The sequence below is a fragment of the Ovis aries genome, chromosome 6, assembly GCF_016772045.2.
Source record: "Ovis aries strain OAR_USU_Benz2616 breed Rambouillet chromosome 6, ARS-UI_Ramb_v3.0, whole genome shotgun sequence".
Taxonomy (NCBI): Eukaryota; Metazoa; Chordata; class Mammalia; order Artiodactyla; family Bovidae; genus Ovis; species Ovis aries.
In genome coordinates, this window is record NC_056059.1 from 86,038,036 (window position 1) to 86,174,570 (window position 136,535).

At 38.1% G+C, this 136,535-nt stretch overlaps 1 protein-coding gene and 1 non-coding gene across 3 annotated transcripts; both read right to left on the reverse strand.

Moving 5' to 3' along the window:
* Positions 1–30,210: 30,210 nt before the first annotated feature.
* TRNAH-GUG (transfer RNA histidin (anticodon GUG)) lies at positions 30,211–30,282 on the reverse strand. The gene has a single exon. It is a non-coding gene; the product is annotated as a tRNA-His (tRNA).
* A 6,035-nt stretch (positions 30,283–36,317) lies between these two features.
* Positions 36,318–94,311, reverse strand: LOC101120331 (sulfotransferase 1E1). 2 transcript variants are annotated; one of them, XM_042251487.2, is made up of 8 exons: positions 94,195–94,311; positions 55,697–55,858; positions 51,638–51,763; positions 50,739–50,836; positions 46,893–47,019; positions 44,247–44,341; positions 41,127–41,307; positions 36,318–37,223 (listed from the first exon to the last, which is right to left on the reverse strand). In XM_042251487.2, exons 2-8 carry the CDS (start codon positions 55,845–55,847, stop codon positions 37,111–37,113), a joined length of 891 nt encoding a protein of 296 aa, XP_042107421.1. In that variant the 5' UTR covers positions 55,848–55,858; positions 94,195–94,311; the 3' UTR covers positions 36,318–37,110. The 2 variants fall into 2 exon arrangements, with proteins under 2 accessions (XP_042107421.1, XP_027826854.1); XM_027971053.3 differs by lacking the exon at positions 94,195–94,311 and adding an exon at positions 59,252–59,350.
* Between the last annotated feature and the right edge of the window lie 42,224 nt (positions 94,312–136,535).

Below are 136,535 nucleotides of genomic sequence, written 5' to 3' on the forward strand. Positions count from 1 at the left end.
TTGTAACATGCTGTATGTTATACAGCACAAGCTCTGTCTGTATCATTTTGAAACACCACAAAAAGGGGGATTTAATCCTATGCAGAAAAGGAACATTAAGAGAAATTACCATTTGTAAGTCTTTGGATTATTAATTCCATGAATGGCACTCGTTTGTATATTGTATCTCTCTACATTTCTCCGCATTCCCATTGTTATAGATCAAATCCAATATTTCACTAATCCAGGTTATATTATAAATTATATATAAGTTCATATTGGTAAATTAAAATTATACTGAATTAATGAAGGAGTTCTGAGTTATTTAAACATCCATTGTTTAAAAACAATGAGTGAAGGGATTTAGACAAGAAGGCATTTTAGAGAAGAGAAAGCCTGAGTGATTCTCAGTGTTTGGGCACTGAGAAAAATCCTATCTATAGCACTTGTGTCCAGTGGTATTATTTTGATCCTTGGGATATATGGATGAAATTTTTTTTTTTCAATGATTTATCCAGGGATTGCAATTTCCCATCTTAATTTCTGCATAATTAGTCAAAGTAATCGCAACATAAAGTTTGCTTTTTTAAAATTTTTCTACCTTGCAGTTATTTTTCCAAAATGAAGAAGGGAGAAGCTGGACAGGTAGGTGTGTTTTCACTAATCAAGGAGACTGCATGTTATTCAAGTCCTCAACACCTGCAAGCATAAAAGTTAAACTACATTTTAAATATGGAATCATAAAGGTTAATTAAAATATAACCTAAGACTTTGTAAACATTAACTCCGTTATGTGACTTGAAATGGATATATTACTACATGTCCTCATATACTTCTGAGATCCACAATAAGGTAAAAACTGATAAATTCTGGTAAACTAGGATTTTTTTATTTATAAATAATGGGGCTTATTATCTTTATAAGTGTCTATAAATCCTCAGACAAAAAGGATTGCTGAAGCAGTAAGTCAAGTGCAAGTTGTCCAAGTTTTTCCTTCATTTATCTTCCTCTTTTTCTTATTTATCGTATGGGGAAATTGAACTACAGGACTTCAAAATCTCTTTCCAGCTTTTTTATATTCAAATCTTAAAATCAAATTAAGCCATGAGATCCATGGTTAATTTTAAATATTTTAATAACACAAAACCACATATTCCCATCATCACTTTCTTTGAGTCTGTGAACATCAGCTACATAATAGTAGACATGATTCTATAATGAATCAAACACCGAATTTTCTACATATAATGATCACACATTATTTAAATGTTGAAAGCTTCTGTGTGTCCTATTCAGGAAAAAAAAAAAAACCTCATTAAAATGTCTTCATATGTAGATATTATCTTTGGGTGGAAGTTGACTATAATATGGGTATTGGCATAGCCAAATTCTTACTCTTTTATTGTAGACACTTATGATTCAACTGCACAAGCTCTGTCTGTATCATTTTCAAGCACCACAAAAACGGGGATTTAATCCTATGCAGAAAAGGAACATTAAGAGAAAGTACCATTTGTAAGTCTTGGAATTATTAATTCCATGAATGGCACTCATCCGCATTCCCATTGTTATAGATCAAATCCAATATTTCACTAATCCAGGTTGTTCCTGAGGAAAAGAGAATCAAAGAAACTCAAAACTTCTGTGTTAAAAAGTATATGAGAGGGTTGGTGCACGGGGATAATCCAGAGAGATGATATGGGGAGGGAGGTGGGAGGGGGGTTCATGTTTGGGAACTCATGTACACCCATGGTGGATTCATGTCAATGTACGGCAAAACCAATACAGTATTGTAAAGTAAAATAAAGTAAAAATTAAAATTAAAAAAAAAAGTATATGAGAGGGTTAATAGAGGTAGAAAAGCACTGTAATATATTTTTAAAAATGTGTTCTTCATTTGCATTTTTTTCTAGGAGATAGGAAATATCAATATCTCTTTTCTTAGGAGATATCAGTATCTATCTTGAACATATACATATGTACTGTGTACATATGTATGTGTGTCTATATGTCTAAAATCTGATTAAAATAACCATGAAAGTAAGGCAGGCAAAGGACGTAAGCATGACTTTTTAAGCAGACAGAATTTAAGTAGCAATAGCATACCCTCCTGGGTGAAGTGGATGAGGGAATTAGTCACATTTAGTGAATCTGACCAGCAATTTGTATATTTCCTATTAAAATAAAAAGATTATTAGTTTTGGGGTCAAAAGAGCACGTCAGGTAAAAATGTTCAACATTTGGTGGAATGGTGAACAGGGAAACAAAGAAGACATCGTAGATGCATCCATGGAGACCCATGTGTCATTCATCAACAAAGACTGGATTCTGAATGACAGGGCAGACCAAGTCACTCTGATCTTTCTGAGATTGTGCCTCACTGGTCTTTTGAGAAATGGACCTAAGTGTATGAGAATATGCTCTACCCAATTGTCTATGGCACTCAATGATCAGGGTATTGAGGCACTGCTAAACAAACAAAACAAACATCATAGTACCTAGGAGAAAAATACCTTATCAATTGTTTCTATCCTCTTCCTCTTTACCCAGTGTGTAATAACAGTCTCTAAATTGCATAATCATGGATAGAAACTAAATATACAAATTAAATAACTGATCTGTGCACACAGCATTTCTGAAGAATGATCTGTCTGTAGATGCAACTTTGGATTGGTTCCAGGTATTAGAGTATTTTAGACTTCCTTACTATTCAGTCCTTTCTTATGGACAACTCTTCCTCTTCCTTGTCCCTACATCATGAGCATAAGTCTCTCTCCTCTCTCCTTCTACATAGACAATTATAGTACTAAGAAAAAGATGAGGCAAATCATTATTACCCTTGAACATTTTGTTGCTTGGTCTCATTTCCGCTTGGGCTTCCCTCATGTGGTAAAGAATCTGCCTGATATTTCAAGAGATGCAGATTTGATCCTTCTATCAGAAAGATCCGCTGCAGAAGGAAGTGGCAACTCACTGCAGTATTCTTTCCTGGGAAATCCCATGGACAGAGATGCCTGCTGCCCTACACTCCATGGGGTCGCAAAGAGTCAGACACAACTTGGTGACTAAATGACAGCAACTGGTTTTGGCTTAAGTGATGATTCATGAGGGGGAGAAAAAGAGACCTAAATGCCAAAGTACAATATAGCACATTTTATTTCCTGTTAGTGAGTGGTTTGAATGGTGGTCAATGAAATCTGATTGAAAAAGATGCCAATTTATGGTTTGAACTGTAAATGTTTACCTTCCACAATATTTGAAAAAAATAGCACATGGTTTAGCCCATTAATGAGTTCATTAACTTGAAACTTTTTATAAAAAAATCAACAGGGCACCGAAATATTAGTAGTTTTAAGATGTAATCTCAATAGATTGTAAGGGAAACAAACTAAAAAGAAAATAACAGGAATAAAGAGCATTGGATTAATTTATGTGAAGCCATTTAACTCTTACTATGCCAGAAAAAGTTCACCTTCAAGGGTTACTTTCATAGATGAACTATTTGAATGATGGTAGCTTCCAAAAATTGTCTTTAGAATGCTCCTAAATACCATTTGTTATTGTTGTTTAGTTGCTAAGTCATGCCCAACTCTTTGTGATGGACTGTAGCCTGCCAGGTTCTTCTCTCCATGGGATTTCCTAGGCAAAAATATTGGAGTGGGTTGCCATTTCCTTCTCCAGGAGATCTTCCAGACCCAGGAATTGAATCTGCATCTCCTTCCTTGACAGGTGGACTTTTTTTTTTTTTTTTTTTAACCACTGAGCCACCAGGGAAGCTCCCTTAACACCATATACAAAAATAAATTAAAAATGGATTGAAGACCTAAATGTAAGGCTGGATACTTGAAAACTCTTAAAGGAAAACATAATTAGAACACTCTCAGACATAAATTGCAGCAAGATCATTTTTGATACACCTCCTTGAGTAATGGAAATAAAAACAAAACTTAAACAAATGGTTAGGTTGTTTGTTTTTTTATTTTGAGCAGCATGAGCTGTTTGCATATTTTGGAGATTAATCTCTTGTTGGTTGTTTGTTTTGTAAATATTGTATTTTCTCTCATTGTGAAGGCTTTTTCATTTTGTTTATATTTTCCTTTGCTGTGCGAATGCTTTTCAGTTTAATTAGGTTTCATTTGTTTATTTTTGTTTTTATTTTCATTATTCTAGGAGATGACTCAGAAAAGATCCTGCTAAAATTTATATCTGAGAGCATTCTGCCTGTTTACCTTAAAGAGTTTTATAGTATCCAGCCTCACATTTAGATCTTTAACCCATTTTGAGTTTATGTTATTGTGTGGTGTTAAGTGTTAAGAAGTATTCTAATTTCATTTGTTTACATGTAGTTTTTCAGTTTTCCCAGAACCATTTATTGAAAAGACTGTCTTTTCTCCATTGTATATTCTTGCTTCCTTTGTCATTGATTAGGTGACCATAGGTGTGTTGGTGTGTCTCTGGGCTTTCTATTGTATTCCATTGATTTATATTTCTGCAGTATATATATTTGTCCAGTATATCCAGAGAAAATTATAATCTGAACAGATACATGCAGCTAATGTTCATTGCAGCACTGTTTACAATAGCCGGGACGTAAAAGCAACCTAAATGTCCATCAACAGAAGAATGGATAAAGATGTAACACGTATATACAGTGGACTACTATTCCACTGGACTGTGTGGCACGTATATATGTGCATGCTAGTTGCTTTGGTCGTGTCCAACTCTGTGATTCTACTGTGTGTAGCCTGTCAGGCTCTTCTGTCCACGGGATTCTCCAGGCAAGAATACGGGAATGGATTGCCATGCCCTCCTCCAGGGGATCTTCCTGACCAGGGATCAGACCCACATCTTTTATGTCTCCTGCATTGGCAGGCAGGTTCTTACCACTAGCACCACCTGGGGAGCACTAGTGATCTAATGCAATGGACTATTCCTACTGTAGTACATATATACCAGAACCTAAATGTCCATCAACTGAGAAATGGAAAAAGAAGATGCAGTACACATACACAATAGACTATGGGCTAACCATAAAAAACAATGAAATAATTCAATCTACAGCAACATGGATAGACCTAGAGACTGACATACTGAGTTAGTCAGACAAAGACAGATACCATATGTTATCACTTATATGTGGAAGCTAAACAACAACAACAACAACGAAAGCAGTAAAAATGAGCTTATTTACAAAACAGAAATAGGATCACAGATGTAGAAAGCAAACATGGTTACTAGGGGGAAAAGGGGGAGCGAAGGATAAATTGAGTTATTGGGATTGATATATGCACAGTATATAATATATAATGCTGCTGCTAAGTTGCTTCAGTCGTATCCGACTCTGTGCGACCCCATAGATGGCAGCCCACCAGGCTCCCCTGTCCCTGGGATTCTCCAGGCAAGAATACTGGAGTGGGTTGCCATTTCCTTCTCCAATGCATGAAAGTGAAAAGTGAAAGTGAAGTCGCTCAGTTGTGTCTGACTCTTAGCGACCCCATGGACTGCAGCCTACCAGGCTCCTCCATCCATGGGATTTTCCAGGCAAGAGTACTGGAGTGGGGTGCCATTGCCTTCTCCATTATATATAATAGTGATACCTAATAAAGGCCTACCATATAGCACAGGGAACTCTACTCAATACTCTATAATGATCTATAAGGAAGGAACGCATGTAAGAATTAAAGATTTTAAAACTAAAAAAATAAATTAAAAAAAAATAGTGAATATATGTATAATTGATTCACCCTGCTATATACCCAAAACTAACACAACATTGTAAATCAACTGCACTCCAATAAAAATTAAAAATAAGGAACCCTATATTCCTATGCAATGCATTGGAAAAGGAAATGGCAACCTGCTCCAGTGTTCTTGCCTGGAGAATCCCAGGGATGGTGAAGCCTGATGGGCTGCCGTCCATTGGGTCGCACAGAGTCAGACACAACTGAAGCGACTTAGCAGCAGCAGCAGCAGAATCCCCCAAGCTTTGCAGGGCTTTCCTCCTAGGACTTGTAACATATTGCTTTGAGGTAGTTTTAATATTTATAATCTAGAAAAAAGATCAGTAGCCAATAAACTTACTAAAAAGTTATTTTCCTCAATTCTTTTAAGAAATGAAGCAGGAATATAAAGGAAAATTGACTTTAGAGAGTTCTGTAATTAGGATAGTTGGTTGATTATGAGTGCAAGTAAATTAACTGGATAAAAGGCAAGAGAGAGCCTCATCTCTCTGATACCTTTCTATATATCTATTACTGGGTGAAGTGGAAAGCTATCATAAAATGATCTGAAGGAATACACATTTTTTTTTTATTGAAGTATGGTTGATTCAAAATATTGTGTTAGTTTCATGTATACAACAAAGTGATTCAGTCATATGTGTTTTTGAGAAATACAAGTTATTGATTCTTTTTAAAAAATTGTTTCCTTTATTTTTAGCTATCTTGGGTCTTTGTTGTGGGGGCCACTCTTTGTCGTGGTGCATGGGCTTCTCACTGCAGTGGCTTCTCTTGTTGCAGAGCACAGGCCCTAGGTATGTAGGTTTCAGTAGTTGCAGAATGCAGGCTCAGTAGTTGCAGCACATAGCTCTAGAGTGCAGGCTCAGTAATTGTGGATCATGAGCTTAGTTGCCCCATTGCACATGTAATCTTTCAGAACCAGGGATGGAACTCATGTCCCCTGCGTTGGCAGGGAGATTCTTAACCACTGAACCACTAGGGAAGTAAAAAAATTTATTGATATTTATTTTTATATTAAACTCTCCTTCCTGAAATTGTATACTAAAGTCAGAAGGTATTTTGCTTAGAGCAAAATACTTCTAAATTCAGTTCAGTTCAGTCTCTCGGGCATGTCTGACTCTGTGACTTCATGGACTGCAGCAGGCCAGGCTTCCCTGTTCTTCACTTTCTCCCAGAGTTTGCTCAAACTCATGGCCATCAAGGCAGAGATGCCATTCAACCATCTCATTCTTTGTCGTCACCTGCTCCTCCCATCTTCAATCTTTCCCAGCATCAAGGTCCTTTCCAATGAGTTAGTTCTTCACATCAGGTGGCCAAAGTATTGGAGCTTCAGCTACAGGATCAGTCCTTCCAATGAATATTCAGGACTGATCTCCTTTAGGATGGTCTGGTTGGATCTCCTTGCAGTCCAAGGGACTCTCAAGAGTCTCTCCAACACAACAGTTCAAAAGCATCAATTCTTTGGTGCTCAGCTTTCTTTATAGTCCAACTCTCACATCCATACATGACTACTGGAGAACCATAGCTTTGACTAGATGGACCTTTGTTGGCAGAGTAATAGCTCTGATTTTTAACATGCTGTCTAGGTTGGTCATAGCATTTCTTCCAAGGAGCAAGTGTCTTTAAGTTTCATGGCTGCAGTCACCATCTGCAGTGATTTTGGAGCCAAAAAAATTAAAGTCATTGTTTCCATTGTTTCCCCATCTATTTGCCATGAAGTGATGGGACCAGATGCCATGATCTTAGTTTTCTGAATGTTGAGCTTGAAGCCAACTTTTTCACTCTCCTCTTTCACTTTCTTCAAGAGGCTCTTTGTTCTCCTTCACTTTCTGCCTTAAAGATGGTGTCATCTGTGTATCTGAAGTTATTGATATTTCTCCCGGCAATCTTGATTCCAGCTTGTGCTTCATCCAGCCCAGCGTTTCTCATGAGGTATTCTGCATATAATTAAATAAGCAGGGTGACAATATACAGCCCTGATGTACTCCTTTCCCAATTTGAAACCAGTCTATTGTTCCATGTCCAGTTCTTATTGGACTGTTGCAAGGGTCAGGGGTACTAAGTGCATCAGCGCATGCAAGGGACCTTTTGTAGGGGGTTGCCAGTATCTTCAATACCTCCACCCTAGTTTGGTCTCAGGTCAAAATACTTCTAAACATATTCACAAAATAAATACGTTTGAAATAGCAAAACACTGTTTTACAAAATATGTTTGAATATTAAAATAAGCAAAATATTTAAACATAACTTGTATAGAAAGTTTATGGGTGCATATGTATTCTAATGTTCTTAAATTCTTTATCTATGTAGTTTGTTTTTGCTCGAATATAAAAAGAAATTCCAATATCATTAATTTCCTCTCAGATATAGCCACCACTCAGTTGCAGATCTTTCAAAATAAGAAGTGACTTTGTGTAACAAAACTGTCCCACAACTCCTCCAGATATTCCCTTGTCAAGTGATCTGCCGATCATTGGGCTTACACATGTGGATCAACAACCAGTTAGCTAGTACAAATAAATGAAAAGATCTTACCAGATTTGGGATAGGTGACGATCAGAAGGTCATCTGGTCGACTTTCAAATGATTCCACCTGGGACCACTCCTCAACAATGCTCCAAAAGAGAGGGATGCCCTGAACATCCCCCAACTCCCTCCTGAATATATCCAGCTTGTTGACCATTTTTGAAAGACTAGATTTTAAGCAAAGAGGAGTAGGTCTTTGTTTTAACCACATCAATCAAATTAAGAAACAAATTAATATCATATTAAATAAAGTGATATTTCACTACTCTAGATCAAGTAGGCTAGTCACAGTACTCTGCATTATGAATCAGTGGCATAAGAAGGTATTATAAAAACTAAAGAGGTATCACACAATTCATTTATGTGCTTATGTTAAATAATAAACCTACTGAACTTAAAAGTCAGGAGAACGTGTCTTAACCACAGTGCTTCACCAATGCATTGCATAGTCAACTAATTTACAATGGAAGAGCCAAGAATATACAGTAGGGAAAGGAGAATCTCTTTATGAAATAATGTTGGGAAAACTGAAAAGCTATAGGCAAAAGAATGAAATGGTGCCATTATCTTACACCATACACAAAACTTAAGATGGATTGAAGACTCTAATGTAAGACCTAAAGCCATAAGCCTCATAAAAGAAAACATAGACTGGAAGCTCTTGAAATGATTTTCTGGATTTGAAACCAGAAATAAAGGTAACAGGAGAAGAAAAGGAAAAAAAAGGTGGGACTCCATCTGAAACTGAAAAGCTTCTGCACAGCAAAGGAAGCCAGTAACAAAATTAATATGCAACCTGGGAAATAATTTCAAATTATTTATCTAAAAAGTGGCTAATATCCAAAATACATAGAACTCATACAACTCAATAGCAAAAAAAAGACAATATGATTTAAAAGTGAGCAGAGTATCTAAAAAATATTTTTCTAAAGGTATCACATACATTACCAACAGGTACATGAAAAGATGCTCAAAATCACTGCGGGAAATGCAAATCAAAACCACAATGATATATCACCTCATACTTGCCAGGATGATTATGATCAAAGAAACAACAAATAAGTGTTGGGGAAAATGTGGAGCGAAAGGAACACTTGTGCACCTTAGTGGAAATGTAAATTGGTGCAATAATATGGAAAACAGTATGGAGAGTCATCAAAAAAAAAAATTGAACTATCATATGACTCCAATTCTGAGTATTCTATTCAAAGAAAATGAAAACACTAATTCAAAAAGATACATATACAGCCCCATGTTTACTGCAGAATTATTTACAATAGCCAAGACATGGAAATAACCTAAGTGTCCATCAAGGGATAAATTAATAAAAAAAACATGATATTTGTATCTATATTTATTTATCTAATGGAATATCATTCAACCATTAAAAAGATTGAAATCTTCTCTCCAGCAATAACATGAATGGACCTTGAGGGCATTATGCTAAGTGAAACAAGTCAGACAAAGACAACTGCCGTATGATCTTGCATGTGTAATCCAAAAATGATAGTATTTTTTTTTTTTAATGAGCTCATAGATAGAACAGACTGGTCATTATCAAACGTGGAAGAGGTTGGGCAAAATTGAGTTAGGAGATAGATGGGCCCCTGGGCTGGACAGCTGGTGTTTATCAAGTGAAGTAAACTTGAAGCTTTGTTCTCACCCAGACACTAAGGGACAAGGTGCCCATTCCTGAGGTCAAGGAAGACTTCCCTGTCTGCACATGCATAGAAATGAAAGCTTCTTTAACATCAAAAATTGAGGAGATCCCATCCCATAATAAGTGTGGACATGCATCCATCGGCCTCTGTGGTGGGATTCATCTTAGCAAAGAGGCACACACATCTTTGGGAGGGTCTAAGGGCCAGTCAGGTGTGAAAAAAGTAACAAAACTATTGGCCAAATGAAAACAAAGACTAAAAGTTCTGTCCTATATCAGCAATTTAAATCACCATTTTACTGTGCTCCTCATTTAGGATGCCTGCACTCCTCTGGGGGTGTGCTTCCTGCTTCTGACAGAAATAAACTTTCTCTGTGTGCTCTCCCATACATTACACTGTGTCTCTAATAGTATACTTTGTACCTGTTTTTCAGTTTTTGCCTCCTTGAAACGTTTTTTGCTTTCAGATGGGGTAAGTATCAGGGAACTGTGCCTCTAGCCTCTAGCTCCTGGTGGGCTGACAGCTAGATTCAATCCCTGGACAGGGAAATAAGATCCTGCTTCAAGACTACTGTCCCTCTGAAAACAAAACGGGTGAGGGAGGGTCAAATGGTACAAATTTCTAGTTGTAATATGAATAAGTCATGGACATATAATTTACAACCTAGAAACTATAGTTGAAAGGGCTTGCCATGTGGCTCAGTGGTAAAGCATCTGCCTGTCAGTACAAGGAAATGCAGGAGACACAGCTTCAATCCCTGGATCTGGAAGAGGAAATTCCTGGAGGAGGAAATGGCAACCCACCCCAGTATTCTTGCCTGGAAATCCCATGGACAGAAGATCCTGCTGGGCTACAGTCCATGGGGGTCACAAAGAGTTGGACAAGCCTGAGCACACATGTACAAACTATAGTTAATAATACTGTATTGCATATCTGAAAGTTGTTAAGAGAGTAGATCTTAAAAGTTCTCATCACAAGAAAAAATATTTGGTAATTATACATGGTGATGGATGTTAACTGGATTTATTGTGTAGATTATTTTGCAATACATACAAATATTGAATCATTATGTTGTATACCCGAAACTGGGGCCTCCCAGGTGGCAATAGTGGTAAAGAATCCACTTGCCAATGCAGGAGATATAAGAGATGCAGATTCGATACCTGGGTCGGAAAGATCCCCTAGAGGAGGGCATGGCAACTGACTCTAGTATTCTTGCCTGGAGAATCCCACGGACAGAGAAGCCCAGTGGGGTACAATCCACAGGGTTGCAAAGAGTTAGACACTCTTGAAGCAACTTAGCAGGCATGCATGCATATCTGAAACTACTGTAATGTTATATGTCAATTATATCTCAAATAAAAAAGAAAACAGTATCATCTAATTCCTCAAATTAAATAAATTTACTTTGATTTGTAAAAGATTGTGGTTCAAACTATTTAACAAGTATTTTCTGGTTAAAATCCAATTTATTTTACTGCACAAGAATTTCATAAAGAGATGCCATTTTATCTTAAGTAACTCAGCCTCAGAACACGCAGGAAACTGACACATTTGTGTGGCAGTGCTCAGACACTTTTATTTTCCCCAAATCCCTCATCCTTTCCTCCTGCTCAAAATAAGATCTTGGGATGGGAGGAATAGTCAGATAGAAAAATATTTTTAACATGTAATAAATTAAATTCATGATCTGATTCCTTTTCCTATATACTAACTTCTCAAAGTAGCTAATGTTCGCTCCACTGCCTAATATTTCTCATACCTTATAGCCTCTCTTTTCACATTTCTATTATACTGTGCCTCAGGTTTCCAGTTGCCCTAATTTGTTTTTTCCCAGTTACCCACAGCTTCCCTTCTACAAGAAATAGTTGATAGGCTGGTACTAAAATGCAGGCTCTTTACTCCAAATCAAGTTTCCAATTTATTTTTTGTTTTTCTCTATTAAAAACTATCAAAATGAGAAATGTTTCAAGGTATTGCTATGAAATATGTAATCAACACTTTTTAAATCAATATGTAAAGACTCAGCGAGACATTGACTTGCTTTTCAATCCTCCACCAGGCCATTAAATTGCCTTGTTTTGCAATTCATCCTATGAGTTTCAGGCTCTTTGTGCTCTGTAATATAATCATATATGAAATATATCTATGCTAGTAGAGGATTTCTAGGGGAGATAATATAATCTTCCTGGGGAAGTTTCTGGAAATGCCATCAATTTGTATTCAGTCCATTAATGTTTACCAGATTCTTACTATCTGTGAGTCACTTAATATAAAAAGATTTATTCTCAACCACGTGGCTTTTGCAAAGGTCAGCCTTTTCAGCTGATGAAATAGTAAGAGCCTTCCCAGCCATATTCTCCACTGTGTGTCAGAGAAAAACCAAAAAAATGCACAGCAAGTCCTTGAACAGCTACCAGTATTTTTATTTTATATTTTCTAGAACCATGTATTGTTATTATTGATACTTTTTTTTTTTCTGTCACCAAGTTCATACATACTGACATAAAGGACAATGTTGTGAAAGTAAAATAAATTTTAAAATTCTTAATGAATATTACTATTTAATATCTGGCAGACACTGTCAACTGCACTGGCAAGAATGCCCAAATAGCAATCAGTGCTCATAAACAGTCCTCAATATCAGACGCACATCAGAACCAATTGGCAAAAATGCCCAAATTACACCTTATGCCCCAAACAGCTCTCAACATTAGATACACATCAGAATGAACTAGCAAGAATGCCCAAATAGCATTAACAAATGGTCCTCAGTGGCAGAGAGACATCAGAACCAATTAGCAAGAATGCCCACTAGCACTCACAGATAGGAAGGTCTCCCATGTGCACGTTGGTGGACTTACCCAGTATTGGAGTTGGTCAGCTTGTCCCAAATGTTACCATTCCACCCAGAAAAAGTGTAAGTTGCCAGCAAGTGCCAAGCAGGGGAGAAATAGGGAAGATCCTCAAAACGAATGGTTTTGGCAGCTGCTAGGAACATCTCCCAAGTCCCCTACTTAGGGCTAGCAAGCCACGAGCAGCAGGCTGATACACTGTCATGACCACAGCTCCCCCTTGAAAACTGCAGGACAGCTAGGTGCCAGGAAAGCACAGGAGACAGCCCCTCACTGGGCGCCAAAATCTGTTACCAAAAAAGGTGTGGGGTGTGTTCCAGTTGTTTACTGCTCTAAAGTATAAACAGGCCAGGTTGATGAAAGCAAAATTTACTTTATTTCAGATGCTGGTAAGTGGGAGGGAGGTAGTGGACATCTATCAGAAGTCCAACTCCCCCCAGCAAGCAGCAAGTGAGACCTTTTTTAGACAGAAGAGGGGAAGCTATATGTAGAAATACAGTCAACTCTGATGGTCATTTTTAAATAGATCATCGGTGATCTGCCCAGCACCATCATGATTGTTTTAGGTACAGTCAATCTTCAGTTCCAAGGTCCACTTGCTCCCATTTCTCTGAGGCCAATTCTCAGCACTGTGGCAGCTTATGTCCTGAGTACAGTCTGGTTATCATGCAGTTCTCCACCTGTTGCTTTAGTATCTATAAGACAGCTCACAGGATATGGCCCAAAATATTGTCTATATCTTTTTTTTTCCAATGCAAAACATTTTAATAAATGGTCAAATATACAGTTATTAGAATTACCTAAATATCACTTATATAAAAACTGGTATATCACATTAGATGACACTATAAAAACACAAATCACACATTGACAACAACCCCTGCAGTCCAAGAATACCCCCTTCATCAATAGTACAAATTACACTTTTTAAAAAAGACATTGTTTAGACATTTAAACCAAAGTAACTTTGACTAGACTAAATACATTCATTCATCAAGTACAATAAATTTAGCATAGTCACTAACTCTTAAGAAAGAACTAACAGTCCTTGACTATGTTTAATACTGTGCTAAGTTGCTTCAGTTGTCTCCAACTCTGTGCAACACTATGGACCATAGCCCTCCAAGAATTTGACATAGCTTCTGTCCACGGGGTTCTCCAGGCAAAAACACTGGAGAGAGTTGCCATGCCCTCCTCCAGGGGATCTTCCTGACCCAGGAATAGAACACACCTCTCCCATGTCTGCTTCATTAGCAGGTGGACTCTTTACCACTGAATTACCTGGAAAGTGTTTAATGGCTGCACTATTATTTAGTCTCCTTTAACTGTTTCTCTTTTTTTCCCTGCATTTCTCATTTTTCTTATCAAACTTTTTTTCTGACTAAAGTTTTCCATAGACAAAAGGCAGGCAGAGGATATCGTGTGGGGGCAAGGACCATGGGGTCCTGCTCTGTTTCAGTAATGTCTGTATGCCTGGTATGTAGAAAGTGAGGAGTGTATAAATACTTTTCCAAATTAGGGTCAGTTCAGTTCAGTCGCTCAGTCATGTCCGGCTCTTTGCAACCCCATGAATCGCAGCACACCAGGCTTCCCTGTCCATCACCAACTCCCAGAGTTCACTCAGACTCATGTCCATTGAGTCAGTGATGCCATCCAACCATCTCACCCTCTGTCATCCCCTTCTCCTCCCGCCCCCAATCCCTCCCAGCATCAGAGTCTGTTCCAATGAGTCCACTCTTCTCATGAGGTGGCCAGAGTATTGGAGTTTCAGCCTCAGCATCAGTCCTTCCAATGAACATCCAGGACTGATCTCCTTTAGGACGGACTGGTTGGATCTCCTCGCAGTCCAAGGGACTCTCAAGAGTCTTCTTCAACACCACAGTTCAAAAGCATCAATTCTTCCATGATCATCCTTCTTCACAGTCCCACTCTCACATCCATATGACCACTGGAAAATCCATAGCCTTGACTAGACGGACCTTTGTTGGCAAAGTAACATCTCTGCTTTTTAATATGCTATCTAGGTTGGTCATAACCTTCCTTCCAAGGAGTAAGTGTCTTTTAATTTCATGGCTGCAGTCACCATCTGCAGTGATTTTGGAGCCCCCAAAAATAAAGTGTGACACTGTTTCCACTGTTTCCCCATCTATTGCCCATGAAGTGATGGGACTGGATGCCATGATCTTAGTTTTCTGAATGTTGAGTTTTAAGCCAACTTTTTCACTCTCCTCTTTCACTTTCATCAAGAAGTTTTTTAGTTCCTCTTCAAATTTCTGCCATAAGGGTGGTGTCATCTGCATATCTGAGGTTATTGATATTTCTCCCAGCAATCTTGATTCCAGCTTGTGCTTCTTCCAGCCCAGCGTTTCTCATGATGTACTCTGCATAGAAGTTAAATAAGCAGGGTGACAATATACAGCCTTGATGTACTCCTTTTCCTATTTGGAACCAGTCTGTTGTTCCATGTCCAGTTCTAAACTGTTGCTTCCTGACCTGCATATAGGTTTCTCAAGAGGCAAGTCAGGTGGTCTGGTATTCCCATCTCTTTCAGAATTTTCCAGTTTATTGTGATCCACACAGTCAAAGGCTTTGGCATAGTCAATAAAGCAGAGTTTTTCTGAAATTCTCTTGTTTTTTCCATGATCCAGCAGATGTTGGCAGTTTGATCTCTGGTTCCTCTGCCTTTTCTAAAACCAGCTTGAACATCTGGAAGTCCATGGTTCAGGTATTGCTGAAGCAGAAGCTACAAATTTCAGGTCGTTTCTGGATGATTAAATGTGTCCAGTATATACCAGGTTTCTGGTTAGAATTTACCAGAATAGGGATGTCCACTAACCTGCCACAGTGCTAGTTTTAAAATCAGTTTTGTCCTCATGTAAGAGCTTGGTGATAAAACTGATTCTGCGATGTTTCTGAACATTACTGAAAAAGAATTATATAATTGCAATAGATATTAGTTACCTTTTTTTAACCAAGAATTTGAGGATTTATAAAGACCACAAAGTTGCAATACCAGTAGATAATGATAAGTTAATTTTTGGGTTTGGCATATCTCAAAAACAAAATTATGACTGTGTTGGCCTATGATATAATTGTACTGTGAAAGTGAAGTCACTCAATCTAGTCCGACTGTTTGCGACCCCGTGGACTGTAGCCTACTAAGCTCCTCCATCCATGGGATTCTCCAGGCAATAATACTGGAGAGAGTTGCCATTTTCTTCTCCAGGGGATCTTCCTGACCCAGGGATCGAACCCAGGGATCAAACCCGGGTCTCCTGCATTGGAGGCAGACACTTTAACCTCTGAGCCACCAGGGAAGCCCCATGGTACTACAACATTTCCTGTTGACCTTGGCTAAGTTTCATGAATTCCTAACTGTGAAAAGGAAGCATAAGAAATATAAAGTTTAAAATGTGCACAGTTAGAGGTTGTTTCTCTCCCTTCCTTCCAAAATAACACATTTTGATATATTTATTTAATAGCATTTGCTGGACATTACTGAATATCAAGGGCTTCTCAGGTGACTCAGTTGGAAACAATCTGCCTGCCAATGCAGGAGACACAGGAGACATGGGTTAATTTCTGTATCAAGAAGATACCCTGAAGGAGAATATGGCAATTCACTCCAATATTCTTGCCTAATAATCCCATGGACAGAGGAGCCTGGTGGGCTATAGTCCATGGGGTCACAAAGACTCAGGCACGATTGAGCACATAGACACACACTGAACATCAAGTACTATTTCCAGGCACTGGTGATAGAGGAAGGGCTAGCCAGGGAAAGTGCAGTGCATTCACAACACCTTTACCTCTTTCTGAGCATCAAGACTATCATGCAGTCTCTCTAGCCAGTTAGATTGAGGGCATGGACCTGAGTTCTACCGATGGGCTGTGGGTGATGTAAAACCACGCCTCTACCCTCCAGTTTTCTCTTCTACTGCCTCGGAGCGCTGGGAGCATACGTGTTCAAACACTCAGGTACAAGACTGAGATATCTTCCTCAGACAGTGACAGTGAAAAATAAGTATTTATTGTGTTAAACCATAGATATCTTGGTGTTTGGTTTTTTGTTTGTTTGTTTGTTTCTGCAGTATAGCCAAGCATAACATGGATAGTATAGAACCATTTCTTATCTCTGTTTATTCCCAGCTTTCAAAAATACCCGAACTATTTCTACCTATTTAGAACAGAAGTATTGTTTTTCTTTGCAATCCCATGTTGACTCCCTTATGCTATTTTGCACATTTTTTCTATGCTTTTAACAACCACCTGTAAGCCAATGCCTCTAGAAGATAAGATTTACCTTTTTTTTTTTTTTTTAGGTTTCTGTTCTGAGCTCCTGGCCTAGGTATCCAACTGCTACCACCTGTCTTCCCCCAGCATTTCTCAGCCAAGTCTAAATTCAATAACAGCCAATTTAACTCAATAACCTCCCTCTCCAGCAAACCAGTTCTTATCTCAGAATCCCTATATACCTCATATTTTGATAACACCACATTCACATCACCACTGAAGTCTGAAATCTGGGTGCCATATTAGATTTGACCTTCTCCTTGACTCTTCCAAAACCATTTGGCTCACAGATCTTTTTATCTTTCAGATATCCCCATTAAAGGGGCTTCCACCATGGCTCAGTGGTAAAAAATCTGCCTGCCAATGCAGGAGACATGAGTTTGATCCCTGGCTGGGGAAGATTCCTCGGAGGAGTAAATGGCAACCCATGACAGTATTCTTGCCTGGAAAATTCCATGAACAGAGGAGCCTGATGTGTTACCGAGTCAACGGGCTTGCAAAAGAGTTGGAATGACTGACCAACTAAACAACAACAAATCCCTGAGAAAAGCACCTTCTCTTCATGAACTAACTCGGCTGTTAAGACTGTAAAGTCTCTAATTCAAATTTATATGCCAGCTCTGTCATTTATTATCAGGAGGACTCTGGACAAACCACAAATTTAAATTCAATTCATCAATTTAAAACAGAGGTGGTAACTTATTTACTTTATAGAGCTATTGTGATGGAAAAATAAGATGACAGATATAACATGAATGCTCATAAAACATGGTATAGGTTTGATAAATGGTAGCCATTGTTAGGGCTTCCCTGGTAGCTTGAATGGTAAACAATCTGCTGCAAGGCAGGATACTCAGTTCAATTCCTGGGTCAGGAAGAATAGGCTACCCACTCCAGCATTCTTGGGTGGGAGACCTGGGTTCAATCCCTGGGTTGGGAAGATCTCGTGGAGGAAGGCATGGCAACCTACTTCAATATTCTTGCCTGGAGAATCCCTTTGGATAGTGGAGCCTGGTAGGGTACAATTCATGGGGGTTGCAAAGAGTTGGACAAAGACTGAACACAGCACAGCCATTGTCAATACTGTCATTATTATTATCTCCCTTCTCCTGAGTCTTAATTTTTTGCCCTTATCATCATCTACACTGTACTAAGGCAATAGTCTTAAAATTAGTCTCCTTATCTCTAAATTCAGTTCCTCCCTTTCACCTGCTAACCATCATGGTCTCTGTAACACCTAATCAAAACCCCATGTTGAAAGGAGAAAGTTTAGAGAATTTAGCAATGGTTTTTACACTTAAACTTCTCTGACCCTCCCTATTAAAAAAAAAAAAAAAGATCCATATCCTTCTATCTAGCTGCTGAATTTGTATGATTCTGTCTTTGAGCTGATACTCTTATTTCTCTTAAAATCACTGCAGATGGTGATTGCAGCTATGAAATTAAAAGACGATTACTCCTTGGAAGGAAAGTTATAACCAATCTAGACAGCATATTAAAAAGCAGAGACATTGCTTTGCCAACAAAGGTCCATCTCATCAAGGCTATGGTTTTTCCAGTAGTCATGTATGGATATGAGAGTTGGACTATAAAGAAAGCTGAGTGCAGAAGAATTGATGCTTTGGAACTGTGGTGTTGGAGAAAACTCTTGAGAGTCCCTTGGACTGGAAGGAGATCCAACCAGTCCATCCTAAAGGAGATCAGTCCTGGGTGTTCATTGGAGGGACTGATGTTGAAGCTGAAACTCCAATACTTTGGCCACCTGATGCCAAGAGCTGACTCATTGGAAAAAACCCTGATGCTGGGAAAGATTGAGGGCAGGAGGAGAAGGGGACAACAGAGGATAAGATGGTTGGATGGCATAACCGACTCAATGAACATGAGTTTGGGTAGGCTCCGGGAATTGGTGGTGGACAGGGAGGCCTGACATGCTGCAGTTCATGGGGAGGCAGAGTTGGACATGACTGAGTGACTGAATTAGACTGATCCAGACAACGCTTATTTTTTTCTTAAATACTTGTACAAGTTTCACATCCTCTGAAAAGCTCTCCTGGTGACCTAAAGACAAAATTAGTCACTTTTTCTTCTCTATTTCCATATATTGAATATACTGATATTATTTTATATATTTTAGTATTTTGTTATTGTCTGTTTACAGGGTCTACTTCCCTAATCTGGAGAAGGAAATGGCAACCCACTCCAGTATTCTTGCCCAGAGAATCCCATGGATGGAGAAGCCTGGTGGGCTACAGTCCGCAGGTCACAAAGAGTCAGACACAACTGAGCGACTTCACTTTCACTTCCCTAATCAGAATTTAGGTTCTTGTCCCTAGACTGGAATATGTATTTGACCTTGTAATTCCAAGGCCTTTGCTGTAATTAGATTAATAAATGTAATTGTATTTGTCGTGATTGTGCTCTATCACTCATTCAGGTCCGACTCTGTGATACTATGGACTGTAGCTCACCAGGCTCTGTAGCCCCCAGGCTCCTTGTCCATGGAGTTTTCCAAGCAAGAATACTGGAGCAAGTTGCCATTTCCCACTCCAGGGCATCTGTTTGATCCAGGGATTGTCTCCTGTACTTCTTGCATTGGCAGGGGGATTCTCTACTACTTGACACATCTACTTGAGATGTCTGGGAAGTCCTAATAAATGTATCCTGAAATGAAATGAAAGTGAAAGTGAAGTCACTCAGTCATGTCCGACTCTTTGCAACCCCATGGGCTGTAGCCTACCAGACTCTTCTGTCCATGGGATTTTCCAGGCAATAGTCCTGGAGTGGATTGCCACTTCCTTCTCCAGGGGATCTTCCCAACCCAGGGATCAAACCTGGGTCTCCCGCATTGTAGACAGACGCTTTACAGTCTGAGCCACCAGGGAAGTCCGAAATGAAATGAAACTGCTCCAATATTCTAGGTGGAATAATCAAGAATTTAATTATTTTATCTTACAGCTATAATTTTGATCATCAAGTTAGTACTTTGGGATATACTGGGAAGGGGCAGTAGGTCATAGACCCAATCAACAAGGAGTTTGCATTCTAATTAATTATTCACAATACATACACATTCGTATACATATGCATATAAACACACAACCCTGCTTTCAGTGCATGTATTATGTTATTTAATCATTTTTTAAAATCTTCTAACTTAAGTTCTATTTTACCCAGGGGAAAATCCACATAGAGAAAGCTTCAGCAACTTGTCCAAGTAACGTAGCAGTATGTGGCAGGACTGGTTTTGAACCCACATAGTCAGACGACAGGGCCAGCAATCTTAATCACTATTCTATACTATCTTTTAAATATAAACACTGAAGAAATAAACGTTAATACAGTGACATAAGAGAAATGCCAAATTGTAGTAAGGTGGTTGGTAGACCTATACTACAAGTTGTAGATTTTGATGATGAAGCTTAGCTAATTAGAGATACAAGAAATATTTAAAATAGAAAAAATAGAAAATCAGTATTATTTTTTGCTCAATATCACACACAATAAAGTGCTTCATAAACACATGGAAAAGATTATAAATATTATAAAGATTATTATAAAGATATTATAAAGATTATTATAAAGATTATAAAGAACGTAGGGAATGACTTTTAGAACAACTGAATTACACTAATGATTTCTTTTAATAATGTTTGTTTTCATTCAGTATTCATATATATTTACCTGCTTATGTAAAATTTTATTTGGAATCATTTCGTAAGGGAGATATTATGCATTTTTCATCTTGTTTCATGTATGAAAATTGTGCAATGAAATGTTTTAATTTAATTTATACACAAGTTTTGGTAACTTTTGGAATATTTGTGTTTTTGCCAATATCTGGTTATTATGGATCATACATAGAAGGTGAACTAATAATATCAGTGTCTTTTAATATTTCCTGAACTGAGTTTAAATTTTGCATGTGTTCAATATTCTAAAGTAGCATTATGACTCCTAAAAATACTGAAAGTATTCATCGAAGAAAGGTAATCAAATTTAACTTACTTTTAAACTCCCGAAAGCTTCAAATAAATATCCTGAAGTTACAAGTCAGAGCCATAAAATCATTAAAAGAATGATACTCTTGAGTGGTGTATAATTTACTCCGTTTAAAAGAAATTGAGTTTGTGAAAGCTCACAAAATGTTGAAAAAAATGGCTGTTTTCCCTAGACATCTTTTGTTTACTCCTTTGAAAAATGTCCCTTGAAATGTAACTATCTCTGGAAGATAATTATATGACCTAGAAATAATTTAGTATCCTTCGCATTGACAAAGGCAACGTTAGACCACATTAACCTGAACAAAACTATTCACTCTCAGGCCTATTACAGAATTAAAATAATGAAATATTGTACCAAAGGATATGATGTACCAAAGGATATTAAGGATATGCCTTAATCATAAAAAAATGAATATTAAACTTATGATAAATGAATACATTGTTCTTTTAAAAGTGATACTTTGATATTTAGCAGAACTTGACCTTAAAATGACACATTTTATTAGCTCTTTTTTAAATAGATGAAAGCTAACATACTTTAATGTTAGGAAAACTATTTGTGGGGCTCTTCAAAGCACAGCCTTGGGAAGCTGAAGAGAGGCATTTAGCGCACTTCTTCCATGAACCAGCTGTATGACCCTGAGCTGCTTACCTCATATTTAGTTTTCATATGACCATTGGTAGCTTATCTCTGCAATAAATAATTCCATTATATGACTTTCAACTGTTTTTTGCTCTTTGCTGTATACCTAGAAATGAGGCTATGTTCCTTTCCCACACTCTGTCTTATAAATAATCTTAGTCTATATTACAATTGGGCTTATATTACAAATGGGTTTCCTTGGTGGCTCAAATGGTAAAGAATCTGCCCATACATTCTGGATCAGGAAGATTACCTGGAGAAGGGAATGGCTACCCACTTCAGTATTCTTGCCTGGAGAATTCCATGGACAGAGGAGCCTGGAGGGCTACAGTCCATGGGGTTGCACAGTGTCAGACGTGAATGAGCTTCTTTCACTCACTTATACTACAAGTATTGAATTTAATTAGCTAAAACAACATGGAACAACATCATGGCATGGCTACGAAGAAGATTAATATTTATTGAACATTTACAGGCATTGTAGCATTGTAATTTCTGTAACATACATTTGCGCTTGAACTTGATAATAATAGCTTTGAAATTCATATATAATCATAACAAATTTTCAGAGTTTATGCAGCTTGCATAAAATTTTACACAAAATTTTAAATGTTGAAATCAAGTTTCAAAAGTTGGGAAATAACACACTAATGATGGAAGCATTTACCTTCATACTGGAAAGGCCACTGTTATAAAAATTTTTTAGTTTACCACCTATGTAGCTTTGGGCAAGTGAATTTGCTTTTGTTTTTTTGAGCATAAAAATTCTTCATTTTAGTAAATAGTATCCAATTCATAAAACCATTGTCATTGTGTCATTTTCATTGTCATAATGTCATAAATGAAATAATTTAACATGTATAAAGATGAAGCATGCTGTCTGGCACATAAAAATTACTCAAAATAGTTAACTATTACCAGGATTATTATCATATTGCTGCCACTCACACCATCATAATCTCAAAGATCATGTTCTTTATTAACATCAACTCTGCCTCAAATCAGCAGAAAAATACGTTCTCTTTACCCTAAAGAACAATTCACGCTGCTGTTAGTTCCACACAAAAAGAGATAGTAGGTCTAAGTTTTATATTTTATCTCTGCTTCATAATCAGTCTTGAGCAAGTTATTAACCCTATAAGTGCTTGGCAACTTTAGCTTTTGACTGGAGATAACATCTTATACAAATGTTATAAAGTTAAATAATATGTTATATTTTATATCTTTTTTATATCTTCTTTTATAAATACAGTAATTAACTGTATATAGTCAGGAAGTGCCATTTGCCATTAGCCACTTTTTTTATTTTCAGGGTCTTTTAACATAAGAATTTTATGGTAAAGAGTTTACAATACTCTTTTCCATCTGAGATCCCTGGGGCCTAATAAAATCCAGGAAACAGCTTTCCAGTGCCATAGCAAAGAAGGAATTGATGAGTTCATCATCTCAGCTCTTGAAAGCATAAACAACTCCACATTATAAGGTCTTGCTGGCCAGCCTAAACAAAATATATATTAGAAATAAGTAACAAGCATCAACTTTCACTAAAAATATAACTGCATATAGGTGTATTGGCATATATGGGTTTTTTTTAAAGCTTTATTTTGTTTTGTTCTTTAATGACTTGGTTTTCCTTTCACCCTCATGCTGTGTGATTTTACCTGAAGTTTTAAATAGGGAATTGAAAAAGAGACACTATCCCACATTTTCAAGGCCAAAGTGATCGAAGTTTGACTGAATCAGACCCAAAGAAATTTAGCTGGGCAATGGCATGTCACTCATTGCCAAACCTTTCCCAAAGAATAAATTTCTCTTCTCTCAGAAAGATTAATGTTATCTTTTTCCTCTCTAAAATCTCTCAAGATGTGGTGAGATGACATGAATTGAAATGAGATATGTACCTTATAAAGCTTAATAAAGAAGTCCTTCAATTCTTCAAAGAAGTTGATGACTACCTGTTTTAACTCACTTAAGTATCTTAGATTGTAACATTTTTAGATTCTTCCTGGCTACCAGTCCTTTAGTAGCCATGGATCCATGAGAGTATTGAAACAGAGCAGGACCCTATGGTCCTTGTTCCTCCATGTCCTCTATCTGCCTTTTGTCTGTGGAAAACTTTAGCCAAAGAACAAGTTTAATCAGAGACGTGAGAAAATGTAGAAACTACATTAAATGTAGAAACTAAGGAAAATAATCCAACAAGACTAAATAATAGTAGTTTAGACATTAACCATACCCAAGAACTTTTAATTACTTCTCAATAGCTATAGATAATATTCTGAACCATATCCTGTAAGCTGTTTTGCAGACACAGAAGCACCCACCACATGGAGGAGGATGCTTATATGATGACCAAATTGAAACCATGACATAAGCTGATTCACTTAACATAATTCTGAGAACTTGCTTCATAGAAATGGGAACAAACCCTGAAACTAAAGGTTAACTATACTTAAAATAACCAAGATGATGCTGATCAGACTGCTACATTAATTATCAAGATGACTGTAAGAGCTGACTGTGTTGTTCTGTTCCCTCCTCCATCTGTACAAACCTGAAGTGAAGTCGTTCTGTTGTGTCTGACTCTTTGTGACCCCATGGACTGTAGCCCACCAGGCTCCTCTGTCCATGGGATTTTCCAGGCAAGAGTACACTGGAGTGGGTTGCCATTTGAACTCCCCTTTAAAACCTCCTGCCCCCTGAGTAGCAACCAGGAGTTGATTCTCAGACAGAGGTCCACCATCTCCCCCTGTTGCTGGCCTCCAGACTAAAGCAATATTTTCTGCCCTACCAACACTTGTCTCTGGAGTACTGCCTTTAAAGAAACAAGAAGTAGGACCCAGGTTTGGTAACAGTATTCTGAAAAATTTTAAAGGCTTTTGAAAACTACTTTCTATCACCATTTGAAATCACTTTCAAAGACTCTTTCATGACTATTTGCATCCTGTTTCAGACCACAGAGGAAGTTGCCTTAGATGCCATGAATAAAGTTATGTATTTGCTAACATTCCAAGAAGAACAAAGAATCAAACTGATATTGAAGAATATTCTCTTAATGTGCTGGGCCATCATGAAATACTAAGTGAGTCATATGACCCAAAATGAACTGGCTTTTTTTTTCAATCACATGAAAACTTCTTTAGTATATCTGGAAATCTAGATAACATGATAGTATACGGCTTCAACAATATTAACCTCACTTTAAGTTGGGTATGTGGTAATATTAAAGTCCATTATAGTTTTGTGCACATTGCTAGCTAACAAATCTATATGTCATTAAAAATAACACAACTTTTAAATATTTTCAGAACATTGGCGTATAAATTTAAAATATATAAACTTTCCTGTATCTGAGGGAAATACTTAAATTAGAGAAACAGTAATAGTGAAACATTTATCCATTGGGAGAAAAAAAAAAAAACTATTGACTGGTCACAGGCATTAACCTAAATAGATGAACCTGACTTAATAGAATTTTATTTAATTTAAAATATTTTAAACAGAAATACAGATCACTGAAACTGAATAGAAAGCTCAGAGGTAAACCTAGACACTTATGGTCACCTAATCTATGACTAAGGAGGCAAGAATATACAATGGAGAAAAGACAGATACTTCAATAAGTGGTGCTGGAAAAACTGGAAGGCCCTATATAAACAAATGAATTAGAACATGCTCTGACACCAAACACAAAAATAAACTCAAAATGGATTAAATACTGGACCCTATAAAACTCAACAAGAGAATATAGGAAGAACATTCTTCAACATAAATTGTAGCAGGACTTTTTTTGACCCATCTCTTAGAATAATGAAAATAAAAATAAACAAATGGGACCTAATTAAACTTAAAAGTTTTTGCACAGACAAGGGAACCATAAGGAGGGAAAAGAGACAACCATCAATATGAGGGAAAATCTTTGCAAATGAAGCAGCTGACATGGGATTAATCTCTAAAGTATAGAAATGGCTTAATCAGCATAATATCAGAAAAACAAACAACCTGATAAAAAATGGTTATTCTCCAAAGAAGACACTCAGAAGGCCAAGAATCACATGGAAATATGCTGAGCATCATCAACTGTTAGAAAAATAGAAATCAAAACTACAGTGACGTATCACCTCATACCAGTTGGAAGGGCCATCATCAAAAAATCACCAAACAATAAATGCTGGAGAGAAGGTAGACAAAAAAAGGAACCCTCTGACACTGTTGGTGGGAATGTAAATTGATACAGCCATTATGGAGAACTTAATGGAGGTTTCTGAAAAAAAAAAAAAAAAACTAAAATTAAAATTATGACACAGTGATCCTACTCCTGGGTGTATACTCTGAGAAAATTATCATTCAAAAAGACACATCCACCCCAATGTTCACTGCAGCACTATTTATGAAAGACAGGACTTGGGAGCAACCTAAAACTTCATCAATAGATGACTGAATAAAGAATATGTTACACATATATACAAGGCAATATTTATTGATGTTGTTCAGTCACCGAGTAGCGTCTGACAGTTCGTGACACCATGGACTGCAGCATGCCAGGCCTCCCTGTTCCTCATCATCTTCTGGAGTTTGCCCAAGTTCATGTTCATTGCATCAGTGATTCCATACAGTCTTCTCATCCTCTGATGTCCTCTTCTTCTTCTGCCCTCAATCTTTCCCAACATCAGGGACTTTTCCTATGAGCCATGTGTTATTATCAGATGACCAACATACTGGAGCTTCAGCTTCAGTGGATATTCAGGGTTGATCTCCCTTAAGATTGACTGGTTTGATCTCCTTGCAGTCCAAAGGACCTTTAGGAGTCTTCTCCAGCAACACAGTTTGAAGGCATCAATTCTTTGGCATTCTGCCTTCTTTAAGGTCCAACTTTCACAACTGTACATGACCACTGGAAAACCATAGTCTTGACTATACAGAACTTTGTTAGCAGAGTAATATCTCTGCTTTTCAACATGCTGTCTACGTTTGCCATCATTTGCCTGCCAAGAAGCAATCATCTTCTGATTTCACAGCTGCAGTCACCGTATGTAGTGATTTTGGAGTTCAAGTAGAGGAAATCTTACTGCTTTCACCTTTCCCCTTCTATTTGCCATGCAGTAATAGGACAAGATGCCTAAATCCTAGTTTTTAAAATAGTCTTAGCTCTTTCATTCTCCTCCTTCACCTTCATCAAGAGGCTCTTTAGTTCCTCTTTGCTTTCTGCCTTTAGAATGGTATCATCTGCATATGTGCGGTTGTTGTTGTTTCTCCTGTCTATCTTGATTCCAGCTTGTAATTTCCAGCCTGGCATTTCTCATGATGTGCTTAGCATATGGGTTAAACAAACAGGGTGACAGCAGACAGCTCTGTCATATTCCTTTCTTGAGCTTGAACAAATCAGCTGTTCTGTACGTGGCTCTTACTGCTGCTTCTTGACCCGCAAACAGGTTTCTTAGGAGACAGGTAAGATACTCTGGTATTCCCATCTGTCTAAGAGATTTCCACAGTTTGTCATGATCCACACATTTAAAGGCTTTAGCATAATCAATGAAACAGAGATGGATGTTTTTCTGAAATTCCTTTGCTTTCTCTATAATCCAGTGAATGTTGGCAATTTGATCTCTAGTTTTTCTAAACCCAGCTTGGACATCTGGACGTTCTTGGTTTGCATAATGTTGAAGCTTAGCATAAAAGATTTTAAGCATGACCTTACTAGCATGGGAGATGAGTGCAACTGTCAATGGTTAAAACATTCTTTAGTACTACCCTTCTTGGGGATTGGGATGACAATTGACCATTTCTAGTCCTGGGGCCACTGCTGAGTCTTTCAGACTTGCTGACATAATGAATGTAAAACACTGATGGTGTCCTCCTTTAGGAATGTGAAAAGTTCTGCTGGAATTTCATTGCATCCACTGGCTATTAACAGCAGTGTTTCTTAAGGCTCACTTGACTTAGCACTCCAGAATGGCTGGCTCCGGGTGACTTACCATACCATTGTAGTAATCTGGTTCATTAAGATCTTTTTTACACAGTTCTTCTATGTGTTTTTTCCCTCTCTTCTTGGTCTCTTCAGTGTCTACCAGGTCTCTACCATTTGTATCCTTTACTGTGCCCATCTTAGGTCCATTTAGTCAAAGCAATGGTTTTTCCTATAGTCATGTATGGATGTGAGAGTTGAACTATAAAGAAAGCTGAGCACTGAAAAATTGATGCCTTATTTTCACAGCATAATTTCTTTTCTTATTGTCACATAAGACATCTGCTTAACCAATCCAAGAATTGTTTTTCAATTGAAGTGTATTTGATTCACAATATTGTGTTAGTCACAGATGTACAGGAAAGTAATTTAATTATATACATATTTTTTCAGATTTTTCCATTTTAGATTATTACAAGATATTGAATATAGTTTCCTGTGCTGTAGAGTAAATCCTTGTTGCTTATCTAATTTATGTTTTGTAGCTTTTATCTATTAGCCTTATCTTGAAATTGCACTCCTTCTCAGGTGGGACTTGAAACCAGCCAAAATTTATATTGGCACTTGAATTCATGATCCCTGAATTAGAAAAGGACTCATATTCATTGTCTTTTAATTGAAACTACTCACCTAGTATCAGAACTTGATGAAACTCAGGTTCTTTTGTTTCACCACGGGGAGGGGGGCGGGGGGGGTGGCGGGGGAAACAGCAAGAAGCAAAGTGGCAGGTAAAGAGTGAATTTATCAGCTTCCAGGACACTTGTGAGACACACTAGCCAGCAGATGAGAAGGCTCTGCCCCTAGGTCTGAGAGTATGCTATTTTTATAAACAAGTGAGAAGAGGAGAAGACCATCTCCTCTCTTACTTTTGTACAGACACCCAGGCTTACATCATTAACTTCTCATTTGACCAAATATTGAATGAGACTGTCATGGCACTATTTATAATGTATATTAGCAGAAGGGTGGTAATATATACTGAAATATGACCATTCATCTCAGGTTTCAGTGTAATGTCCCCTTTCACCTATATTCCTATCTTGTCTACAATCAGAAATGCTATTCTTCAAGGACTATTAATTCCTTGACTTCATGTAACAAGATTCAGACTCCTGTCTATTTTTTTGTGTTTTAACTAACAGGATTTGTGGTTTGAGTGTTTCTGGTGCTTGATTGCACCTGGTCTTCCTTCAAGGTAGACTAGATTGCTGCTAGGTTGAAAGTGAAAGTGTTAGTCACTCAGGCATGTCTGACTATTTGAGATGCCATGGATGATAGCTCTCCAGAATCCTCTGTCCATGAGATTCTCCAGACTAGAATACTGGAGTGAGTTACCATTTCCTCCTCCAGAGGATCTTCCTGACCCATGAAGATCGAACCCACCTCTCCTGCTTTGGCAGGCAAATTTTTTACCATCTGAGCCATTAGGAAGCCTGTTGCCAGGTTATGGATTCTTTTCTTGAGTGATCAACAGTCTTGCCAATGCCCTTAAAATGCCCTTTGTCTTTAATCCACCGGTGGGATTTCTAAACTGACTAATTATCCTACTCTATTCACCCACTCCAGTATTCTTGCCTGGAGAATCCCATGGTTGGAGGAGCCTGGTAGGCTACAGTCCACGAGGTTGCAAAGAGTCGGACATGACTGAGCGACTTCATTTTTTTTTTCATTTTCATTCTTATTAATAGGCTTATCTTGTGGGTCAGATGGTAAAGAATTTCTATTAATACTCTTAATTTATCCTTCCTCCCTTTCCCTGTCTCCTTTGGTATAGATTACACTCCATTTAAAGTTATTATAAAACAATGGCTATATTTCCCAGAACTGTGCAATGTGTAATGAGAACAAACTAGTGGTTATAGTCAGGATAGGGAGGAGGGGAAGGGCAAGATAGAATTGTGGGTTTGAGATACAAAGTTCTAGTATGAAATAGATAAGCAAGAAGAATGATTTATAATGTGCTTCCCTTGTGACTCAGCTGGTAAAGAATCAGCCTGCAATGCAAGAGACCTGGATTCGATCCCTGGGTTGGGAAGATCCCCTGGAAAAGGGAAAGGCTACCCACTCCAGTATTCTGTCCTGGAGGATTCCATGGACTGTATAGTCCATGGTGTCAGAAAGAGTCGGACACGACTGAATGACTTTCACTTTCACTTTTTTTCAGATAAATATGATATTTTCACCATGGCCCAAGAGTCACAAATGATTCTGACATTTTGGGCCAAACAGTCCCAAGAGGCCTTAATGCAAGCACTATGTGATATTTTCAGCATTTTCTTATCAAGAAAATGAATGAGCACATTTTAGGGATGGCAAGGGGTTATGAATAAAACTAGATAGTTCTTGAACTCTTGATAATTCAGTTATTCCTGTCAAATATCAAACAGACGCTAATAGTTCTGATTACAAATGACTACAAAAAAGGTGAAAGTGAAGTCACTCAGTCATGTCTGACTCTTTGTGACCCCATGGACTACCAGGCTTCTCCATCCGTGAGATTCTCAGGCAAGAATACCGGAGTGGGTTGCCATTTCCTTCTCCAGGAGATCTTCCCAACCCAGGGATCGAACCTGGGTCTCCCGCATCACGGGCAGATGCTTTACCATCTGAGCCAGAAGGGAAGTTCCCACCCAGGAACCTCAACTACAAAAAGGTAGCTGATATTAATCTTGGTAAATATTAATTGACCTTCACTTTGTCAACAAAGGCCCGTCTACTCAAAGCTATGGCTTTTCCAGTAGTTATATATGGATGTGAGAGTTGGACTATAAAGAAAGCTGAGCACTGAGGAATTGATGCTTTTGAACTGTGGTGTTGGAGAAGACTCTTGAGAGTCCCTTGGACTGCAGGAGATCCAATCAGTCCATCCTAAAGGAAATCGGCCCTGAATATTCATTGGAAGAACTGATGCTGAAGTTGAAACTCCAATACTTTGGCCACCTGATGTGAAGAGCTGACTCATTTGAAAAGACCCTGACGTTGGGAAAGATTGAAGGCAGGAGGAAAAAGGGACGACAGAGGATGAGATGGTTGGATGGCATCACTGACTCAATGGACATGAGTTTGAGTAAACTCTGGGAGTTGGTGATGGACAGGGAGTCCTGGCGTGCTGCGGTGCAGGGTCCAGCCCTGGTGGATCCAGGGAATTTGAAGTGGGGACAGAGTCGGTGTCTTGGAAAGGACTATTTAATTAGAAATATAAAGAGATTAGGAAAGAATAGTGTAGTAGGAAATTAGTGGAGAAAAGAGGCTGAATAACTTGGTTTATGTGGAAAACCAATAAAGTTCCAAGATAAGGAACTTGCACCATCTATGTTAGGCCACCGGTGCCCGCTTGAATAGTGGAGGGTGCCCCCCTTGGGCTCCCTTTTGTATGGGTCTTAGAAGCCAGGGCAAGTAAGTAGGCTCAGTGAGCTTCCGCATACCAAGGGATCAGCCTGAAAAGGAGAGGGAGGGAGAGGGAGAAAGAGAGAGAGAGAAAGAGTTGACATGGGGGGGAGCCAGATTTCCAAGAAACCAGTTCGAGAAGCTGGTCTGAAAAACTGGTCCATCCTTTATTGTCCAGGAAAGCTTTTTATACTTTTGGTTGTACATAGAGATCAATGGATAATACAAAGTTATGCAGCGTCAGCAGCCCTGACTTTTATCGAGACCAGGCTTTTCCTCTGCATACCTAGCTGTATACACAAGTCTTAGGTGATTTGCATCATCTTCTGGCCAGGAGGCCTATTAGCATTTTATGGCCCTTTTCTGATAAGGGTCCTTCAACCAGAAAACTTATTTGCCTTAAAAGTGTTGTTCTTACTAAAGTCTGGTGCCACTCTCAGAAAGCACTAATTAAGGTTACATTCTTATATAGCAAGGACATAACAATTTATAACAAGGAAAGAGGAGTACAGTGATTTATAACAAAGAGAAAGTTCACTAACTCAAAAGTCTAGTGTTGCTAACATCAAAACTACTATATTCCTTTTTCTATATCCCAATTACATTGATTAATATCCTGCAGGTGCCTAACAGATAAAGAATATGGAGGCCTGGCAGCAGTCATTGACTCAACGATGAAAACCCATTACCAATATAATTCTTAGCTCTTTAGAAAAGGCTCTATATCTTTAAGATGTTTTAAGCTGTGTGCCTTTCACAGTTGAGGGGCTGCAAACAACCACAAGTTGTAAAAGTCTCTAACTGTCGGGCAAGTTAGAGAGCCATCAGAGGGGTTTGAACTGAGACACTCCTTTTATATGCAGGAGACTGTTAACTGGAGCTATAAGTTAACTCTTTCCAGAGAAAGGTGGTTGGGGATAGCCCCCTGTACTGTCAGAAGAGGGGAAAGCACAGTACAATAAAGCAGGCAGACTCTGGTTTTGTGGGTAGATGTTCAGAAAAATCCAGGGGTACCCCTGAGGCCTGATCTCAGCCTTTGCTTTTTGCCAGGCCCCCTTCCTCATGACCTTTGCCATGGGCGGGATTCCCCATGCTGGCTCCCAGCACTGCAGTCCATGGGGTCACAAAGAGTCAGACACAACGGAGTGACTGAACTGAACTTGCCTATGAAAGGAGTATATGCTTTCCTGCCCAGTAAGTTTGGATTTGTTCATGGTATCTTTGGCCAATTAAAAATGTGAGTAGAAGTGATAACTTTATATTTTGGGGCTCCAAAATCACTGCAGATGGTGATTGAAGCCATGAAATTAAAAGACGCCTACTCGCTGGAAGGAAAGTTATGACCAACCTAGACAGCATATTCAAAAGCAGAGACATTACTTTGCCAACAAAGGTCCGTCTAGTCAAGGCTATGGTTTATCCAGAAGTCATGTATGAATGCGAGAGTTGGACTGTGAAGAAGGCTGATCATGGAAGAATTGATGCTTTTGAACTGTGGTGTTGGAGAAGACTCTTGAGAGTCCCTTGGACTGCAAGGAGATCCAACCAGTCCATTCTGAAGGAGATCAGCCCTGGGATTTCTTTGGAAGGAATGATACTAAAGCTGAAACTCCAGTACTTTGGCCAACTCATGTGAAGAGTTGACTGATTGGAAAAGACTCTGATGCTGTGAGGGATTGGGGGCAGGAGGAGAAGGGGATGACAGAGGATGAGATGGCTGGATGGCATCACCGACTCGATGGACGTGAGTTTGAGTGAACTGCGGGAGCTGGTGATGGACAGGGAGGCCTGGCATGCTGCGATTCATGGGGTCACAGAGAGTCGGACACGACTGAGCAACTGAACTGAACTGAACTTAGAGGTGATAACACACCAATGACATTGTAAGAGACACTGCATTTTACAGTGGTGCTCTTATTCTTTATTGTGTCTAGCTTGAGAATGAACATGTACCCCACAGGGACAGCTTTGTCAGCTTGGGTCTTAGAATTAAAAAAAAAAAAAAAAACAAATGTCAGAGTCTCAGCCTGTTTAAAGCCTGGAGAAGTGTGGCAGTCCAAAAGTAACATGAACAAGAACTGGCCCTCTATTATTGTTAAGTAATGAAAGATTTCAAATTGCTTGGTTTGTTTAGTAAAGCTTGCTAACATAATTGCTTCTTATAGACCTTTTCCTAAAATCATTGCTAACTTGAAGACCGGCTTGAAATTTTTCCTATGGATAGTTGTTCTAAAATATGTACAATAAATCTTTCCCTTTATGGATAACTTTGGTCTTAATATTTAGAGATTTGGACAAAAGTACTTGATAATTTCCTGGTGGTTCAGTCATTAAAGAATCTGCTGGCAGTGCAGGAGATCTGGCTTCAGTCCCTGGATTGGGAAGATCCCCTGGAGAAGGAAATGGTAACTCACTCCATTATTCTTGCCTGGGAAATTCCATGGACAGAGGAGCCTGGCGGGCTACAGTCCATGGGGTTACAAGAATCGGACATGACTGAGCAAGTAAACCACCAATTGATAATTCAGTTGAAATTAACATTCAATGGTTTCACAAGTTGATAGAAATGAAAAAAATAACATTTTCATTGGTAAGAATAAAGAATTTATTTTTTAAACTCTTGCTAATAATAGATATATACATATGTACCTAGGTAGATATTTATTCATTCATTTATCTAATATTCATGATTATATACTGTACACAAGTTTCAGTTCTATGGACTTTGTATTATTCTATGAATAAAACAAAGTCCCTGCCTTCATGGAGTTTGATTGTATCTGGATTGTAATCGTATATATATTGTCCAACTCCTTGCACCCCTTTGAAGTATAGCCCACCAGGCTCCTCTTTCCATAGGATTTTTCAGGAAAGAATTCTGGAAAGGGTTCTCATTCCCTTCTCCAGAGAATCTCTTCCTGACCTAGAGATCAAACCCCATCTCTGCATGGAAGGCAGATTCTTTACTCACTGATCCTTTGGGGAAGCCCAGTGTTGAATTAAATAAGCAGTCGTGAGTTCATATTGACATGAATGAATAAATGAGGGGGAAATTACTTTATTATAATGTAGTGCCATTCAACAAGCTAAAAATGATAGAAATAGAAACTATTGACAGAATTTGCAATTAATTTAGTGGTGAAGGATTAAGGCTAAATGATTAATGGATGCTAAATGCAAAAGAATGAATTATTACTACCACAAAGTGCTAATCAGTTGCAAAGACATAAAAGGTGATGTTATGGTAGAGAAACAGGGCAGACAAAAAATGATCAAGTTTGATAGCAACAGTGTGGAAGAGGCTGGGCATTACATGCCCTCTGGCGTGATGTACTGAGAGATCCACAATTTTTCTGTATGTCCTGAGTGTTGAGATGGGCATGATTGGGAGATATTAAAAGTCTATACTCTAAAACTGCAAAGGTCATGAAACACAGAAATATGCATAGCAACTGTTGAGACTGAAGGAAATCTCCAAATCTGACAATAAAATGGAGTATGTTATCCCAGATTGGATCTAGGACAAGAAGGTAAGAACTAAAAACCCTGTGATGAAAAATTTTGGATGTATGTTAATGTACCATATGAACTGAATAATAGCACTGTGTCAATATTGAATTTGAATAGTGTAGTTAACAAGAAAGTGCTCTTATTTTTAAGAAATAGACATAGGCATATTGAAGGATGATTATATCTACAACTTGGTCTCAGATGGTTCAGAAAAAAACTAATGATAATAAATGTGTATGTATGTGTGTGAATGTATTAATGTGTGTTTTTGTTCAGTTGCTAAGTCATGTCCAGCTCTTTGCAACCCATGGACTGCAGTATTCCAGGCTTCCCTGTCTTTTGACTATCTCCTGGAGTTGGCTCAGACTCATGTCCATTGAGTCAGTGATGCCATCCAACCATTTCAACTCTGTCCTCTCCTTCTCCTTCTGCCCTCAATCTTTCCCAGCAGCAGGGGCTTTTCCAATGAGTCAGCTCTTCACATCAGGTATCCAAAGTATTGGAGCTTCAGCTTCAGCATCAGTCCTTGCAATGAATATTCAGGGCTGATTCCTTTAGTATTTGATCTCCTTGCTGTCCAAGGGACTCTCAAGAGTCTTCTCCAACACCACAGTTCAAAACCATCAGTTCTTTGGCACTCAGTCTTCTTTGTGGTTCAACTCTAACATCTGTACATGACTACTGGAAAAAGCATAGCTTTGACTATCTGGACTTTTGTTGGCAAAGTGATGTCTCTCCTTTTTAAAATGCTGTCTATGAGATGGATGAAACTGGAGCCGATTATACAGAGTGAAGTAAGCCAGAAAGAAAAACATCAATACAGTATACTAACACATATATATGGAATTTAGGAAGATGGCAATGACGGCCCTGTATGCAAGACAGGGAAAGAGACACAGATGTGTATAACGGACTTTTGGACTCAGAGGGAGAGGGAGAGGGTGGGATGATTTGAGAGAATGACATTCTAACATGTATACTATCATTTGAATTGAATCGCCAGTCTATGTCTGACGCAGGATGCAGCATGCTTGGGGCTGGTTCATGGGGATGACCCAGAAAGATGTTATGGGGAGGGAGGTGGGAGGGGGGTTCATGTTTGGGAATGCATGTAAGAATTAAAGATTTTAAAATTTAAAAAATAAAAAACTAAAAAAATAAAAAATAAAAAAAATAAAATGCTGTCTAGATTTATCACAGCTTTCCTTCCTAGGAGTAAGTTTCTTTTAATTTCATGGCTGCATTCACCATCTACAGTGATTATGGAGCCCAAGAAAATAAAATGTCACTGTTTCCACTTTTTCCCCTTCTATTTGCCATGATACATACATACCTGTGTGTATGTATGCGTTAATGATCATTCCCTCTAGAAACTGAGATTCTAAATGCCACCCCAACCCAACAAATTCTTAAAAAGTTTCAAGATTCTTCCACTTTTGTATAATTTATAGAAATGTTACACTAAATATAGCTTTGATTCTGAAAAATCAAAATTATTAAACAAGGGGCTAGGAAACTCCTAGTCTTTTCTCCAAAGAATAAGAACACATATATCAATTGACCTAGAGTTTAGAAATTAACAATGTTGTATTCTACTGGAGACCCATAGTGATTTTTTTCATAATCTTGCGTATCTTCTGATTCAGAGAAAAGATGCATTAACTGTTAAAATAAAAACACTATAGGAAAAAGATGATCAATACAATATAGAAAAATAGGAGACGTAAGTCAAAACAACATTGTTTACATAAAAAAACAATTTTCTTTTGCTTTTGCGTTTGTTTTATTTTATTGATATATCTCACATTCATTAAAACTTTAGTTTACAGATCTTACTTTGATTACATTGTGTATAGGATAGAAGGAACTCTAAAGTATAACTATTTTAAATTAGCTAAAGATATTCAAACATATACTCTTTGGAATTATTTATAGACATCTGGAAATCAGTTCTGAAAATGCTGAAAATTTACACTAAACTAAGGTAAATTCCAAGTTAAGTCATTTTGCAGTGAATGAAAGACAATTTCAGCCAAGAAATAATACATCTAGTTATATACTCATGTTTATTCTTTTCAGTTCTATTTGTCAAGGTTTTAAAATTCCACATATGGTTATTAATATGTATTTATCCATATGTATTTAAAGGTACATATACATATATATGTATATGTATATACATGTATATACATATACCCCTTCATTATATACCAAATATACTAATAAATGGGAAAAAGTAGACACAAAGTTAAATACTTTGGAATGTCTGATTATTTTTACTGAGGCTCTAACAACTTGAACAATTTGTGTGTACCTACATCATTCTCATAGGCTATAGCTTTGTGTAATATTTACAGTAAAGAAAAAAGGGAAGAAAATATTAAAGAGATAATTACAGGAAAAAATCTTTCTTACTCTTTCATACTAAGATCTCAATAATCATGTGAACCTGATCATGATCTTTTGTATAATTCATTCTCTACTAGTTTAAAATGAAGAAGGTGAGGAAGGATGAAACAAAAGTTTAATCTCAGATGTTAAGAAAACCCTTCCTAGATCTCAGTTCGGAACTTCAGTGTAGATCCCTTCATTTGCTCCTCATAGTGCTTATCAAATTTCTCATTCAGGGCTACTGTAAAGTAATTCTTCCAGTCTCCTACAATTCCTATAACAGAAAAGAAAAGAAAGCAGTAAACACTATGTCTTCCAGTCAGAATAGTGAAATTTTCTAATATCTATCACTTTCATTAACACCTAATCAAATTTTATTTTTGCAACCCTTAATTGTAAGTATATACCATAAATACTATATATTTGAGAGTGAAAACAAGGATTTGTCCTGATTGTTTAAAAATAATAAAACAAATAAACATACAAAAAAAAAGCACATTTATTTCTCTGACCTTCCTTTCTTATGCTACTTAATTTTCTTCTCCAATTTCCTTTGAAATATTCGTGATCCATGTTTTACCTCTCCTGTGGTATTAAATATCATCTTCATGTTGAAAACATTAAAATCCAGAATAATGTCTTCATACCCAAGTTGCCTACCTGATGTGGCCACCTGTATTTCATAGGAACATCTCAAATTCACCCAGCTAAAAAATAAATTCATTTTCTTCCCCACCAGACTGCATCTTCTTTGAGTCATTTTCCATAACCTGGTTAATTGAATGCAGATATCCATTGCATAAGCGTGGCTGTTGTCTTTAGGCCAGAATATCTAATTCTTTATTTATATTCAGACTTTCTTCATAGCCATTGCCTCCTCCCCATTTTTACTGCCACCAACAGTTAGAGAAGCTCCTCAATATTTACCACCTGTGCTGTTACAAAAGTCTAGCAGGCTCTTCTTTGCTTTTCATCACATCCAACTCTCCTCTGAAAGGAAGAAGTCACTAGTACTTTAAATTAATCAGTAGTTCACTTGTCCTCTTAATCCAAGGAGCTCTAAACCTTCCCAATGAAATAATCCAAAAATCATAAGATAGAAAATGTGTCTTGAAAATCAGATTCTGTCAGAGGACTCAATAGTATGAAACACTTTATAAGCATGAAAATTATTTTTATTGTTTTATCTTTAAAATATATGAAGACATTCTGGGGAAAGAAACTGAGATAATCTGAGTATAGGTGACCTAAATTTAATCTGCATTTTATTCCTTTTTCAGGGGTGCCCTGTTTTAACCCAATTGCAAGTTTGCTAATACAATTGTTTAAAAAATCCTTAACCCTATCATTGACAATTTGGTTCCAAGAGGAAGATTATTCTTTTATTTTATTTTATTAGTTTTTCTTCCAGAAGGAAGATTATCCAAGTAACAGTGGATGTCCCAATACTTTGCATATCCTATCAGTTCAGTTCAGTTCAGTTGCTCAGTCGTGTCCGACTCTTTGCAACCCCATGAATCGCAGCACGCCAGGCCTCCCTGTCCATCACCATCTCCCGGAGTTCACTCAGACTCACGTCCATCGAGTCGGTGATGCCATCCAGCCATCTCATCCTCTGTCGTCCCCTTCTCCTCCTGCCCCCAATCCCTCCTGCCCCCAATCCATCCCAGCATCAGAGTCTTTTCCAATGAGTCAACTCTTCGCATGAGGTGGCCAAAGTACTGGAGTTTCAGCTTTAGCATCATTCCTTCCAAAGAAATCCCAGGGCTGATCTCCTTCAGAATGGACTGGTTGGATCTCCTTGCAGTCCAAGGGACTCTCAAGAGTCTTCTCCAACACCACAGTTCAGAAGCATCAATTCTTTGACTCTCAGCTTTCTTCACAGTCCAACTCTCACATTCATACATGTCTTCTAGAAAAACCACAGCCTTGACTAGATGGACCTTTCTTGGCAAAGTAATGTCTCTGCTTTTTAATATGCTGTCTATGTTGGTCATAACTTTCCTTCCAAGGAGTAGGCGTCTTTTAGTTTCATGGCTTCAATCACCATCTGCAGTGATTTTGGAGCCCAAAAATGTGTTTCCCCATCTATTTCCCATAAAGTGATGGGACCGGATGCCAGGATCTTAGTTTTCTGAATGTTGAGTTTTAAGCCAACTTGTTCACTCTCCTCTTTCACTTTCATCAAGAGGCTTTTTAGTTCCTCTTCACTTTCTGCCATAAGGGTGGTGTCATCTGCATATCTGAGGTTATTGATATTTCTCCTGGCAATCTTGATTCCAGCTTGTGTTTCGTCCAGTCCAGTGTTTCTCCTGATGTACTCTGCATATAAGTGAAATAAGCAGGGTGACAATATACAGCCTTGACGGACTCCTTTTCCTATTTGGAGCCAGTCTGTTGTTCCATGTCCAGTTCTAACTGTTGCTCCCTGACCTGCATACAGATTTCTCAAGAGGCAGTTCAGGTGGTCTGGTATTGACATCTCTTTCAGAATTTTCCACAGTTTATTGTGATCCACACAGTCAAAGACTTTGGCATAGTCAATAAAGCAGAAATAGATGTTTTCTTTTCAACTCTCTTGCTTTTCCCATAATCCAGCAGATGTTGGCAATTTGATCTCCTGTTCCTCTGCCTTTTCTAAAACCAGCTTGAACATCAGGAAGTTCACGGTTCACGTATTGTTGAAGCCTGGCTTGGAGAATTTTAAGCATTAATTTACTAGTGTGTGAGATGATTGCAATTGTATGGTAGTTTGAGTATTCTTTGGCATTGCCTTTCTTTGGGATTGGAATGAAAACTGACCTTTGCCAGTCCTGTGGCCACTGCTGACTTTTCTAAATTTGCTGGCATATTGGCAGCACTTTCACAGCATCATTTTTCAGGATTTGAAATAGCTCCACTGTAATTCTATCACCTGCACTAGCTTTGTTCGTAGTGATGCTTTCTAAGGCCCACTTGACTTCACATTCCAGGATGTCTGGCTCTAGATGAGTGATCACACCATCGTGATTATCCGGGTCGTGAAGATCTTTTTTTGTATGGTCCTTCTGTGTATTCTTTCCACCTCTTCTTAATATCTTCTGCTTCTGTTAAGTCCATATCCTATATACCTATGTATTTATGAACTGACTGTGTCTTATCAAGTACATGCCTCCTCCCAGTAGATGTCACCTCATTGTACTTTGATATTTTTACCAAGTTGAGCAGTATTTTCTGCTTAGTGTTTTGAAACTTGGTGCTGTTTTAGCAGCTTTGTAGAAGTATAATTAATACACAGAAAACTGTACATATTCAATGTGTACCATTTGATGTTTGACATTTGACATTTAGTCTTGAAAAATGTCTGCCACTTAGCTAGGGAAGAGCTGACTAACTGTTCTAAGGTTGTTTCCTCATCTCAAAATGAGATAATAGAAGTTTTTTCCTAACTCTTGTATTGGAATTTTAATAAAAATAGAATTTACATTTTATATAACGTATGTGTATAGCACCAAGGCATAAAGACTTAACAAATAATAGCTAGTAGGGTGTGGTATCGGAGAAGGCAATGGCACCCCACTCCAGTACTCTTGCCTGGAAAATCCCATGGATGGAGGGGCCTGGTATGCTGTAGTCCATGGTGTTGCAAAGAGTCGAACACAACTGAGCAACTTCACTTTCAGTTTTCACTTTCATGCATTGGAGAAGAAAATGGCAACCCACTCCAGTGTTCTTGCCTGGAGAATCCCAGGGACGGCGGAGTCTGGTGGGCTGCTGTCTAAGGGGTCACACAGAGTCGGACACAACTGAAGTGACTTAGTAGTAGTAGTAGTAGTAGTAGTAGGCTATGATATTAGTGCTAGTACTGAGGCTGGGGTGACTGCTGGTGGTTCTTAATATATTTTGTTGTATGCACTAAATAATCAACATGTGATAGTAATTTATTAGTAGTAGTACTAGTATTTTATGCTTCTGCAAAACTAGTCAATTACTATTAGTAATGTTTCTAATAGTAATTTCTTAGTAGTAGTATTAATATTTTGTACTTCTGCAGAACTGATCACTCAAAGATGGAAACAGCTCTAAAGAAAACAAGTGGGGTCCACAGGCATGAATAGACTTTAATAGATGTTTGCCTGTAAATGTTTAAATTTAGGCCTTCCTGTAGCAATGGAGGCAAATACCATGAGCATCTCACCTTTTCTCATGAAGGGAGATACCTTTTGGTTCATGATTTTATCTGGCAATGTTGTATAATTGGTAGATGGATTGTTCTTCATCTCCTCGAATGAAGTGTGCTTTATAATCTTGTCCACAAGCTCATCTGATGCCTCCCTTCCCAGAAATTGTAACAATTTCATCACCTCTTTTCTGATATTCTAGGAAGAAAAACATATTTTGTTTTTGAAAAAAAAAAAAAAGGACACAATAAGAAAATCATTCTTCCCCTCTCCTCCCCACACTGATATTGGAAAGTAGGCTTCTAATGAGCAGTCTACCTGTCAAACTTCAGCTTAAGTATCACTTTCTTTGGGATTATTTCCTTGACTATTCCAATTTAAGTTAGATAACTCTATTTTTGCTCCATAAATTCCATATAAATCTATTGTATCATATATGCATTCTCACACATTTTTTATTTACTTGTTTCCACAAAAAAGATAGTATCTCTACATATACGGTTAATGTCTTTTACTCTTACTTGATGCATTGCAGAAACAAGAGAAAAGATTTATTCCTTTGCTCCTCATTTTTGCAAATAGAGAAGAAACATAAACCTGGCCATTATTGATCAAAATAGGGAGTAAATGGATAGAGACAATTTGGGAGGGTGAAAGGCATGGATTAACTATTAAATTTTGTTCGTGCACCTTTTAAATTTACTGTCTTCAATATTCTAGCTATAGAACACAAATTTAAGTAATATAATAGCAAACTACAAATCATGGTTGCTTCTCATTCAAATCTATTCTGCATTAAATTCTATAAAGAAATAATTCTGCTTCTAAAATAATATCCATAATTTATTTTAAATATGTCCTCATCAAAACAACTCTAGAATTACTGTGAAATGAATTTCAATAATTGCTCAAAAATGTGAACAAGACCTGGATATCAATTGCTTTCTTGGTGCTAAGAAAGAATGAGAGAAGAGGGCTTCCCTGGTGGCTCAGTGGTAAAGAATCCGCCTGCGAATGCAGGAGACATGGGTTCAATCTCAGATCCAGAAGATCCCACTTGCCGTGGAGCAAATAAACCCATGCGCCGCAACTATCAAGCATGTGCCCTAGAGCCCGGGAAATGCAACTACTGAGCCCACATGCCCTAGAGCCCATCCTCAACAACAAGAGAAGCCACTGCTATGAGAAGCCTGGCCACCTCAATGTAGTGTAGCCCCTGGTCACCAGAACTAGAGAAAAGCCTGAGCAGCAATGAAGACCCAGCACAGCCAATAAATATATATATATATATATAATAAATTAGAGAAGATATTTGTTACCCCTTAATAAAAAGATCTAGTATTTTGTCTTTCATTTATAAATTATTTGATATGTGTGCATATATACTTTAAAGAATTAATATGAATGCAGCACCCTTACCTACTACCCAGTACATGTAAAAAAACATTCATAATTGGCTAAGTTCTTCCATTTGCAAGTTCCCAACTTCATTTTTTTCACTCTCCATTCCAAGTTTCACAAATGACAACGACAAACAAACTTGCTGTCCTGAAAATGACCTACTCAATCCTGTGCCTTTACTCTGTAGATTTGAAACTCATGTATCTATCCCTAGACAACATATAGCTTGATTTTACTCAACTGATAAGCACATTTGAAATACATTCCTTTTCACTGCAATATAGTATTTAATTGTGGAATAATAGTATATACAATGCATTTATTCCTGAGTATATGTGTATTGGGGTTGTTTTTATAGTCGTGCGGAATGCTGTTATGGAGATTGCTGTGCATATAAACTAATATACACATCAGTGTTTCTCATAAACTTATATCTACTAGTGGAATTTGTGAGCCTTAAGTTATACACGTTTGCCCTCCCTAGGTGACATGTTGTCCACAACATTTGTATATTCTTATACTCTTATCAGAAGTGTGTTACTTCTCACTAAGCCACATCCTGACTAGTATATATTGTCAGACTACAGTTAGACTGGGCTTCCCTTATAGCCCAGCTGATAAAGAATCTGCCTGCAATGTGAGAGACCTGGGTTCAGTCCCAGTCCCTGGGTTGTGTTGGGAAGATCCCTCGAAAGTAAGTATGGCAACCCACTCCAATATTCTTGCCTGGAGAATCCCCATGGACAGAAGAGCCTGGTGGGCTACAGTGTGCAATGAGTCAGATATGACTGAGCAACTAAGCATAGCCCAGTCAGACTACATCTCATTGTTGTCACTCTGCTGTGTGTGAAATAGCACCTCACAGACATTTTTATTTTGAATTACCCTGATTATTAATGAAGCTAGAAAAAAACTAGATTTTTAAGAAATGGTGATGTCATCATACTTTTGCATTTTGCTATTCTGGCATTCTCTTTACTTTCTTCTGGAACTTTGACTTGATACATGTAAGATGTTATTACTCTATCCTACATATCCATTACTCTTTCTAAAGTATTCTATTTATCTCACTGAAGTACATCCTGTGGACTTTCCTCAGCATCATCTACCACATTACTAATTCCTGTGGACTTTCCTCAGCATCATCTACCACATTACTAATTCACTGTGTAGCCATGCCTTATCTGTTATTTAAGCCATCTTTTTGCTTTTCAAATTTTAATTTTTAGAAGTTATTTTAGAAATTCTGGTTTGCTGCTCTTTTTTTCCGCCCAAATCTGCTTTGTCAATTTTAGTAAACTCCTGTTTCTTTGTAAGATTTTAAATTTCTTCTTTTATTTTTTTAAACATGTGAAGTATAGCTATTTTATGGTCTTTTTCTAATAATTCCATTATCTATGGATTTAGAGACCATTTAACTCTTCTTGCCCATTGTGATTCCTTTTGTGCATCTGCATCTGTGTGTGTGTGTGTTGTGTGTGGCTGTTGCTTTGATTTAAGAACTCAAACTCTTTCCACTTTTATCTTTGGTAACATTTTTGAGACTTGAGTTTAAATGTGTCCATTTACAGAAGGTTTTTATTCACTACGTTCAATCTGTAGTAGAGTATCTGGATTATTGTAACTTTTGGAGGTGGCTGCATTATTTATTCAAAGGCAAAATTTTGTATCTACATTATTTTCAAATGCTAACATTTTGATAATTATGAAGTTGCCATGTCTTTTGAGTTTCTCACCTCCTTCATGTCTTCGTAGAAAAGAAATAGCACTTGTGGATTCTTCCTCTTTTCCCACCAAGATTTTGTGTGTTCATACCAGGAACCATAAGGAACTAAGATCAGAGATAAAAACAGTGTGAGCTTGGGGCTGGTGCACTAAGACGACCCAGAGTGATAGTACGGGGAGGGAGAAGGGAGGGGGGTTCAGGATGGGGAACACGTGTATACCTGTGGCGGATTCATGTTGATGTATGGCAAAACCAATACAATATTATAATTAACCTTCAATTAAAATAAATAAGTTTATATTTAAAAAAAAAACAATGTGAGGACATAGCATCAACTCTACGCTCAGACTCAGCTTGAAAATGAGGTTTCAGAGAAAAAAAATATAAATAAATGGTCATGGAATGAAAACTAGAGATCAGCTGCGCATCTGAGGCAAATTTCTCTGCAGGAAATATGTTGAAAATCTACATACAGAAATATAATCTCAACTTTCATTATTATTACATAGTTTACAACTCAGAGGAAAAGTGACGGAAGTGTTTCCATTTGATTTAGAACTTATAAGAGTATTTTTGAAAATGGTATGTGTGTGTGTGTCTGTGTGTGTGTGTTGTAAATGAAAGGAGTTCAGTAGTAGAACTATCAACATTCTTATGATTAGAATGCAGTCCAGATCTCAAATTTACCATTTAAAAAGTAGCTTTGGTAACTGAATAATTTATAATTATATAATTTTTTTTACACTGTTGCAGTTTAAAGGGTAAAGGGGTGCTTTCTTAGGGATCCTTAGTTTCATTCTCACTTTAAAATGTTAGAAGATTTTGGAGGTGATGTGGTATGACCAAATATGGATTCTTCTTTTCTCTCCCTCATCTTTTCTCACATGTATCCAAGTGTTTCACCCAGTAAAAAGCTGACATAGTAATAATGATGATGTGTGAGCCAAAGTATTCTGCTTTGCATTAAGTCATCGAATATTTCTTTTGTTCTTTGACCCTACTGACAATTATTTATTTATTTATAGTTAACCTAAAATAACATCAAAGGTGTGAACATAGTGATTCAATATTCGAATACATTACACGCCAAAAGTTAGTATAAAATAATGACTATATTCCCTGTCTTGTCCATTACTTCCCTGTGATGTATTTATTTTATAGCTGGCAGTTTGGACTCTTAATCCCCTTCATCATTCTGCCCCTTCCCCATCTTTCTCCCTTATCAGTCAGTTCAGTTCAGTTCAGTCGCTCAGTCGTGTCCGACTCTTTGTGACCCCATGAATCGCAGCATGCCAGGCCTCCCTGTCCATCACCATCTCCCGGAGTTCACTCAGACTCACGTCCATCAAGTCAGTGATGCCATCCAGCTTTATGGTAACTGCTAATTTTTTCTCTGTACCTGTGGGTAGGTCTGCTTCTGCTTTGTCCCATTTGTTTCTTTGCAGAAAAGTCATAAATGACTTTTATAGTGATCTTATTCATCTATTTTGCTGAGGTACAGCATTATCTTTACCCGTTTTACAATGCACATTTTGATGATCTTGAGGCATGTAATTTATTCGTGCTTTAGTATAAAATTTTCCAAAGGTAGCAACAAACATAAAGCACATATACCACACTTTTATTGAGTCAATATTAAGAGTCCCTTGGACTGCAAGGAGATCCAACCAGTCCATTCTGAAGGAGATCAACCCTGGGATTTCTTTGGAAGGAATGATGCTAAAGCTGAAACTCCAGTACTTTGGCCACCTCATGTGAAGAGTTGACTCATTGGAAAAGACTCTGATGCTGGGAGGGATTGGGGGCAGGAGGAGAAGGGGACGACAGAGGATGAGATGGCTGGATGGCATCACTGAGTTGATGGATGTGAGTCTGAGTGAACTCCGGGGAGATGGTGATGGACAGGGAGGCCTGGTGTGCTGCGATTCATGGGGTCTCAAAGAGTCGGACACGACTGAGCGACTGAACTGAACTGAACTGATTAATTTGGGGGGATATAAATGACATTATTATCCCTTTCCTTACACTTATTATTAAGGAGTCAGAATGGCCTTCTTTAGTTAATATTAGATTCTTCTGAACACTTTCTTTCTCAAACCTAAATACTCTGTTGCTTTAGTCTGGAGTTAAATAAAAAGACAAAATTTCCCAGAATTTCTGCTCAAGTAACTCTTGTACTATTCTAAGAAATCTAGTTGAATTATTCAAACTGTACAGTGGGTAGAATGAGTAAGAATTTTGTAGATATTCAGACTTCTTTGTGAATGCTGGCCTCATTTAGTATCTGAAATTTTTCTTAAATACAAACGAACAAGTTCTCTCCTCTATCTTTTTCCTTCTTGTTCAGTGAAGTTATAATAACACACTGTGAAGTACTTCTGTAATAACAAGACATGAAAGAGAATTGGACAAACACATATACATATATATACCTATTTGTAGGCACTGTACTCGAGTGTCTAGATTCTGAATTTCGCCATTCTCATCTGGAAAAACTATGCTTGTTCTAAGTTCAAGGGCTTCTAGAACTTCTGTGTTTTAATTAAGGGCCAGGAAGGATAATAGACCAGAACAGAAAGCAAAAATTATCCCCAAAGATGTCATTTGCCTTGTATCATTTACCTTGAAAGAATTCAGAAAAAGAAACTCTTCATACCTTCCCCATTCATGAATTTCTCCACAAAATCTTGAAAAGAACCAGGATCTGGATTAGCAGTCACCATTAAAAAGAAAAAATAATAAGAAACAACCAAATCCTTGGCATTCCGGGAAAGATAGATGATCTAAGGGAAGATGAAATTAGTTATTAAATCACCTACTATTTTTCAAATTTGGTCACATCAAGATTTAAAAAGAAAAAGTTTATGTCTTTAACTGTAAACATAACATATATTTGCTTTAGAAAATTTACAAAATATTAAAATTATAAAAAAGGAAATTCCTTCAATAAACTGAAATGACAACATCTTTTGTATTGCTGTTCAATGTTAGTTTTCACTTTTCATTTTTATGCCATTTTCACATGTTTCATTTGAGAGCCTCAAATTCCATTGCTATAAATTGGGTGAGGCAGATTATTATCGCCAAATTATAAATGAAGAAACTAAACTAAATATGAGTCAGAATACATCGTTGAGAATTAATCAATGAGAGTAAGTGATTTGATAAATCATTCAGTCAAAAATAAAGTCCTCTGGCTTTTATACTACACAATGATCCTGCATAACAATTTTAAAAAGGTCCTGCTATTTTCTTACTCACAGTCTTGAAGAAAAGCTAATTTTTATGGGATGCTTAGACCCCTGATACTCCATGCTTCCCTTATGGCTCAGTGGTAAAGAATCTGCCTGCCAATGCAGGAGTCAGGGGTTGGATCCTTGGGTCAGGAAAATCCCTTGGAGTAAGGAAATGACAACCCACTCCAGGATGCTTGCCTAAGAAACCTCATGGACAGAGGAGCCTGGCAGGCTACAGCCCATGGGGTCGCAGAAGAGTCAGACATGACCTAGCGACTAAACAACAACTCTGCATTGCAGGAAAAGACCTGCACAAGTAAACTCTGTCTCTCTATGGTCTTCCACTTCCTCCTTCAGGCACCTGAGCCATGCCGTGGTCTATGGCAGCTCTTGATTTTCCACTCTTTAGTGGATCTGATAAGGCTCACTAATCTGTCCTACTCAAGTTTCTACATTTTCAAACAATTTTAAAGAAATTTGTTTGAATATTCTAAGAAGTAGCTCCAAATACTACAGAAAAAGTCAACTTTCTTTCTCAACAAAGCTATCATTGGCCATATGAAACTTTTCCACATTTATTTAAAATTTTCCCTAGCCCTTTTTGCTTATAAGCTGAATGGAACTCGTTGCCACTATATATATATATCCACAAATTTGCTTTATCATTTTTATTTCTTTTTTTGTTCGTACTGTTCCCTCTGTCTTGAATATTCTCTGCATCTCAAAATACAATCTGTATTAAAGTTTTGCTCCAGGTCGTACATGAAGCTTTTTTTCCCTAATGTACTGTTTTTTTATTGAGTTACAGTTGATGTACAATATTATATGTTTTAGGTGTATAACATTGTGATTAATTTTTAAAGATTACCTCCATTTGTAGCTTTTATAAAATATTGACTATATTCCCTGTGTTGTACCATATATCATTGTAGCTTATTTATTTTATACATAGTAGTTTGTACCTCTTAGTTCCCTATTCTTCAAGGTGGGGGAAGAGGGAATGTAAAAGCAACCCCTCTTTCCTTAAACTTCCATTAGTTTATCTTCTCTCCATTTTGGAAAATTTGATTCTATACACTAAATTTTTACTGTGCATGCTCTTCCTGCCTTTGAGGAAAATCTAGGTCTTTCCCCTCATCTCTCTCAAGTCAAAGTTTCTAGTTTGCCCACAATTCACTTGGGATATAATATGTCTTAAAAATCCTACACTTGAAAAAACCCTGTAATAATTCATTCTTCTCCTAACTGAAGCCATTTTTAAACTTATGGTCACTCCCTTGCTTTAACTTAAAATTTGAACATCAGACTCATAAGATTACTCTCCATTCCAAAGCTTTTCATCATGCTGTGTAATTTTAGTATTTGCATACATTATCCATCAGATTCTCTAGGTTCTTGGGGTCTTTGGTCATTACCTCTATTTTACTTCAGTTAGCAACATTTGTAGCCAAATCTTGAAACTACTTCGGTACCTTAAAGGTTCTGAAGACTTGCCCTTGAGCACCATGATTTCTTCCAAGACAGTTTTGTTTCTTTATCCTTTCTTTCTTATCAAGGATAAATCTCTTCTGCAACAACTCCAAAGCCTCAAGTTTACTGACTTCAATTGCTTCTTTTAGCTTTTAGCTTGTTCCTTTTTTTCACTCTCTTTTTTTTAACCACTGAAAGTTTTTAGTTCAAAACTCCAAACACACTTTTGCCAATAGTTTCAATCCACCTGTCTTCTTGTCCACCAGTGAATCACCCCAGAAGTACTCAAGATGTGATTCATCCAATGGTCTCCTACTCTTTGATGATCCCGGAGATAATAAGCAGGCTTTTGAAGACTGTAGCTATTGTAAAGGTACAGTATCTTTTCATGTACAAGTAAAGGGATAACACCAAGACTTCATTCCATTTTTCAAAGAAAAGAAAGTAACTTGGCCAAATATCTTGAAAAAATAGTAATCACACATTTCCCAGAAGATACATATAAACAGTATTTATTAAAGAAAGAACTCTTATGTATGACTTCAAAAGGATGTAATGTGATCTTTCTAGGATTGCTTATGACAAAAGCAAACAAACAAAAAACATTGGAATCTTCAAAAGTTTGCACTATGTAGCTCCAGAAAATGTCATATATACCATGTTATATCACAGTACAAAATAGAAATACTTCATGACTCTGATAGATCCCTTTTTTGTCAATAATGACTATATATAGTACTTTGATATCTCATATGTTTAGTATGGATCATAGTGTGTCCTAATAAAACTAGTCAGGTCTTGAGGAACAACATCAGTGGTCTAAGACAATGTTTGGCCTGTACTTTAGGATTCCATGTTATTATTCTTTCTAAAAAGCAAAATTGATCATCTCAATCAGCAGCTTAATATGCTGTAACTCCTCATTATCCTCAAAGTAGAGCCCAAACTTCATAAGTTGGCTTCCATATCTGTTACAAACAAACCCAGCTCATCTCCCATCACTCATCCAACCAGTACAGGCACTCAGCCTTCTAGCTAAATTGAACTGGTTTCACATGCCACTTTGGGTTGCCTCAGAGATTATATAGACTAATTCTTATGTATCCTTCACATATCAGATGAGATGTTACTTGCTTTAAGGTTCTTTCTCTGCCCTCAATATCTAGGCCAGAATTCTTCCTTTACTTGACTTATATCACCTTCTGTAGTGTCTGTTATTTATCCCTTTCCCCTGTGAACCATGTGTCCATGAAGACAAAGATTACATGTGTATTTGTTATATTGCTGGCTCATGATAGGCACTCAATAAATAATTATTCTGTCACTTTTGTCTGGTTTATCCTTGCCTAGCTCATTTGCATGCCTCACAAGGCCAAGCACAATGGTTTTCAAAAAGAGTACATTGACTACAATTACTAATAATAACAAATAAAAGTAGCCATTGTAAATTATTTATAACATGCTAGGTACTATGTTAAGCACTTCACAAGCATTATTCTAGCTAATCCTTATAACAACTCTATGTGAAATGCAATTATTATCTCTCTTTTACAGATGAGGAAACTTCAGCTTCCTGAAAGCTTAGAGAGTTTATCTGTTTTTCTGAGAATCAGCTCTGGAGTTAGAATTCAAGTCTAGACTTTCTAACTATACTATGATCCACATTTTAAAAATGTTTATAGATTCAGTGAAGAAATAAATAAACAAGTGTATATAAGATGCAGGATATTACCTAACTTTATCATTGTAACATTCTTTGAGTTGGGTGAAGTTCTAAGAACACTTGACTCTGTTACCTTACAGTTCTTTTCCCAAAATGAGACTGGAAGAAGCTCAGCAGGCAGGTGAGTCTTCACTATTCTAGGAGATGCTATCTCCTTTAATTGTTTTACTCCTAATTTAAAAAAAAAAAAAGTTGGACAACTTCAAAAATTATAAATACTTGTATGGATTTTTACAGATTTTTAAAATAGAAACATCTATGCATTCTATTTTATGTTCTTAATAATGATATGTATTTACTGTGACAGAAGTTTATATAGATAAAATCATACAGAAAAAAATAGATTAAATAAATTTTCCCCACTTTGAAAAAAATCATTATTAACATTTTGGTAAGCATCCTGCCATACAACTATATCTATATGCCCAGACTCATAGCCATATAAATACCAGACACACAGATGACATTTTTTAATATTGTATAACTGCATTTTTCTTAATATTTTATACCAACACTTCAGTGAAAACAGACATATGATATCATAATGTTTAATGACTTCATGTCATTTTTACCTTCCATTGATGAACATTTATATTGTCTCTAATTTTTTATAATAATAACAGAATCTGTGATGAACATCTTTTTGCATATCCTTGAAAATTTATGGATATGTCCCTAGTGTTTAAAGTATCACTGCATCTATCCCAAGGAGAGATATAATTCTCATATATTACTAGGCTCTAATGAAAGCATGTCAGAACTATCCTCACTCACTCTATTCCAGGAATATGCTATACTATAAACTCTGTCAAGATTTAAATTTACATACCTCCCTATGTAGATGACATAATACTAATTGCCAGTTAATACTATTGCCAAAAAATACTATTTTTCATACAGTCTTTCTTGTACCATTTACACCCACACATTAAAATATATGTGTAAAGCTTTTAAAATTAACTTATGTATTACCATTCATAGAGTGATCAGTGCTACATTCCAGGTAAGGAACTCTATTAAAAATGACTTCTTGTTTGCACTTTTCCGCATCACCGTTAGTATAAATCATGCATATAATTTCACTAACCCACGTTGTACCTGAAAAAATTAAACACACCTGAGTCTCTCATTGACAATGCATATTGATAATGCAGGGATCAATGTATTTGTAGTTGGATAAAGTAAGAAGCTACCAATGAAATAGTATTTGAAAGTTGTCAGAATGACGGAAGGACACAAAAACTATTTGCCCTAATATTTACTCTTATAGGATCCAAACATAGCATCAAAAATAAGGATGAACACAGTTGTAATAAAATACACCTATGATAGAAATTTGACTTTGTCAAAAATGAATTGTGATATTGTACAAGCTGATAACTTATTTGGATCTAAATTTTCACATCTAAAAAGTAAGCACGCTTTCAACCACAGGGTTTCTCAATAGCTTTTATGCCTCAGGTTGAGTCCTAGTGCAAAGACTATAGAAAAGAATAAGTCTGGTCCTTGTCCTGTGATATTCAAGGGCCCTCAGAAGAGTCAGAAACAGTGCTCAATAATTACGCTTCATTTTTCTTAAGATGCTGTAATACAGATGGGCACAGGGATTTAAAGAACTGTTCTTGCCTGGGAGCCTGGTGGGCTGCCGTCTCTGGGGTCGCACAGGGTCGGGCACGATTGAAGTGACTCAGCTGCAGCAGCAGCAGCAGCAAAGGAGGACTTTATGCGCTTCTGCTGTTGCCATGATGTTTCCGCAAGAAAGAAGCGACTTTAGGCAATTGAGTTTGGCCTTAACAAATTGTTGGCAGAAATTCACTAGTTGTGTAAGATAGGAGAGAGCTCTATCAGACAGAAGAACTCTCTCTCCTTTTTTTAAAATCATCGCCAGACATTTACAAATAGTAAAGTGGTGAGGAAATGAATTGGATGTAGCTTGCTTCTGTTGTGACTCTTCTGCGACCCCATGAACTGCAGCCTGCTAGGCTCCTCTGTCCAAGGGATTCTCCAGGCAAGAATACTGGAGTGTGTTGCCATTTCCATCTCCATGGATGTAGATTATAAAACCTAAATCAGAGGCTACTTGAAGGGATGAATGGAGATGAGGATGCAGTGTCAAGCAGACACCAAGCCTACAAAGCCTTGTAATTCATACTAGAGTTCAAGTCATTTCTAAAAGATTTTAAAGGTCATTGCCATACATCAAGCAAGAAAGCAAGGTTATAAGGATCATGTTTTGGAAGAATTCCTCTAGTGGCAGAGTAAATACAATAATGGAATGAAGGGTCATAAGAAGGTGACAAGGAAACTAGAAACTGACTCTGAGGCATATCTATGAGACTAAAAGGGCAAAACAGATTGATTGATTGAATATGGAAGATGAAGAAGTTAAGAGAACCTGATTCTGAAATAGCACTCATATGTCCTCGGTTTTGTGCTGACATTGGTCCAGACAGGAAAGAGAATGGAAGAACACTTTAGAGTCAGAATAACCTAAGGTATATTAAACGTTTGACATATTTAAGTACTAATTGGAACAACCACATAGAGAAGAAGTCTGGATTGGACTTTCTAATTTCTAAAGTTCTAAGATTGTAAGACTATGACTAACAAGTTAATTTCAGGAAAATACAGAATAGAGCTTCAGAGATGGACATTAGAAAGAGGAACTTATTAGCTAAAAAGTGCTAATTTTTTAAAAAATCCATGAAAAATACTTATACTTTCTCTATACAGCAATGACAACAATGACATAAAGACAGAAGGGTAATTTTAAATTTTACTGATGGTTCTATAGTCACCCATCTATATTATGTGACTTTCTTATATGGCCAACAATACCCATTTATCACTGTGCTGCTCAAATTATATGTACAGATTGTGGTTTTAGAACAGAGCTATCAGTTCAGCTCAGTTCAGTCACTCAGTCATGTCAGACTCTTTGCAACCCCATGTATTGCAGCACACCAGGCCTCCCTGTCCATCACCAACTCCCGGAGTTCACTCAGATTCACGTCCATTGAGTCAGTGATGCCATCCAGCCATTGCATTCTCTGTCGTCCCCTTCTCCTGCCCCCCGTGTGTCTCAACATCAGGGTCTTTTCCAATGAGTCAACTCTTAGCATGAGGTGGCCAAACTATTGGAGTTCCAGCTTTAGCATCAGTCTTTCGAAAGAACACCCAGGTCTGATCTCCTTTAGGATGGACTGGTTGGACCTCCCTGCAGTCTAAGGGACTCTCAAGAGTCTTCTCCAACACCACAATTCAAAAACATTAATTCTTTGGCACTCAGCTTTCTTCACAGTCCAACTCTCACATCCATACTTGACTACTGGAAAAACCATAGCCTTGACTAGACAGATCTTTGTTGGCCAAGTAATATCTCTGCTTTTTAATATGCTATCTAGATTGGTCATAACTTTCCTTCCAAGAGTAAGTGTCTTTTAATTTCATGGCTGCAATCACCATCTACAGTGATTTTGGTGCCCCAAAAAATAAAGTCTGACACTGTCTCCACTGTTTCTTCATCTATTTCCCATGAAATGATGGGACCAGATGCCATGATCTTCGTTTTCTGAATGTTGAGCTTTAAGCCAATTTTTTCACTCTCCTCTTTCACTTTCATCAAGAGGCTTTTTAGTTCCTCTTCACTTTCTGCCATAATGGTGGTGTCATGTGTATATCTGAAGTTATTGATATTTCTCCCAGCACTCTTGATTCCAGCATGTGCTTCTTCCAGCCCAGCGTTTCTCATGAGGTTCGTGACATTGTACAGGAGACAGGGATCAAGTCCATCCTCATGGAAAACAAATGCAAAAAAGCAAAATGGCTCTCTGAGGAGGACTTACAAATAGCTGTGAAAAGAAGAGAAATGAAAAGCAAAGGAGAAAAGGAAAGATATAAGCATCTGAATGTAGAGTTCCAAAGAATAGCAAAGAGAGATAAGAAAGCCTTCCTCAACGGTTAATGCAAAGAAATAGAGGAAAACAACAGAATGGGAAAGACTAGAGATCTCTTCAAGAAAATGAGAGATACCAAGGGAACATTTCACACAAAGATGGGCTCCATAAAGGACCGAAATGGTATGGACCTAACAGAAGCAGGCGATATCAAGAAGAGGTGGCAAGAATACACAGAAGAACTGTACAAAAAAGAGATTTATGACCCAGATAATCACGATGGTGTGATCACTCACCTAGAGCCAGACATCCTGGAATGTGAAGTCAAGTGGGCTTCAGAAAGCATCACTACGAACAAAGCTAGTGGAAGTGATGGAATTTCAGTTGAGCTATTTCAAATCCTCAAAGATGATGCTGTGAAAGTGCTGCACTCAATATGCCAGCAAATGTGGAAAACTCAGCAGTGGCCACAGGACTGGAAAAGGTCAGTTTTCATTCTAATCCCAAAGAAAGGCAATGCCAAAGAATGCTCAAACTACCATACAATTGCGCTCATCTCACACGCTAGTAAAGTAATGCTCAAAATTCTCCAAGCCAGGCTTCAGCAATACGTGAACTGTGAACTTCCAGATGTTCAAGCTGGTTTTAGAAAAGGCAGAGGAATCAGAGATCAAATTGCCAACATCCATTGGATCATCAAAAAAGCAAGAGAGTTCCAGAAAAACATCTATTTCTACTTTATTGACTATGCCAAAGCCTTTGACTGTGTGGATCAAAATAAACTGTGGAAAATTCTTCAACAGATGGGAATACTAGACCACCTGACCTGCCTCTTGAGAAACCTGTATGCAGGTCAGGAAGGAACAGTTAGAACTGGACATGGAACAACAGACTGGTTCCAAATAAGAAAAGGAATACGTCAAGGCTGTATATTGTCACCCTGCTTATTTAACTTATATGGAGAGAACAGAGCTATAATATGCCACTATCGTCTGTGTATATACCAGAACTTTTATAATCTGTCATTTAATACGGAGAATGAATGTGGGAGAAATGGCTTAATATTTAACAGAAACGGTGGATTTTTCTTTTCTAGGTGAAAAGGGAACAACTTTGACATAACAAAGAGACTTACCAGATTTGGGATAGGTGACAATGACAACGTCATCTGGTTTTGCCTCAAATTTCTCCACATTATGCCAACACTTGATAAATTTTTTATACAATGGCATTCCACCGATTCTGCCGAAGTAATCTTTATAGGCAGGTTTGGAAGAACTCATCATGGAGTGGTACACTGAAAGAAAAAAAGGTATGTTTTCCACTTCACGTGCACTTTAAGTGGTTTTAATATGAATAGTAGTCCTGTGCATCAAATTTCTCTTGGGTGTCTAGCATTTCTTTCATGTTGAACAAATAGGGTAATAATATTAAAGAAATGTATAACATAGCCTTGTTGCTTTAAGAGTTTCTAATCCTATTACTAGAGAAGGCAGTGGCACCCCACTCCAGTACTCTTGCCTGGAAAATCACATGGGCGGAGGAGCCTGGTGGGCTGCCGTCTATGGGGTCGCACAGAGTCAGACATGACTGAAGTGACTTAATTCTAACATATAAAAGAATAAGTAGTGCAAAGCACAAAAATGTTACATGTCTTAAAACTATGCACAAAATGTGTGATACATTGAGTAGAGCCTTGATTTCTCTGTCAAAACTGATAAGACATATAAAAAGACTAACAGATTGAGAAAATGCAGCAATATTTTGGCAAAAAATCCCTTTACTTAATTCTGTATACATTAAATAACAATAAATTTTAATGGCCATATTTGATAGCTATTGCCAGATGTCAAAGTCAAAGCTTTCTTTGATCCTGAATATGTTCCACTCAATGAAAAAATTAAAATAAAATGCTTGGTGAGTATATTAAAAAGATGAAAATAATGACACTGTAATGGATATGTCTAAGACATGGATTCTTGAAGGTACAAAAGATTTTTGTATGACCCCCTAGCATTACTTATAGTTTTCTCTCTCACTTCATCAGTAAAGTTGACACTCTCATTGAGTGACTTGTGTGAAAATTATAAGGTTAAACAACATGGTTATCATTGACAGTGCCTGATCCCATGATACCTCATTTCATGTTCAGAGTAAGCCTTAGACTTTTTAATTAGACAAACTTTCCTTTATTGCCTTTCAACTTCTCTCATTACCTTTTTCCTCTGCAAACTTACTCCATTCTGAGTTTGTGATATAGCATCTCAACAAATGTTATCCTTCTTTGATATTACCCTCACAGGATCTCCTTTATTTTTCTTTTAAGACTTGAGGTATTACTGAGTAAAGTGAGGCTCATCATGCCAGAGAACTGGGCAATATTCAGTTACAAGACTGCCTCAGGACTGTTGTTATTGTTTAGTAGCTAAACCATGTCCAACTCTTTGCAATTCCATGGGCTGTAGCCCTCCAGGCCCCTCTATCCATGAGATTTCCCAGCAAAGAATACTGGAGTAGGTTGCCATTTCCTTCTCTAGGGGATCTTTGGGATCTTCCCAATCTTCCTGACCCAGGGATCAAACCCACATCTCTTGCACTGGCAGGCAGATTCCTTCCCACTGAGCCACCAGGAAAGCCCATAGTTTCTGCAGTACAACAAAGTGAACCAGCTATAGGTACACATACATTCCTTTCTTTTTGAACCTCCCTTCTGCCCTCCATCTCACCCCTCTAAGTTATCACAGAGCACTGAGCTAAGCTCCCTCTGCTATACAGCAGCTTCCCACTAGCGGACTGTTTTACACATGGTAGGACCTCCCTTTTATCCACTGTCAAAAAAAAAAAAAAAAACACAACCCTGTAGGATAAGTTGTTATATTCTCATACACATGATCGAACCCAGGTCTCCTGTGTCTCCTGCACTGCAGGATGATTCTTTACCTGCTGAGCCATCAGGGATGCCTGTAGCCTGCCAAACTTCTCTCTCTATGGGATTTCCCAGGCAAGAATAGTAAAGTGGTAACCATTCCCTTCTCCAGGGGAATCTTCCAGGGATTGAACCTGGGTCTCCTGCATTGCAGGCAGATTCTTTACCATCTGAGCCATCAGGGAAACCCCTAAAAATCTGTACATCAAAGATATTTTATAACTTTTCATGTTTTGATGTTTCATAAGTTTATTGGTTATTTTAATCATTTGGGTCAATTTTGTCTATCAGAAGTGGTTTTTTTTTCCTAAATGATATATAGCAGGTAATTTATGATTGATTTATAAATTGAAGATATCTGAAGTGTTCCCATTTTATACTGCCAGTTGTTTTTTTTAATGGTTTATATAGAAATTTATTGCTCATATAATCACTAGGGGAAAAAAAATGTGTACAAAAGGCATACCTTGTCCTGCCTATTGATTTGTTTATTCATATGAACAACTTGCTTGGTGTTCTGCCAGGTTTGTAAGAATTGGCTTATAGTCAAGTGGGAGTAGCTGATTTATTATCAAAAACAGTTGGCTGACTTCTGACTGACCCTTCATGGTCAATTTTAATCTCAGGGTTAAACTAGGTGGCATATAATAAAATCTCTTGCTTTGTTTAGCTTCTTTTGGTAAGCGGTCTCATCTTGTAATGTACAGATTCACCTCCAGCTGCTTTTTTCTTTCTCAAAAGACATAGTTCAGTTCAAAATTGTCAACTTCATTCCCTAACTGAGTGTGTAGGGTGCTATTGTCTAGAAACACTGACTAAAAATTATTAGAATTGTGATTCATGAATTCAGTAGAGGAAAGAAATATGTTTCTTCTTTTCTTTGTATTTCCCCTTCCCTTCCTCTTTCTTTCTCTCTTTCTCCACCTTCCCCTCCTCTACTCCCCAGTCTGCCTTTCATTCAGCGAGTATATGCTCTGTGAGTTCCTCTGCTGTTAACAGGCACAGTGATAAGTCTGAATATCAGGATGAGTACTGATGCAAAGGCCTTGCTTCAGCCTCACCTTCTACAACCTAATTTGGATTTGAGCAACGTGGCTGAAAGGAGAGAATATCCTTTTGGACACTTTTCTATCCTGAACCATAGTACTGTGTCACAAAATAGATGCTAAAAAATCTTTATTAAACTCAATTGTTTCATTGTTAGATCAAATCTCTTCAGGTTTTCTAGTATCCACTAACAATTCCTAAATGAAACAGCCACTGTCCTGCCAATGGTGTACCTTTTCAACTACTTACTAAGGACTTGGATTTCTGCTCTTGAAGGTCAAATATCTCTCACTTAAAAATAACAGTAATATTTGCAAGTTCCCTGTTAGTAACAGATTGCTTCTGACATATTTCACAGAAGTAAACATCTGACTAGAATTCAGTCTCCACTTTAACTTTTCTATTCTGCTTGCTTTGTTCTCACTTCAGTAAAATAGAGAACCTGTTTAACATGCAGGATTTACAAGGCAACTATGATACTAAGTTTTATGTTAAAACTCTTTAATTTAAACAGCAAAACATTATATAAATATATTATTTTTAATGATAAGTGATCTTTTATCACAAAGTGATTATTTGCTTTACACTAAGTAAAATATTGATAAAAAACTTTATTTTCTATATTTCCTTTTTAATATAGTTTTATAATAAGTAATTCTGTATTTTCTATATCTGAAATCCAAATATTAATATCAGCAATAATAATAGAGATAAAACCTGTCCAGATGATCCTGTGACAGAAACTGGGTGATCCAATTCAGTTTTCTTCAATCCCCACTCAGGTTTCAAGCTGCAAAAACAGATGAGAACTACTGTGCATTTGGAATGTTTCTGGTGAGTTTTTATTCTGAATACCAGAGAAGGAGGCGGAGATTAACTTGTGAGTCTAGGCTTTCTGGATTTCGTGAGGCAATGGGGTAAAACAAATATGGAATCATACCTGCTGGTGCAGTGAGCCACACAGTCATATTTATTCGCACAGATATTAGAGGTTCTCCAGTTATTTATCATTCTTGGCTCTTAGGCAAATTTCTAAATTTGCCAGTAGCCATCACTGGGTTAAGGAGAAGGAGGAAAAGGAAGTAAAGGTAAAGATGAGGAAGAAAAATGTAAGCAGGATGGAGCAAAATATAAGAGAATTTGTAAGAGAATGTCACTTACTCAATCAAAGGGTGAGGTTGACTTTTGAAAGATTAAACTGCCTAGAGGAGAAAGAAAAGAGAAGAAAATGACCCCGCATCAGAAGACCTAGATTAGCTTAGGGAGACTTTTCAAAAAGGGATTTATAGTACTTGCTTGTGTCTTAACAGGTCACTTGGAAAACACATTTTATCTAAAAATCTCTGCCTTTAACTCTTGAGCAACCCTGAAAATCAAAAACAGATGACAGCTAAAGGAATAATGCAATAGAACTCACCTTTGGATTACTGTTTTTAAAATCTCACTTATCTCTGCTCCCAATCACATGCTCAATGATATAGTGTGGAATTTCCAGGTAAAGTTAGTCATTGACAGCATTGAAATTTAGATAAGAGAATGAGAAAAATGGACTTGCAGGACACTATGCTAAATAAAATAAGTCAGACAGAAAGGCAAATCCTGTATGACATCACTTGTATGTGGAATCTATAAAATACAACAAACCAGTGAATATAACAATAACAAAAAAAGCAGTCACGCAGATGTAGAGAACAAACTAGCTGTTACCAGGGGGGAGAGGGAAAGAAGGAGAGGAAAGATAGGCATAGAGGATTAAGTGGTACAAACTAGCAGCTATAAAATAAGCTTCAAGGATATACTGCACAAGACCAGGAATATTGCTTATATTTTATAATATTTCATATATATATATATATATATACACACACACATAATATTTTGACTACTCCAAAGCCTTTGTGGATCACAACAAACTGTGGCAAGTTCTTCAAGAGATGGTAATACCAGACTACCTTACCTGCTTCCTGAGAATCTGCATGCAGGTCAAGAAGCAACAGTTAGAACTGGACATGGAACAATGGACTAGTTCCGAATTGGGAAAGGAGTAAGTCGAGGCTATATATTATTACCCTGCCTGTTTAATTTATATGCAGAGTACATTATGTGAAATGCTGGGCTGGATGAAGCCCAAATCAAAATTGTAAGGAGAAATATCAATAACCTCAGATATGCAGATAGCACCACTCTTTGGGCAGAAGGTGAAGAAGAACTGAAGACCCTCTTGATGAAGATGAAAGATGAGAGTGAAAATGTTGGCTTAAAATTCAACATTCAGAAAACTAAGATCATGGCATCTGGACCCATCACTTCACATCAAATGAATGGGGAAACAATGGAAAGAGTGAGAGACTATTTTTCTGGCCTCCAAAATCACTGCAGATGGTGACTGCAGCCATGAAATTAAAAGATACTTTCTCCTTGGAAGAAAAGCTAGGACAGAATATTAACAAGCAGAGACATTACTTTGCCAACATAGGTTCATTTAGTCAAAGCTATGGTTTTTCCAGTAGTCATGTTTGGATGTGAGAGTTTGTCTATAAAGAAATCTGAGCACCAAAGAATTGATGCTTTTGAACTGCAGTAAGAATTGATGTTTTTGAATTGCAGTGTTGGAGAAGACTCTTAAGAATCCCTTGGACTGCAAGATCAAACCAGTCCATCCTAAAGGAAATCAGTCCTAAATATTCATTGGAAGGACTGATGCTGAAGCTAAAACTCCAATACTTTGGTCACCTGATAAGAAGAACTGACTCACTGGAAAAGACCTTGATACTGGGAAAGATTGAAGGTGGGAGGAGAAGGGAACAACAGAGGATGAGATGTTTGGATGGCATCACCAACTCAATGGACATAAGTTTGATCAAGCTCCAGGAATTGCTGATGGACAGGGAGGCCTGGTGTGCTGCAGTCCATGGGGTCACAAAGAGTACAGCATAACTGAGAGACTGTACTGACTGAACTATAATAATTGCAAATGGAGCATAATCCTTAAAGATTGTGACTCACTATATTGTACACTTGTAACATAGAATATTGTACATCAGCTATACTTCAAATCAAGAAAAGGCCAAGGTTTCTTTGTTTTTTTTTTTTTTGTTTTTTTTTTTTCATGTCTCTGCACTTACTCTTTTCAGTGGAGGATATTCTCCTTTGCTCTACCTTATACCCTCATCAATACCTCCAACTCAGTTAGTTCAAAACCTGACTAGTTCTCATTTATTTCTTGTCTTTAATTTGATTGCACTTACTTTGAAAGACCTTTCCTAACTTTTGCAAGACTGAATATCCCTTCAAATGGCCTTTGAAACTCTGCTCTTATTTTATTGTGCCAGAATTAAAATGTACTTGTCCAATTTCCTTATTAGTCTGTGTATACATTTAAAACAGGGTGATATTTGGTAATTAGCTCACAGGCTGGACATTGGATACATATTAACAGAGTGAAAATGGCTGATGTGTTAAAAAAACAACAACAACAACAACAACTAAAGTTAAGAGAACTGCCATTGTTAATGACAAAAGACATTAATATCCAGCCCTACCCAAAATAAAATAAACGAATGGTTTTTGAGAAATGGCAATTTTTTATGATAGAAGAAAATCAAAATAGAGCAGGGTTAAACAGAGGCTTATTTTTAACTCGCATGTCTTTTGCCTTTATGTACTTTGTCATTTTCCTTTTTTTATTTGTGTTATGTTAAAAGATGTAATTGTTAAATATACAAGTTTAATATAGATTGTAATATTCAATACTATTGCATAGCTTAATTTTAAAATTATCATCATTTAATGATAAGGATCTGTAAGATTTCTATCATTGTTTACCAAGATATTCTTTGATCCAAAACGTCAGGATATAAGCATAGGCTAATTGGAACAGATTTAGCTTTCAAGCCATCTCTCTTATCTTTCAGTTGTAAGCAATTGGCTGTAAAGATATTACAAATGGGTCTAAACCATGTGACGCTGGCAGCCACTGAAGTCTAAAACACATTTATCCTTAGAAAATATCTTTCAAATGATGAGGATTCATTTACTAATAAAAAAAATATGTGTGAAAGTATGTTGTTGTTTATTCGCCAAGTTGTGTCCACCTCTTTGCAACCTCACAGACTGTAGCCTGCTAGGCTCCTCTGTCCACGGAATTCTCCAGGCAAGAACACTGGAGTGGGTTGCCATTTCCTTCCCCAAGGTATCTTCCTAACCTAAGAATCAAACCCCCGTATCTATTAAGTCTCCTGCCTTGGCAGGCGGATTCCTTACCACTAGCTCCATTTGGGGCACTGAGTTCACCTAATGTGTGTTAGATAGCTACTATAACCTGAAGGGTGCAAAAGAAAAGTTTTGCCCTAAAGAACTTTCTGTATAATCTTATAAAGTATGAATCACATAGTTTAAAATAAGAATGGGCCTTAAAATAATGCAAGAGATACGGATTTGATCCCTGAGTCAGGAAGATCCCCTGGAGCAGAAGAATGGCTACCCACTCCAGTATTCTTGCCTGGAGAATTCCATGGACAGAGGAGCTTGGTGGGCTACAGCCCATGGGATCACAAAGAGTCAGACATGACTGAACGACAACAGACACACACACACACAGTTTAATTAAGGTTCATTTTTTGTGTGTTGCACATTTCTGTGAATGTTGACAAATTAATGCCAAGCATCTGCCATTATGGTATCATACAAAATAGTTTTGCCCTAGCCCCTCACAATAATATCTTATGCTCCACCTCTTCCTCCTGCCTCCCCTCCTGTGAACTTCTGACAATCGCTGATAATTTATCCTATCTGTAGTTCTGACTTCAGAATGCCATATAGTTGAAGTCAAAGAGCATGCGTAGCCTTTTTAGACTGGCTTCTTGACTTAAAGCGATGTACATTCAAAGTTCCTCCATGTCTTTTGATCATTTAATACCTCATTTATCTTAATTGCTGAATGATATCCTGTTATCTGAAGGTACCAGAATTTATTTATTTACTCACCTATTAAGGGACGTCTTGGCTGCTTTAGCTTTCAAAGTTATCAGTAATGCTTCTATTAACATTCATGTGCAGGTTTTTGTGTGGAAATAAGTTTGCACCTCATTTGTGCAAATATGTAGCAGTGTGAGTGCTAAACCAAATGGTTACGACTATATTTAGCTTTGCAAGAAACTGTCACTGTTGCTGTACCATTTTGCACTCCCACCAGCAATGAATTAGAGTTCCTTTTGCTGTACATCTTCACTAGTATTTAGAATTGTGAGAATGTTGGATATTATCTGATTAAAAGATAGGCTGTGTTTAATGTTTGCTGTTGTGTTATAGACTTTAGTTTCCTCTAGTGTTCTTGCTTTGATCTCCATTATCTTTTACCTCCCCTTTATGAGACAGGAATGCCAAAAGGGCTGTAGTTGAGTATTCCCCTTCCCCTATATCAGATAAATTGCTGGTAAGATGTTTCTCCTTAGCCAGAAGGCCCTTATTATGGAGAACACTCTAGGTTTATTTTTAAATGGTTATTTTTTCCCTCCCTCTGCCTGAACCCAGGCGGTCTTCCTCCATTGGTTCTTCACCATGATAATCTGATTGAGACTTGGAAGTAAAATTCACAGAAGTGAAAGGTTGTTGTTGAATCACAACACTGGGATTCTTGGCCCCCGGAGGAGAAGGATTCAATCCGGGGCCAGAGACAAGGCTTGATAGCTCAGAGCTTTTGTGTAACAAAGTTTTATTAAAGTATAAAGGAAATAGAGAAAGCTTCTGACATAGGCATCAGAAGGGGGCAGAAAGAGTACCCCCTGCTAGTCTTTAGCTGGATGTTATATAGTCACCAGCAGTCTGTTAATGAAAGAAAGGAATGTCTCAAAACTTAGAATGGCACCAGGCCCCTCACCCATAAGATGTAATTTTGGATAATCTTGGCTCCAAATGGTTTATCTTGGGCCATAAAAGGATTAACTTGAATCTTGAAGAAGGGCAGAGCACCATATAAATAGTGTCATTTACATAGATTAAAGGAACAATATCAGAGTATAACATACTGGTTTATCAAGTAGGTTCTGAGCCCAAAAGGTGGAACCGACTTGAAGACAGAGTTTGGGGTAAATGCATAGTACATTAGCATAGCTCAAGATAAACATTTCCATAAGAAAAAGGCATTGGTTAACTTCAGGTGAAACCAGGTGTCATGGCAACACAGAATTTTAAGAGAAACTTCCTTTTAAATTTGTATAGAGAAGGAAAAAAATATCGTTTGTTTTTTCTTGCCGCTTAAGGGAGATAAAAATGTCTGACACTTGCAGGCTATTTCTTCCACTTGGAGACCCCTGACCTTCTTGCCTGTTACCCTCTCAGAAGCCTGGAGAGTTTCTCTAACTGAGCCCTCCAGCGTTTTTAACTCTTAAATTACAGCAAACTGTTGTTGCTGTTCAGTCGCTAAGTTATGTCCAACTCTTTATGACCCAACAAACTGCAGCACACCAGGCTTTTATCAGCCTCTGCCACCCTCTTTTCCTCTTGCCCTCAATCAGTCCCAGCATCAGGGTCTTTTCCAATAAGTCAGCTCTTATATGCCCAGCCTCCTCCAGCATTTCATCAGTTCCTACCAGTTACTGGCTCCAAATCTTTCATCGGATCTTATTCTATGGATTCTGTCTTTCTAGGTTTGGGAACTGCAGTTTTCCCTATGACCTCATTTCTTTGATAGATCTAAGAAGTCTTATTGATTTCCAATTCAGTTTCTTTTTTTTTTCCTTGTGAGGATGTGATTCGTTATTTGTGCTCATGCTAAGTCACTTCAGTCATGTCCGACTCATTGCGACCTTATGGACTATAGCCCGCCAGGCTCCTCTGTCCATTGGATTCTCCAGGCAAGAATACTGGAGTGAGTTGCCGTGACCTCCTCCAGGGGATCTTCCCAGCCCATGGACTGAACTTCATCTGCCGCTCCTGCGTGGCAGGTGGATTCTTTACCGCTGAATCATGGTTGGGGGCAGGGGGGAAGCCTGTTTGACTATTTACATGCTCTTTATATATTACACCTGAATCCAGGGGTCTGACAGCTCTTTAACACATCCATGCAGCTTCACTTTTCGATATTCCATGAGCCTGAAAAAGTAAAGTGACTACAGTCTTCTCCCACTCCTGAGAAGTCCGAGAGAGTCTTATCAGGAAAGAGAGACACAATCATTAACTTTTTAGTAGCGCTCAGTTGAGCACATAGGTTCTTTGAAATTTTCGATAATTTGAATGCCAGCGACTTATAAAACTCAACATCTTTGTTTATCTTAATGAAAGATAAGAATTTTCATTAAGAATTTTTGGAATTCAGGGTTTTTCAATGTCAAATTTAGTACTTTACTTTTCATTTCTATCAGATACATATTTACTATCCAATTGATAGAGTTAGCCTTAAAGTACAGTGGTTGTTGGCTATAAACTGTACTGTTAATTTCAACTTAGCTTTATCCAATAGACAATGTTGCACATTTGAAAGTAATACAACAATATAAAATAGACTATAATTCATAACATTTTTGCCACATGCGTCATGACATAGTGTGATATTGTTATACTTTAAAAATGGCACTGATAATTTTGTGAATACTTTAAAAGTCTTTCACTTTATGGTCTGTTTTTTCACGGCTTTCTTTATTTTGGGAGGTGGTTACCCTTGAGTTCAAGGAAGCATCAGCTTCCAGAAAGATTGTGAAATCCTATGTCCCTCTTGTTTTGATTCCCTTCCTCCTTGATGGTCTCATTCTCAGAGATGATACCAATTCACAAGTTTAAGTTTCTCCAGTTTACCACTTTCTGAACACTCTATTCCCAATTTGTGGCAAATGAAAAATCATTTTGTTACAGTATTAATACTATACTTTTATAGTAAGTGAGTCTTGTTACTGGTCCAATGTTAGTCTGTAGCTAGTAACTGGCTTTTTCTTTACTCATGGGCCTACAGCAGCAACAATGCAATTAAAAAAAAAAAACAGTGAAATATGGAGTATACCTTCTATATGCCACCCAGTTTGTGTCCAGTTATGTGATCTTCACATATATCCTATACAAGTGCATCCTACAACCCTGTCCTGAAATATGCAGGTGTAAGTACAACTGTGATTTGGAAACCAACTATGTCAAGAAGCTTCATGGTAAAGAGAGAGTGAAGTCAGTCTTCATCTTTAAAATGATGCAGATTTGAATTATATTTCATGATTACAAAGAAAAAATATACATAATCACAGAACAGATAGGCAGAAAGTGCTAGGACAATGAAATTCAGGGAACATGGGCAGAAGGTAATAGAAAGGTGGGTGTTAGGAGTCAGAAACTGGAGCACATGGTAATTTATGAGTCAGATATCTGGCAGTCACACAAGAGCAGAAAGACCGAGCAGATGATAGAGATATTGCTACAAACCTAGAGCTAAGAAGCAGGACTAATTCTCAGACAGACAGAAAAAAAGTCTGGTTTGTATAAGAGAAGAATTTAACATATCCAGATAAGGATTCAGGTGTGGGGAAGAAAAGTGAGAAACCTGGGATATAATGCAGGTTTTGTCATAGGACAGTCCCTGATCTAATTTGTGAAACTACTAAAATTATCTAATGTTTCATGAGGGTTTATCATGTCTCAGGAACTACACTCAGTACTTTTCACAGATTATCTCTTTTCATCCTCACTTCAACCCTTGGAGTTAGTATTTCATAATCATTTTAAGACAAAAGAATTGAAGCTTAGTTAAGGTGCTGTTGTTAGTCACTCAGTCATATCCAACTCTCTGTGACTGCATGGACTGTGGCCCACCAGTCTCCTCATCCATGGGATTTCCCAGCAAGGATACTGGAGTGTGTTGCCATTTCCTTCTCCAAGAGATCTTCCTGACCCAGGAATCAAACATGCATCTCCTAAATTGCAGGAGGATTCTTTTACCACTGAGCCAGTAGGGAAGCCCTCAGTTAGGTTAGGTAAGCGGCAGAAATTTATAGCCACTAAGTGGCTGACTTGGGATGTGAACCCTAGCCAACTGACCCAAGAGCCCATTCAAAGACTTAGCCCAATAGCAGCTAAGTGTCTTCACTTCCCTGCGCCATTTCCAGCTTCTTCTGAATTCCTCCTCTTTCCTACCAGGATTGGCCTCAGGGCATGAGGAGATGCCACAGCTGTGGAAACCAGGAATATTTTTGGAAAGTGAGAAGAGACTCTTTTAGATATTGCCCAATTGCTTAATCAAGTCCAGTAATTCTCTAATCTCTAATCAGTTTACTGAATTCTTGCTAGCTCCCAATAGTTCTGTTCTTTGATGAGATCACCTAGTTACACCAAATCTGAAAGGGGCAGGACATCATCACAATCATTCTAACCTACCTAAGGCCTTCTGCCTCTGTATATAAAGTGTGTGTTTGCTCAGTCACTCAGTCATGTCTGACTCTGCGACCCTTGGACTGTAGCCCAGCAAACTCCTCTGTCCATGGGATTTCCCAAGCAAGAATACTGGAGTGCATTGCCATTTCCTTCTCCAGGTGATCTTTCCAATACAGGGATCAAACTTGTGTCTCCAGCATCTCCTGTGTCTCCTGCAATGCAGTCTGATTCCTGATCACTGAAAGGTTGGGGACGCCCTGGGCACAGAGACTCAAGTGTAATTTGCATGTTCCCATTGCTCGTAGGAATCTCATAATCAACTACACCAGGGGACTGGTGAACTGGAGCAATACCTGAATATCTGAAGCCATGGAAATAGTTTTCATCTATGATGGTCCACTGCAACTGTGGGTTTCTTCTCTGATCTCTAAAATCAGTTCACTTTCTATTTTTTTGGCCATCTCCTAAGAATTCTACCTTGAATCTTGATCCATTCCTCTACTCTCTCAATTTCTGAGGTAACTCTTATAGTCTATATTCTTGAAAGATTACAGACAGGGAGGAAGGAAGAAAATGGTGGCAGGTTTATAATCTGCTTATAAGAGTGTGTTCCTTATCTGTTATACGTCCCCTCAAAATATATGTTAAAGTCTTGACCCTGGTACCTCAGAACGTGACCTGCTTTGGAAATAGAACCACTATGGATATAACTAGTTAAGATCTTACTATAGTAGAGAGGACCCTTAATTCAATAGAATGATGTCCTTGTGTATTTGTTAATCATATAGACATCACTAAGTCATGTCTGACTGTTTGTGACCCCATGGACCATAGCCTGCCAGGTTCCTCTGTCTATGGAATTCTCCAGGCAAGAATACCACAGACCCAGGGATTGAACCCAGGTCTCTGCAACGCAGGCTGATTCTTTACCATCTGAGCTACCAAGGAAGTTTAAAGATGTCCTTATAAGTTGACAATATAAAGATATAAGGAAAAAACTCCATATCGAGATGGAGGTAGAGACTGGAATTATGTGTCTATAATCCAAGGAACACCAAGAACTGACAGAAGCCATCAAAGCTAAAAAAAAAAAAAAAAAAGCAAAGAATGATTCTATCCACAATCTCAAGGGAAACATGGCTTTGCTGATGTCTTGATTTTGGACTTCAAGCCTCCAGAACTCTGAGAGAATAAATTTCTGATGCTTTAAGCCTCCTAGTTTGTGGTGTTGTGGCAGCCCTGGGAAGCAGTGCACTACCCTTGCTACCTGAAAGTGAAGGGTAGTTCTCTACTGCAATTAACTATGTAATTTGCTTTTTGCAATAGAATATGAGAAGACATGACAGAGGCCATATCTGAGCAAAAGTTTGGAAAGCCTTTGTGTGTTTTGGCTGTCACTCATGTTGTTATCCTCCACCAAGAGAACATAATGCACCAAATAATACCTCCTTCATCTTCAGTGTTAGAACAAGGAGACAAATGAGAGTCACAGAGCCCAGTTACATCATAACTGAGTTGTAGCCTTCAAGTGGAATGAGCAAGAAATTAATTTTTTTCATTTTAGGTCACTGATGTTTTGCAGTTGTCTGTTCTAAATGCTAACTAGTGAAGAAATCCTGGAAAATAAAACTGTATCTTTCCAAATGAGCCATGCTGTAATATATATGATACAGTTAATATAAGGGAGGTACACCCAGGTGGCTCTAGTGGTAAAGAACTCATCTGCCAATGCAGGAGACATAAGAGATGCAGACTGCATCCCTGGGTCAGGAAGATCCTCTGGAAGAGAGCATGGCAACCAATATTCTTGCTTGAACAATCCCACAGACAGAGGAGCCTGGCAGGCTGCAGTCCATAGCGTCGCACAGAGTCTGACATGACTGAAGAAACTTAGCACACATACTGTACTTTAGAAAAATATTATAGAGCATTCTAAAGTAATCTAGGAGTTGTGGGCCTCTGCACAGATTTAGGAAAAAAGATACAGTTTTATAATACAACAAAAGTGTCTTGTTTTAACTAGGATAAAGTGAAAGTGAAAGTCGCTCAGTGGTGTCTGACTCTTTGAGACTTCATGGACTATACAGTCCATGGAATTCTCCAGGCCAGAATACTGGAGTGGGTAGCCTTTCCCTTCTCCAGGGGATCTTCCCAATCCAGGGACTGAACCCAGATCTCCTCCATTGCTAGTGGATTCTTTACCAGTTGAGCCACAAGGGAAGCCCAAGAATACTGGAGTGGGTAGCCAATCCCTTCTCCAGCAGATCTTCCCAACCCAGGGATCAAACCGGGGTCTCCTGCATTGCAGGTAGATTCCTTACCAACTGAGCTATCAGGGAAGCCCTCAACTAGGACATAAAGCATATGTAATTAGAAGTGAAGAATTATAAAAGACTTTAAAATTAGGGTTGGTATTATGAAGGGGATTAGATAAAATCTAGAGCCAAGATCGTAGGAATATCTGGCCTTGAATAAGGTTAGATTACTGTTTCAAAAGAACATTTACCCTGACAGTGATATGGAGAATGTCCCTTCTAGACTGTGATATTATATTATCAAAGAACAAAAATGATTGACTTAGTAGAAAGAAATTTTGTTTAAAAGGCTTATTGCAAAATGGCAGGGGGGCTGAGACGAGGTAGAAGAAGAACCATTGTGATACGTAGAATGTTCTGATAGATCAGCAAGCATCTTAAGAGTTAGGCAAGATATATATTATATGATCTTACTTACAATTGAACTCCCAAAATTCAGACTCATAGAAGCATGGTTGAAGCATGGTTACCAGGAAGTGACTGGGTGGGAGCATGGGGAGATGTTGGTTAAAAGGTACAAACTTCCAGCTATAAAATAAATAAGTTCTGGGAATCTAATGTACAGCATGGTAACTATAGTTAGTAATACTGTATTGTATACTCAAAATTTTCTGAGAGTAGATTTTTTGTGTCCTCCTCACAGAGACAAAGCTAACTATAAAAGATGATTAACATGTTATTTAGTTTGATCAAGGTAATCACTTCACAATATATACTTATATAAAATCATCACACTGTACAATTTATACAATTTTTATTTATCAGTTTTATGCCACGATGGGCTTTCCCAGTGGTAAAGAATCCACCTACAATGCAGGAGACGCAGGTGACAGGTTTGATCCCTGGGTTGGAAAGATCCCCTAAAGGAGGGCATGGGAACCCACTCTAGTATTCCTGCCTGGAGAATCCTATGAAGAGAGGAGACTGGTGGGCTATAGATCATAGAATTGCAGAGTTGGACATAACTGAAATGACTGAGTGTGTGTGTGTGCACAGGCGTGTGCACACACACACACAAGGAAAGCTGGGGATGGGAAAGCTAGGCAAAAGGGGTTTTCTTTCATGCAGAGAAGTCAGCAGACTAGAAAGCACCCTGAGTGGAGAAATGGGATGAAGAGCTGTGTGATGGAAAGGAAGGTCAGAAACTGTCTCACCCTGAGGCCAGCCTGTTTTCAGGATGGACTATTAAAAAAATGATTGTTACTACTCAGTCGTTAAAAAAAAAGATGAAGTACTGTCACTTGCAGCAATATATTAATAGACAGACCTCAGTCAGACAGAGAAAAACAAGTACTGCATGATTTCATTCATATGCGGAAACTAAACAGCAAACAAACAGAAGGACAAAGTAAATAACAAATCAAATGAAAGTGAACACAGATAGAAAGCAGAGTAATGGTCACCAAAGGGGAATGGAAAATTGGTAAAAAGAGTCACTGTATGGAGATGGATGGAAACTAAATTTTTGGTAGTGAGCACAGTATAGTCTCTACAGAAGTAGAAATACAATCTTGTATGCATGAAACTTATCTAATGTTATAAACCAATGTTATCTCAATGAAAAAATGAATTTAAAATTGAATTGTTTATCAATTCAGGCAGATAGCAAGACAAAGTTCAGGACCCTGGGGGAAGGAAAGAATCAAAAGTTTAGTCAATAAGAATTTTGTTCAGTTAATCATTAGCAAGGCAAAACATGGATATGTGGAGGGTGTTGGTGTCACCAATAAACAGGCATCCGTGATTCTTAGCAAAGTCATATGAGAAAGAATGTTTCTTCGGAGAACAACAGAGAAAGTTCAACATTGTCAGCATATAACTGTAAATACATTGAGATGAGAAATCAAATGTCGTTGTTTCCCTTGAAGTCTAGACTTGAAACAACACAAAGTAGTGAATGAAAATAGATTTGATAGCGAGGCTACCTGGTCTGCTTGTGATAAATTGTATAATGCAGGGCAATTATTTTAACTACTATTTCTTTATATAAAAGAGAATAACACATCTCTGCTTACTATAAGAAATGGGGAAATATGAACATCTTTGGAAACACCCTTTGTAAACTGCAAAACATCAGACATGAGTTTACTATCTATGAAGTGCACACGGGCTGAACAAGTGAGCAAGTACGGAGGTGGCAGGGTACAGGAAGAGCCTCATGTTCCCTCTGCTACTTTGTTAGAATATACCGCTTCCTCTGCCCCATGCTTGCCTTCACATCTTGCTTAAGAAGGAAATAATAAATTAGGTTTAGCTTTCCAGAGATAGAAACTTTGGATTCTGTGCTGCCTGGTACTTATCAAAAGCCAGGTTATGAAAGCAATATTTATAGAGTTGTCTGAGGATGTGAATTCTATCAATTTCTCTGGGTATTTTAAAATGCTACTTTTCTATTAAAGTGAACTGGAAGGGAAAGTTGCTCAGCCTTTGTGACCCCATGGACTGACTATACAAGCCAGAGTACTAGACCGCCTTTCCCTTCTCCAGAGGATCTTCCTGACCCAGGAGTCACACCAGGGTCTCCTGAATTGCAGGCAAATTCTTTACCAACTGAGCAATTAAAGAGGAAGCAAGGAAGCAATTAAAACAGGCCATGAAAGAGCCAGCACTTACACTAGCTTATTTTGTCTTCTCATAGGATAAACTCATTGAGCCAAGACTCCATAAGGAGTTTGATGAGGTGGCTGACAGCTCCAACTCTAAACCTGGGGCAGAACTGAATTTAAGTACCAGTTCTGTCACTTAATCATTGTGACCTTGAGCAATTGATTGAAGTTTCTTGTGGTTTATCTATACATGATGTTCGTATAGTAACTTCCTTATAGAATTTCTGGGCCATCACATGAATTATATATTGGAAAAGATTATCACAATTTCTGGAAATCATAAACATTTTTAGGTTATGTTTGTAGCTAAAAAGGATGCTTTGAACTCTACAAGCTTAGAACCTTGAAAGTCAATTGTGTTAAAGGTGATCCATTTGGTTACAGATGATCAAGAAAGAATAGATATTCCTAGTGGGCTAGTCCGGAGAAGGTGATGGCACCCCACTCCAGTACCCTTGCCTGGAAAATCCCATGGAGGGAGGAGCCTGGTAAGCTGCAGTCCATGGGGTCACAAAGAGTCGGGCATGACTGAGCGACTTCCCTTTCACTTTTCACTCTCATGCATTGGAGAAGGAAATGGCAACCCACTCCAGTGTTCTTGCCTGGAGAATCCCAGGGATGGCAGAGCCTGGTGGGCTGCCGTCTCTGGGGTCGCACAGAGTCGGACACGACTGAAGTGACTTAGCAGCAGCAGCAGCAGCAGTGGGCTAGTCAGATTATGACTGGGTATCTAAACCTAGAGTCTCTGCATTACTTGGAGTTAATCTCAAACAATTCAGTGATGGCACCAAGAGAGTAAAATTTTATTTGCACTGCTAATTGAAGAGTAGATGAGGTCACACAGTGAGTGAAGAAAAGAGCAGATGTGAGACAAAGATAAATCGTTGGCATCTTTTCTCTTTGGTCTCCAATGTCTTTCTAAAGACTACATCCCTGTTCTTAGAATTAAGATTACCCTCATGGAAAAACCGTATGTCTAGTTTTAGAAGCTGGATATTTCTGGAACATAAATTTCTTTAATTATTTAGTCTCCTCTTACTTTTAGAAGGGAAAATTAAAAATTAGAACAAAATAAGATTCAATGATGGAGAATGAAATGGCAACCCACTCCAGTATTCTTGCCTGGGAAATCCCACGGACAAAAGAACCTGGCAGGCTACAGTCCATGGGGTCACATAAAAGGTGGACTCAACTTTGCAACTAAACAATAAAGATTTTTAAAAAAGAGAGAGATTATATGTATGATCCATGCAGTCATATAAGAAGGATATTTAATTGATGAAACAGCATGTTACAACCTATATACTGCTTTAGTATTTAACTTAAATGGAAATCAAGACATACTCAATTATTACTAAATTTAACTGTTCTCTCGATAGTTTGATTGTTCTCATCCAGCATAAACTCATCAACACAATTCAACTCTCATTTGATAAAATCTCTAATTGCAAAACTCAATATATAGATATTGGGGAAGGAAAAAAATTCCCTCTGTACTTCTAGGTTCTTCTGACTCAGCTAAGACTTAAATTGACATTAGCAGAAGAAAAACTAAATTTAATTACATATATTTGGAGATTCCATAGGACTGAGGCCCAAAGACAAGTTTAAATTAACTTGAGAATCTTCTTCTGAGAGAAGAGGGTAGGGATGTGGGGCTTTAAAGGGGAGAAAGGCAATTCATATGGAGATGGAAAAACAAATATTTGATAAAGGAATGTTTGTTTATACCATAGAGATATTGGGACACAGAATAGACTTTGGTCTCCAGGCCCTGATAAGCTTCCTACCACAGTAGCCCATGTTCTCTGTAGATCTCTCCGGTGAGAGGGTTTGTCCTGGACCAGGCCCTTTAGCTAAAATCTTTTAGGCAGCTAACAGGGAGGTAATAAGAAAGACTTCCTGAGCCTTTTGGTTCTTAAAAACAATCAGCCAAAACTAACTGTCAAGCTGAAGAGATACATTTTGGGGTGGTAAATTTTGTTTTGTCACCTAATTTTGTTTTATCAAATGGTAACCAAGCAAAAATATAATTCACTCAAGAGGATTTCCCCAAAGTGATTTTCATGAGATTATTTCCAAAGATGCAGCCAAGATTAAGGAACCTGAATTGATAAGGCATGATGAGGCACCCAGAGACTGACTTCAGTAGAAAGTGATCACCATTCTTAGCCTGAAGGAGTGAGGGAAAGGATATTACTAGATTCCAGTGAGAACTGGGGACTTCCCTGGTGGCTCAGCTGGTAAAGAACCCACCTGCAATGAGGGTTCCATCCTTTGATAGGGTTCCATCCCTTGGTTGGGAAGATGCCCTGGTTAAGGGCATGGCAACCCACTCCAATATTCTTGCCTAGAGAATCCTTATGGACAGAGGAGCCTGGCAGGGTGCAGTCCTTGGAGTCTCAAAGTGTTGGACATGACCAAGCTCTATACAGTCAACAAAAACAAGACCAGGAGCTGACTGTGGCTCAGATCATGAACTCCTTATTGCCAAATTCAGACTTAAATTGAAGAAAGTAGGGAAAACAGCTAGACCTTTCAGGTATGACCTAAATCAAATCCCTTATGATTATACAGTGGAAGTGAGAAATAGATTTAAGTGCCTGGATCTGATAGATAGAGTGCCTGATGAACTATGGAATGAGGTTCGTGACATTGTACAGGAGACAGGGATCAAGACCATCCCCATGGAAAAGAAATGCAAAAAAGCAAAAAGGCTGTCTGGGGAGGCCTTACAAATATCTGTGAAAAGAAGAGAAGCAAAAAGCAAAGGAGAAAAGAAAAGATATAAGCATATGAATGCAGAGTTCCAAAGAATAGCAAGAAGAGATAAGAAAGCCTTCTTCAGTGATCAATGCAAAGAAATAAAGGAAAACAACAGAATGGGAAAGACTAGAGATCTCTTCAAGAAAATTAGGGATACCAAAGGAATATTTCATGCAAAGATGGGCTCAATAAAGGACAGGAATTGTATGGACCTAACAGAAGCAGACGATATCAAGAAGAGGTGGCAAGAATACACAGAAGAACTGTACAAAAAGATCTTCATGACCCGGATAATAACGATGATGTGATCACTCACCTAGAGCCAGACATCCTGGAATGTGAAGTCAAGTGGGCCTTAGAAAGCATCACTATGAACAAAGCTAGTGGAGGTGATGGAATTCCAGTTGAGCTATTTCAAATCCTGAAAGATGATGCTGTGAAAGTGCTGCACTCAATATGCCAGCAAATTTGGAAAACTCAGCAGTGGCCACAGGACTGGCAAAGGTCAATTTTCATTCCAATCCCAAAGAAAGGCAATGGCAAAGAATGCTCAAACTACCACACAATTGCACTCATCTCACATGCTAGTAAAGTAATGCTCAAAAGTCTCCAAGCCAGGCTTCAGCAATATAGGAACTGTAAACTTCCTGATGTTCAAGCTGGTCTTAGAAAAGGCAGAGGAACCAGAGATCAAATTGCCAACATCCTCTGGATCATGGAAAAGCAAGAGAGTTCCAGAAAAAACATCTATTTCTGCTTTATTGACTATGCCAAAGTCTTTGACTGTGTGGACTGTGTGGATCACAATAAACTGTGGAAAATTCTTCAAGAGATAGGAGTACCAGACCACCTGACCTGCCTCTTGAGAAATCTGTATGCAGGTCAGGAAGCAACAGTTAGAACTGGACATGGAACAACAGACTGGTTCCAAATAGGAAAAGGAGTACATCAAGGCTGTATATTGTCACCCTGCTTATTTCACTTATATGCAGAGTACATCATGAGAAATTCTGGACTGGAAGAAACACAAGTTGGAATCAAGATTGCTGGGAGAAATATCAATAACCTCAGATATGCAGATGACACCATCCTTATGGCAGAAAGCGTCTTGATGAAAGTGAAAGAGGAGAGTGAAAAAATTCCAAAAAGTATGATCATGACATCCAGGCCCATCATTTCATAGCAAATAGATGCAGAAACAATGGAAATAGTGAAAGAGTTTATTTTTGGGGGGAGAGGGCTCCAAAATCACTGCAGATGGTGACTGTAGCCATGAAATTAAAAGACAATTACTCCTTGAAAGAAAAGCTATGACCAACAGCATGGTAAAAAACAAAGATACTACTTTAATAACAAAGGTTCATCTAATCAAAGCTATGGTTTTTCCAGTAGTCATGTTTTGATGTGACAGTTGGTCTATAAAGAAAACTGAGCGCTGAAGAATTGATGCTTTTGAACTATAGTGTTGGAGAAAACTCTTCAAGGAGATGCAGAGGAATCCTAAAGGAAATCCTAAAGGAATCCTAAAGGAAATCAGTCCTGAATATTCTTTGGAAGGACAGATGCTGAAGCTGAAACTCTAATACTTTGGCCACCTGATGTGAAGAGCCTACTTATTGGAAAAGACTCTGATGCTGGGCAAGATTGAAGGCAGGAAGAGAAGGGGACAACAGAGGATGAGATGGTTGGATGGCATCACCGACACGATGGACATGAGTTTGAGTAGGCTCCCGGAGTTGATGATGGACAGGGAAGCCTGGCATGCTGTAGTCCATGGGGTCGCAAAGAGTCAGACACGACTGAGCGACTGAACTGAACTGAGTTGAAGATATCAATCATGGGGCATTCTAGTTAAACTGACTTAGCAAAATTCTTGCCCAAACTATGCTTTACACGTATTAAGATAAGCCCAAGATCAGGCCTATTCAAGTAGTGGGCTCAAAAAAGCCTGACTAAGGTTTGGTCAAAGAAAGAATTCTTGATCTACCAGCAGTACAGGGCCATGCTGCTCTCTACTGGCACACATCAGTATCTGCAGATATTTCATTTTTGGATTTCTAGCTTGGAGCACATGGTGCATTAGTGAAGAATCTGTCTGCCAATGCAGGAGATGTAAGGGATGTGGGTTTGATCCCTGGGTCAGGAAGTTCTCCTGGAGGAGGAAATGGCAACCCACTCCAGTATTCTTGCCTGGGAAATCCCATGGACAGAGGAGCCTGGTAGGCTACAGTCTGTGGGTTCTCAAAGAGTCAGATATGACTGAGTACACACTCATACAGACAGCTTGGAGCACAATGAAAATCAAAGATAATCAGCAAGTTTGAAGATAATAAATTCTACTAATTTGCTACTGTTTTCCGAAGTTCTGCAAGAGTAGCTAATTTTTTTGTTTCATATTCTTTTGAAAAGCAATTCAGACAGTTAATTATTTAAAAATCAATTCAAGAAACAATTTCTTAGCATCAAGTAAGTGCCAGACATTATGTCAGTCACTGAACACACATAATTCAATCACAGGTAAAATTTACCTTCAAGGAACTCATGCTATAATAACTACCCAGAAGTATTATTTATGATAATAATGACAAAGGAAGTACCAAGAGGAAGAGTATGTGCTTTTACTTTCCCCATCCCTAGTTAATTTCATAAAAAGCAATTTTTTTTCCCCTACAGTGTCATTCTCTCAAGTTCTTGAACCAAACCTGACAGAGCCTGGTAGGAAAGAAGGTTTAAAATTATTTTTTCTTATTTTAAGATCATTCCTCAAAAAAGTTATTTCTTTATTTACGATGTTGTTGCAACCTTCTCCATTACCTTTGAAAGTGTTCTTACCTACACGAGACCACATCTTCCATAGTTCCATGAAAGTGAAAGTAAAAGTCACTCAGTCATGTCCAACTCTTGTGACCCCATGGACTATGCAGTCCAGGCCAGGATACTGGAGTAGGCAGCCTTTCCCTTCTCCAGGGAATCTTCCCAAGCCAGGAATCAAACCCAGGTCTCCTGCATTGCAGGCAGATTCTTTACCAGCTGAGTCACAAGAGAAGTCCTCTATAGTCCCATAGTTGGATATGAATTCTATACTGAACTTCAGACAAATGGAAAGAGACATGACATGTGCCTCAATTCTATCTTCTTTAGAATCAGATTCTTTCCTTGTTCACTCTAGTTAGTAAAGAAAATCCTATTTCAAAAAAGGAAAAGATCTAGGATCCAAGCACAAAAGCTTTCCCCTAATGCCCACTGATTTATAAATATTACCACTAAAACCCCTTTCCCCCACAGACATGAATACTGCTCACTGCTCAAATACACTCCAATTCATCCCACTCCATTGGACCTTGTGCTTCAATTTATGAACACCCCTCAGGGAGATTAACCTTACACATGGATTGGGTCCCGTTTCATCCTCTTATCCACCCAGTCTTTCAGCCCATTTTAACATAGCCTGAAAGATGCGGGAAGGTTTCATGCAAGAGATAATATTTGAGCCAGGTTTAAAAGGACAACTCAGATTTCTATAAAGAATGAAATGAAAGAGAAGAAATAACATTCTAATTAGAAGAATAGGTGTAAGACATCTAAACACTACGTAAAAATAATGATCTGTATATACTGATAAAAAATTATCTCTAGGACATTCATGAATGAGAAAAACTGGGAGAAAAGTAATTCATAAGGTGTTGTCTCCTTAATTTAAAATAAACAAGCAAAAATATATATATTTTAATAAATGTATACATGTAAGCAAAATGCTCTTGCAAATTGATTTGGAAGAACCTCTGGAAAAGGAGTTCATGATCTGAGCCACAGTCAGTTCCGAAGCTTGTTTTTACTAACTGTCTAGATCTTCTCCATCTTTGGCTTCAAAGAATACAATCAATCTGATTTCAGTATTGACCATCTGGTGATGACCATGTGTAGAGTCTTCTCTTCTGTTGTTGGAAGTGGGTGTTTCCTATGACTAGTGCATTCTCTTGGCAAAATTCTATTAGCCTTTGCCCTGCTTCATTCTGTACTCCAAGGCCAAAATTTCCCATTATTCTGGGTATTTCTTGACTCCCTACTTTTGCATTCCAGTCCCCTATAATGAAAAGGACATCTATTTTGATGTTAGTTCTAGAAGGTCTTGTAGGTCTTCATAGAACCATTCAACTTCAGCTTCTTCAGCATTACTGGTCGGGGCATAGACTTGGATTACCATGATATAGAATAGTTTGCCTTGGAAATAAGCAGAGATCATTCTGTTGTTTTTGAGATTACATCCAAGTACTGCATTTCAGACTCTTGTTGAATGACTTCCTTGGAAATGAACAGAGATCATTTTGTTGTTTATGAGATTGTATCCAAGTACTGCATTTCAGACCCTTTTGTTGACTATGATGGCTACTCCATTTCTTCTAAGAGATTCTTGCCCACAGTAGTAGATATAATGGTCATCTGAGTTAAATTCACCCAGTCCAGTCCATTTTAGTTCAGTGATTCCTAAAATGTCAATGTTCACTCTTGCCATCTCCTATTTGACCATTTCTAATTTGCCTTGATTCATGGACCTAACATTCCAGGTTCTTATGCAATATTGCTCTTTACAGCATTGGAGTTTACTTCCATCACTAGTCACATCCACAACTGGGTGTTGTTTTTGCTTTGGCTCTGTCTCTTCATTCTTTCTGGAGTTATTTCTCCACCGATCTCCAGTAGCATATTGGACACCCACTGACCTGGAGAGTTCATCTTTCAGTGTCCTATCTTTTGCCTTTTCATACTGTTCATGGGGTTCTCAAGGCAAGAACACTGAAGTGGTTTGCATTCCCTTCTCCAGTGGACCACATTTTGTCAGAACTCTCCACCATGACCCATCCATCTTGGGTGGCCCTACATGGCATGGCTCATAGTTTCATTGAGTTAGACAAGACTGTGGTCCATGTGATCAGATTGGTTAGTTTCTGTGATTGTGGTTTTCAGTCTGTCTGCTCTCTGACAGAGAAGGGCAAGAGGTTTATGGAAGCTTCCTGATGGGAAGGATTACTGAGGGGGAAATTGGGTCCTGTTCTGATGAGCGGGTCATGTTCAGCAAATCTTTAATTCAATTTTCTGTTGATAGTTGAGGCTGTGTTCCTTCCCTGTTATTTACCTGGAGCCAAACTATGGTGGAGGTAATGAAGACAATGGTGACCTCCTTCACAAGGTCCCATGCATGTACTGCTACACCCAGTGCCCCCAGCCCTGCAGCAGGCCACTGCCGACCCACGCCTCCACCAGAGACTCTTGGACACTCCTGGGCAAGGCTGGGTCAATCTCTCGTGGGGTCACTGCTCCTTTCTCCTGGGTCCTGGTGCACGCAAGGTTCTGATTGTGCCTGCCAAGAGTTTCTTTCCCAGTCCTGTGCAAGTTCTGGCAGCTATATTGTGGAATTAATGACAACTTCCTCCAAAAGGGGTTATGCCATACCCACATTTACTGCAGCCAGACCCCGAGCCTCTGCCCCTGCGGCAGTCCGTTGCGGATGTGTACATCCTCAGGAGACACAAACACAGTTCTGTCTCAGTCTTGCGGGATCTCTGGATCCTGGTGTGCACAGGTTTGTTTGAGCCCTCTGAATGGTTCTGGCAGGTATGGGGTTTGATTCTAAATGTGATTTTGCCCCTCCTACCATCTTGCTCCAGAGGTTGGTGATGGACAGGGAAGCCTGGCTTGCTTGCAGTCCATGGGGTCGCAAAGAGTCAGACACGACTGAGCTACTGAACTGGCTGGCTGACTGATCATTTTGCTGGGGCTTCTCCTTTGTTCTTGGACATGGGGTATCTCCTCACAGTCACTCCTGCCACACAGCCACCACTCTATTGACAAATTCAGACTTAAATTGAAGAAAGTAGGGAAAATCTATAAACCATTCAGATATGACCTAAATCAAATCCCTTATGATTATGCAGAGGAAGTGACAAATAGATTCAAGGAATTAGATCTGATAGACAGAGTGCCAGAAGAACTATGGACAGAGGTTCATGACATTGTGCAAGAGGCAGGTATCAAGACCATCTCCAAGAAATGCAAAAAGGCAAAACAGTTGTCTCAGGAAGCCTTACAAATGACTGTGAATAGAAGAGAAGCAAAAGGCAAAGGAGAAAAGGAAAGATAAACCCATTTAAATGCAGAGTTCCAAAGAATAGCAAGGAGAGATAAGAAAGCCTTCCTCAGTGATCAATGTAAAGAAATAGAAAACAATAGAATGGTAAAGTCTAGAGATCTCTTCAAGAAAATTAGAGATACCAAGGGAATACTTCATGCAAAGATGAGCACAATAAAGGACAGAAATTGTATGGACCTAACAGAAGCAGAAGACATTAAGAAGTGGCAAAAATACCCAGAAGAACTATACAAAAAGATCTTCATGACCCAGATAACCACAGTGGTGTGATCACCAACCTACAGCCAGACATTCTGGAATGCAAAGTCAAGTGGGCCTTGGGAAGCATCACTATGAACAAAGCTAGTGGGAGTGATGGAATTCCAGTTGAGCTATTTCAAATCCTAAAAGATGATGCTGTGAAAATGCTATACTCAATATGCCAGCAAATCTGGAAAACTCCAAACCGATCTGGAAAAGATCGGTTTTCATTCCAATCCCAAAGAAAGGCAATGTCAAAGAGTGTTCAAACTACCACACAATCGCACTCATCTCACACGCTTGAAAAGTAATATTCAAAATTCTCCAAGCCAGGCTTCAGCAGTACAAGAACCATGAAATTCCAGCTGTTCAAACTGGATTTACAAAAGGCAGAGGAACCAGAGATCAAACTGCCAACATCCATTCAATCCTTGAAAAAGCAAAAGAGTTCCAGAAATATATCTACTTCCGTTTTATTGATTATGCCAAAGCCTTTGATTGAATGGATCACAACAAACTGTGAAAATTTCTGAAAGAGATGGGAATACCATACCACCTGACCTGCCTCTTGAGAAACACGTATGCAGGTCAGGAAGCAACAGTTAGAACTGGACATGGAACAACAGACTGGTGCCAAATTAGGAAAGGAGTGTGTCAAGGCTGTATATTGTCACTCTGCTTATTTAACTTATATGCAGAGTATATCATGAGAAACACTGAGCTGGAAGAAGCACAAGCTGGAATCAAGATTGCCAGGAGAAATATCAATAAACTCAGGTATGCAGATGACATCACCCTTATGGCAGAAATCATCTTGATGAAAGTGAAAGAAAAGAGTGAAAAAGTTGGCTTAGAACTCAACCTTCCAGAAACTAAGATCATGGCATCTGGTCCCAACATTTCATGCCAAATAGATGAGGAAACAATGGAAACAGTGAGTAAGTTTATTTTGAGGGGGCTCCAAAATCACTGCAGATGGTGACTGCAGCCATGAAATCAAAAGATGCTTGCTCCTTGAAAGGAAACCTATGACATAACTAGACAGTGCATTAAGAAGCAGAGACATCACTTTCCCAATAAAGGTCGTCTAGTCAAAGCTATGGTTTTTCCAATAGTCATGTATGGGTATAAGAGTTGGACCATAAAGAAGGCTGAGCACTGAAAAACTGATGCTTTTGAATTGTGGTGCTGGAGAAGCTCTCTGGAGTCCCTTGGCCCTCAAGGAGATCAAATCAGTAAATCCTAAGGGAAACCAACCTTGAATATTCTTTGGAGGGACTGTTGCTGAAGCTGAACCTCCAATACTTAGGTCTCCTGCTGCAAAGAGCCAACTCACTGGAAAAAGACCCTGATGCTGGGAAAGACTGAAGGCAAAAGGAGAAGGTGCAGCAGACAATGAAATGGGTTAGATATCATCTCTGACTCATGATCATGAATTTGGTTAAACTCCAGGGGATAGTGAAGGCCAGAGGAGCTTGTTCCCAAGGTAGTCCATGGGGTCACAAAGAATCAGACACAATGTAGAGACTGGAACAACAACAACAACAATTGGCTGGATTTATAAAACGTGATGATGTAGGATTGTGTGTGTGTATGTATATTAGTATGTTCGTTGGGAAATTAGAAACAGCTTGTTGAGAGGAAAGAATAAAAATGCTCAGTAGGAAAAAAAAAAATTAAAACATGACTGAATGGCAGGACTATAGAGAAAATACTTCTACATTTTTATGTGGGCAAGACTTTATGAAATGTGGGGTCCAAGTTAACAAACAAGACTTGGTAGTTAAAAGATCCTGAAATCTACTCTCTGACAGATATGTCTTTATATCATTTGGAATCCAGGAAACATCACCTGGACTTTCAAAATTAGAGGCACTTGACATATTTCCATCTCTGGAGATATTTATTTACATTCCAAAGAATAAGAACCTTGAAACCTTTTATTTGCCAATTATAATTTGTTTAAATTAGGGAAATTAAGTTTCCCTTTCTCTTTCTGGACCAGAGGAAGTCAATATGTTTATAGAACTCCCATTTATATTTTTGGGGTTCCATTCCTGTAATGTAAAAGCAGCCTTTGTACTTGCAGGTGTGTCTATATGGCTATCACTTTACTTCAGAAAAAGAAAGAACTAAGGCAAAAGGGAATTAGCAAAGTAATTATTGTGGTGAATAATACCTCTGATCACTTCAAATTCTATGCTTACTTTCAGATAATATGAGAAAATATAAATATTAAAATCTTATCATAGCACTGATATTCAATTTCACTGAGAATCATGCTTTTGTGGCAGAGTTGAAGGTGGTTATATTCTTAGTGTTTTGCTTTTTTTCTTGATCCCATCATTTTCTGCATATAAATTGAAAGATATTATTTTGTCTTTTTTGTTTCACAGTTTTCTATTAATGGCCTAGTAGGTGTCAACTACAAATTACATTTGCCATCCACCTCTACAAGGTTTAAATCATGTGTTAACTGCAGATGCTGATTTTCAACAGCCCCTGAAAGGAATTCAGAGTGGAGAGTAGAAGTAAGGCACTCTGTACTCCGGGGAAATTTGCAGGATAGGTCTTTAGAGAGATAGATATTTTCAGGAAGTGATTTTATGAGCTCAATTCTTGTATCTCCTCATATCTGGAAAAGCCCTAAAATCCTTCATGGTGATATCTGCTCCTCATGACTAGCAGTATACTTCATGAGACTAGCAGTAACTTTCTGCAAAAAAATATCTACTTTTTGCACGTACTCCCCCTTCAACAAAATCGCATATATGCTGACCACCCTGTTCACCTTTTTGGAGCAGTTCTTCAGCACTATCTGGGGTGCTGTCTTCTGGGATATAGTCCTCATTTTGCCCTTAAATAAAACTTGATTTGTAACTCTGACATTGTGTGTGTGTGTGTGTGTGTGTGTGTGTGTGTTTTAAGTCACCAGGAGGCAACAGAGAATGAGATGGTTGGATGGCATCACCGTCTCAATGGACATGAGTTTGAACAAACTCTGGAAGATAGTGAAGGATAGGGAAGCCTGGCATGCTGCAGTTCATGGGGTTGCAAAGAGTCAAACAACTTGGCTACTGAACTACACAGTGCCAAAGTACAATACTGGATAACAGCAGACTTAAATTCCCACAGTTTGCTGAGATGAAGCAGGCAATAGACAAAACAAGTGAGACATTTAGAATGCCAAGTATTAATTGATACTAATTTCCAAAAGGTAAAGCAGGATGATAAGGTAAGGAGTAGCTTATCTTAAATATAGTGACCAAGAAATTTCATTCTGAGTAGGTATTTGATTCCCTGATAGCTCTGTTGGCAAAGAATCTGCCTGTAATGCAGGAAACTGAGGTTTAATCCCTATATCAGGAAGATCTCCTGGAGAAGGGGTTGACTACCCACTCCAGTATTCTTGAACTTCCCTTATGGCTCAGCTGGTAAAGAACATGCCTGCAATGCAGAGGACTTGGGTTTGATCCCTGGTTTGGGAAGAACCTCTGGAGAAGGGAAAGGCTACCCACTTCAGTAGGTCACAAAGAGTTGGACACGGCTGAGCGACTCACTTTCACTATCAGGTAGTATTTGAATAGGGATCTGAATAAGAAAAATGAGTGACCTATATAAATATTTTGGGGAAGAGCATTCCAGAAAAATGGCACAGTAGGTACAAATGTGCCAAATCAAGGGCATGCTCAGTATATTTGGGGAATAGTAAAGGGGGGGTTATACTTTGTTGACTATGCCAAAGCCTTTGACTGTGTGGATCACAATGAACTGTGGAAAATTCTGAAAGAGATGGGAATACTAGACCACCTGACCTGCCTTTTGAGAAACCTGTATGCAAGTCAGGAAGCAACAGTTAGAACTGGACATGGAGCAGTAGACTGGTTCTACACAGAAAAAGGAGTACATCAAAGCTGTATATTTTCACCCTGCTTATTTAACTTCTATGCAGAGTACATCATGAGAAACACTGGGCTGGAGGAAGTACAAGCTGGAATCAAGATTGCAGGGACAAACATCAATAACCTCAGATATGCAGATGACACCACCCTTATGGCAGAAAGTGAAGAAGAACTAAAGAGCCTCTTGATGAAAGTGAAAAAGAAGAGTGAAAAAGTTTGGCTTAAAACTCAATATTCCGAAAACTAAGATCATGGCATCCAGTCCTATCACTTCATGACAAATAGATGGGAAACAGTGGAAACAGTGGCAGACTTTATTTTTCTGGGCTCCAAAATCACTGAAGATGGTGATTGCAGCCATGACATTAAAAGATGCTTATTCCTTGGAAGGAAAGTTATGACCAACCTAGGTAGCATATTAAAAAGCAGAGACATTACTTTGTCAACAAAGGTCCGTCTAGTCAAGGCTATGGTTTCTCCAGTGGTCATGTATGGATGTGAGAGTTGGACTGAAGAAAGCTGAGTGCCAAAGAATTGATGCTTTTGAACTGTGGTGTTGGAGAAGACTCTTGAGAGTCCCTTGGCCTGCAAGGAGATCCAACCAGTCCATTCTAAAGGAGATCAGTCCTGTGTGTTCTTTGGAAGGAATGATGCTAAAGCTGAAACTCCAGTACTTTGGCCACCTCTTGCAAAAAGTTGACTCATTGGAAAAGACTCTGATGCTGGGAGGGATTGGGGGCAGAAGGAGAAGGGGACGACCGAGGATGAGATGGCTGGATGGCATCACTGACTCAATGGACATGGGTTTGGGTGGACTCTGAGAGTTGGTGATGGACAGGGAGGCCTGGAGTGCTGCGGTGTCGCAAATAATCGGACATGACTGAACAACTGAACTGAACTGAACTGAACTGAAAGGGGGTTAGTATGGATAGAGGAGAAAAAGGAACAAGGAGAGAGAGGACAGGAAAAAGGTTGGGGAGCCAGATTGCAAAGGGATTTGGTGTCCACTCTAACATCTTTGGTTGTTTTTGAAAAATTCAACATGGAGATCTGAGCAGAGGACTGAGAGATTTGATCCCTATTTTAAAAGATTTACATTAGTGACTGCGCTGAAAATAAATGTGAGATTGGAGGTGTGGGCAAGAGTAGAATCTGAAAGAATAGTCAGGATATTAACTAAAAAAACATGCATACACAACAATGTAAGAGTTATAAATTCAGCTTTGGGGGGAATTGCTGAGGACTATAGCCTGGGAGACACCCTCTCAGCTAGTTCTGAAGAACTGCTCTGAAAAGGTATGGGGAAGTCTGTATCTCTCTCTGTATATATATATGATTTTGGTGAAGAGGATGCATGCAACCAAGCACACAAATCTCTAGAAGATTTCTGCTAGTTACAAGGAACAGATATCTCTGTTAATGATTTTAGGGCCCCTTTAGGTACGAGAAGATGCAAGTACTTGAGTTCAAAAGTTTCTCATGAAAATACCTAACTATCTGAAATTCTATTCTTTTGGTTTTCCCAAAGCACAGTGTGCCTCTTTCCTAATCTCCATCCTTTACTCCTTTCAGGGTTTGTTAGAGGTCAGCAATCACAGTGGCTAATGACCTAATTCTTATAGAGCTGTATGGTGGTTGGCAAGTGTTTTTTCAGTTGGCAAGAATTTTTTCAGCTATTCAGGCAATGGACCATGATGACTTGGACATAAATGAAAGTGATGGATTTGTAAGAAATAGCCACAGAGCTGACAGGATTTGGGAATGGTAAGTGAGAGAGTGGAGTAAAGGATGATTCCACAGTTTGGGGGCTGAGCAAGTCAAAGAACGTTTTCTTGGGAATTTACTCACTTGGGATACAAGTTACAAGAAAGGGAGGATAAGAGTTAAATTTTGAGAAGTTGTGTAGACATCTACATGGAGATAAGTAGCAAATGTTGAATTTTAGGGGAGCATTCCAATGTAGAGATAACAGTCTGTACCCTATAAATGGTTTATTTTGTTCTTCATGAAGTATAACTTTCATTCAGTTTTTTGCTTAAGCATCACTTTCATAGGCATTTCTAGATTGATTTATACCAATGTTCCCCTAAATTTTAGTCCTCCACTCTTCAGTATGATAATTCACAGGAATTATCTCCACATGGCATATTACACATAAGTTTTTGTTTGTTTTCTCTCTCCCTCCATCAGAATAAAATATAAGCTTCATTAAAGAAAAAGATTTATTAGTCATTGCATTGTCCCTAGTAATTGCCTAGCACATAAAATAGTTAATCTGTAAGTACTTTTGAAGCAAAGCATAAATAATGCTTACTGAGATACTTATATGCTTCACATATTATTTTTTGAGTAAAGTAATTGTAATTATTCACATATTTTTCCCAAAACACCTACCCAAGCATCTAGCATTGTTTTTTTGGTTTTTTTTGGTTTTTTTTCTTTTTAATTTTCCTTTACAATACTGTATTGGTTTTGCCATACATCAACATGAATCCACCACAGGTGTACCCAATCCTAAACTCCCCTCCCACCTCCCTCCCTATACCATCTCTCTGGGTCATCCCAGTGCACCAGCCCCAAGCATCCTGTATCCTGCATCAAACCTAGACTGGTGATTTGTTTCTTACATGATATTATACATGTTTCAATGACATTCTCCCAAATCATCCCACTCTCTTCCTCTCCCACAGTCCAAAGTCTGTTCGATACATCTGTTGTCTCTTTTGCTGTCTTGCATACAGGGTTATCATTACCATCTTTCTAAATTCCATATATATGTGTTAGTATACTGTATTAGTGTTTTGTTTTGTTTTTTTCTTTCTGGCTTACTTCACTTTGTATAATCGGCTCCAGTTTCATCCACCTCATTAGAACTGATTCAAGTGTATTCTTTTTAATGGCTGGGTAATACTCCGTTGTGTATATATACCACCGCTTTCTTAGCCATTCATCTGCTGATGGACATCTAGGTTGCTTCCATGTCCTGGCTATTATAAACAGTGTTGCGATGAATATTTGGGTACACGTGTCTCTTTCAATTCTGGTTTCCTCAGTGTGTATGCCCAGCAGTGGGATTGCTGGGTCATAAGGCAGTTCTATTTCCAGTTTTTTAAGGAATCTCCACACTGTTCTCCATAGTGGCTGTACTAGTTTGCATTCCCAGCAACAGTGTAAGAGGTTTCCCTTTTCTCCACACCCTCTCCACCATTTATTAAACATATTTAGTTAGCAAATAAAGACCTGAATGGTTTGTCATTGACTTTTATTTAATGCAAATTTATTTTAGCAATTTATTTTGCACATTTGTAGGTAAGGATAATAAAAGCCCTAGGGGGCTGTTAAATTGAAGGAGCCTTCTGAGCATTCCAAATGAGAGATTATGTAGTTTACCCAGGTACTTCCTTATATCTGGTGCTTCTTTCCTTCCTGGACATTTAGACAACTGTATTTCTTTGAAGGAGGAAACAGAATAGGCTCCATCTTGAGAGCAGGACTCCATCTTGTGCCAAACTGTGGACTTTGAGCTATATGCCCAGTATCTATGGAAACGACATACCAACTGGAAAACCAGACCCCCCCCCCCCCCCCCGATGGAAGAGCCCCAGGGCTCATACCTGGACTCTCCATCACCTAAAAGCCTACCTTAATTATCTGTGTAACCAAATAGAATCATAAATTCTATTATGGTTATTGGGGTATGACCACAGGCCTATTGATAATTTATTTATTAGTCATAGCATTGTCCCTGGTAATAATTGTGAATAATTACAATTACTTTACTCAAAAAACAATATGTGAAGCATATAATTATCTCAGTGAGCATTACTTATGCTTTGCTTCAAAAGTACTTACAGATTAACTATTTTATGTGCTAGGCAATTACCAAGCAAGAATACTGGAGTGGGCTGCCATTTCCTTCTCCAGGGGATCTTCCCAACCCAGGGATCGAACCCAGGTCTCCTGCATTGCAAACAGATGCTTTATCATCTAATCCACTAAGGAAGCCCTATTGATAACTGTCCACTGTTAACTACCTAGGCTTAAGGCACACTAATTATGGGTTTAAGGCATACAAATCACAGGTTAAATTTGATTGCATCTTTCTTTTCCTTTGTTCAGACTAGTTTCAGAGAATCTGGGGAGGTGGGTTTGAGCACGTACACTTAGGATATATAAGGTTTTCACAAAAACTGGTCAGGGTCCTTGGCTAAGAGGAGACTCTGCCTTGGGCCCGACAGTGTAATAAACTGCACTCCACTATTTGCATTGTCCTTTTGAGTGAGTTTTTCTCCCGGAATGCATGGCTACAACATCTTAGCCACTTTGTCTATGTCCTTGTAAGACAAAGGATAGAGGACAGTCCTCTTGATGATATCCCATTCACTTTTACAAGAATAATTACTGAATTATTCAGTAGGTACAACTGTGGATCAATAGCTATTTTTCACATTTACTGCCTCACTCTTCATCATCTACCAAAGAAACATTTCCAGTATAAATTCTGCCTGTACCAGACTCCATCCAGCCACAAAAATTATGGAAATCTTTGCTCTGCCTAAGGACTCTTAAAAGAAGACAATTTTGGAGTCAGTTTCTTGGGAAGAGGCTTATTGGTTACAGAATGTTTTGAATACAAGATGAAGAAGCATAAAGAAGCTGGTTCCAGTTTCCATTGGAAGACTTGGTCTGTAGAATTTTGAGTCCCTTAAGTATCTCATTAAACCTTAATGAATAACTTATGTTTCATTCTTAAAATATTTTTCTTCTTGCTGTGCATTTGATTACTTTTAACTACTGACATTGGCCACTTGATGGAACTGTTGGAAAAGACCCTGATGGTGGGAAAGATTGAGGGCAAGAGGAGAAGGAGGTGACAAATGATGAGATGGTTGGATGGCATCACCAACTCAAAGGACATGAGTCTGAGCAAACTTCAGGAGATAGTGAAGGACGGGGAAATTTGTCATGCTGCAGATCATGGGGTCGCAAAGAGTCAGATATGATTTAGCAACTGAACAACACTGACTTTATAAGTCAAAGAGCTGTCACTTCCTTGATAATTCCCTATTAACTCCAGCTTCTGATCCCACTACCAGAAAGCAGTATAAATTAAATTCAGCTCCTATCATTACTTTTGGAAAATCTTCCTCCCATTTTCCTGTCATTTTAATCTCATTTTAAGGATTATCATCATCTCTTTGATATCTTCACAGAGCAGGAAAAATATGCCATGATCATTTTCCCTGCAACCTTTTTCATGGTCATGTCAGGTACCCTAAAACACTAAAAGAAAAGAAAACAACTGTGATAAAAGTTTCTAACCTGATTGCCTATAGTGTCTGTGTTGGAGTTTTGAGAAAAAAAAAAAAAACAGTTTATAAATCATTCCATATTCAACAAAGTATCCATAATACATTCAACTTCTCTTCCCCAGCAGTATAATTTATTCTATACTTGAAAAATAAATGAACAGATCCATGAATTATATAAAGAGCTTGCTATATGAAAGAATACAAAACAAGAAGAGAAATATAGCACAGACCTCTGGACTGTGGTGTTGGAGAAGACTTTTGAGAGTCCCTTGGACTGCAAGGAGATCCAACCAGTCCATTCTGAAGATCAGCCCTGGGGTTTCTTTGGAAGGAATGAGGCTAAAGCTAAAACTCTAGTACTCTGGCCACCTCATGTGAAGAGATGACTCATTGGAAAAGTTCTGATGCTGGGATGGGTTGGGGGCAGGAGGAGAAGGGGATGACAGAGGATGAGATGGCTGGATGGCATCACTGACTCGATGGACATGAGTCTGAGTGAACTCCGGGAGTTGGTGATGGACAGGGAGGCCTGGCATGCTGCGATTCATGGGGTCACAAAGAGTCGGACATGACTGAGCGACTGAACTGAACTGAACTGAACTGGGCATTACAGGTATAAGGCATATAAAAGTAATTTTGAAAAAATAAACTTGAAATGGTCTTGAAAGTCAAGTAGAACTTTGGCAGGACATGAAGAAGGGAGAAATAATTATATCCAAAGACAACAGTGTGAATATTCCAGTATTCTGGCCTGGAGAAGATTCTAATCGAATCTGGTCTGGGAAGACTACAATAGAACATGCCCACATAGTTTTAATTGTTTTGTCATTCTTAAAATGTTATATGCCTCAACTGTTAACATCTATATATTCTAAAAATTTCAAAAATGCATATTCTCAGACCTAATCTCAAATCTCCTGAATCATAATCTCTGAAAGGAGGTCCATATTCTGTGCTTTGATTATCCCTGTGTACAATTCCAAAGTACATTAAGTCTGAGATTCATTGATATAACTCATTCAAAAGATCAGATCAAAAGATAAATTAAGTAGAACTAATCAAGACCTAATATCTATCCAGTCAAAGCATTATAATAATATATATTTCAGAAATGTCACAATTGGAGGTATTAATGAATGTCTATATCATATATAAAGTTTAATCTTATAACATTACACAACTTTATAGGGCTTCCTTTGTGGTTCAGCAGTAAAGAATCCACTTGCAATGCAGCAGATGTGAGTTTGATCCCTGGGTCAGGAAGATTTGCTGGAAAAGGAAATGGCAGTCCACTCTAGTATATTTGCCTGGGAAATCCCATGGACACATGAGCCTGGCAGGCTACAGTCTATGGGGTCACAAAGTGAAACACGACTTAGCGACTAAACAACAACACACAGTTCTATAAAGAACAAGCTTGAGTAAAACCATTTGCAATTTCAGGCATAATCATGTATAATTCCATAAATACAACTCAGTTATAAATAGAAGCTCATTTGTATTTTTCCACATCACATTCTGTTACCCATAGAATAACTGTTAATAATCTGGCATGTCAATTCACCAACCCCAGCTGTCCTTGAGAAAAAAATCCAATTTACTCTCTTTTGGATGCCTACTAAGAAATCGTAGTCACCTAATAGTTTTTCCTTTTAATAAAAGAATACCACAGAGTTATATTCATGTTTAGCATGAATCAAATGCTACCATTTGTCAAATTGTAATTTTCAGAAAACTATGAAACAACAGCATTATCACCTACATTTTGCATATAAGGACACAGAGACACAGAAGTGGTAAGGAATGTACCCAACATTCTTCACTTAAGAGGTGGGAGAACCAGAATGAGTGTCCCAGAACCCATGCTAATTCTTTTTCTTTGTAATATGTTAAAATCTTCTTTGTTTTGTTTAAGTCAGACTTATTAAGGCATACTGTACTTAGAGTAAAATTCACCATCTTCCATAGGCCAGTCACTATTCACAGGTTACATTTTCTTCTTTTATAACAGTGTTTGTCAAACTGTGGTTCCCAGATCAGTAGCATCAACATCACTTGGAAGTTTGTTAGTCCACCCCAGTCTTACTATCAGAAACTCAGTAGGGGGTGAGAACCACAGCACATGTCATATTTATCAGAATTAACATCAAGATCATTTTAATATGTTGAAGTGAAACTGGAACCTCACCTTTGTATTCTTCCTCCCCCACACTCATGACTCCAGTGTAATACTGAGAAAAGCTATCAGGCAGGTCCTAATTCAGAGACATTCTACAGAATATCTGACAATTGTTCCTCGAAATTATCAAGATCATCAAAAATAAGAAAAACTGTCACAGTTGAGAGGAGCCTAGGAGACATAAGAACTAACTGGAACAGAAAAAGATATTAAGTAAAAAACTAAGAGAATAGAGCTTCCCTGGTGGCTTAGTGGTAAGGAATCCACCCGCAATGCAGGAGACATTAATTTGATCCCTGAGTCAGAAAGATCCCCTGGAAAAGGAAATGACAACTCAATCCAGTATTCTTGCCTGGAAAAATCGGTGGACAGAGGACCCTGGTGGGCTAGAGTCCATTGGGTCGCAAAAGAGTCAGACATGACTTAGCAACTAAACCACTACCATCAAGGGAGTAAAAATCAGTATATTAATATTAACTAAAGTGCATATATCAGCAACTGAATGGGCATGAGTTTGAGCAAACTTTAGGAGACAGTGAGGGACAGGGAAGCCTGTGTTACTGCGGTATATGAGGCCACAAAGAGTCCGATACGACTTAGTGACCTAATGACAATGTAGTAATACTGGTTCAGTCGTTGTAACAAATGCACTCTGGTAATATAAGGTTGTTTTGCCAAAAGTTTTACTTTTGTTTTAGGTTCAAAAGATTCGTTAACCAACAAAACTGCCTGTTAAACACTATAAAAATTTTCAATATGTCATAGAGGATTATTTAATTTAATTTCAATATACAATCATTAGAAGAAAGGAAAAATAGAAATAGAGAAAGGTAGAAGTACATACATCACCAAATTGGGCTGATCAATATTGAGAGCAGTCTGGAGTTCCAATCAGGAAAGAGTCCCAAACAGTGCTTCCCCTCCACAGGTGAGATTCAAATCGCAGTGTCAGGAGCTCATGCTTTTTAAATCCAGGCCACAAACTGATAACCATCATCAGTCTGACTGCAAAAATGCAGTTCTGGTTTTACTTTAACATTTTTATGTTTCATCTTGTGAGATAAGAGAACTTCCAAACCGAACCCTCAGGGGCTGAAGAAAATTCCAAGAGTCATTTTCTATCTTATCTAAAATGCCACTCAGTTCCCTGGTAAAAACCTATGCACTCACAAGCCGGCAGGAGGCTAGCAAGTCATCAGGGACGTGTTCAGATAGGTCAGAATCAGATCAGAGGCCTATTTTGCTTTCTTGCCGCTTAAGACTGAACAAGACTGCCTCTATTTTAGTTTCCCTAACAAAGATATCAGGAAAAATTAGATTTGGGGTATATGGGAACTCTCTTCACAATCTTTCTGTAAATATAAAACTGTTCTAGGGCTTCCACGGTGGCCCCAAAGTAAAGAAACCACCTGTCAATGCAGGTTCAATTCCTGGTCCAGGAAGATCCCACATGCCTCAGAGCAGATAACCCCATATGCCACAATTATTGAGCCTGTGATCTGGAGCCTGGAAGGCGCAACTATTGAGCCCATGTGCTGTTTACAGAAACCCATGTGCCCTGGAGCCTGTGCTCCACAGCAAAAGCCATGGCAATGAGAAGCCTGCACACCTCAACTAGAGAGTAGCCCCCATTCTCCCCAACTAGAGACAAGCCTGTGCAGCAACAAGGACCCAGCACAGCCAAAAACACACAAATAAATACATACAATTTAAACTGTTCTAAAATTAAAAGACTAGTGAAGTGAGCAATAAAATAAGAGTTTAACTTAAAAGTTAGGGGAAAAAAAGAATAATATGTCAGAATAAGCTCCAAATGTATAAAACTCAATATTACAAACAAAAGAAAAGAAAAAGTTTTTAGAGAAAAGAAAAAGTTTTTTAATTTTGTCTTTGAGATACAGATTAAAATTGAGGAAGACAAGCAAAATAAACTAAGAAAAATATCACACATGCAAACAGTACTGAAAATGAGAACAAGTGATTTATGAAGAGTTAAGATATCTATGAATATCTTCTTTGCCAATAGATTTTAAAATAGACTAAATTGAGACAATTTTGAAAATATAATTTTCAAATATAATTTTAATAAGTACAAAGAAAAATATCAAAGCATTAGGTTTTAATTAAATTTCTTTAATGATTATTAAATACTATATTATTACAATTAAAGAAATTTAATAAATATTTACATAATGCTATAGCCATTAAATAAGTTTAATAAACAATTTAAGACTTTACAGAAAACAAATATCAGATTTAATTATTTTACAGGGGATGTCTATTAAACATTGAAAGAAAAAATATTTGTTGATATTGCTTTAAATTTATAATGATGTTAAAAGTTATGTCCTCGATTCCAATAAGCAGAGCTAAAACCTATAAGGAGTTTTAAAGTAAGCAGCAGAGAAGTAACATTGAGAAATAAAAGGAAAACTAGACTTCAAGATTTATTATAACTCTGAACACCTTTGTGAAACATATTCCAAGTGTTAAGGAAATTCAAAGTTTTCTTTCTAAATTAAGTATTTTCTGAGCATTCCAAAAGAAAATATTTGAATTTTGTGTGTAGGAAAAAGTCTTCGTATGGACCGGGGGCAACCTCAGAGGATCATTCCACCTCCTCCTCTCCTCTTGTCTTTCTCCTCCATCCCTCCTCCCCACATCCTCCTCGTCTTTCTTCTTTTTTCTCTCTCTCACACACATTCACTTACTCACACACACATACACATAATCACTTGTACACACATAACCTAGAGAGATTCGATCCCCTCTCTACCTTATAGATTTGAAAAGGGTCAATTCAGTTCAGTTTAGTCACTCAGTCGTGTCCAACTCTTTGCAACCCCATGAACTGCAGCACGCCAGGCCTCCCTGTCCATCACCAACTCCCGGAGTTCACTCAAACTCACGTCCATCGAGTCAGTGATGCCATCTAGCCATCTCATCCTCTGTCGTTCCCTGCTCCTCCTGCCCCCAGTCCCTCCGAGCATCAGAGTCTTTTCCAATGAGTTAACTCTTCACATGAGGTGGTCAAAGTACTGGAGTTTCAGCTTTAGCATCATTCCTTCCAAAGAACACCCAGGACTAATTTCCTTTAGGATGGACTGGTTGTATCTTCTTGCAGTCCAAGGGACTCTCAAGAGTCTTCTCCAACACCACAGTTCAAAGGCATCAATTCTTTGGCTCTCAGCTTTCTTCACAGTCCAACTCTCGCATTCATACATGACTACTGGAAAAACCATAGCCTTGACTAGATGGACCTTTGTTGGCATAGTAATGTCTCTGCTTTTGAATATGCTACTTAGGTTGTTCATAACTTTCCTTCCAAGGAGTAAGCGTCTTTTAATGTCATGGCTTCAATCACCATCTGCAGTGACTTTGGAGCCCCCCAAAATAAAGTCTGACACTGTTTCCACTGTTTCCCCATCTATCTCCCATGAACTGATAGACCTATTTTAATTTCAATCTTTTTCTTTTCAGGAAAAATATCACCTCTTACCAGTAGGTGGCATCGAATAGCTATGAAGTATGCTTAGATGACTGCAAAGTCAGAGAAAAACTTAAAAAGGTCATGCAACACATTATCTTTCCTTAGTTAAGGAGATGAGGATTCTGCATCTGAATTGAAATAATATTACATAGATCTTTTAACCTTCTTTAAGGATAACTGGTTAATCATTAAAGAGCATAGCAAAATGCTTCAATTATAAATTCTATAATTAAATATATTACTTTATCATGTGAATTAGTTTATCTTTGTTGAAAAATAGCATTGCTAATTTCATTTGTTCAGACATTTGTATCATCAATGGATAAGGTCCTGGACATTTAAGATCATTAGATACTAGACACTAAAATGCACAAATAAATTTTCTATCTACATGCATGTCTCTGTTTTGTAAGTTTAGGTCAAGGCCATGAGGTTAGGGATGAGTAGCTAATTTAATTTCAATCAATTAAGTGTTACCAATTTATGGGCAAGTATATTTCAAGCACTGCAAGATACTGACTATGCAGTGATAGCTATCCTTGCTGTCAATTCAAAATTGAGAGGGAAGACAAAAATGTAAATAGGCAATTAAAATATGCTGCTGAAAAAATACAACACTGATCTCATGAAAATTTAACACTTTCCAGAAGACCTCAGAAAAGGATAACCTGACAAATAGCAGACGTAGGCCAGCAGAGCTGGGATGGAGTGGAGTAAAATAAGATGAGAATATTCTAGTTGAAGGAAATAACACACATAGGGATGCAGGAGTCTCAGGAATAAGAGTCTCATACATTCTTGAAATCAAAAGACATGTGCTGTATCTGTATCCTTGAGAAAAAGATGGGTGTGGAAAGTGGTGAGAGATGAGGCTCAAATCGTGCGGGGATTCGTAGGTGAGTTTAGATGATTGACTAGTATCATAAAAGCAATGAGGAGCCAATGAAAAAAAAGGATTTCAATAAGTTGTTCAGTTGCTAAGTCATATCCAATTCTTTGTGACTCCATGGACTGCAGCATGGCAGGCTATTATCCCCCCCACCATTGACTCCTTGTTTCAATAAGACAGATATTATAATTAGTTTTGATGTTTTACGTGATTTCTTGGGCTAAAGTGTGGAACACAGATTGGATAGGAACAATATCAGAAGCTGTGAGAAGAGTGAAGAGACTAGACTATTCCAGTAAATTGATGGTGTCTCACCTAGGAATGGGACATCTCGTGAAGTGAAGTTGCTCAGTTGTGTTCGACTCTTTGCAACCCCATGAACTGTAGCCTAAAAGGCTCCTCCATCCATGGGATTTTCCAAGCAAGAATACTGGAGTGGGTTGCCATTTCCTTCTCCTGGGGATCTTCCTGACCCAGGGATTGAACCCAGGTCTCCCGCATTGGAGGCAGACACTTTTACCGTCTGAGCCACCAGGGACATTTGATAGGTAGACTCAAAAATAGTTAATGCTAGATTGGCTGTTGAGGAAGGAGATGGTATGATATGCAGACAGACTAAGCAATGGAGAGAATGATCTAGGTGAACAAGACTAGGCTCAGGCAGAAGGCAAGATGTTCCTTTTAGACCTAGTAAATGTGAGATGCCTCTATGGCTTTCCTGACCCTCACCTCAGAGTTCTCCATCTCAGTGAAAGGCACTAACAGTCATGCATGTGTTATTTGCCTTACTCTCCATATCCAAATGATTACAAAGCTCAACATGTAAATTCCTTTTTAAATCCTCTTGAAACTGTTCAGCTCTTTTCATGCCCACCAACCCTCCTTAAACAATATTGTCTCTTATTTGTTGTTGTTTAGACACTCAGTGCTTCCCTGATACCTCAGTTGGTAAAGAATCCATCTGCAATTCAGGAGACCCCAGTTTGATTCCTGGGTCTGGAAGATCTGCTGGCGAAGGGATAGGCTACAGACTCCAGTATTCTTGGTCTTCCTTTGTGACTCAGTTGGTGAAGAATCTGCCTGCAATGCGGGAGACCTGGGTTCTATCCCTGGGTTGGAAAGATCTCCTGGAGAAGGGAAAGGCTACCCACTCCAGTATTCTGGCCTGGAGAATTCCATGGACTGTATAGTGGATGGGGTCGCAAAGAGTCAGACACTACTGAGCAACTTTCACTTTCAGTCACTCACTCAGTCCTCTCCAGTTCTTTGCAGTCCCATGGAGTGTGGCCTGCCTGCCTCCTCTGTCTATGGAGCTAGCTGCCATTTGCTTCTCCAGGGGATCCTCCTGACTCAGGGATCAAACCTGCTTTTCCTGAATTGCTGGAAGATTTTTCATTTACTGCCGAGCCACTGGGAAGCCGTCTTCTTTTATTCTGATAACTGCAAAAGGCTCTGAACTAGTGCACCTGATTTCATTCTCCCTTTACCGCAATCTCTTCTCTACTCTGAAGCAAGAGTGAGTTTTTAGTACATAAGTCTGATCTCGTCACCTCCCATCATAGTCCTACTATTCAAAACCTTTCAATAGCTTCTCATTGTTATCAAGACTGAGACCAAATCCCTGAATTAGTCTACAAATCCCTGAATGACCTCATTTCTGCCTTTCTAGTGTCGGATAGCATCTTTCTCTACTCCTTCCCCTTTTTCCTCCACTCCAACAAACACTGGCTTCTTTTAGTCCAGCAATGGCATCCTCGTTCTCCTTCAATAGGCTCCGAACTCTATTCAGTAGCTGTTTCAGCTCTTTCTCATTCTGTTGACCATAGCTTTACAAACCAGTTCCTTATGAAAAAAGCTCTTCCTAACTTATTTAGATCAAACACTTTCACAGGTCCCCATGGCACTACACCCCTCTTTCCCTGTAGTTGTCAAAGTTGCCCTTTTCCACATGTTTATACAATTACAGTCACATCTCCTGATCTACCAAGCTTCAGGTTTCAAGACTAAAGACTAGTTCTGATTTAACTCATCTTTGAGTTTCCAGAAGTTTATCTGATCATGCCAAATCAGGAGCATAAATAGTTCTAACTTCCTGAAAGAATAAATATAAGCAGAATAGTACACTTTATGTATAGATATAAAGCTTAAGAAAAAGCCTGAGTGGGTCATATGATTCAGGTATCTTTAGAATAAAAATAATAATTGCAGTTATGGGAGTGAATCAGATCACTTCAGAAATGTACACAGAATGAAAAACAAGAAAGGGAGAGAAGGAAGGGAGAAAGAAAATCAAGACTGTGTTAATCACTGTCTAGTTGTTATAGAAACATAATCTGTGTTTAAGCAGGAAAGAAATTTATTTTAGAAATTTCTAGTGTGTTTTAGAGAATCTAATTCAGAGATCCAGGCTTGGAAATAGATGGGAACAGCACTAAAGACTACAGTGAGGGATTTCTAGGGAAATAATGAAGTTCACATAGATTCTGCCACTCCACTATGACTCTTGGTTCATACAGACAAAAAACACCAAAATAAACACCAGAATTTTGCCACTCCAGTTGGCATAGAGCTAGAGTCCTTATCAGGTAGTTAATGTCCTACACACTTGCTTCCTCATCTTCGCTGAATTTACGATTCTAGCACCTTGAAAGTGTATCTGATAGGCATAACCTCACCTAACTGACATGCCTCACTGCAGTAGCAAGGAAAACAGAAAATAAATGGTCAGGCCTCTATCTTGATAAGTTGCAATAAAAGACATTATAAAAATATAGAGATATCAATCCAAAGAAAAATAAATACCCCCCTCCCACAAATAAATACAGGCTATGATGGCTCAGAAGGAATTGCTGAGAATATCAACATATATGGTTAAGGAAGCAGAACTATCTAAATAACCAGAGGGACCAAGGGGACAACCAGGAAGATGTGTCAGTAGAGACAAAATCTGGAAAGAGTGTTGTTTTTTGAAATGTTTGTTTGTTTAGCTGCGCCGGGTCTTAGTTGCAGGATCCATTTGCTGCAGTGCGTGGACTCTGCGGTTGTGGCCTGCAGATTTAGTTGCTCTGTAACATGTGGGATCTTAGTTCCACAACAAGGGACTGGACCTGCATCCCTTGCATTACAGGCAGATCCTTAGCCACTGGACCACCAGGGAAGTCCCAGAGAAGAGTGCTCTTAAATAGGAGTATCAGTATTTCAAATGCTACAGAGATATTTAATAGGGTACAGACTGAGAAGTATCCATTGAGGACCAGCCAGGAGGTCATTAGTCACCGTGGAGGGGCCAGTTTCTGGGAATAATGATGTAGAAGGCAAATTGTAGGATATTAATGAATGAGTGGGAAGTAAGAATACAAAGAAAATGTAGGATGTTATTTTAAAAGATTGTTGAAGAACTAGCAATATATTATGGAATTAAAAAGGCTTTGCTGTTATCACCTCTCCTGAAGGGAGAGATCTCAACATGTTAAATGGGCCCTTTAAAGCAGAAAGGTTGAAAATGTCCACAGAGAAAGATATTAGTGGGGGCAGTCCCTGTTGTGATGCTCAGCAGAGGTTGAAGACCCGACTTCAAGGAGGAGGAGGGATACACATTCTACCAAAAAGGCAGGGAAGGAACAAAGGAAAATATGGGTGAATGAATTTGCAGGTTTGCTGGCAGGAACAGTGAGAGCAGCTTTGGTACAGTAGGCTTCTGTTAAGCAGAAGGTGGAGAGTGTTGGAAATAGAGGATTGGAGAGTAGCAAGCATATTTATTTCAATGGGCAACACCCACAATGCAAGTAAGTTTGGAGCACAGAATGTACAAGGCCATCAGCTGCATGGTTTTATGGTTCTCTTCTGTAGGGTTCAGTAGTCTAGTTGTTGGTATAAAACATTCAGCCTAGGGGAGTCTAACAGGACTTCCTGTAAAGATGAAAATGTTCTTTTCTGTGCCTAATACAGCAGCCACCAGCCACATGTGGCATTTGGTACTTGAAATGTAGCTAGACCGACAGAGGAGGTACATTTTTCATATCTTCACTTTAACTACTTAAAATTTACAATTTAAATAACCACACACGGCTAGGGGCTAGTTTATTATGCTGTGTAGATTGAGAGCTGAAATTTTTGCAATATGGCTTGAAAGGACAGTGGGGCTAGTGGTGATAGAATGGCTGAATGGATAATGGATTCTAGGTGACTTAGAAAGTAGTTAATGGAAAGAAGGAGAAACATTGGTGTTACAGAAGAGACCCCTTGGCATACAATTGCAGCTGTAGAGAGAACTGAATAGAACGGCTATGCAGAAGCTGAGGAGGTTAAGATGAAAAGCTAACCTATTCAAAGTTAGCCTTTTAAAAGTGGAGGAATTCTAGGTAATTAATATCTATTGTCTTAAAGCAGAGGTAAACCTTACAAATATGTTACAGAAGTGAAGTGAAAAGGGCAATGCAGCGGGGGGATAAATTCGGAGCTTAGGTTTACATACACACACTACCATATATAAAATAGATAACCAACAAGGACTACTGTATAGTACAGGGAACTCCACTCAATATTCTGTAAAAACACTTATATGGGTAAAGAATCTGATGAAGAATATCTATCTATCTATGTAACTGAATCATTTTGTTGTACTCTTGAAACTAGCACAACATTGTAAGCCACCTATACTTCAATAACATAAAATTCAGAAAAAAAGTGAAGTGGAAACGGTAATGAAGAGGTGGAAGAACTGAAGCTCTGGCTCTTGTCTGGACTGGGCAACTCTCCCTGTTGAGAGCTAGGAGCATGTTGAATTGGTTTTGATTATTTACAGGACTAGGGAGGGATCGCTACTTGCATTTAAGGGCAAGTCTTCCCTGGTGGCTCAGACGGTAAAGCGTCTGCCTGCAATACGTGAGACCCGGGTTCGATTCCTGGCTCGGGAAGATCCCCTGGGGAAGGAAATGGTAATCCACTCCAGCACTCTTGCCTGGAAAATCCCATGGACGGAGAAGGCTGATAGGCTACAGTCCATGGGGTCGCAAAGAGTCGGACACGACTGAGAGACTTCACTTTCACTAACTTTCACTATGAGTTTAGTAGATAACAAAAGTGAAAGTCACTTATCATATGATGTAAGTTCCAAAGGATCAGATGTTTGACATCAAATGAAAAATTAGAAGTTTGTAAGCATACTAGAGGAGAAGGCAATGGCATCCCACTCCAGTACTCTTGCCTGGAAAATCCCATGGACAGAGGAGCCTGGTGGGCTGCAGTCGGTGGGGTTGCTAAGAGTCGGACACGACTGAGCGACTTCACTTTCACTTTTCATTTTCATGCATTGGAGAAGGAAATGGCAACCCACTCCAGTGTTCTTGCCTGGAGAATCCCAGGGACGGGGGAGTCTGGTGGGCTGCCGTCTATGGGGTGGCACAGAGTCGGACACGACTGAAGCGACTTAGCAGCAGCAGCAGCAGCATACTAGAAAGTGAGGAAAATGCTAACCCACTTCTGGATCATGCACGAAAAGAATAGTTATACTGCTGGTAGGTGGAATATAAGAGAAACATGTATCCTTCTAGTGAAAATCAGAGTTCTTTCAAAGTATTTGAGGGCATTCATTTAAAAGGTGGACAGCAAAGGAAAGTTATTTATATTTAACATGAAATTGCATGAAGCAGCAGTCTTCAAATTGATAGGTACATCTCTAGGGGTTCATGAACATATTCTGAGGGCTATGAGACATAGGCACATTTAAGAAATCAATGTATTTTAGATACTCAGTTTTCAAATGTACACTTCCTTAAACTGTTGCATTCAGAACACACAGTGGAGGTACCTATCATGCTAGTCTTCCTTTCTCATCTACTCTTTTACAGTAGCATTTTTTCTAGTTAAAGGAAAATAAAGCATACTTACGTCCAATCCAAATCTAACCATGAAACATTTCTCCAAAATGGAAAAAAAACAAAAAACAAAAACCAGCAACTGTGAGGCACATAAAGAATCAATTCAGGCTGTAGGTGTCAGCAAAGCCTCTTTTAATCAAGGGATCATAGATCACACAATGCTTATCATTAAAAGAAGCATTTTCAATACAATTTCACTTTTTCTTATAACTACTGACATAATAAGTAAAAATATACTTTTGATCAAGTATGCAAAAATAACTGTATTTTAATACTTAGAAAGGCATGCACGATCATTGAAAATTTTTTTAAAAAAATATCAAGATATTAATATATTCTTATCATACTCTAAGAAAGTTATAAGGCAAATTGCTCTTATCCTATACAGACAAGTTTACATCCATATGAGAGCAGAATTGAAAATCCAACCAAAACACAGGAAAATTTTTCTGAATTTATAATGTTTTCCTTGGAGAATTTCACAGAAACTAGAGAGAGAAAAGGAAACAAAGTTAGTAGCAAAAGATAACATATTCCATTCAGATAAAGTTTATACCTTTACAATTAAATGAACTATTTTAGAAACATTCTCAAAATGAGATTATATAGATAAATGAAATCTAATTTTACAATTTTAATGTTTATATTTAGAATTTTAACATTCTTTATTTGGAGGAAATATTTCCATATAAATAATTCAATCCTTCCTAGTTGATGCTTAAATGCAATATTTTTTTTTCCTCTCTTGATCATTTTCACAGCTAAATTGGTCTTCTATTTGAATCAATCTATCATAGACATATACTCAGACCAATAAATTGCTTATTTAGAGTTGTCTTAGAGTTTGAGCACTCTGATATTTTTTTTATTGAAATACAGCTGATTTACAATAGTATAAATCAGTTGTACATTCTCTGAGATTTGTATCAGAATGAGTCCTGCTCCGAATGGCAGTTCTCGTGCACCAGATCTGTGGTTTCCCAAGGTTCATTTTCCTCATGTGCATAGACATTATTATTTGTTCTCTCATATTTTACAGGACATGCCACATATTAAACAGTGTATGTTTTGAATAAGGGAATCTTCCTTTAGAGAAGAAGTATACAAAATAGGAAACCATTTGATTATAACACTTTATATATCACTTAAACCTATGTTTTTTATTCCACTTCATCACACTATAGTCTAATATAAGACAGATTAAGATTCTGAGCCATAAGAGCACATCCTACACAAAGGTGAGCAACGTTAATTGTAATTATTAATCGTAAAGTAAGAAGACTTATGGGGATGATACCATTATAGAAACATCTCTAAATTGATTAAAGTTTTCTTTGTAAATATAACAAAAACTAAGCAAAAGGGAATTGTGTAAGGAGGAAATGTTATGCATCTAGATTAGAATTTTCATTTGAAAAAGAAGTACTTTGATGAACAGAACAAGATGTAGGAATTTGCTACCATACAGATGATTTGGAGAGAAATTACTATTCAGCCTTTCCAAAAGATTATATAGAAAGGCTGAATTAAAAAATGTCAAGCTCAGGAGGAATTACAAAGGCTTCTAAACCAACTAGTTGTATGCATAGTATTCTTTTACAATAGCTTACTATAATTCTTGAAAACTGTCAAGTATTAGACATCTCAGATGTTGCAACATTTGCTGAATAAGGCAGATACTCCAAACTTTACCTTCCTTGTTCCTCAACCTTTGCTTTCTTCCCCAAAACTCCTACATCCTCTTACATATTGAATTTCCTTTCCTTCTATTCCCATTTCCCATATTTTCAGGTTTGGGCCCAAAAGGAGAGGTAAGCTTATTACAGGATGTCATCACAATTTAGCTACTCACCAAACTAAATAACTGATATGTAAACAGGTAGTTATAGACGGGGAATTTGAGGATGAAGCCTAGGGGATCAATGAAGATTTTGGAATTTCGGGGACAAGGCATAGTACCAATGTCATCTGGTTAGTGAAAGGAAAGAATGAATTTGAACCCCATGGGCTACATCATGAGATCAAGACAAAAATACATTTTAAGATGGAAAAACTAACCTCAAGAGAAAATCTTGGTGAAACTGATTTCCAGTTAAGATTGCTATGGTCCTCAACAGCTGCTGGGTTCCTTGTTAGTCATTTATGGGTGTGGTATGATCTATGGTTGCTAATAGAAATGTCAACCATATTTAACAACTGTAATTGTTATGTAAATATAATTGCAACTACCACATTTAGAATTAAATGTTTGGAATGAAAGTGTCATTTTTTTTCTCATTATCTACAACAATCAATCCATGTCCTTATTCATATAAAGGGACATGATAGTATTACTATCTGTTATGATAATAATTTTACTGTCTTTGTTTTTTTCCAAAATATTAAAGAATTAAATACAATTTTTATGAGCTTATTTTGTCCTCAAATTCTGAGAAGACTAAGTATTAATACAGTTTGCCAAACTATGTTTTTAACTGTATTGAACTAGCTGTATCAATATTAGTAGCTCAGCAGTAGAATTGAATTTATTAGACTATGTAAGTGTTTTAGACTATGTAATATGATTAGGTAATTTTCTATCTCTTTTCTCTTCAATGTTATAAGATTTCAAACTTAATCAACACAAGTGAAATAATTACATTTCCCCTTTAGATTAAAATATATTTAATCTATGTTATAGAATCAGTCAACAGTTTGCTTTTTTTACATTTATCCATTTAATTTTGGCTGAATAAAGAAACTGATATTGGAGACTTCATGTCACTGAAATACACCTAACAAATAATTTCCTTGTTCTAAATCTATCTTTAAATAATTGTCAGTGCATTCAGAACATTTCTAGGAAGTGCATTGTGTCCGTTTTCCAAGCATTTTATCTGTGACATCTTGATTTCCTAATGTGTCATTTTGACCCTCAAATTTATGATTTTATGCCAAAAACATAAACTGTTTTTGCCACCATTTATCTATATTTTAACCCTTTTTAATAAAATTAACATAATTTTATAAAGAAATAGCCATAAGCTTTACATATTTAGAGATGATAAAGCAATTAGTATACTTTGAACTTCACACATCCAAACACTAACTTTATATTAGTAGAAGTGAAGTGAAGTGAAGCCGCTCAGTCGTGTCCAACTGTTTGCAACTTTGGACTGTAGCCCACCAGGCTCCTCCATCCATGGGATTCTCCAGGCAAGAGTATTGGAGTGGGTTGCCATTTCCTTCTCCAGGGGATCTTCCTGACCCAGGGATCGAACCCAGGTCTCCCACATTGTAGGCAGACGCTTTAACCTCTGAGCCACCAGGGAAGCCCCATTAGTAGAGGTAGTAGAAATCAAAATGAGAAAAATAAGTTGGACTTCTTAAAAATAGCCCTAAGGAGTTCAACATCTTGGTGTAATGCATGACTTTTTATTATTTAGGAATCTCTAAATTACTTTGGGTAATCACATTTTATTTCTTTTAACTATCAGACCCAAACTTCAGGCTTCTAGATACTTAGGATGCATTAAATGATGAACACTGACAAAGATGCTTGTTTTCTGGTACTTTCATTCCAGGAAAATGTGGGCAGACTGTAAACTTTTGATAGACAGATTTAAATTACACGTTAGGTTAGAAATGGTACAGGCCATCAAAACACAAAAAAAAAAAAAGAAAAGAAAGGAAAAAAAAGAAGGTTTAATGTGATCAGTATATTGAGATGTTCAGGAAAAAATGAAGCTGAGGAGGCCTCATTGTGAGAAGGTATAGGACACATAGAAGGCATTTGCTAAATGGCAAATGTAATTATCTTTGCTATCAATATATTTATGATTTCAAGAAACAAAATATTTCTGTAAAATTAGGTCTGACACCAGTGTAAATAATATTTACTAAAACAGATTTGATCATTTCGACACATTTGGAAGTTTATCATTTTATTTTGTTATTTCCAAGTTCCAAGAAATATTGTAACACATACATATGGAGTAGAGTTTGTTTCATTTTAGAAAGATACTAAAAAGTTATTCCTGTTTACATACCATCCTAACACAGTTTGAATGTAATATTGAATGACATATTTTGGGCCAAGACCTCAGTTCAGTTCAGTTCAGTCGCTCAGTCGTGTCCGACTCTTTACGACCCCATGAATCGCAGCACACCAAGCCTCCCTGTCCATTACGAACTCCCAGAGTTCACCCAAACGCATGTCCAGTGAGTCGGTGATGCCATCCAGCCATCTCATCCTCTGTCGTCCCCTTCTCCTCCTGCCCCCAATCTTTCCCGGCATCAGAGTCTTTTCCAATGAGTCAACTCTTTGCATGAGGTGGCCAAAGTACTGGAGATTCAGCTTTAGCATCATTCCTTCCAAAGAAATCCCAGGGCTGATCTCCTTCAGAATGGATTGGTTGGATCTCCTTGCAGTCCAAGGGACTCTCAAGAGTCTTCTCCAACACCACAGTTCAAAAGAATCAATTCTTCGGCACTCAGCTTTCTTCACAGTCCAACTCTCACATCCATACATGACCACTGGAAAAACCATAGCCTTGACTAGACGGACCTTTGTTGGCAAAGGAATGTCTCTGCTTTTGAATATGCTATCTAGGTTGGTCATAACTTTCCTTCCAAGTCACATTTTAATTATGATATCATCAGCTGGGTTTATTTATGCAGTTCAGCTACAACAAAACAGTTAAATGTTTTCCACAGAAAGCTGCCTAGAACTTCAAAAGGTTACTATAGACTATAGTATAATATAAATTGTTTCTCCTTTTTTCCTGTTTTTCTTTGCATATCTTCTTATTTTATTTTCCTATACACTCTTTATTGGCTAACATACATACCAAGCTTCAGGTCTGGTTGATAGGAATAATATGCACTGGAAGGACAAATATACACAAATAACTATTATTTGCATAGTATTAGCACTTTAATTTTAGACCTATAATATAAATTGGAAGTTGCTGTCTCTGATGTAAAATAATAATAATAATTATGTATATATATATATGTCAACCCAAGAGAATATTTTCATGTTTTAAATATATATATTTATTTCCACATCTATTTAAAAATATTGCATCCCTATTAGGTATAGCACACCCTGAGTTTTATAAGAATGAATATAAATGCTTAACCTGCCAAAGAAAGGGAGGAAGGAGGGAAAGAAGGAAGGAGAAGGAAGGAAGGAAAGGAAGAAGAGGTACATATCAAGGGAGACAGGCTGCACAAAATTCATTGTGATAGACATTACCACCTTATAATACCTTAAACACCTTAACCGAAGTCCAATGTATTATGAGTGTTTAGAACAAGTATAAATTACTTTAATGTGAACCAAGCAGGGGGAGTTTTGTGGATGAGGACATACCATGGAATAGTGAATTTAAAGTTTTTCAGCACTTCCACATTTCAGATATATTTCTAGGTCATTTTTTTTTCAAATTTTACTCCCCTTTGTAACAACCCCAGGAGTCATCATTACCTTCATCTTCACCTTTCAGTAAATAAAATTCACAAAATACAACTCTCCTGAATCACACAGTGTGTTTTCTCTTCTTCAGGGACTACTATTCTATGAGAATATCTTAATGAGACATCGTAAAATCACAGCCTGTGTGACACTAGAAAATTGAGACCTCTCTAGATTACTGGTGATGGCCTTTCTAAAGATTTTTAGTCTTCATTCTAAACAATTGTTCCTGGCATCAACTCTGGCAATTGTAGCTAAACTTCTTCATCTTAAATTCTTATTAATATATTGTCTTCTTTTGCCCTCCCTAAGATCATTTACACAAGGTTTTGGAATTTGTCAGAATTTCATCACCACTTATTGATTTTAGAAGAAGACTTCAGTGTAGGGGGAAAGAAAAAATAAAAGCACCAATTGTGAATATTATTATAGTGAGTGAGTGAAGTTGCTCAGTCGTGTCCAACTCTTTGTGACCCCATGGACTGTAGCCCACCAGGCTCCTTGGTCCATGGGATTTTCCAGGCATGAATACTGGAGTGGGTTGCCATTTCCTTCTCCAGAGGATCTTCCCAACCCAGGGATCAAACCCAGGTCTCCCGCATTGTAGGCAGATGCTTTACTGTCTAAGCTACCAGGGGTAGCTCAGACGGTACCAGGATATTATTATAACTACCCCTAAATTCTATCAGCCAAACTCCAACAGAATCATATAAGACATTATTTTTCTTGACCTCAACCTGCTGTTGTATTCTGTAATTTGCCACCTTTAAAATCAGAGCTACCCGTACTCTGTCATATTTAGCTATATTCCAGTTCCCCATATCCTTGTTTTGAGGTTCCCAATTTTTGGAAGCCAAAAATCAACTATTAGGTAAACTATTTCCACATGTAAAGAATATTATTTTACAGTTCAACACCTCTTCAACCTAAACTTTGCTAGTCAAGATTTTGCTAAGATTTTGTAAAAATAAGCAAGGCTGTACACATTTTTAGGAGTGACAAAAGAATTAAGAAATGCCTGCATTTTATTTTATATCAAAGACAAGTTTTCCATCTTGCCTGAGAATGTCAGTATAAGGAGCTTGAGGCTAAACTGAGGTCTATTTTATTCCATACCTCATTTTTTCATTATGTTTCTTTCATGTAAAGAGAAGTATGTCTTAGTAGTTTTGAAAAAAGGGTTGCAAAGTCAGAGAGGTGAGTAAACTGAAGGTAAGTTTGAGAAGAAGCAATCAGCTATTGAATGAAGTACAGATTATGTTAAGGATACTGTTATAAGATTGATTAGAGAGATAATTCAATTTAATGCCAAATATTAATCATTAATAGTAAGATGTTTGGACACAATTCACCAGGTACTGTAAGACTGACAAAGTGAAGACTTGAGAAGATAAAAGAAGCACGTACAAGTTCCACAGCCTCATATAGAAGATGGAATTATATCAGTAATGTCCATGTAACTAACCTGAAACAATTACTTATTCATCTGCAGTCTCCTATATAACTGCCTATCCATCCCATTGTCTTAGTTCTAACTCTTTTTGCTTTTACCTTTTTATTTTATGTTGGAGTACAAAAGATTAACAATGCTGTTACAGTTGCAGGTAGATAGAGAAGGGCTTCCCAGGTGGCTCAGCTGGGAAAGAATCTGCCTGCAATGCAGGAGGCCTGGGTTCAATCCCTAGGTTGGGCAGATCCCCTGGAGACGGGAATGGCTACCCACTCCAGTTTTCTGGCCTGGAAAATTCCATGAACAGAAGAATCAGGTAGGCCAGAGGTAGGCTTTACAACCATGGGGTTGCAAAGAGTCAGAGACAACTGAGCAACTTTCACTTTTCACTTTCACAGACAAAAAGGTATCCATTCTCCCTCAAACTCCCATCCCATCCAGGCTGCCACATAATATTGAACAGAGTCCCCTGTGCTACACATTAGGTCTTTGTTTGTTTAATTTAAATATAGCAGTGTGTACATCTTGATTCCAAATTCCCTAACAATCCCTTCCCTTCATCATTTCCCCCTGAGTGTTAGTTCCAGCTTTTGCATTTTCTATTCTATATGTTGTCTCGACATGAGTTCAGTATTCACATTTGAGTTTAATACCCATTCTACCTCTGTCTGGGGGCTTTTCTGGTGGCTCAGATGATAAAGAATCTGCCTGCAATGCAGGAGGCTTGGGTTCAATCCCTGGATCAGGAACATCCCCTGGAGAAGGGAATGGCTATCCAATCCAATTTTCTTGCCTAGAGAATTACACGGACAGAGGAGCCTGGTGGGCTACAGTCCATGAGTCTCAGAGTCAGATACAACTGTGCGGCTAACAGGCTAACACTTTTTCACTTTGTCCTAGTGGACTAGAGGATTCAGATTGCCCTTAACTTCCCAATATTTACCCTGACTAGCTGTCCCAAATGCTTTGGATAAAAAATCGAATAACAAACAAAAAAGTGTGCCTTATCTCTAGAAAAGTTTCATTAAACTATTGTGTTTAAATGTTTAGTCAATTTATTAAATTTCTGACCATGTGCTCTCCTTTTTCCCACAGGTTTTCAGGAAGGCATCCAAGATGACAGTATCTTTGGCTTTTCTCATGTCTTCTCAGGAGGGCTTCTAGTTTTCCTCAGAGTTACTCTGTGTGCCCTATAGGTTCATCATATTACTTGTCCAGTTGCTTTACCTATTTTAACCATAGATTGAACTGGGCTCAGGCAGAGGTATGTATACATGATTTTGCTTATAATTTTAAGTCCTCCTCATCATGCTCTGGTTCTTTCAGTACACTTATAACACCAAAAATTGGAGATAGAATTGTTTTATTTTATTTCAGCAAAATGTGCACAATCATACAAATAATTGGGATTACATTTTCTACTTTTTCCTTCCCAGAGTTTATGTCAACAATATGGCCTTTATCTTCTCACCATCCAAAATGTTCAGGAAGCCTCTGCCATAGCTACTTTGATAAAAAAACTTCCAACAGAATGAAAATATCAGGATTAGATTAGACAAATCTATTCAGGTATTGCTAAATTATTTTTCTAAGAAAGGATATATATTTTTTCTTTGTTTCCTATGTGAAGACAGTAGTAATATGGGCCTACTAGTCAACCAAAACACATATGTTTTTGGTCTCTTGGTTTTTGTAAGATTTCCCAATTTAAATTATAAACTGAATTCCACGTTTTTAAAATTAGCTAACTCATAATTTGTGGAGGGTCTGAATTTCCTAAACTTCTATTGGCAACCCAAGTGCATCTGGTAGGTCACAGAGTTTTTTCTAAGAAAAGTATGGTCAATGTACAATGCTTTGTATTGTGTGAGTTTATGGATATTATTTCTGTGTACCGAATCAACATCATCTCTGCAATATTTGCCAGATACTAGTCAGATGTGTTTTAAGTGTTAAAGAAGATTCTATATGGGTTATTCTATATCCTGTAATCTACTCTGACTGAACAACATTATTTTATTGCTATATTACATAAATAATTCTATTACTCTAATGATATTATACAAAACTCTGGGCTATTTTGCTATTACAGCCAGAATATTCTTCTGAATATTCAACTTAAGGGACACAATATTAGCATGGAAACATTAAATCTCTACAAGTTATAAATTTTATCAAAGCATTTTTGACTTCTGTTCTTAGGAACTATGAATGTGTTTGTTCATTCATTAAAAATATCATATTAGTTCAATCTCTCTGTGTAGTAGTAGACATCTATTGATCAACTGCTAATTTATTTTTTGTTACCATTCAAGTTATAATTTTCTCAGCTATGAGATAATATAAGCCAATAAACTGCTCTAGATCCTGAAAAGGTAGAGTTCTATATCATGCCTTACAAATTATAAAAACTCTTGCTGTGTGGTTTATACACATTTGCATTATAATATGACCAAAGAATATTCTTTCTTGGTAATTCTCAGCTTACTAAGAAAAATTACCCCTCTCTTCACGGGGGAGACATTTTACTTCAGAATAGCCAGTGGAAAATCATTCATGGACCTAGATATGGACAATATATGCCACTAGAGAGCCAAAAGTCACTATAAAAAATGAAGATTGTGTGGAACTTGTAGCAGCAGAAGGTGAGAGTATATGATAGTAATAAATTTTTAAAAAATATGAGTTGCACCAAGAAGGCCTCTTTCTAATTATTTGCTCTAATATTTTCCAAAATTTTCAAGGAGCCATAATTAGGTCAAAAAAGAAAGGGTTCCTTTATCAAATATGCTTTTGAAATACTGCATTCTATAATCTTTCTCTAGTAATTCATAAAAACCTTAGTGACTTAAAGGCTCTGAAAACTCCTACAGTTTAAAAGAAGGTTTTAATGGTCTTTAACCAACACTTTCCATATGTATTTGATCATAGTTCTCTTTTCTCTCCTTACCTGGTAACATTTTGCACAGTGGTATTTAGTTTGTAAAAATGCAGATTCAGATTTATCAGTTGAGTACTGCAGGGGAAAATGTAGGTAACAATCTCAGGACTGTTGGAAAACTACTGATTGTCACACAGTTTTTCAAATTTGTTTTATTTAGGATTCTTAAAGTGGAACAACCTTCAGTGCCAAGGAGGTCCTTCTTGTGTCAAAATGTGTAAGTCTCCAGGAGTTATAATTTCTAATTCAGTCTTCTTGGAATATGAAGAAAACCCCATCTAGTACTATCTACTTTCAGAGTTATAAGGATAAGAACACCTTCCATTGTGAATGCAATATATAAATACGTCTTTTAGTGAGTTCTTTTCATAGATTTGAGAGGTCTTTTTTTTTTTTTCCAGATTAAACACTTCCTGAGTAATGTTTCTTATGTGATCAAAAGTCAGAGAATCTAAAAATAGGTATGATTCCAGAGCACTTCAAGTCTCACAATAATTAATTATATGAGCATTATTATTGTATAATATGAAGCAAACTCAAAAAATAAAATTCACAGAACATATTATTCGTTTCCTATGGGGGATATATTAACTTCTGTATCTGATAAACACACCTCTAAGCATGGTGCTAGGAATTAAGATTAAGACCAAAAAAGATTCTTTCTCATGTTATAATGGAAAAGTCAGAAAATAAACAAATAAATAAAAATGTGCTCTGACTGCGTATGTGGAAGTCGCTTCAGTCATGCCCAACTCTTTGCAACCCTATAGACTGTAGCCCACCAGGTTTCCTTTTCCATGAGATTCTCCAGGCAAGAATACTAGAGTGGGATGCCATGTCTTCCTCCAGGGATCTTCCCAACCCAGGGATCAAACACATGTCTCACGTCTCCTGCATTGATAGGTGGGTTCTTTACCACTAGTGCCACTTGGGAAGCACCAGACTATAAGTAACATGTAGGTGTGTATTATCTACATTAGAACTGTCTTGGATGCTAAGCGTCCCCTTTACCAAAAAATGGAAATTTATCCATAGCCTATGCATCCTGATTTGCTACTATGCATCAAATATTAATGATTGACAGATCATAAAGCTACTGATTATTTGGTTTATTAGGAAAGTTAACTGAAATTTCTATCCATGTTTGAGTAGGGTTTATATTATGAACATCTTCAAATTTCTACTTTTAAGTAGCTCTCTGAATTCCTTTTGGAGATAGTGATTTTTCTCTACTGTATGTAGTCTTCATGTGAGGGTGTGTGCATACACCTGATTTCTCATAATGGAAGTGCAAAGAACTATATACTAGTTCTCTGTGCTTTGTTATGGGCAACATGACTCAGGCTTGACAATGAGAACTTCTGTCCTGGAATCATAAATCTTTATTGAGTAATTCCAAGTGAAGACAAGATATTAGATATTATGGCCCAGCTATTGTGTAGGTTTAGATTATTCTAGCTAGTTTCCCTTGCTATTCTGTTCTATACCATTCAGAGCTATCTTTCAAATTCTCCTTCTGAATCCTCCTTTCCAATAACCTTTTGCTTAAGATAGTCAGAGCTTGTTTCAAGGGTTTGTAATCAAGAACCAAAAACATGCAGTGTTTGAAAAGTCCCTGACTCCTTAGTTCTGGTACAAAAATAGAGAATTTAGATGGAAAGAAAGAAAGGATGACCATGAGCCTGGAAATGATGAAATTTCAGATTAGGCACTTATCTATATTTTCTCTGACCACATAGTTAATATTTACCAATACCACCAAGAACTGAATAATGGTATGTTGCTCAGGCCCTCCCATGGCACTACACCCCCTACAAATGCACACAATCCAATCCCTTTCCTCCTGTCCACCAAATTCTATCTATCTTATGTCTCTTTACTTGCATAATTCTAAAATCTTCTAAGTTACTGAGTCTGAAACAAAAGCAAAGTTTATTGAGTATGGAAAATCAATTTATATCTTGATAGGGGTAATTAGAGGCTTCCCTGGTGGCTCAGACAGTGAAGAATGTGTGTGCAATTCGAGAGAATCTGTGTGCAATTTGAGAGACCCTGGTTTGATCTCTGGGTTGGGAAGACCTCTTGGAGAAAGGAACGGCTACCCACTACAGTATTCTTGTCTGAAGAATCCCATGGAGAGAGGAGCCTGGAGGGCTACAGTCCATGGGGTCACGAAGAGTCAGACATGACTTAAGGACTAACATAGTGGTAATTAGGTGAAACAAACTGTCTTTACCAAAATTTAGGATTTAAAAAAGATGAAGCTACGATTTTGGGTAAAACACCCATTATTATATCACCAAATCATATTTACATAGAAATTCTCTGTTATATGTCTTTTGTTTGTTTCATAAGTTTTGGAGTCTTACATATTTTCGGTAATAGTAAAAATATATATATTTGTAGGCCTTTTCATTTAGAATATTGGAAGAAAGAGAATAGCATCACAAAATTAAGCAAAGTAACTGAAAGTGATGAAAAAACTAAGGACTTTGAGTTAATCTAAACTTACTGTGGAGTAAGAGTAAAATCCACAACTAAGGAAGAAAAAAAATAGAATTTCTTTTCACAAATGTACATTCATAATTAACTTTATATATTTTTATTTCCCTTTGTATATTTCTCTCCCTCTTTTCTTTCATTGCTTCTTTCTACCCTTCATTTTAGAAATTTTCTTTTCTTATTACTGTTAATACTGGTCTTCAAAATGATCAAACCTAATGGGCATGTGGTCTCAAAACCTTGAACTTTAACTGACTGAAATATGATATAATTATCAGTAAAACTGAAAGTCTTGATTTACTACTTTTTGAAAAGTTTTGATAACTTGTTTGATATAAAGTGCTTTCATATTTAAAAATCTTATTAAATTGTCATACTTACCATATTGGTTGCAAGATGCCAAGAGAGTAACAATTTCTTATTGTTTTAAAACCCCTTTACAAAAGTTATTGATTTAAGGCTGTAATGTCAATAATACTCCAAAACATTTAGGGAAATTATGTTTATGACAATTTTCATTCTGCAATGTAAATATATTTTAATCAATGAAAAAGAGCATTGACTTTCCATTCAGTCGATGCCTTCATTCTTGTGTTTGGCTTTCTTGTTCGTTGTTTTCCTCTTTATTTATTTATTTTTTTTTTTTTTCAGAATCATTCACCAGAGAAAAGCTTGACTTCTTTTCTGATGATTTCCTTGATATTCATCTAATTCCTCATTTCCTTCTTCCCCAAAATCAACATCTCCAAACAAAATCTGCCAACCGAGCTTGATTAAAATATTTATGTAAATGAACACTGAAATATTGTAAAATGTCAGGACCTAAGTTTCAGAAATTTTTAAGAGTCTGTGATTTAAGGTAAAGAAATAGCCTGCCACAGTTTCAAAGATACCAGCAGAAGACTGCAAGTACTGAACATAAGACAAAAGATTTATTGGACAGAGGCAACCACAGGAGAGTATAGGCATTTGCACTAGTTTCCCCAATTCTTACAGTGCTATCTGAAGAGGGCCAGGCGATAATCTGTATACACAGTAGGTTGTACTATGGGGAAGAATTCTAAATGTAGGGAACTCAGTTTTTTATAATGAACAGCCTCATACCTGAGTTCTACCTTGCAAAGAACCAGCTCATTAAAAAAATAAAATAAAATAAAAAAACTTTGGAAAAATGGTCCAAAACAAAGACAGTCAATGATTCTACCTGCAGGACATGAGGAAAAGCAAAATTGCGGGACTGTTTCTCAACATTCAGTGAAGGCCCAGCATGGGTATCCAAATGCTTCTGTGAAGACAGATTCTATTGTTGTTCAGCTGCTCAGTTGTGTCCGACTCTTTGTGACCCCATGGACTGCAGGACACCAGGCTTCCCCATCCTTCACCGTCTCTTGGAGTTTGCTCAAACTCATGTGCACTGAGGCAATGATGCCACCCAACCATCTCATCCTCTATCATCCCCTTCTCCTCCTAACTTCAATCTTTCCCAGCATCAGGGCATTTCTAATGTTCCCTCATTTTTAAACTAGTTTTTATTTTTAACTTCATATATTCTCTTTCAAAATTAATTCTGGATTTTAATATTGATTTGTAAGAAATTTATAGAAACAGTTGCTTGTTAGGCATATAGCACAAGTTCCCACATTTCTTTTCCAATATAAACTGGTAAAAGAAATAAAAGTTGTTATAAAGCAACAGTAATGCTTCTTGTTTGTTTGTTTGAAAAGAAGAGAAATGGAAGCATGGAAAAACCATTGCCCTTATATCTGTAGAATATATAAGGTAAAGATTATATCCTGCATTACCCTCTCTCCAAAATGGGAGCATGATATTAAAATAAGCCTTTATAAAGCAAGTATTATGTTTAAAAGAAACTGATAAAGTCAAAGTTTAAATGATATATGTAGCACAATTTAAGATAAAGATTTATGTATAACATAAATTAAAAATGAACAATTTAAATTACACCTTGCCAAAAATTATGTGATGCTTTATTGAATTTAAATACTGTACTACAGAAATTTGTTGGTTGACACCAAATTTTACAACTTTATAAGTTAAAAAAGCCCCAATATTCTAATTAAGTTAAATAAAGTAGGTAGTGTTCAGACTGACTATTTCATTGTTTTGAAGAACTCTAGTAAACTGTACAACCTACTTGACTGAGACAAGGGCATTTTTAAGAACCTGCATTTGAGATACCACAGAAGAGCCATTGTTTTCTAGATGATGGGTGCTTCCTTACCTTGAGTGACCTGTCAGTATTGTCCAAGATGATGCAATAGCTTTAAGGTCAGTTAAATGTCTTTGACCTTTGTCTCTAATGTCTCCTTAAATAAAGATAGAGCTGACTATTTTGACTTCCTATTTTGTCTTAAAAGTTAGCAATTCAGAAGTAAATGTAAAGACTGAAACCAGAGAAAATAATGTATATAAAGCCAAGATCAAAACTGGATGTGAGGCTAATGATATTCCTTTTGAAGGCTTTGATGGTTAGGATTTTCTCCTTGGATTTTGGAAAAAAATAACACTGCAGAAATATGAGTTTTTCAATGCATTGCAACAAATTCCATTTATTATATCAACACAATGAATAAAAGGATACAAAACTATGATAACTATTTTACTTTCAGTGATAATAAATATAGAAAAAAGAAACTCCATACAGTAAAAATTTGATTCATTTGATTATCTAGAGGTTGAGTACTTCTCAATATCAAACCCATCATAACATTAAAAGGATAATAACATTTGTGAAAATATGTCCATAAAAGTAATGACTGGCAAGATAAATATATTAATGATTGAATAAAATTTGCAAAAAGATAAAATCATTTCTCAAGAAAAAGGCAAAAGATACAGAATCAAGATGTAACTTAATATTAAATAATAATTTTTTGTTCACCATTTAATGAAATTAACAAAGATATAAAACTCCCAGGTCAGATAAAGAGTATTTGGCATAAAGCTAATGGTCAAGCAAGTACTTTTAAACATTAAGTATGCCTTTATAAATTGAAAATACCAGTTGTGAAAGGTATTTGGAAATCTGAACCAAAGATCAGAAATGTTTATATACTCTTTCATGAATTTCCAATTGCTCGTCACAATTACATGCAAAAGACATGGCTAGATGGTATGTAATAAAATCCATGTACATGTGTACATGGTACAGCCATAAGTAAAAGGCAGAAAACAAAACCAAACTCTGAAAATAAAAAAATTACTTTTAAATGGTGGCTAAATACATTGTTATGTATCTAAAATATGGAAAATTGTGGCTCAGAGAAACTGAAAAGACTCCCAGGGAATAAAAAAGACCATATTCTATCAGGATATGTTTCAACCGAAGGAATATACATTTACCTCTTTTACATTTTGAATTTTAAAGAACAGGATCCATTGCTAAAAATTTCTTAAATATTACTAATCTATAAAAATGCCACTGGGAGGTCCTTGGCTAAGAGGAGACTCTGCCTTGGGCCCGCCGGTGCAATAAACTGCACTCCACTATCTGCATTGTCCTTCTGAGTGAGTTTGTTTCCCGGATTGCGTGGCTACAACATTTGGTGCATGGGCCAGGCAACTCCTCACTTTGAGGAGACAAGTCCCATTTGGGACTACATGGAGGCCTTGCGGCTCGAATCTTCTAGAGGGGGGAAGGCACCTCACCCTTCTGGAAGGATTCTGCTTCTCAATGCCCAGACCTTTCATGTTAGCAGGTAGTGGACGGCAGCAGGGGAACTGAGCAGGGGAAGTGAGGAGGAACCCACCCGGCAGGGTGGAAGAGGGGGCCTGATCACCCCCCTGGGAGGGACTAGAAGGATGGGGACCCACAGGAGCCTGGAATAGGCAGGTGGCAATGATTGCTTGGTACACAGCTTGACGAGCATGTTAGGGCTTAGGAAGGAAATTTGTGAAAGTCATTTAGGAGATGGTGTCCACGCCATCTTGGGGAAAATTATTACCAAGAAATTGCCAGGGCATTTTTAGAAGAAACTTGGTTTTTGTGTGCTCATATTCTGCCCTCCGCACAGAGTTGTCCCATCTGCTATGAAATTCTTGACCCCCTCGGAATTGTCAGGCTAGAAGGAGGGGGATACATAAGTGAGTACGAATTGGCTTTTCCAGAGATGGCCTGGGACGTGGGATATTTAACCCATCTGTATTTTCATCCGCACCTGATCAAACCCACCAAGGCAGAATGGACTTTAAAAGTTAAGGGAGAAACAGTCTTGGATCATGTGGTGTTCTGGTTTGTCTGTACTGACCGGCAGGGGAAGAACGCTGATCCCCACTTCTCCCTCTGGGATCTAGCAGGTAAGGCTCTTCTCATCCCAAATAGGAAGGAGGCAGAATGGCAATTTAAGTGTCATTGAGTGGAAATATCAGAAGTACATAAGGTACTGAGAACTTTGAAGACAGAACAAAAAGGAAAAGCGGAAGAAGGAACAAGAAGGTAACCAAGATGGGGGAAGTGAATCTAAGGTATGTATTGGAGTGCATGATTAAAAATTTAAAGAAGGGATTTGGAGGAGACTATGGGGTGAAGATGAAGCCTAACCACCTCCACATACTCTGTGAGGTCGAATGGCCCCCTTTGGGAGTAAGATGGCCATCAGAGAACACCATGAACTTAAAAATAGTGGAAGCGGTCGATACAGTAGTCACAGGAGAGCCGGGACACCTGGATCAATATCCATATATTGACTCATGGCTAGGGTGAGCTCAAGACCCTCCTGCTTGGACAAGGTTCTGTATCCAGAAGGGAAAGGGAAAAATATTAATGGCACAAAAACTGATTGATGATAAAAAAGGAAATTCTACAGGATTTGGACGGGGTGACCTGACACCTCCCCCATGCTGGATAATGATGCGCCTGCCTCCCAGTGCTCCACCAGGACCGGAGGTCGCCTTAATGATCGATCCAGGGCCAGGTGAAGTTCCTGCAGCAGCCACTGCTCTTCCACAAGCTCTCCCAGAGTTAGTGGAGCCGCCATTTCAGCAGGCTCCAATCCCAGCAATGGAGACCTCTGGTCAACGCCTCCAGGGTTCCGCCTCAGCTGGACCTCCTAGATTGTATCCACGTCTCCCGGTGAGTACTGATGGGAAGAGGGAAGAAAACACAGCAGTTAGGCAGAGGCTACGCTCTGCCAAGGAACAGGGGGAAGAACCCCACTACAGATTGTCGGGAGCCGCGTTAGGCATTACTGACAAAATGGAGGCACGGCCCTAAACCCCCTCCCTTTGTTCCTTAGGCACGGACCTGGAATGAAGGCATTAGGCTTTATGATTCTGACTTGTTTTTTCCTTTCCTCAGCTGAGTTGACTGAAGAGAATATTAAGGTGCTTATTATTTTTGAGAGGAGCATGAGAAGGCATAAAGCCTTCTGCAGCTGTGCTCAAAGAATAATTCATAAAGTTAATCACTGACATTTGTTCAAGGACTTTTGCAAAAGAGTGTTCCAGGGTGAGCACAGAGGCCTCAGCTTGAGACCATGGGAGGGATTCCTATCTGAAGCCTATTTGTGAGGAAAGTGTTTATGGCAAAGGAGTTTGCTGAATTTAGGGTTTAGGAATAATTAAAATAGTTAGAAGCTAAAGGTTTAAGGGATGCTGTAATGTTAACATGTTATGCTATAGCTTATAGAGATTAGGGACTTTAGAGATATTTATAGCTAGAAGCCCTTTCTTAGAAATATTGAGCTTAGGATACTAGGGGCAAACAGGACTTAGAAAGATAAGAATTAAACTGAGGAATATTGTGTGCAGCCCAGACATTAGCATGAGTTATAGTGTATTCACAAGGACACATGAGAATAAGCAGATAAGAGAATCGCTGAGGAAGGAACTCCTTTTGAGGGACAACAATGATTTTTGGAGAAAAATAAATCTGGATCTCTGGGAACAAAAAATATCAAACCTCTCACCTAATGTTTTTGTAAAAGTATAAAAGAGAATCATAAGCTTGAAATAAACAGGCAGTCCAAAGAAAAACTGAGAGGCTGCCTCAGTTTCTCTCACCAACACCGCTCACACCTTCAGGCTGAATCCCTGGCTGCTGGAGCTGGACTTTGGCAACAGATGCCCCTCAGAGAGCTACAACAGCCTCCAGCTCAGGATGCATGGGGCACTACCATCAGCCCCCGGTAGCCTATTATTACCAGCCATTTTCCTCTATGGATCTATTAAACTGGCAGAGACATGCTCCACAGTACTCAGGGGAGCCACAAGCCATAATTAGGCTAATGGAGACTATTTTTCGAACCCACCGCCCTACATAGGATGACATAATCCAACTACTAGTCTCCCTTTTCAGCACTGAGGAAAGTCACAAGATCCTAACTGAGACCAGAAAATGGCTAAGAGGAATGGCAGTGGGTTTGAGGGTACTGCAAACCCGCAGTGGTGGGCAGAACTAGCCACCCCTGATGAGAGGCCCAGTTGGGACTGTAACACAGAGGAAGGGAGGGGCCACCTGGAGAGATATCGGGCGGCTATTTTACAAGGTCTCAAGATGGCCCGAAAAGCTATGAGTATCGCAAAACCCTCCGAAGTGATTCAAAGGGAAAGCCAATCACCCTCCGATTTCTGTGAAAGACTGTGCGAGGTCTATAGACTTTATACATCAATAGACCCAGCCAGAGGCTGCTGGGTCTCAGATGGTGATAAATGCAGCCTTTGTGTCTCTAGCCTACCCTGAAAATGTCAGATGGGGGGACACCAAGCGACACATGAATTTTATACATCCTTAAATGACCAGTACCTTTGTTAGGAAGAGACTTGCTACCTAAATTGGGGGCACAAGTGACCCTTCCCCCCACGAAAAACTCATTGTTCTAGTGGACTCAACCACCTACTTACTCTTATTCTCAGTAACCCCTCAAGATGAATGGAGGTTGCACAACATCCCAGAAAGGAAACTGGAAGAGCTAAACAGTCAAGAGAGAGAGTTAACTCAACAATTCCCTGAGGTCTGGGCAGAAGACAACCCTCCCCTAGGCTTGCAAAACAAGTCCCACTGGTAATAGAACTCAAACCCAGTACAATGATGTCAGCACGCACCTTGGGCCTACCAGACCTTGCTAAGCCCAACTCTTCATGTGACTGAAAAGGACAAGGTAGCTATAGGAGTGTAGTCCCAGACTATGAAGACACAGGGCAGACCAGTGACTTATCTCTAATTACCTGGACAATGTTGTCACTGGGTGGCTGGGATGCTTACGGGCAATTGCTGCGGTTGCCTTACTGGTCCGGGAGGCAACCAAGCTGACTTTGGGCCAAGATTTTTTCATAAAAGTCCTGCATGAGGTCAACACTCTCCTGCGAGGGGACCCCCATAAATGGGTGTCAACATCCTGGATTACTCAAAACGAGGGACTGTTATGTGAGAACCCCCATGTTACTACTGAGCCTTGTCAGGCCTTGAATCTGGCCACTCTCTTTCTTGTGGGAAAAGGTGGGCCCTCACATGATTGCAAGGAAATATGCCAGCAGACCTGACTTGAGAGACCTGCCAATCCCGGATCCAGAATTGGTCCTGTACCCCAATGGCACCAGCCTGGTGAAACAAGAACAACGACTGTCGGGATATGCAATAGTCACAGAAGAAACCCATCGTTGAGGCTAGTTCTCTGCCATCACACTGGTCTGCTCAGTAGGCCGAACTATATGCTCTAATCCAGGCCCTCCAGCTGTCAAAAGGTAAGAAGGCAAACATTTACCCAGACTCCAGGTATGCTTTTGCCACACTACAGGGCTCTGTATAAGGAGAGAGGCCTTTGACAGCTAGTGAAAAAGATATTAAAAATAAGGAAGAAATTAAGACTCTATTAGATGCTGCCTGGGAACCAGAAAGGGTTGCAGTCATACGCTGCTGAGGACATCAAAAAGAGGATACCTGCCAGGCTCAGGGAACAGACTGCCAGATAAGACCGCTAAACATGCAGCCGAGGGCTTGGGGGTGACAAGTGAAGCCCCTATTAAAGCTCTCATATTGGCGGAGCTACTGAGTTAAGGCTAGACTCTCCAAAATACACCAAAGCCCAAAACCAACTAGCCAAAGCAAAAGGGGCCATCAAGACTGAAAAGGGATGGCGGGAATTGTCAAGTGGCAAATTATTGGTACTGGAGGAGCTGGCACCCACTCTGGTAAGCCAAACACACCAAGCGACCCATCTAGGCCATGATAAATTGGAAGAGCTAATTGGAAAGTATTTCTTGGTTCCCTGCCTCTCTTCCCTATGCAGGACAAAATCTCAGAACTACACTGCCTGCTCGCAGGTCAATGCTGCCTCTCGGCACAGACAGAAACCTCCAGGGATTCAGGGAAAAGGCACGCTGCCCTTTGAATACCTGGAAGTGGACTTCACTGAAATGAAACCTCACCGACACTACCATTACCTGCTGGTCATAATATGTACCTTCTTAGAATGGGTAGAAGCTTTTCCTTCCTGGACTGAAAGAGCATCAAACGTAGCCTGGTGCCTGCTTAGGGAGATAGTTCCCAGATTTGGATTTCCTACCAGCATTGGATCGGACAATGGCCCGGCTTTTGTAGCTGATTTAGTATAACAAGTAAGCAAAACTTTAAACATCAAGCGGAAATTACATACAACATATAGGCCCCAGAGTTCTGAGATGGTGGAAGAAACCATCTGGACACTTAAAGAGACACTCTCCAAATGGATCTTAGAGACTGACTGTTCCTGAGTGGACTTGTTTCCAACAGCTCTGCTCAGACTCAGAATGACCCCACAGTCCCATGGCTCTTCTCTGTACAAATTGTGTATGGGAGGCCCCTCCCATAATAAAACAGGTGTCAACAAATTTGCCTCAGATAAGAGGAGATGAGATTTCACAGCAGATGAAACAACAGGGTAAGGTAATAAATCAGGTAACTAAGTTTGTACAAGAAAGGGTGCCATCCCCACTTGGGGAACAGATTCACAAATTTGTGCCTGAAGATCAGGTGTGGTCAAGGACTGGAAACATGACTCCTTGGCCCCACACTGGAAAGGTCCATATATTGTTGTTCTAACCAGCCCTACTGCAATTAAAGTTGCAGGGGTCACTCCCTGGATCCTCCACATGAGAGTGAAGAGAGCATACCACAAGACCCGGAGGACGCCGAGCGGACTACACAAAAGGACCCCATTGATTCCCGTGAAACCAAGATCATCTTAAAGAAGAAACAGGTGAAGCTCTATGATCAACTGCTGCTACAAGGACTTGCTGATATCATCTTGAGACTAACCATAGTTTCAGTACAAAGAGGACCTGTGCTATAATTAAAGTTGAATGTTGTGTATATATTCCTGACTTATCTGGCTGTAAATCAGCCACCCTAGATGACATGAAAGGTCAGGTAAAAGTTATGTCTGATGATAATCTTCCTTTTTGGACTTTGGTCCTATCTGGGTAGAGGGTTATTGGTGGAAAACTATATTTACCATTGTTATAGTTGCCTTGATAGTTCTGCTTTGTGGACCCTTTATTTTACAATGTATTATGAACTTTGTAACCCCAAAGTTGATGTCATTCTCCCAAATTGGAGGTCAGAGAGTCAGCGTGCAATATATCCCTATGAATGATGCTTATACTATGAGTTAAGAGCATCAAGATAGGGGAATGAAGGAGGAAACAGACAGAACAGGCTCCATCTTGAAAGCAGGACTCCTTCTTGGGCCAGACTGTGGACTTTAAGCTATATGCCCAGTATCTATGGAAAAGACATACCAACTGGAAAACCAGGCCCCCTGGATGGAAGAGCCCCAGGGCTCGTACTTAGACTCTCTGTTGCCTAAAAGAATACCCTAATTATCTGTGTAACCAAATAGAATCATAAATTCTATTATGCTTATTGGGGTATGTCCACAGGCCTATTGATAATTGTCCACTGTTAACAACCGAGGCTTAAGGCATATGAATCACGGGTTAACTTTGATTGTATCTTTCTTTTTCTTTGTTCAGACTAGTTTCAGGGAATTTGGGGAGGTGGGTTTGGGCACATACACTTAGGGTATATAAGGTTTTCACAAAAACTGGTCAGGGTCCTTGACTAAGAGGAGACTCTGCCTTGGGCCCGCAGGTGCAATAAACTGCACTCCACTAAAAAAAAAAAAAAAAAAAAAGCCACTGGGAAAATGTGACAATGACATAACAAAAAGGAGAGGAACAAGTAGTTTCTGAAATCAATATAATATACTTTACTCACACACACACATATATATATATATATATGTACATATGTGTGTGTGTGTATCTGTATAGATAAAAAATATACTACACATTTTTACCAATGGCTTCTTATCTTTGGGCTGAATGAAGGTTAATGAATTATCTTTTTTTTTTCTCATTGATTTTTAAAAATTGTGTACATATTTAGTTACTAAATCCAAATCAACAACTCTTCTACAATAAGTAAATCTTGTGACTCAAACCTTTGCCTCATTTTATAAGTTAAATGTCAGAAACTCTAAAATTGAGTTTCATGTTTCAGTAATCTACTTGATTATACATTTAAATAATAAAACAAATAAATATGATAAAGCCATGTGTTTGGACTCTTATCAAGGACACAGAAAATCTTTGGGGGTACATTTTAAAAATAAAGCACAGGGACCTCCCTGGCAGTCCAGTGATTAAGACTCCAAGCTCCCAAGGCAGGGGACCTGGGTTTAATCCCTGGTCAGGGAAACTGGATTAAACACGTCACAAACTAAAGACCTCAAGTGTCACAAGTAAGACCTGGCACAGTCAAATAAATAAAGAATTTTTTTTTTTAATGTGCTAGATAAATGACAGCTTGCACTGCTTTTGGAAGACTATGGCTGCATTTGAGCGTTGGCACTACAATAATCAGTACATTGAGGAGATGACCTTCCTTGTCTCCTTAGGTGACCACTCAGAAACAAGGGAACCTGGAGGCCAGGAACATAGCTGTGAATTGTTGGAGCAGGGAGGGTTCTGTTAATACTTCCTTTAACCTTCTCAGAGGGCTTCCAGACAGAGGAAGAGGAAGGTCTTGGAGATACCTGGACTGAAACAATCCATGATCATCCTGATTTGAAACAGCAAGGGGGAAGTTATGACACCCAGGAAGAGCTGGGGTGGGGAGAGGTGGGGTAGAGTTGAAGAGCACTGTAGAACTTCACCTCACCACCTAAGCAGAGAGTGCCAGCCTTTCAGGCATCTGCCTTCCTCAAAATGTCTAATTCTCAAAATCAAGTTCAAATTCTTCCTTGTACTGCCTGGTCTTCCATGTTCTGCTTGCTGCCTTCCTTTTCACCTGTGCCAGTCATCACTTCCTGGTGATTATGGTACACTTCAGAACAAGACCTCCCTTCCACCTCCACGTTTAACCCCCTTCCCTCTTCTCTCACTTTAGTTCATACACTTTTACCCATCTTTCAGGACTCCTTTCCTAATCTTTTCATGCTGAGATTAATACTTCCCTTTTGTGTTCTTGTGTTCCTCAACAATTACAGTACCTGTCAATATATAACATTTATTAATGCATAGGTTTGTCTCCCCCCAACAGAATTGTTTTAGTTTTAATTTGATGCCTCTACACACTTGCCATTAGCACTTCCCTCATCTGTAAATCTCCCTTTCACTTCTCAACTTTCCAAGTCTTACCTGAATATTAATAGTCATTTCAAATTTCAAGCCACATCATTCCATCATATGGTGTCTTTTGGACTTTCGTTGTCCTTTGCTTTTTATATCAGCCATTTAGAAATTAAATCTTGAAATTACTTCTACCTGTTAGATCTTACACGACTTTTCACGTGCCTCTGTGAAATCTTCCATACTATACTACATCCTTCATCACTGTAAATTTTAATCAACAACCATGTTCAAAGAATCTCCAGTCTAAAGCATACCAGCTCCACAGTCCATCAATAATCCTTTTCACTGTGTCTGTAAAAATTTAATCACGTTGCCAGTAACTCCTTTCATCTCCTTTACTTTCAAGAAAGACAGATATTTGAATTTGAATCCCCCAGATAAAAATATCTCATTTTATAACCTTCTCACAGAGGATAGGGGGAAGAAGGGGTCCCCTCTGTGTTGTTGCCTGTATCCAGAGGTCAGAAGGACCTCCAGGAAGGGAAGAAATGGTCATTCTGCTTCTCTTTCCACTTCGTGTTCACTTTTTCTACTAGTTTTATTCAAATTGCCTCCTTACCTTAAAATTTCTGTTATTCTAGAGTCTGGCCTGTTTCTCATCTCACAGCTACCATTTACTGTCCTTCAGGATTCCCTATGACAATCCTGATCCTGCAGTTTGTTCTTTGTTCCATCTTGAAACTGCCATGATCCTAGAAAATATCGGTGTCCACTCAAATGGCCCAATCAAATTTCCAGTGTCTTTCTCTCTCTGCTCTAACATTGACTTTTAGACACTTCAGCACTTCTATAAGAGCACAAACACTTACCCACTATTAAAGATTTGTTAGTGAATGAAGAAGCATTGTTACTGATATTGCTGTAGTTGGTGAAAGACAAAAGCATTAGAAGATTGTTTTTGGATCATATTGGGTTTAGGGAAAGACATGTCTGGAAGTCTGCAGACTTCTGCAGAATTATTGTAAAGTTTGTCTTTAACAATGTGAGTCCTTTTTATACTGCTAGCTCCTCTTATTCTAACACTACCCCTGATGGCTTAAATCAGTTCATCTTTTACACATTTTAGGCATTCTCCACTTGCTAGAATGTTGCATTCTTCATTATTTATCTAAAGATACAACATCTTGCATATATTAAGCATTTTTGTTGAGTAAAAGAATGAGCCCGAGATCAGGGGCGGCAGCGGAGAGGAGCTACCCCGCGTCTGAGGCCAGGGTGGGGAAACAGTGGAAACAGTGTCAGACTTTATTTTTTGGGGGGCTCCAAAATCACTGCAGATGGTGATTGCAGCCATGAAATTAAAAGATGCTTACTCCTTGGAAGAAAAGTTATGACCAACCTAGATAGCATATTCAAAAGCAGAGACATTACTTTGCCGACTAAGGTCAGTCTAGCCAAGGCTATGGTTTTTCCTGTGGTCATGTATGGATGTGAGAGTTGGACTGTGAAGAAGGCTGAGCGCCCAAGAATTGATGCTTTTGAACTGTGGTGTTGGAGATGACTCTTGAGAGTACCTTAAACTGCAAGGAGATCCAACCAGTCCATTCCAAAGGAGATCAGCCCTGGGATTTCTTTGGAGGGAATGATGCTAAAGCTGAAACTCCAGTACTTTGGTCACCTCAAGCGAAGAGTTGACTCATTGGAAAAGACTCTGATGCTGGGAGGGATTGGGGGCAGGACGAGAAAGGGACGACAGAGGATGAGATGGCTGAATGGCATCACGGACTCGATGGACGTGAGTCTGAGTGAACTCCGGGAGTTGGTGATGGACAGGGAGGCCTGGCGTGCTGCAGTTCATGGGGTCGCAAAGAGTCGGACATGACTGAGCAACTGAACTGAACTGAACTGAACTGAAAAGAATGAGCAGCAGGGTATATTAGAAAGAGCACAGGTTTTGGTGTTGGAAGACTAAGTCATCCTTTCCTTGTTAGCAGATGCAAGACCTTGTACAGAAGTTAATTTACTTTAACTTACAGATGGTTTGGTTTCCTTATCTACAAAAGAAAGAGTAACTTCTGCTTTCTCCTCACTACACATTCTTATAAAGAGTAAATGGATTCATAATTAAAAGAAGATTTAGACAATGCAAAGAACTATAAAAATTGATTAATAAATGCATATATTCCATTCTACAGAAGGATGATTTATTATCCCATCCGATAGGATAAGATAGCTAGTTTTGATAGCTCATTGTTACTGTTGTTCAGTTGTTAATTCGTATCTCACACTTGGTGACCTCATGAACTGAAGCACTTCAGGCTTCCCTGTCCTTCACTATCTCCTGGAGTTAGTAAGGCATGTTAAATACATTATATCTTCATATTAACACTGTTAAACATGGACAACCAATGACTAGAGCTAGGAAGATTTATCAATCATGAAAACCACATTTTGTCAAGTCAGAAGAGATATTCATGATAGGTAAAATCTCTTTACCCACCAAAATGCAGTCTTTCAGAAAGAACTCATTAGGTAGCATTTAGTTAACACAGTCAAATTTTAGTCCATTTTTTCCCAAGTGTCTTAGGTAGGTGGATGCCTGTTAGTGCAAAATAAATGAATTTTTGGCTGGAGGTAAAAGGAGAGAAGTGACTTTAGTACAACATAGACAGATAAACTGTTACTAGAGTGATATCCTACTTACAGAAAGAATCTAGGGTTGGAAAAGGAAATGCTTTATTTTAGACATTGTTATAAAGGTGAACACTTTCATGAAAACACAACTCAGTATTTTTAATGTCATTATTACTTCCATACATTGTTACAATTTTCAAGATTTTAGGTATTTCTCAATGGTATTTTGTGTACAAACTTTCATTATTGAGTAAGTTTAAAAGAGAGGACTATACCTTACATATTCAAATCTCTTAGTTCCTAGTTACTCAAAGCGTGTCACATAGATTCCCAGCAGTGATATCACTTGAGAACTTGTTAAAAATGCAGAAACAGAGGACATACCTCAGATCTACTAGATCTGAATCTGAATTTTAACATGATATCCTAGTGATTCATAAACACATTAAAGTTTAATAAGCACTGTTTTAGTTCCCTATTCCAGGTAAATATAAAATTGTGTAAGATTTCATTAACAAAAAATCTCATTAATAAAACTAAAAAGTTCTCCTTTCAATTCTCCTTTCATATTCCATTCCAGGTTTTCTTCAATTGTGGTCACTATTAGAAATTTTATCTTTACCCTTCTGTACATTTTCAATGCATATATAAATCTAAAAATATAATTCATAAATTCTCAAAAGTTAACAAGTCCATGAAGTAGGAAAATAATTTGGGCACAAAATAATTAGATGGAATTCTTCAAAGATCAGGTTCTATTAATGGATAATTTTAAATGAGTACTTATTTTATTTCATTTCAGTTCAGTTCAGTTGCTCAGTCGTGTCTGACTCTTTGTAACACCATGAACTGCAGCACTCCAGGCCTCCCTGTCCATCACCAACTCCCAGAGTCCACCTAAACTCACGTTTATCGAGTTGGTGATGTCATCCAACCATCTCATCCTCTGTCGTCCCCTTCTCCTCCTGCCCTCAATCTTTCCCAGCATCAGAGTCTTTCCCAATGAGTCAACCCTTTGCATCAGGTGGCAAAAGTATTGTACTTTCAGCTTCAACATCAGTCCTTCCAATGAACACACAGGACTGATCTCATTTAGGATGAACTTGTTGGATCTCCTTGAAGTCCAAGGGACTCTCAAGAGTCTTCTCCAACACCACAGTTCACAAGCATCAATTCTTCGGTGCTCAGCCTTCTTTATAGTCCAACTCTCACATCCATACATGATCACTGAAAAAACCATAGCCTTGACTAGACGGACTTTTGTTGACAAAGTAATGTCTCTGCTTTTGAATATGCTGTCTAGATTGGTCATAAATTTCCTTCCAAGGAGTGTCTTAATTTCATGGCTGCAATCACCATCTGCAGTGATTTTGGAGCCCAGAAAAATAAAGTCAACCACTGTGTCCACTGGTTCCCCATTTATTTGCCATGAAGTGATGGGACCTGATGCCATGATCTTTGTTTTCTGAATGTTGAGCTTTAAGCCACCTTTTTCACTCTCTACTTCACTTTTATCAAGAGGCTCTTTAGTTCTTCTTCACTTTCTGCCATAAGGGTGGTGCCATCTGCATATCTGAGGTTATTGATATTTCTCCTGGCAATCTTGATACCAGCTTGTGCTTCTTCCAGCCCAACATTTCTCATGATGTATTCTGCATAGAAGTTAAATAAGCAAGGTGACAATATACAGCCTTGATGTACTCCTTTTCCTATTTGGAACCAGTCTGTTGTTCCATGTCCAGTTCTAACTGTTGCTTCCTGACCTGCATACAGGTTTCTCAAGAGACAGGTCAGGGGGTCTGGTATTCCCATCTCTTTCAGAATTTTCCACAGTTTATTGTGATCCACACAGTGAAAGGTTTTGGCATAGTCAATAAAGCATAGATAGATGTTTTTCTGGAACTCTCTTGCTTTTTCGATGATCCAGCGGGTGTTGGCAATTTGATGTCTGGTTCCTCTGCCTTTCCTAAAACCAACTTGAACATCAGGAAGTTTATGGTTCATGTGTTGCTGAAGCCTTTTTTTTTTTTTTTTTAAGGCACTCTTCTAAGTGTGTGACTTTTTTCCTCTCAACCACATGGGAAGTGGATATTACTAAACAGATGGCAACATTGAGACAAAATTAGGTTGCAAAATTACACTGCTGGTCATTGAAAGCCAGAAATTAAACTTACAATTTGACCTTGAAGCATTGTCTTGCAACCACTACATTCTACCTCTTTACTTAAACAATGTTCACTTAAGATTTCCAAAGACCAATTGACAGAGTACCAAGTTAAAAAGGCCACTGTTTTAAATCCAGATATAAAATCTAGCATAGGTTCCACATTTCCAGTACTATCATATATTTATAATATAAAAATTCCTGAAAAGAACTCTGTTTTAGTTCTGGATACTAAAATTCTGTTTATACAATATCTAAGAGTAATCATTAATGATCTTATTGTGTATCTTTTCTTGATTCCAAATGGCATATGGATTTCTAGAGAAAAACAGAAATATCTTTCACATTTCTCAGTAACTTTCCTTCTGGAAGGTTGACTGCTTGTTATATAATTAAGCAACACTTTCCTAGAAGACTAATCAGTCAGATGTTCCTGGGAGAAATTTGACAAACCAGTTTGAAACTTCAAATTCTGAATTTTTCACTGTCTCAAACAAAGTCAGTCCTCCAAAGAGGTTTGAATCTGGACTAAAATATTTAGCAACAATGTACATAATCTTGCAGAGGATAGTGTGTCTCTCAACTCATAGTTTTGTTTTTCAAAAATCTATGTTTATTACTAATAATGTTTTTTTATGTGCTAATTTGTCTAATAAGTTTAAATCCTTTTTTTTTTCATTATTGAAATTTGAAAGTCAAGAAAGCTTAGTTCTCCCTTACCCAATCTATTTCCAGTTTCATTTCTTTAGGGATTTTGTTGGATTTTCAAAACAAGTTGTGATATCACTAGAGTGTCTATGCCCTTGAGCTCTCAAATTAGTCCAATCTATATGTATTGTTTTTTCATAAATGATCAATGTTAAATGACCAACTTTATGGTCATAAATGATCAATGTTAAATGACCAACTTTATGGTCATAAATGATCAATGTTAAATGACCAACTTTATGGTCACCCTATGTATGACTCTGTTACATCAGAAAATTAATATTGTTCTTTATTTACAAGGCAAAGTCCCATTTGACTACAAATGGTCTAAATATGTGTCTCAAATTTAAGCCTCGTTTAGTAGTTGGAAGTGAAGAATTTTAAGTGATAAAGCAAATTGAAAATATCAATATAAATCAAATAAATGTAGGCTAACATTTTGCATGATTTGGCATTATATAAATCTACAATCCCTTTCATGGATCACAAACTTGTTGTGGTGAAAAGCCTTGAGTAACTCAATGAAGCTATGAGTCATGTCATACAAAGCTCCCCAAAAGGTCAAGTCACACTGAAGAGTTCTGACAAAATGTGGTCCACTGGAGGAGGGAATGGCAAACCACTGCAGTATTCTTACTATGAGAATCCCATGAATAGTATGAAATGACACCAGAAGACGAGCTCCCCAAGTCAGAAGATGTCCAATATGCTACTAGGGAAGAGCAGAGGGCCGTTACTAATAGCTCCAGAAAGGATGAAGCAGGTGGGCCAAAGCAGAAATGACTGGTTGTGTCTGGTGATGAAAGTAAAGTCCAATGCTGTAAAGAACAGTATTGATTAGGAACTTAAAATGTTAGGTTCATGAATCAAGGCAAGTTGGATATGGTCAAGCAGGAAAGAAATCAGTGAACTAAAATTGGACAGGAATGGGCAATTTAATTCAGATTAGCATTATATCTATTACTGTGGGCAAGAATCCCTTAGAAGAAATAGAGTAGCCCTCATAGTCAAGAAAAGAATCTGAAATGCGGTGCTTAGATGCAATCTCAAAAACAATAGAATGATCTCCATTTGTTTCCAAGGCAAACCATTCAACGTCACAGTAATCCAAGTCTGTGCCCCAACCACTAACGCTGATGATGCTGAAGATGACCTGTTCTACAAAGACCTACAAGACCTTCTAGAACCGACACCAAATAAATAAATTAATATCCTTTTCATCATAGGGGATTGGAATGCAAAAGTAGAAAGTCAAGAAATACTTGGAGTAACAGGAAATTTTGCTTTGGAGTTAAAAATGAAGCAAGTCAAAGGCTAACAGTTTTGTCAAGAGAACACATTGGTCATGGTGAATACCCTCTTCCACCAACACGAGATGACTCTGTACATGGACATCAGCAGATGATCAACACTGAAACTGGATAGATTATATTCTTTGCAGCCAAAGATGGAGAGACTCTATATAGTCAGTAAAAAATAAGACCTGGAGCTGACTGTGGCTAAGATCTTGAGCTACTTATTGCAATCTTCAGGCTTAAAAAGAAAATGGATAAAACCAATGGACAATTCAACTATGACCTAAATCAAATCCCTTATGATTATACAGTAGAGGTGATGAATAGATTCAAAGGATTAGATCTGGCTATTACATTGTACAGGAGGCAGTGACCAACACTATTCTAAAGAGGGGGAAAAAATCCAGAAGTTAAAGTGGTTGTCTGAGAAGTCTTTACAAATAGCTGAGAAAAAAAGAGAAGCAAAAGACAAAGGAGAAAGGGAAAGATATACCCAACTGAATGCAGAGTTCCAGAAAATAGCAAGAGAGAATGAGAAGGACTTCTTAAATGAACAGTGCTAAGTAGAGGCAAACAATAGAATGAGAAAGACTAGAGATCTTTTCAAGAAAACTACGGCTGTCATGGGAATATTTCGCAAGGGAATATTTCCCACTTCTCAAGATCTTCCACCAGGGATCTTTCCAACCCAGATGGGCATGAAAAAGGAGAGAAATTAAAAGGACTTAACAGAAGCAGAAGAAATTAAGAAGAGGTGGCAAGAATAGTATTACAGAAGAACTGTATTTAAAAGGTCTTAATGATCCAGATAGCCACAGTTGTGTAGTCTCTCATCTACAGCTTAAAACTCAATGTTCAAAACACTAAGTTCACAGCATACTTGCCCCATCACTTCATGGAAAATAGAGGGGGAGGGGGAGAAGGTGGAAGTAGTGTCAGATTTTATTTTCTTGGACTCAAAATCACTGCAGACATTGATTATAGCCATGAAATTAAATGACGCTTGCTCCTTGAAAAGAAAGTTTTGTCAAACCTAGACAGCATATTAAAAAGCAGTGACATCACTTTACTGATAAGGGTCTTTATAGTCAAAGCTATGGTTTTTCCAGTAGCCATGTACAGAAGTGAGAACTGTACTATGAAGAAGGATGAGTGTCAAAGGACTGATGTTTCCAAATTGTGGTGGATACACTCCTTTGCGTGCATGCTGTCATTTCAGTCATGTCCTACTCTTTGCAACCCAGTGGACTGTCATCTGCCAAGTTCCTCTGTCCATGGGATTCTTCAGGCAAGAACAATGGAGTGGGTTGCCATTTCCTCCACCAGGGGATCTTCCCAACCCAGATACTGAACCTGCATCTGTAATGTTTCCTGCATTTGCAGGCAGGCTCTTTACCACTAGTGCCATCTGGAAAGTCCAGATACACTCCTGGGAAAGACAAAAGTAGAGTATTACAATGCAGCTAGGCCTTTTGTTCTCAGCTCCTTGAATAAATTAGAGTGAATAGAAAACTCTAGTATCTTGTTGAAATTGATATGAAACAGACAGTAAGGAAGATAATATCTAAAGAAAACTTCAATATGGGAAATTATAGTCTTTTCTATCTTCAAAGTGGAGAGGCTGAACAGTTTTGAAATTTCTTTTAATACAAAATAATGTTCCTGTCATACAACTGTGAATACACTGAAAATATCACTATAGATATTTTAAAGTATATAATATGATTCCTTTCTTATAAACAAGGAGTTGCAATCAACAAGTTTTTAAAGCCCTCACTTGTACAGATATTTTATTTAGCACATAATATTTTGTACAATGCCATTAATATATTGTACAATGCCAGTTAATTCTAGGAGTACCATTAAGAATTGGAGGGATAGGAATTTTTTTCTTTTACTTGTTTACTTTAAAAGATGGAAAATCAGAGTTATGGTTTATTTTTTGCAATATTTAAAAATTGTAATTCTTGAATAATTATTAATTTTAATTAAATAATCTGTAATGAGAATTCTCCTACCAATGCAGGAGACCTGAGTTTGATCCCTGGATAGGGAAAATACCCTGCAGAAGGAAATGGCAACCCACTCCAATATTATTATTTGGGAAATCCCATGGACAGAGGAGACTGGCAGGCTAAAGTCCATGGGGTCACAAAGAACTGGACACAACTTAGCGACTAAACAACAACAATTTACACTGGAAT

What these genes read in the sequence shown, in the direction of transcription:
- LOC101120331 (XM_042251487.2), bottom strand. Translation starts at nt 55,847, where the DNA reads ATGATGAGTTCTTCCAAACCTGCCTATAAAGATTACTTCGGCAGAATC. An exon ending in CACTGATCACTCTATGAATG is followed by an intron (nt 50,837 to 51,637) that starts GTAATACATAAG and finishes TTTTTAAATTAG; the next exon opens with GAGTAAAACAATTAAAGGAG. An exon ending in ATCTCCCTTCATGAGAAAAG is followed by an intron (nt 37,224 to 41,126) that starts GTGAGATGCTCA and finishes TTTCTGTTATAG; the next exon opens with GAATTGTAGGAGACTGGAAG.